Genomic DNA, 106,389 nt, shown 5'->3' with positions numbered 1-106,389 from the left:
TCCTCTTCCCACTGCCTAAAGGCAGCTGTTCCCCCTGGCTTCTCCTTGGCACTTTTTCCCCACCTCTGCACCCTCTCTCTAGGCCAGTCTGTCAACCCCTTGGCCCCCCTGTGGAGGGAGCTCTTGAGTCTGCATGTCCAGCTCAGCCCTCTCCCAGCCTCAGAGGACGGCTGCTGGTTATTCTTCCTAGAAAGCAGCTCCTGCGCTGAGACCTTCAGTGGTTCCCAGGGTCCACCGGAGGGGCAGCAAACTCCTCCTCGGGGCATCCAGGGCTCTGCTGTAACTGTCTCCACTTCTCTCCCCATTCAGAGCCTTCGTCCATCCCGGCACTGTGCTCTCTGCCTTTATTCTGCTGTCCCTTCAGCAGGACTCCCCTGCCTCCCACCTCTGCCCCAGGCAGCCCTCACCTCCTGGGCCCTCCACCTGTAGGTCCTTCCTGACCACCTTCTCCAGTCAGATGCTGTCTCTCGCTTCAGTGGACTCCAGTGGAGAACCTGTCCCAGGTGCCTTTGCAAGAGCTGTTTCTGGGTTTGCTTTGACTCTCCATCCACCCTGGGTCACAAAAGGAGTGTGGTACTGGGAGTCAGGGGAGACGCCTACAATGTATGCCTTTCAGTTTTGCCTCTTCATCTGAAGCCTCCTCAGGGTCAAGTGAGGGGCTGGAACTGGATCAGCATTCCCCTCATTTCCCAAGTGCCACCATTTCTGCTTTGCCCTCGTGCCCCTGTACTATCATGCACTTAATCTCACTATTACTTTCCTTACACATTTATCTACTTTTTAAAAAAACCTAAATAAAAAGGAAACTTTACATCGCTTGCCATGACTGGAAAAGTTCCAATAAAGAAAAAGTGAGCCATGAAAATAAACACACAATTGATAAGGTAAGAAATGTACTTTGTAGAGCCTCAAATCCTCCCATGCGTAATTTGGAGAACAATGTCCTAGAACATCAAAGGCTTTGTCAAAGGTAAACAAACCTGGACACTGGTTGAAGTGGTAAAGGCAGATTCGAATCAGCAGTAATTACTGCAATAGGAAAAAGACCAGCATGAACCCAACTTTAATGTGAACAGAAATAGCTGGGTGTTTTAAAGCAAAAATGAGGGAGAAGGGAGAGGGACAAGTGGCAGCTCAGTAGAGTCAGGAGAGGAAAAATTACAAAGGGTCCAGTGTAAATGCTATTAAGCCAGTGCTGTCTGCTAGCCAGTAGCATCGAAGTTAGGATTCTACTTTCGCACGGAGACTGGGAGACAGAGGCCCTGCCCTCCGGTGTAGGCTGGAACAAACAATTAACATTTTTGGCATCCTTGAGTCTTCTCAGGCAGGCACTTTAAGGGTGGGGGGTTGGAGTCATCTTAGGGAGGCAGCCTTGAGCTGTTAGAAACTGTTAGTGGTTGTTCAAGTCTTTACAGGCCAAGGGTGAGGCCTAGGGATCAGAGGAGCCTGGCTAGAGTTTCATAAAGGAGAGAATCTTTGTCAGCTTCTTTAGCTCAGACAAAAGTAAAAAAAAAAAAAAAAAAAAAAAAAAATTGCATCAATGTGTGTTGAGACTACGTGCTAGGTGCTTCACCAGGTTATGAGGTTGATGCTATTAAGACAATCCCCATAAAAAGGTTGAGGAATCTAAGGCTCAGAGAGGTTCAATCACCTGCCCAAGGTCAGGCAGCCAGAAGTAGCAACTAGAACCTAGGTCTCATGGATTCCAGAGTTCACAGCCCCATTCCATGCACCTAGGCTCTAATCATGCATACATGCCCATCTTGCCAGCATCACTGGTCCAGAGAATTGAATCTGGATAAATGTGTGGTGCAGGGCAGTGGTTTTCTGCTCTGGCTGTACACTGGAATAACCTGGGGAGCTTTAAATATATTGGTGCTTGGGTACCAGCCCCAGAAGTTGTGATGTAATCAGTCTGCAGTGCAGCCTGGACACAGGGATTTTCAGAAGCCCCAGGTGATCCCTACGAACAGCCAAGTTTGAGATCCACTGTGCTAGAAGCCTTCACAGGGCTCATCCCATTTGATCCCTGCAAGAGTCCTTCTTGACCAAGGCAGGCAGGCGGCAATGACCATACCCTGCTGATGAGGAAACAAGCTCAGAGAGGCTAAGGCTCACATCGTTAGTAAAATCTGGGTATGGAATCAAGCTTGGTGACTTTCAGCTCTGAGTTCTCTGCTCTACAGGCATCTAATTGAGAGGAAAAAAGCAAAGTCTCCAAGAACAGAAATGAGCAGCTTAATTTCTCTTGTAAGTTCAAAGTTTCTCACTCCCACTGACCACAGGGAGGAGGAGGTGGTACTTGCCTGAGCCGCAGGACCCAAAACGAGGCCAAGAGATCCAGAGAGGTGAGGAGTGGCCTCTTCTCCCGGACAGCGTTCCCCGGGCAGAAGCCAAGGCTGGGCTGGAGCAGATGGCCTGCAGTTCTCTGAGAGTGCTGCTCCCCACACTGGTGTTACTGCAGTGGTATGATACTGATGCTGGCTACAGCTGGGCACCGCTGAGGGCAGTCAGGGACCTGTTACTGTACCCTCCCAGGCAGTGAGGGTCCTGCGGCAGTCTCTAGAACCACTCTCCACATCACCCCCACTGCGCCCAGGAGCCTGGTCCAACCTCGGTAGTTCGGAGGGGAGAGGGCACTGACCACCCTAGGGAGACCTGGGGGATGTTGCTGCTCATATCTAACCGGCGTCACTGCCCCCATCTGGGGGACGTCACTGCTTACCCCCGGGGGACTTCAGGGGTTCCCAGTTGAGGGCAGTAGAGAGACCACCATCCACAGCTGGGGTCAGCAGAGCACCACTGTACGTATCTGGAAGGGCTTAGGCTCATCTCAGCCTTGAAGATGCCCCGGGGGGCACCGGCAGCTTTGGGGCCTCGGGAAATGCGATCCCACCACGGTAGAGAGCCCCTACCCACCCCTAACCCCTCAAAAATGCAGCTATCTGAAACAGACCCCAAGGGGCATCCTGGCCATGACAAAACAGAGGAGGGCCACACCCCCCGGGAGAAGCCGGGTGGGGACCGCGGGGCGCAGCCCTCCCAGTCCAACCCCTCGAGGCAGAGTTCCCGCCGACGCTGCCCTCCAGGCCACCCGATCCTCGAGCCAGCCGGACCCACGGACCCAAGGAAGGGAAAGGGGACGGCCCCGGGGCGGCGGGACGGTCGTCGGAAGGCGCCCTCCGCGTCGAAGCCGTCTTCCAAGCCCCCCAACATGGCCCGGGGCGGCAGTCAGAACTGGAGTTCCGGGGAGTCGGACGCGCGGCCGGAGGAGCAGGCGGCCGAGACTGGGTGAGCTGGGAACTAGGCGGGTGGGGTCGCGCGGGGCCGGGGCGTCGGGGTCCGGGCCGCGAACTCGCCGCTGCGCCCCAGCCCACCATCCCCAAGCGCCGCCGGAACCTCCGCGAAGGTTCTGGGCCTTTGTGGCGTCACTGTCTCCTTGCGGAACCTTCCGCCGGCGCCGAATAAAACCCGCCGCGGAGGAGCCGGCGGCTCGAGTGCGGCGGTGTCGGGCGCGGAGGGCGGCGCGGCGCGGGAAGGAGGGAGGGCGGCCCGGGCGGCTGCGGCGGCAGCGGCGGCGGCAGCGGCGGCGGCCGTGACCGTGACCGTGACGCGCGGCCGGGCGGCGGGGGCTCGGGCCAGGAGCCCGGCGGGGGCGTCCGGGGCGCGCTGACCGTCCTGCCCGCCCCGCCCCGCAGAGACAAGATGGTGAAGGAGACCCAGTACTATGACATCCTGGGGGTGAAGCCCAGCGCCTCCCCGGAGGAGATCAAGAAGGCCTATCGGAAGCTGGCGCTCAAGTACCACCCGGACAAGAACCCGGATGAGGGCGAGAAGGTGCGGGCCGGGCTCGGGCGGCGCGGGCCGGGCTCGCGCGGGGCCCGCCGTCAATTATTCAGCCGGGAGCTCGGGGGCTGTGAATTATTGAAGGCGGCGGGGAACCCGAGCCGCGTCTGTTGGTGAGGCGGTCGCCAGGCGCCGCGCACCCCGCCGCAGGGCCGGGCGGCGGCCGGGGGTGGCCCGAGGCCGAGGGGCCGCGGCCCGGCCAGGTGGGGGGCGCTTCGCCGAGCCCCAGCCTCGCCCGGTGGGGGATCGGGGCTGGTGCGGGGACCCGAGGCCCCGGGACCCCTCGTGAGCCCCCGAGCGGCCCATTCATTCCTCCGTTCGCTCCACAAGTGTTGATGGGGCCCCTCGGAACGTCAGGGAGGGGTGGGACTGAAATGTGGGGGCCCAGTTCTCACAGGGTATGCGGGCATTCCTGTAGGAGAGGCAGCCAGCAAACCGGGAAACTGAGGCACGCGCGACCAGAAGTTGTGTGCTTGCTGGGAATGAGCGAGAATGAATTATGTTTTTGTGTGTTCCTATTCCCTGTTGATAGATAAACCCTAGAGATGAGTTTCTTTCATCTGAGCTGGTACCTTGGAAAAACTCTGAGTCCCTCTTGAGAATGGCTGACTGGATTTGTCCCGTGTACCTATTTCCTGCCTCATATAGGTTGTCAGACATTGAATAGTCACTTATTTTTTTTTAAACAGGGACACGGAGATCTTTAACCTGACACATCATTTTATACGAACATTCCAGGTTTTCTGTGACAAATGACCCCCATTTGTTCCAATATTGGACTGAAAAATGCTCTGCATAATAGAGACCTAAATTAAATTTTTTTCATACTGTTCATAGGACTAGAGTCAGCCTGCTTCTTATGCTGAAGGAAGCTCATTACCCACCTGAGTAGGTGACTAGGAAGATCGGGCACTGATCCTTGGGAAAGCGTGTTGGCCTGCTCACTCCTTTCACTTCTTGCCATTTCCTTATACAACTTCACATGTCCTGGATGAGCTGGCGCTTTTGTAGTAGCCGATAGCAGTGACACCCCGGCCACTTTTGAAGCCACAGATCACCCATCTAGCATTGAGACCCTTGGAAACAAAGCTAGTATTAAAATACCTGTCTGTGTTAGCTATTCTGGGCTGGAGGAAGCTGCCTAAGGAAGATTGGCTGGGTGGCAACAGTGATAGAATATTTATATTTAGCCACATGTGTGGAGTGTGGTTGTCACAAGTTTAAAATGCTTTCCTGTAAGACCATTTGTCTGTTACTTGTGTTCTTTCTCATCTATATTTAGGTGGCTTACTGTAGCTTTTGAAGTCACTGGCTTTCTACGTGCTGTTGGTGATTCATAGATGTGCTCCCTAAATTCATTGTCGGCTGTTTCTGAGAACCTCCTTTAAGGAGAATGCACCCAGGCTGCTAATCTCACGTTTCAGGGGTGCGTGTGGGAAAGCCTCCTGACCCTGGTTTCAGGTCAGATCTCATAGCACTCTCCAAGAGGAAGTCATGGCTGTGAGCCTACAGTTGCAGTGAGTCTGCTCTTGGTGTTCTGAAGCTTTTTTTAAAACTGGACTTGACCTGTACTACATTTCTGTAGGCGTTGCCCTTCATATACCTGTCTGAACAGGGTTGGTTGGTTTTAAACTAATATTTATTTATAGCCAGTTACTGAATTATTGTCACATAAGTGAGGCTCTTGATAGTAAAGTCTGGCAGGTTAGGGGTGAGGGTGGGGGTTCTGTGATGTTCTCCTGGCCAAGAATACTTTCTCCTCCTCACTTTCCACAAAGGGAATAAAACTCTTTAATTCAGTTCTCTACTAAAACTCCTTCCAGGAGACTGCTTCTGACCGTATGCTGAACCCCTGGCCCAATCCTCATCCTGCTCTAATTATGGTTCCTTGTTTGCTATCCACATTCCCCAGAAGTGAAGGGGGTTGAAGAGACAGGGGACACAATTTATAGAAACTCTGCTATTAAGCTCCCTAGAGAGGACTCGTGTATTCATTCATTCATTTACCAGATGCCTCCTTTCTGGTCCTGCTTACGTGCTGGGCACACTGTGTGGGTCTGTTCTTTTTTGCACAAGTCTGTGCGTAGTTCTCGTCCACTGTATCTGTCATAAAGGTGGAATTTTTTAACTTTTTTTCTTTTAAATTTGTCAACTGTATTAATGTCTCTTCAAAAATAGACTAAGCCGGTCTGTTCCTCCTTGCTCCAGGACAACTGAGAAGGCTGCTGGGGTGTTGGTCTTTGTTTTGTGTCCTGTTGTCCCGTGTTGCTAAGCGTTGGGCAGCCTGTGTTTGTCGCCAGGTGCTCTGTGCAGAGTCTCTCCTTTTCTGCGTGGTTTTCTGAGAGACACGTGAGCGGCGGGTCAGTAAGCCCAATCCTTTTCAGGGGCAGTGATGGGGATATATTCTTGGTTATTAACCACGTTCGCTTTTGAGATGAGTTTGATCTTTTGGCCAATTTCACTCTAACTTTTAGTTTGAATAATAGATTTTCAAGGTAAAAAATTATGAAAGAGAGCATAACAGTGAGGAAAATTTCAGAATATTGAGGAAAACCCCTCAAGTACACATCACCCTAACTGGTGTCCTGTGCTTCTTCCCAGGCTTTTCCCAGGGTGTTTGTAGATGGTCATCCTGGTACAGAGGTTTTTTTATTTCCTCATCACTTAATATTTAATCACAAATACTTTTCCAAGATGCTGTATGGTCTCCAAAGCCATTTTTCCCAGCTGTATGCTAGTCTCATGAAGGTCCTGTGACACAGGATTACAGTCTGAAAGGTGAACTGGTCAGAATACAATCTCCAGCTGTGGGACCGGGCTCAGGCAGGGAGCTGAGTTAGACTCTGAAGTGCTGGGACCCCAGGGGTAGTGGGAGCCCCCCTCTCATGTGAGATCTGGCCTGTGATTGAATGCTCCAAGTGACAGGGCATTCCTTGTCCTTCTGAGATTAATCATCCATTCTGTTAAGTCCAGTCATCCATTCTGTTAAGTCCAAGTGTCTTTCTAGTATTCAGAATTTTTGGTGAGTGTTTCTAGTGGACATTCTCATGAAGCATATTTACCTGGTACACATGCGCCCAGAAACTCTCTGGCAGCCTAGGCCCAGCTGCTTTCTGATCTTCTGTACTAGGCACCTAATTCCTACACCTCAATTCTGCTGCTGCAGAAAGGATGAATGATGCCTACTTCTTTGGAGAAATTGTGTGAGAATTAACATATCAAAAGATGTAGCTGCCTTGATTCTGATTCTGATGTCTCTAAGGCAGTTTTTAAAATTACCCAGTCACTTCTTAACTGTTATTTATTAGCTATAATTTATTATTTTTTAGTTACTTATTATATCTCTGTAAGGGCTGTGTAGTACAGGAGAAGACCTAGTGCCTCTGGCAGGTTCCATATCTGTATCTTCATGGTGTTTTTCTCCTGTATGTTTTCTGGAGCCAGCTGCATTAGAGGCTGTTCCTATGGACAGCTGTCTCACAGTCTAAGCCCTGGCTCTGGAGGGCCAAGACCCTGTCTCCTGGATTCATTTCTGAATTCCCAGAATGGAGCCATTCATCTAACAAATATTTACCAAGTACCTTCCACATGCCAGACAGCATTCTAGGTTTGGGGGTACAGTGGTGGACAGGACAAAGCTGACCTAACTCCCTGTCCTCAGGGAGCAGACACTGTGGTGGGGCACACAGTCTCGGCACTGAGTGCCCTGGTGTGCGGCCGGGGCAGCCGGAGCAGGATTGCAGGGGGAGGGAGCAGAGGTGTCAGGCTGGGCTTGTAGATCCGAGTAAGGACTGACTTTTACTCCACGTGAAATGAGCCCCCTCGGAGGGCTTGGGGCAGAGGACTGACACAATTAGAAGGCTCGCTCTGGCTGCTGTGTGAACAGACTGAAAGCTGGCAGAGGAAGATGGGAGACCATCAAGGAGGTGACTGCAATAATTCAGGCCAAATATGGTGGCCTCCGCCAGGGCAGGCGTGGTGGTGGTGATGAGAAGGGATGGATTTTGGATATTTTATTGTATTTTGATTTTAGTTTTAAACCTCTCATGTACATACAGAAAATACCAGAGGGGTACAACGAACACCTGCTTTTCCCTCACCCACCTTCTGCAGCTGTCAGTACGCCTCCACTTCCGCTTTCCCTGTCTCTACTATTACCGTTGTTTGCTGAAGCTTTAGAGAGTAAGTTGCATACATCATAACCTTTCAGCCCTTAATGTTTCTCCTAGCAAAAACAACATCCTTGCAGACAACCATAGCCCAGCTATCAAATTTAAGAAGTTTAACGTTGAGGAAAAAAATAAATCACATTTATTCAGTTCCAGTGTCCCTTGTACCCATTTTTTCCCTGGTGCAAGATCCAATCCAGGCTCACATGTTGCACTGAGTTTTCCTATCTTTCAGGTTTTCAGAATGTCTTTCAGTTGGGGTTTTCTGATTCTTACAGTTGGATTGGAGGGTTACATTTTTGGCGGGAGTGTGACACATGGGGTATTTTGTCTGCCAGGGTACTGGAGATAGACATTTGAGGGTAGCTCAGGAAGGGTTTGTTGAGAGATGGGATGTGAGGGAGAGGAAACGAGGTTTTGACGTTACCTGTAAGTGACATACGGGGGAGACTCTGGGAGGGGCAGGACTTCAGAGGGAGATTAGGGGGAGATTAGGGCAGGTGTATGCACAGCGTCCGCAGCCCGCGTGCGGATGGGTGCTCACAGGATGTCTGTAGTTGAATTTCATGCCAGTCAACTAGGAAAGTAGCCCGCATGAGCTGGAAGGCCTGCAGTAGCGCCCGGGAGTCCTGGGACTTACCCAGTTGTAGGTTAAACCCTGGCCTGGTCTCCCCGCATCCCGGCTACTCTCCACTTCTCCCTGTCGTGTGCAGCCTGAGTAGGGAGAAACGTTCCTGCCTACTGCTCTCTCTCCCTGTGCCCTCCCGTGACCCTGCCTCTCATCCCTTAATAATGTTTGCCCTGTGTTTCCCACTCTCCAAGGGGAGTAAGTGGAAAAATGAGGTTCCAGATAACAGAGACCCGCTAGCTTGGAGGGTTGGGAGCAGAATACCTCTGCCCTTATATTCATATGGAGGGTTTGCTTCATAAACAGTTCAAGCCTTCTTTCCCTCTCTCTCTTTGATCTTTTTTTCTTTTAAAGTTTAAGCTCATATCCCAGGCATATGAAGTGCTTTCAGATCCAAAGAAAAGGGACATCTATGACCAGGGCGGCGAACAGGCGATTAAGGAAGGAGGCTCAGGCAGCCCCAGCTTCTCATCCCCCATGGACATCTTTGACATGTTCTTTGGTGGCGGAGGACGGATGGCTAGAGAGAGAAGAGGTAAATGCTTTTAGAGACATTAAGCAAATTTTATAGTTTGCAAATTGTACATGCTAATGGAGTCACAATGGATCATGCCTTAAAAGGGTACAGTTGTCACCTGTGGGGGTCATTAGCTTTAAGCAGTGTACCCCTTGTCTAGTATCCAGGCTACCCGGGATCTCTTAGTGCATTTAGCAGTTGACACCCTCTAAATACCACATATAAAGGAGCAAATGGTTGAGAAGAGAAGAGGAAGTTCAAGTTCACCTTGCCCTCTTTCTCCCTGCTGTTGGGGTCAGGTTCCTGCGTGTCCTAAGGGACACAAATGGCACCTCCTGTGGCTATTAGTGATGCCTCTGCAGGGAGTGTTTCTCCCCTGGTGCACACCCTCCTCCCCGGGCCTCCTGACCGGGGCCGGGGCCTGCGGGCTCTACCGGGGGCTGTGTGGCCTCCTTTTCTCAGTCTGCTCAGGAGATGTTGTAGGTAACAAAATTTACCCCTTTATGTTTGAATATCTTTGTAAAAGAAACTGCCTTGCCTCTCTCTTCAGAATGCATTAGGACTAACAGCTTCATCCCCGGAGGTGAATGAGGGGCTAGCTCTTGGTGGAATGGCCCCCGGCCTGTTTTGAGTTTTAGGCTTTGCTCTTCCTAATTTTTCTACCTCTTACCTCCTGCCAGGCTATGGTCTGGCACCTCTCACTGTTACCAGTGGCCTCTAATAGCCAGCCCCCTTCCCCTGTCCAGTTTACAGTTGATACTCTGCTTTGGACCTCAAAACCAGTCAGATAATCAAGCTTATTACAATCCTGGATGAAGTCAAAAGAAAGAAGCTCTACATTGGGCTTTAGGAAGGGCAATTTGGGTCAACAAGAGGTGCCTAGATAAATACAGCTGTACTTGTTCTCACATTATAATTGACTTTGAGCTTTGAAAGCTTGGCTGTCAATTCTGTGAATACAGTGTGCTGAAAATCACAAAATGTTTATTAGGGAAAAATCCTTACTCTGTTGTCTGGCTGTGTTGCCTGCTCATATTATTGACTGTGTGGATGTGATCTTGCCCAGCTCTCTCACTGTCTTGAGATGAGCAGCTTCACGCCCTTAATTAAGTCATCTCTCAAAGTTAACAGCCAATAGACAAGGACAGCTCGTCTCAGTGACCTCAAGAGCCCTATGGGCAGCAGAGAGGGACCTGATGCTGTGGGTCCTGACAGGCTGGCATGGTGCCAGAGCAGACAGACCCCCATCCCGAAGATGAAAGGCCCACCATCCTGGACGTACAGATACTACTTCCGCAGATCAGAGAGTTCCCACTGGGCCACTAGTCACAGGAGGGCTCAAAAAGTAAAGGGCATGTTCAAGGAAGAGTTCCAGTGAAAGGTCCAGAGATTGGCTTTATGCGTCATTCATAAAGGCTCCTTTCATGGGGAGAACCTGACTGAAACCAATTTCATTGGTTAACGTTGCCTTAGGTTTCTTCACTCATCTTCCTGTCCTCAGATTTGTTCTTAGAAAATAAAGTTGGAAAGTCTTTTTGTTGCCATCTATACATGATTGAGTAGTTAGCTCATCGCTAAAAAGGGGTATTAGTTCTCATATTGGCAGACGGCCAGAAGGATGGGCCAGGTGTAACAGTGGCATTGCTTCCTGCAGGGAAAGGAATGAATGACACACGTGCAGTTTTGAGACTTCATACAAATGAGTGTCACAAGGGTGGTATTTAATACAGTAGTATATATAATACAGTATTAATAATTATTTTTTCTTTCCTTTGGCAAGGCAAGAATGTTGTACATCAGTTGTCTGTAACTCTTGAAGATTTATATAATGGAGTCACAAAGAAATTGGCTCTCCAGAAAAATGTAATTTGTGAGAAATGTGAAGGTAAGAATTAATTTTTTAATGAATCTCATAATTCTGATGCCTTAAATCTGAAAACAATTCTTATTGATGTACAATTCAGAGAAGAATCATTTATCTTCAAATGTCTAACAGATATTGCACACAGGTGGCCTGAGGGCCAAATCTGTTTTATTTGGCCCTGTACATTTTTTATTTGGACTGCACATTTGTTTAATATGTTGACAATTATTTGAAAAATATAAAAATGCAGTCTTTGTTGTAACTGTTCAAGCAGCAGTAGATAGTAAATAAATAGATGATGTTCCTGTCTTCCAATAAAGTTTTATTGACAAACCAGCCAGTTGGCCATGGTTTACTGATCCCTGACTTCAATGTAAATGTAATTAACATAATTTTTTAAAATCTGAATTTTCAAGAAAAGTCAGATCTGATGACTTTGTCCCACATTGTCCCACAGAGAGGTGGCTGAGCTGGGTAACCACCCCATGGACAGAGCTGTGTTCTCCGGTCTCCACTGTCATGTGGAGGCATGGGTGTTTTTTCATCCCGGGATAGAAGAAAACACAGTCGGTGAAGCTTAAACGATGAATTTGTCCTGGCACTGCCAAAACCACAGATGTTTGTGATCACATGTTAACATCTAGATGGTGTCTGCTTGGCTGGAATCATCCAGACTCTTCCACGTGGCTTTTCATGATTGTAAATAGAATTCAAACTGCAGTGTCCAGTTTCATGGATCATTACCCTTCTGCGGTGGAACCCAGCAGAGCTGCTTCTAAGGGGAGAGCACAGCCTCATTCCTGTCTCCCTGCAGGTGTTGGTGGGAAGAAAGGCTCCGTGGAGAAGTGCCCGCTGTGCAAGGGGCGGGGGATGCAGATCCACATCCAGCAGATCGGGCCAGGCATGGTGCAGCAGATCCAGACCGTGTGCATCGAATGCAAGGGCCAGGGCGAGCGCATCAACCCCAAGGACCGCTGCGAAAACTGCAGTGGCGCCAAGGTCATCCGAGAGAAGAAGATTATCGAGGTGCATGTGGAGAAAGGTGAGGCTGCGCAGAACTGGCACCCCAGGCTGGTGGAAATGCTTCGCGGGTGCTGACCCTGGGACACACGGGTTAGGTAGCAGGGAAATGAGAGAGTATGGTGGGTATCTGAGCACCATTGGAGTGTGCTGTCAATTCCTCCGATTTCCAAGGCATCTTCCCTTGACCCTCCCTGGCTTTCTTTCCATCCTGTGTCACCTGCCAAAGTTTTCTTGCTGAGGTCGCTTCCATGTGATCAGAAACCACTTCTTTTTAAGGTTTTCCTATGCTGTGGAAGTCACTTGAACATGGTTTTGGTTAATTGCCCTCTCTTGCCATTCTCAGACCATTCCTTTAGAATCATTTGGAGTGTTCTTGCTAATGACTTTTGAGCTTATGTGAGTCTTTGTAGCTGCATGTCCTGCTTCTCCATATGTTCCCCACCTGTTGCATCAGAGTCTCCCAAATCCAGCCATCTTACCCCTGCTATTCATTTTGCCTGGGGTCATCATTTTAAGGTCTTTTCCCCTCTTAGTTGTTCCCCCTGATTATTCTGTGGCTTCCTAATCGAGCAAGTGTATTTAAATGAGAGGTGACACCAAAGTACATGAATCAACACTGAAATCAACACAGGGGTTGGACTTCTCGTTAAAACAAACATGCCTTAACCGTGTGCCTGTGTGAACACAGCGACTTGTTAGGAGGCCCCCAGAGCCGTGCACTGCGTGTGCATTGACAAGTGGGTGGTGGCCTTGTGCCCGCAGCGCGGTGTTGGCTGTGGCATCGCAGAGCCTGGGTGGGCAGGGAGTGTGCGGTGGACTTGTGACGGCCTCGTTTCCCACTCTCCTGCAGCCTGCTTGGTTGAAGACCCTCAATATGCAAGAGGGCAGTGAGGCCTCTTTCTCAGTGGTAATCCCAGCCCCATGCCTGCCCCAGGTTGGGAGGTTTGATGAATAAGAACCCCAGAGGGCTCTGTGTGCCTTCAGAAGCTTTGTTGAAAGTCTGGTTTTTATGAAGAATGGCTAATCAGAAAGGGATGATGTTTCATAGGTATGAAGGATGGGCAAAAGATACTATTTCATGGAGAAGGAGATCAGGAGCCTGAGCTGGAGCCTGGTGATGTCATAATTGTGCTTGATCAGAAGGATCATAGTGTCTTTCAGAGACGAGGCCATGACTTGATCATGAAAATGAAAATTCAGCTTTCTGAAGCCCTTTGTGGCTTCAAGAAGACGATAAAAACACTGGATGATCGAGTCCTTGTTATTACATCCAAATCAGGTAATGTTTCAAATGTGTGTTTAGTTGTAGTTGTTCTGTGTGTCTGGCATAATAATCCTGGCAACTCAGCCTGGTTTCACGTTCAGGGTTGACTTCTGTCGCACAAGTTAGTGTGACTTGATTTTCTCTACGTTTAAAGTCACCACTAAAGACTCCTGAGAATTTTGTGAATTTCTTTTATAGTCTTCTAGAAAGAAAAATGCAGAGTTGGGGAAGGAGCCTCAAATAGGAATCTCCGAGGTCTAAAATTCTAACTGGAAACTGCCAATTTTTTTCCCCAAGACTTTCCTACACCAGTTTTATTTAAAACACAAATAAGTATTTCTCTTTCTGTGATGGCAAATGTGGAACCTGCCAATTTAACTTAACATTTAAAAACTTAACTCTTGTATGATAAGAAAACACAACTGATATAGATGGTGTTAGTCTATCAATTGGTGACCTGTGCTGATTCCTCCGTTTCTCTAGCCTCCGGGTTGTCGATTACATGTGAGAGACATTTTAAAATAGAATTTTCCTGAAAAAAAGACATTGCCTGCCAGCTTATCCTGGGCGGCTCCACAGAACTGCCTGTCTGCACACACCTACAGGAGCTGGAGGGGGCTGCCTCTGGACCAGAAGGTTCTCAAAGGCCTGAGAGCTCAGCCTGCCAACACATGTCTAGAAGCCAGTCTCCCAGCTCAGCTAGTGTTCACTGCAGTTAACAGTCCACGTGGGCCCCTGAGCACCTGCCTGGAAGGGGCTGCAGGAAGGGCAGGCAGATGGGAGAAGGGAAGGGGCCAGGCTGGGGCCCTCAACTTGAAGCTGCCTCTGGAAAGCAGCACTTCAGGTCAGTTGTCCAAGTCAAAGAACGTCCAGACAGCTGTGGTGGTGGCTGAGCCACCCAGTCACCCTTGACCCCATCACTGGCCATGAGTAGTGCTGCTCTAGGCCCCTCACTGGCCACAGGGTCAGGGAGTAACTTTTTCTGTGGGCATCTGAAGTTCAAGGCTAGAAGGGTGGGTTCACGACTAGAGTGGGAGGTAACCAGCCCATAAGCTGTAGCAGGTGGTAATTAAGACTCCAAAGTCCAGTGGAGTGAGCCACCTTGCCTCCCTGACCACTTTCCAAGGCTTTCCTGCCTCTGTGCCCATTTCTTTCTTCCCCTTTCTGGCCTTGTTCTCCTTCTCTGCCACTTTCCTCTTTGGCTTTCTGTTTCCTCCTTTTCTGGGTATAATGTGAAATGGAATTATATATCTAAGTCCTGCTGAGAGGTTTTTTTGTTGTTTTACTGTTGTTTTTTTTACTTTTTGTTTGGAAACAATTTCAAAGTAACAAAAAGTTGTAAAAATAAAATAGTACAGGGATCACCCATAAATGATTTGCCTGTTGTTAACATCTTACCCTGTTTGATTTTTCATTTGTGTTGTGTTTGTATACACATATACTTAAGGATTGGGGAAAGCACTGCAGTACAATGAAAAATTGCATGAAAAATTTAAATACAGTACCTTCCTTTAGATTCCATTCTGCAAGCCTCCCAAGGTGCCCAATTCCTCCCCTCATCTGAATAGGAGAGCTTGAGGATCACAGTTCACACAAAGCCCTAGGCCACAGGCTGTGAGTGGGCGTGTGCCCGGTACCCTGGGTACCATGTCCGGGACCCCCTAACATTGTGCCAGGCCTGATTCCAGCCCTTCTGGGAGGAGGAGCTGGGCAGCACCTGTGTGTAACTTCTTTGGGGAAGCTTGTCCTTGGCCAAGGATGGGTGATTTGAGGTCTTGGGTCGGTGTGGGCCCCTGCCATGGGATTGGACCCCAGCCACAGGGAACCTGGGTGCCAAGGACGAGAGAGAGGAAGTGAGCCCCAGAGGGAAGGAAGTGGTCAACCCCAAGAAACCCATGTCCTTGCTTAGTTATGTGGACGGGCAGGGTGTCCAGAAAACCTTCTGCTTTTTGCTCATTTATCCTTTCTTGTGTCCTCTCCTGTTCTTTCACCTCTTCTTTTCTTGTTTTGGCTAATTTCTCCTTCCTTCATTTCCTCTTCTCTCTTCCTCTTCTCTTCCACCGTTGAGGTGCCTTTCTCGCCAGAGGCCCCTAGGCTGTCTTAAGCATGGCTGAGAATCTGGAGATTAAAGAAAAATGTCCCTTAGGAGCTGCCCCAGGGTGTGAGCCCTCACAGAGGAGCCGGCTCACTGTCTTCTCCCTTCTCTTACACGTGCTCTCACAGTTTCCCAGCCCCTAGTGAGCTAGAAGCAGAAGCACGAGGCGTTGTGCTGAGAGCAAGAAGTGACCTGATAGGAAGAGAGAGACAGAAAAACTGTTAAAAACAAAACAAGGAAGAAGCCCAGCCACCAGGGCCACTTAGCTAAGGGCTCCGCCCGCAGTCGGTAGCCCCGAGGGCCACGTGTGAGTCACCGCCCTGCACGCCCCGAGGAGAGAGCGCTCCACGCGCTGCACTTTAGAAACTCCTGTGATACTTGGAAAGATTTCCTCGTGAGAGGTCGCCCGGGGGAGTGGGATGGTGAGTAAGTGTTCGCTTGCTCTCTCCCACATTTTTCCTGAACATTTGTTTCTTCTTTGTCCATTTATATTACCGAGCTGAAGAGCATACTTTTTAAAGAGACCCTTTTGCCTCTTTCCTTTTCATGTTTGGAAGGAAATCATATTTTTAGATTTGGGGGAGAACCAAGAGCTAAACTCCCACGATGCCTTTTGAAAAAGCAGACATAAGACCCAGCGAGTGCAGGCCAGACCAGCTCCGGCCCACTGGCACGGTGAGGGGGCTGCCCGGGGCCAGAGCCGCCTGTAGGCCCCCCAGCCAGAAGGCCGGCCATCCTGCCAGGTGGGGTCTGGCTGGACTCCTTTGAGGCCCATTCCTGCTCCAAGCTCCGCTTGAGTCTGTGAGGGGCAGACTCTCCCACTCATGAGACGATGTTTGTAATGACCTGGAGAGGCAGGCTGACAGGTGATAGCCCTGCTTACCCAGACTGAGTGTGGATTCCTAGCTCACTTTTTTAAACCAACCTACCTTATGATGGAGGCTCCTGCACGCTCCTCCTGGACGACACCATCCTGCCAGAGCCCAGCACGCGGCCAGAGGGTTCCACTTCCCCCCACCCCGACCCCCTTCACCCAGTTCCTCTGACAGGGACCATTCTGACTGGGACCAGCCTTTTCCAGTCAGATGCTCCGTGACCCCTGCCTTTGCCTGCCGCCCTGGGAGTGCTAGCCTCTGCCCCAGCCTCTCCCAGCAGGGAGAGACCTCTCCAGGCTGCCCTCCGTCTTCCTGTTTCATAAGTAACCCTTTCTCGCGGCAGGCGAGGTGATAAAGCATGGGGACCTGAAATGTGTGCGGAATGAAGGAATGCCGATCTACAAGGCGCCCCTGGAGAAGGGGACTCTGATCATACAGTTTTTAGTAAGTGCATGTGTTTTATTCTCACGGGACATGTTATTAAATGCCGTAATTGGGAATGGAAGAAACAACTGCTCTTTCCACCTTACTCTTTACAGGTTATTTTTCCTGAAAAACACTGGCTTTCTCAAGACAAGCTTCCTCAGCTGGAAGCTCTTCTCCCTCCTCGACAGAAAGTCAGGATTGCAGATGACATGGATCAGGTGGAGCTGAAGGAGTTCAATCCCAGTGAGCAGAACTGGCGCCAGCACAGGGAGGCCTACGAGGAGGACGATGACGGGCCCCGGGCCGGCGTGCAGTGCCAGACGGCGTGACGCGGCCGGCGCAGCGTGGCCCGGCCTGGCCGGACTAGCACGTGATGAATGTAAAGTTGGCACAATGAAAATGGCATCGCTTTAATGGCCTCGTGTTTGGGGTGTCCTGTGTATGTGTTCAGCATTCTCAATTGCTGAGTGTCTTTTTGGTTTTTCTTTTTTCTTTTGGTTGTAACTTAAGTTATAGCTTAATTTATATTTAAATGTTTTAAGTGTAAATCACCTCTAGTCTGCATATGGAATCTGTTTATTTACATTTTCAGGATACTTTTGAGATGCCAGTGACCGCACTGACACTTTGTGCTTCTAGTGGCTTTGCCATAACTCAGTTGCACCAATAAAGCACAGCCCAGGCAAGAGCACTCAGCCCGCCGCGAGCCTCCAGGCCCGAGGTGGGCGACCTGGCCACCTCCAGCTCTGCGGTCTCTCTTCCCTCCCTCCTCCCTCCTGCGGGAGTTACTGAGGGCATGATCTCAGGGCTGCTAATGTGACCTTTCTGAATCTAGATCCTAGATGACTCCCCTCCAGAATAAAAGCGCATCTGTGGACTGGTCTTGGCTGCAGTGCCTGGTTCACACTGAGCAGGCTGCAGGGCCAACTTGATTCCTCCTGTTCTGTGCCCTTGAGTGCTTGGAATGGGTTGTGTGTGTCTGATCAACTCTCTTGGAAGCTTCCCGCACCTTCCAAGCCTTGTGGTGAGGACTAGCCAGTGTTTTAAACGAAACGCCGATAAAACTGTTTGCCTGTGACCCCCGCACCGTGTTCTTTGTGGTTTTATTTTGTTGACAGCCTTTGCAGTATTCTCCCACCAAAGTGCTTACTTGTAAAGAAAACGAGACCATCCATGTCCCCAGCAGCCTCAGTGCAGCAGCGGAAGCCATGGGATAACACTGGTGGTTTGGCCTCGTGGCACAGCCAGCTTCCCTGTCTGACCCGTGATCCTGGATGACTTGAGGGTCTGGAAAGGCAGAGAAGGTCTGTGTTTTGCACCTCATTCTCCCAGACTCAGCTCCCTCCCAAAGGACCGCCCCTCTCCTTGCACAGCCATATCACAAAGGGCTTCCTGTCCAAGGGTAACGTTTTAGTGGGAACTGCACTGACTGAGTGCCACTGAGGGCTGCAGGCTGTACGGACTGCCACTGTAAATGACAGCTTGTTTGGAGGGGGTTAGGCATTAATTTACTCCTGGCAAGAAGACTACAGTTTAAATTTAGGGTTACCTCAACCTTTAGCTATTACTACTCCTTTCCTCCCCAGACTAGCCATGAAGAAAAACAGCTCCCTTCTAGGCTGCTGGCCACTTTTCAGAGCCACCCTTACTTGGTTCTACAGTACCTGAGAGTTTGACTTAGACCAGGGACCTCCCTGGGAGGGCCAAAGGCAGATCAGACCCATGGCATGCAGGTCCGGCGGATGGGCCAGGCTCCAGCAGAACACTGCTGGCTAGTGAGTGCGCGTAACGCGCTCAAACTAGGTATAGAAAGAGCTCTGTCTATTGGTCAGGAAAGACATAAAAGCTATTCTTCCAACTAAGACTATATGAAAATCAATTTACAAGCGGACCACAACTCCGGGATGTTGTTTCTGTGCTGTGACTAATAAATTGCTAGAAAATTACTGTCTAGTTGATGGGACAGAATTACATTCAGCTCCTTGCCATGTAAATGGGATTTGGAGGATGTTGCTTAAAATTTATTCCACCTGTACATTTGTCACTTTAAAATTAAAATCGAGCTGGTATGAAAGACATGGTTTTGGTTTTTTAAAAATTTTCTCAGGCTCCAGTGAGCAGTGCTAAGTGCCAGTTTGCCTCATATTGGCTGATAAAACGGAATGAAGTTTCCATTCACGCTGAGCTTGTATTTTGGGGGTAGGGATAGATGCAAACATCAGGCCCTGATGACTGCAACGGAGAGTAATGAGAAGGCGACCAGGGGCAGGCCTCTACTGGGAGCTGATGCCCGAGTAGCTACCTGAAAGCAGTGAGACCCCTGAAGGTCTGAGGAAGAAACATTCTAGGCGGAGGAAATGGTAAGGGCTGTGTGGTTACAGGAGGGTGAACAAGGGGAAGAGGCAGGAGGGCGAAGCAAGGGGCTCTGGTAAAAAGCATGGGCTTGATTCCAAGGGTTATGGGGAGTTTGGAGGAAAAGCACAGGACCTGACATGATGCAGACGAAGTCATGATCAGTAAAAAGCAACAGGCTTCAGAGTGTTAGCTGTTCACACCCTCCCCATTCACACACAGACCAAGTCCCAAGTGAGCCGCAGAGGAGAAAACCGAGGTACAGGCACTCTGGGGTAACGGGCGACACGGGAGGTCAGCCAGAGCCGGTGCGGGCAGGCGCCTACAGACACTGTTAAGGCAGCAATGTCCACCCAGCAAGTTAAGCTTCTCTAAAAGTAACAAAAAGAGAGTGTGGCAGGGGACATGTTTAATCTATCCAACAGGACTGCAGAATGTCCCCACCCACGCCAACAGCCTATTTCCTTCAGGATCCCGTTCTGAAACAGATGAGCCTCCTATCTCAGCTTCTGCGTGGCATCCCCCAGAAGAGTGAGCCTGAATTCCTACGCTGGGCAGTTCAGTTAGTGCCTGGATGTCTTCAGTTCTGAGACAGATGCTTGCTCTCATGCAATGATGCCGATTCTTCCGACCAGGAATAGGGCAAATGAAAAAGAAGCATGTTCAGTAACACGGGTGTTTGCATTAAGAACACTTTATGTTAAAGTATGAACGGCATTTCCAATAAAACATGAAAAGACTTATATTGTATCTATAAAATTTAAGTTTTTGCTACAATAAATGCTGTATTTCCTTTAAACAAGCTAGAAAGGTAAGGAATGTCATGATCAATCTATACATTCTCTGTGCAGCATTAGCCTGGAAGGCTTTGACATTTAAATTGGACAGTCATAGACGTGAATTTCCTGGTCATCTCCGACAGACACAATTTTTGAGCCATTTCCATTGTATTTTACTCCCCAGACCTGTAAATAAAAAGGAAAGAAAAGTTCTGCTAATGCCTTCATTCTTCATGAATGAACATCCTTACTCTATTCTCATTATACTCAATCTAAAAAAACACTGAAATGAAGATGTTCTTGTGCTTTCCGAACCAGTGAGAATGGGGTCTTTAATCAGGCATCTTTTATTGCTACTGCTTAATTATCATTCCTCTCACCTCCCACACTCTGGAAAAATTTCATTTCTAAACACAAATCAAAATACTCACAAGCATTTCAAAGATTCAGAATCCAGGGAGTGACCTAATGCTATGAAGACAGAACCCACAATGGACCAGCATGGGTCCTCATTTATGTTTCCAGGAAGGAAAAGGCCCCACAGCTGCCTCGAGGTCACTGTCTACAGGGACAGCTGTAAACTGCGCTCACCCCCACGGTCAGTAATTCTCACTCTTTCGAGACCTATGGAGCTTGTCTGTCCGCGGGAGCTAGACAACTTGGCCTCACAGATCGTCGATGTCACTTGCTATGTGTTGAATTAACAGATTCACACCTCCTTCCCAGACAGAACTGATGTGGTTGGGGTTTTATCAGGTCAGCCTGTCACCCTAGCCCTGAGCTGGTATTCTAGCCCTGAATTTGGTGGTGTGATTGGGCCAGGCAATGGCCTCACTTCCACGACAAATGGGTCCCAGAAGACCGCACCACACTTTGACCCCCACACATAAAGCAACACAGCCAGCCAGGACTCAGTCCCTGAGTGAAATGTTTAAATCTAGGAGTGGAATGTCAAGATTAAATTCCCTCAACTTTACTGCAACAATTTAAGATTAAACGTAAAAAAGCATGAAAATTTGTTAACTTCAAGCTACATTTCAAAAAATCCTATGGGATCATCATAAAAACATTTAAAATATATTAAAAGCCAACTTTATACTGCCATGGGCATTTTATTTCTTATACTGACTAGTTCCCCAAGACCTTTGCATCTCAAAGTGGTAGGAACCAGCAGTGCTGCCCTCACCTGGAGGTTGTTAGGAATGCAAAATCTCAGGCCCCAGGCTAGACCGACTCAATCAGCGCCTGTATTTCTACCAGATCCTCAGGGGATTCCTTGCATATTAAAGACTGAGAAGCTCTGCACTAGAAACACCTTTATCATTTCACATTCATCTTGACAAAGATAAAAAGAATCTGATGAGAAGAGAGCCTCTTTTTCCTAATTTAAGACTGAAATGAAAATTAACAGTATCAATAAGGCCACACAACCTGTAAGAAGCTCTGGCTTCAAGTATATTTAAAAAAAAAAAAATCACACCACTTCTTTGGGCAGCTCCAAAAGAGAAAAGTGATGGCTGTGTTTAAGCAGTGGAGGCTTCTGAGGAGGCAGGTCCTTCCCGAGCCAGCCATGGCTGGGCTGTACCCAGAAAAGGGCCCAGGCGCACCCCTGGCACCAGCTGCAGCATGTTTCAAAGAAGGCACTGGAAGGCTGCGTGGCTAGTACCACGTTTTCTGGCCTGCTTAGGGATACCCCGCTCTGCAGGTTGCCAGGTTGACAGCGCACACCCAGCCTCTGCATCCCAGAGTGTGCACAGGAACACTGGCTGGACGGTCAGATCAGCTCAGCCCTGAGGGTTGACCAGTCTGGACAACTCAAGCAGCAAGGTTAGGAAAGGGAATGGGTTTTGGCACAGTGGTCAGACAATGCTAGCAATCCAAAGACAAAGGAACTGAAATGTTAGCTATGCCATACCTGATCCTGGTGATCAAAGAAGGTGTGAACACAAGTCCTTGTTCCAACATCCCAAACTTTTACACTTTTGTCAGATGAACTATTAAAAAAAGGGAACATTAATAGCAGGAAAGTTTTCAGACTGGTTTGAAGTTGGAAGGAATCTCACCAAAAATTCCACACTCCTTCACTCAACTTAACTTCAAAGGCCCCCACAGTGCCTGTGTGCCCAAGTGGCAACCAGGGCCCCAAAAGGTGGTCAAGCTTGTTGGCATCACTGGTTGGCTTTCCCCACTCACAGAGCAGCTCTTTCCCTGAGCTTCTGAGCTGCCTGGCCCTCATATTAAGTGTTCTCATCAGGAGTCTCTGCTGAGCCTATCTCCTCATGGGAGGGAGGCCAACCGGAGCTTCAAAATAAAGGCTCTCAGAGGCTTCTGTAAGCCTCTGCGCAATGATATTAAGCCATCCATCTCCTGCTTTTCAACTGTCTTGGTCATCCTGAGCCTGAACAACACTGGGGTCTCAAAGCACAACGTTTTACCAGCAGATTTTCATATCTGAAGTTACCACTGGAACACAAGTATCCCTTAAGTAACTGTAGACAGAAACCTAGATTTATAAGGAAAAACTAAGAGCTGAACTGTTCAAAAGAATCCACTTTTGTTCCAGTTAAGAACAATTAACTTCATAATTTAAAAAAACACTAGAAAACAAAGGCTACTTGAATTAAAAAAGGTCATACCACCTTCAAATTTTAAGGCAATTCATACAAAATGGCCATCTTCATCTTCCCTGCATTTTAGAAACTAATAAGAATCATTAAATACCTGGAAACAAAGTGTGTGTCATCAGGACAAAATGCAACGTTCAGCACCCAGGATGCGTGGCCACTCAGCGTGCCAGCCAAGTTGGCGTGTTGTCTGAAATGGGAACGTTTCAAACAAAACGGAGACGTTACCTTTTGGAATATAAGCACTGAAGTGGAAGGTATACTCTTAACCCTGTCCATTTAACTGGACCAAATGTGCTATCCTTATAATGACAGTATTAGTATAAAAATTCCCCTTGCAATGAAGTAGTATCACACGTTGCAGAAACAAATTTTTCAATGGCACTAACCCAAAAAACATCAATGCCACCAAGAGCTGAGAATAAGATCCTTAACAAGCAGCTAGCTTAAACCTAACGTAAAGAAGGCTCAGCAAGCCAACTCCAAGATGAGGAAACAGAACCAGCAGGGGCAAGCAGACTATCTCAGGACAGAAGGAGGTTCTGACCCCTGCCCGCCCAGCACCCTTTCCATACGGGGCCAGTGTCTTCCGTCCAAGGAAGGTATCAAGATGTACTCTTTATAACAGACATGGCTTGGACAGACCACTTTTAACCTAACCAAGATCAAGACAGGTCTAATTACTATATAGCCATTTTCACTTTTAAAAAAAGTGAAGTCGTATCACCTATGGCAGGAGAGCAATCCTCAGGCCTGACTGAGGTCAGCAACTTCACCCCTGAAAACAGACCCCGGCGGAGAAGAGCAGAGGTAGGTTAAGTTCGAGGAGAGGTGGCCTCAGTGGAAAGCAGGGGGACCACAAGAAGGTGGAGAGTCCTGGGTCCTCATTTGGTATCAGCACCTTAGCCAAGTCACCACCTCAGCTGCAATACAGGGACACTAACCCCTGCTACCTCACCAGCTGTTGGGAGGATCGATGAAACTGTCGCAGTGGAAGTCTTGTAAAAGAGAGCTACATAAGGACTTGCTCTGCTGCTGACAGACAAGCACAACTTGAGAGAGGCATCTTCCCCTCTGGGCCCTAACATCCTCATTCAGCTCTAATTCCAGAAGCTCCAATTCAAATTCCATATCTATTTGACTATTTTTCTTTGTTCCAAAAGCTCCCAACTTTAAACTCCTGCAAAGCTCTCACAAGCACATAAAAGGACATGCACCTGGAGGGTCATGGTAGTGGCACCCACTGCTGGGGCACAGAGAAGTGTACCGTGTGTACCCAGTGTTTAGAATGCCACATTTGGAAGCCAGGAACCAGAAGCACACTGACTGCAGTGCCGGGTCAAAGTATCACAGACACATGTCAAGTAGCTTATGGGGGAGACCTCAGAGAGGGAATAGGAGTGGGGACTGAGAAAGAGGGGGGAAAACAACAAGAGAAAGGGCCCTTGCACAGGCTCACAATGAAAAGAGAGCTGTGACCTGAAGATGAACTTACTTCCATATCTGTGGTCAAAAATCAACAAAAAGGCTCTTTCATCTAGACCCGCTGCGAGCTGGTCTGTAACAGCAGCTCCCTAACTCGGGCAGAGGTGTGCCTGCTAGAATAGCCACACCCCTAGAAAACAGATGTTCTAATTTTTTCCATCACTCCAAGCCAGCTACAACCCCATGGTTCCACCTCCTCATCTGTACACTACTTACCTACCCCAGACAATTTAAAATCAGTGAGCCCCACAAGACAGGATGCCTGGAAAAAAGTAGCAAGTATCTGATCCTAGCAGATAACCCATGCATATCTTCCTCCATAACGTTCTAAGCTCACAGACAGGGACGCTGATGGGGAGGGATGACTCGGGAGACCAGAGTGTCTGAAAAGGCCTGAACACAAGTCTTTCCTAGACCCACGAGAGGGAGCAGCACACTTGCTAGGGCTCCCCCTAACGATAAGAGACAAAACAGGCATTGGTATTAAGTGAGAAACCTTGAATCTCAATAGGTAACTTACACATCATAGATCTTGATGTAGCCATCATCTGAAGCAGTGACGAGGAGCTGCGAATCCGGGGAAAAAGTCAAAGAGCGGATGGGCATAGCATGGCCTGAAATTCACAAAGACCCTTGTTAATCTGGTGAATCACTCTCCTGGCCGTCTCCTCACAGAGGATTCCACTAACTATGTCACTTCTAACGACCATAAGTCACTGAGCTGCAGTGTCCAGGTGCTTCAGAGAGAAAGGGTACTGACCGGACCCTTCCTCCTAGTGTTCTAGAAACATGCACAGTTACCCAGGCCCCTCCTCCTGGGCCTTTCTTCTCAGATCCCTTCCCTGATCAACTGGCCCTCAGCACACATTGCAAAGAAGACTTCTCCACCACAGATACGGCCAAACAATGGCCAAGCATTGTTTCTAATTTGTAAGGTGGAACAAACAGAATGCTATTTCCGTACCAAATCCTTTGCTGTAGGGTAAAGGGTACGTTCAAGAGGTGATACATTCATTTGGTTAGAACCCAAAATAGTACAAAGCAATACAGAGTAGAGGTCTTCCTCCCACCCTCTCCCCGTTCCCGTCCCCAGTCCTCCTGCCCAGAGGGCGCCAGTGCAGAGGGTAGACCCGGCGCTTTCACTTACCTTCGAATTACCGACAAAAAGGAGTTACTTTCTAATCACAAAGTTCTTTAGAATCAAACATGACAGAAACAAGACACCCATGTAGCTAAGATATATTGGCACATAAAGAAAAAGTAAGCTTGTTCACCAAAACAAGCTTTTAACACTGGTACAAGAGCTAGTAAGTCTAGGTTATAACTCCAGTGACAAACCTAAACATTGGGGGCATTTCAGATTTCAGACTGAGACTGATGTTCTGCACACCTAATGCTCATTTGCCATTTAGTAGCTTTTTAATGAAAGAGTAAGTCCTCCTTTGTGATCTGATAACCCTGTTTGCACAAAGTAAAATGATGAGCCACACCTTCTAGCGTATGCAGGAGTTTTCCAGTTGCAATATCAAAAATATTGATGATTCCGTCTATGGCTCCACTGGCCAGATACTTCCCATCAGGACTCTGCACGGAGAACATATAGAGAGCATTTGAAACTCCATGTTGTTAAGCCACCCCCACCAAACGCAAGCAAATCTGCTGGCTGCAGGTCTAACTGGCTGGCAGGCAAACCATGCCAGCCAGACAGCAGCTGCCTGACGAGACCAGTGCAGAACCATGGAACACAACAGGCTGGGAGAGTAAACTGGAAGAATCAGAGAAAAGAGAGCAGTGTTTCCTTACATATGCAATACTAAGAATGAATTTTCCTCTTGTGTCCAAAGAGTACTCCTTTTTCCCACTTTCCACACCAAAAATGTTCACTTTTCCCACATGAGTTCCTGTGGCCAGATACTGGGAATCAGGAGAAAACGCCAAAGTCCAGGCATCCACTGAACAGAAAAAAGAAGGAAAGAACTGCAGTGAGAAAAGATGTGACTTTAATTTAAAAAATTTTAAAGTTTTACCAAAAAGTGTTCTTTAAAATTGGAGAAATAGTGTCCTGATTCAGAAAACTTTGTTGTAAAGATAGTAATTCTATACCAATTTAGTTTAAGGGCTTTTTAAATTTTTACTAAAAATGTAGACAGACAGGACAATACCAAGTTACCAAGTGTTAGCATGGACGCAGAGAAAACAAAATCCTCACATACTGGTGGAAATACAAAACGGTACAGCCACTTTGAAAACCAGTGTGACAGTTTCCTAAGTGAAAACAAACACTTACCTACCCAGCAATTCCACTCCTGGGTATCTACCCATGGGAAATGTGGGAAATGAACACACATGTCCGTGCATAGACTTGTACATGAATGTTCACAGCAGCATTACTCATAAAAGAAAAAAACTAGATAGAATCCAAATGTCCATCAACCGGTGACTGGATGAACAAAATGTGGAACATCCCTACAACGGAAAACTACTCAGCAATAAAAAGGAAAAAACTGCTGGTACATGCTACAACATGAATGAACCTTAAAAACATGCTAAAGAAAGAATGAAGATGTCTAAGACAATACGATTCCACTTTTATGAAATTTTTCAAAAGGGTAAAACTATAGAGACAGAAAGCAGATCAGTGGTTGCCTGAGGCTGAGGGTGGGAGCATGGATTGACTATATGTGGGCATAAGGGAACTTTTGGGGGCATGGAAGTGTTCTAAAATTGGAGTGATGGCTGCACAACTGTACAAATTTACTAAACTTGTTACACTATATATTTACCATGGGCCAAGTTCATAGTATAATTATAGAGGTGATATTTTACCTCAATAAAACTGTAAATAAGTGAAGATGTACCAAAATACTCATATAATATTATAAGATGACAAAGTATTTACCACAAGTTAATAGGGAATAGGAACTGGAAAGAGGTACTGTTTAAAAAAAAAATCAACCAGTTTTTAAATCATACCACACAACCTAATTTCAAGTGTTCTATTCAAATGTTATTTGTGCATCACAGTGCTTCTGTGCAAAAGTCTCCGGACTCATGGGCAGCCTGCGTAGGCACATGTGCTTTGTAATTCTACCTGGACTATTGATGGTATTCTAGCATTTTTTTCCTCAGCTACATGGGAACCTCTTCAGAGGCAATCCCAAAGAGCCTAGAGGCCAAGGAACAATCTAGTTGTCCTTGCCGGTCTAGGTCCCTTTGCCAGGCCGACTCTCCTATGAGAACATACCCTAAGCCCTGCCCCTCTTGCACCTGCTCAGAACAGTGCTTGTCAGATGCAAGGGAGAGGAGAGAGAGACTTCTCCCCAAGTCACTCCCTTCGCTCCCAGGGGTGGGGCTCAAAGAGGTCATGCCCTTCTCAGCCCACAGGAGACCTCTCTGAGCGTGGCTCATGGCGGCCAGGGCTCCCAGCACAGATGGCTCAGCACCGTATTCCAGGGTGAGTTTTAAAATAAAAATCTCTTGCAAATTTTAACACATATATTCAAAGTAATAATAATTTAGCTCTATCACTTTCCTTATGAAATATCTGACTTAAAAAGGAAATTAACTTCAAAAGTACTCAATTAACCAAGAGCTGAAAAGGCTTTTATAATCAGTCTCTCAAATAGCTGCTTCTTAACATCTGTCTTTACTCAGAAATGACTGTAGCATTTATTCTAACAGGATTATGTTTTCTTACTCCTACTATAACTAGCTCTTTACAGGAATGACGGTTATTAGAAAATCTGATTTTTATATCCTGAAGTTTAATAAAATCACACTTCTAAATTATTTTTACATTTCCCGATTGTTTTATATAGAACTTTTAGTAGCAAACGTCTTTATGCTCGAAATTGAAGGAATTTTTATTCCTTAATTAAATCTTGCACTCTAAAATGTATTTTAACATTCGCTTATTAAATACTTATTTTAACCACTAAGTTCCACCTCATCACTGAAAGACTAGCTTTTCTTTACACCTGGGCATCTTGAACAATCTGATGCCGAGAGGCCCCTGCGCATCCACCTTTCTTTCTCTGCCGCATGGTTCTGCTGGAGCTACAGCGGGCTGAGGAGCCAAAGGCAGGCGCTTCCCCTTAGTCTTCCCTTGCTTCTACTTCCTCACTTCCTTCCTCAGGATCTGAGATCTTCTCCGCTTTCCTTTTCTCCTTCTTTTGTGGTGGTTCACATTCTCCAGGCATATTTTCAAGACAAATGTAACGTAAGTGTCCATTTCCCTACCTTCATTAGACCTAGACTTATTAGAGTAGTTTTACTGTCAGATGAGCTCAGCTGCTCCTGAGCCGTCAACAGCAATGCCTGCTTTTATCACTCACCCAAACAATTGCTGTTTGATGGCCTGGTATAGTTTTGTGCAGATTCCCATCCAAAAAGAAAATAAACCTAACCCTCTGCTCTTCTCACTACCTTTTTTCTTTCCTAACAGTAATTTTTCAATGATCATTTGCCACACATGGAACCAGTATGTGGTTTAAGCTACTATTTGTCAGGGAAGGTAAGTTGGATACAGACACCATCCTTTTCCTTAGAACCATCCAGCACTCGTTTCTTCAGCTGTGGTGTGCCCAGGACCACAATAACCACGCTGTGACCTTAGCGTCATGGGTCTGGGGAGGGCTTAGGTGCCTAAGATGAAAAGGCAGCAGCAGATCTGCCTGATTCCTCCTCTCCTCAGCCATACAGCAGTCTTAGCAGACTTTGTGGGCTAGTGTAGGGACCGAAGAACTCTGTAAGGGATGTCAGCAAGGCAAGGACAGATGTAAAAACAATCGTCTGGGGAGTCAAAGAGTGTCTGGGTAGCTTTTTCCAAATACACATCCCAGCCCACACACCCCAATAACTGTGATTCAGTGGATCCAAAAAGGGACTGGGTATATGTAGTCTTAAAAAATTCTCCAACAGCTAAGAATCATAGACATGGAATATCCTCACTGAGGTGAAATGCACTCAGTTTCCAGATAACCCAGACTTCTTAAAACTCGGGGACCATCATTCTTCCCAAAGTAAGTACAGCCTAGAGGGGCGACCAGGTGGGACGCAAACCTACCCGGGGCTCCAGTCAGGTGATTATGTTAAGGAAACACCTGAGCAGCTCTTTTGTAATCAAGCCACAGAGGGGTGTGCCAGGGAGGCACTGGGCTCTCCACACTCTACCCATTCCGGCAGAGCAGGTTCTGCTCATGAATGCCGTGCAGTCATTTACAAGTAAATACAAGGCTACAAGGAATCCTGAAATGTCATCTTGCTTGTCCACATTAATCCAGCCCAGGGAAATCATTAATTCCCATTATCTCCGATGTTTATCAAGGCTGATGGACAAGATTATGCTATCTTACATCAATGAATCAATGAATTTGTTTCTTTAGAAGGTTCACATCTATCATATACTAGAAATCAGGCATTTTAATTATAATTTGTAGAGATTACCATGACACAGATCCACGAGGACACAGCGCTTTAAGTTCTAGACCTCTAGAAGGCAGTGAATGTATCAGTTCAGAATATGGCAAACAGAGAACCTCTGGACCATTCAAATACAGGTCCACAATCCCAAATTGGCAATTCTGAAACCCAAAAGCGACGAAAACTGTGAGTTTTTAAAGATGATTTTAGTACCAAAATTCATTTGGCAGCAAAACCTGACTTGGACTGATGTACGGCTTTTTACAGCCTGTACATCTCTCTCTCGGTATAAATACTCACACTTAGTTGCTGAAATATTAGTATTTAATTATAGCGCTGCCCCCAGCCCCACTGAAGGCATTACATGATAGACAGCTCATGCACCCATATTACCAGTCCCAAATCCAAAAAACTCTGAACTGTAAAAATATATCTATCCCTAAAGGTTTCAAAAAGGGATTGTGAATCTTTAGTATCTTCTCTAAGAGTAAAACTCTTACCAGGTCCTGCATCTATAGACTTTATCTGTTTGCCGTTTTCCAAGTCCCAGAGACGAATATGAGCATCAAGAGAACTGGATGCAGCAATGGGCAGAGTGTGGCTGATGTCCACAGACACCACACCCAGCTGATGGCCCTCCAGACTCCACTGTAGGTCCAGCTTCTCATCACGCCTTCAATGGGGGACAGAGAAATGGATTTCTTCACACACCACACACTGCACCTGGCATCGGAAATTCTGGGCCCCTGTAACTATGCATTACCAGTGGTCTGTGAAATGCAGTCAGAGAGGAACTGAAGAGCCACAGAACACCAAACGCAGCCAAGTTTTAACCAGGGGATTTTTTTTTTTTTAACTATAGGGTCTTAATAGTAATAGGAAAACAAGTGAGAAAAAATCAGCTGCCCTTTCATATCACCAGCCTGCTACTGCATTCTTGCTTAGAAAACAGTTACTACTTCCCGGATCGCAACTTGGGAGCCAAGAAGTAAACCCTAAACCCCAATCTCCAAGGCTGCATATTAGAGGAGAGGGCACTCACCATTTCCAGACCTTCACCAGGTCATCCAGGGATCCTGTGACCACAGTCTCAGAGTTTTCTTTCTTGTTTGTCCCCCAGGCAACTGACCAAATGGCATCATCATGGGCTAAAATGGAAAGCGTTTCATTTTAAAAGTCTTCGTGCAACTTCTAAACTGAACGTGCTAAAATGAAGCTGAAATACTGTTCCAACAATTCTGAGGTAATAGCCTCAGAATGTATCTGCTTTACTGTTTTGCAAAGTGCTTTCCCACACAGCTTTTACTAGAACTGTGAAGGCAAATATGAAAACTGGAGGCTCTGAAGAAACCACCTTCCCCAAATCATACCAGGTGGGGAGGCAGTACCAGAATAATCCAACGTCCTTCCTACTTCAGCACGTTGTCCGACATGCATTAGTCTGGAGTAACTCCCACTTGACTAAAGTGAAACCCCTCCCCCAAAGAGATCTAAACTTGCAAAGAGTTATCTCTTAGAGCTCTTTGAAAAACAGCAGGCAGGTCAACTGTAAACAATACAGGTCTGAGAATAAATACCTAATAGAGCCTCCACACATGAGCTGCCTTTGCCACAATGTCTATTATGGTTAATGAGCCAGTTATTAACCCTTTTATAAGTATTACCTCAACTCACCACAACAATGTTATGAAATAGTTACTGTGAACAGTATTTTCATTTTACAGACAAGGAATCAGAAGCTTAGAGAAGCCTAGTAGCTCACCCAAAGTCAAAAGCTAAGAAGAGGCAGAGCTGGGATTCAAACCCAGTCTCTCTATTAACTAAAGTCCACCTTAAATTCTAAGTCTGCAAGCTGCATATCTGGTGGGCCATGCTGGTGGGTCTGCAGCCCTGGTGCAGGAATATAAACACGACAAGTGCTCAAGGAGGCTTCACATCTGGCAGCAATTCTCGTGGAACAACTTTCCAGGACGTGAGTACAAGGGCACTCAACTTGAACAGCTGTGAGTTACACACAGCATCACGGCTTCCATCACAACCCGCACCTGACCTAAGCTTGCCAGCTTGCCACCTGGACGGCCCCAGCTGCATGCAAGGTAGCTGACCGGCACGCCTGACTAGCTACTAGTTACCTATACTAGATAACTTGGAAGAATGCTTTCGGCTTAAACTTCAGGCTACCTATATGTCATCTACTTAGAGTGGAAGAACTTTATTAGGCATTTCACAAATTCCTGCAGGCTTTACCTAACTCATCTAGGCTGTGGTAAAGAAACGAGACACATGTGAGCAGTCCACACACTCCTTTTCAGGTGTGAGGTCCAATATCACTGGCCGGTTACCTCTCCAGACCGGACTCTGACCTGCCTCCTGCTCCCATTCCTACCACTGCTACTGCCGCAGTGGTCTTGACAGAAATTCACCTCACTGTTACATCCTCCACTTTCATTAAGGGTCAAAGGTCCTCTGTGAGAGTTCCTGCATTCGTAAGTGGAGGAACCTGAATAAGGACCCCCAAGGGAAGTTCTGTGCTCAGGGCCAGGCTCAAGTTCACCTCCCCAGATGAGCTGGCATTAACAGAGTTCTGAGGCTCAAAGCATCTCCTTCTGTCACCTTGAGAGCTGGGAAGCTCAGAGATACATCCTCCTCAGGTGGGAAAGCGTTCCTCAGCTCGGAGTTCTCTAGTCTATCATTTGACTCATACCTTTTCTTTTAAGTTAGTGGTTTGGTTTTTTCTTTCGTGGTTTGTTTTTAAGTGCGTTTGTTTTCAGCTGCCTCTGCCGATTCTTCTGCAAAGTGAGTGTGGTTGGGAATTGCATGTCTGGTTAGCATGACAAAAATCTTAAACCGGGGACAACAGTTTTTCACAGGTGAATTTGCTTGAACAGGCAAGCTGCTTACCTTGCTCTTGTTTGAAGAGAATACTGTACTAAAAAAGAACAGAAGACACATTAAACCAATGGTCAGATATGTCCCATCCCTTCCCTAACAGCAGTCCCTGGCACCCAACTCACCACCCTGCCCTCAGTAGATACAGTCACCACAGTGTTAGCTACTTCCCCCGCCACGGCCCTGACATCCTGCAAACTCCTTGATTCCTGCTCATACAAGATTTGTAGAGGCATATTAGTTCTTAAAGAAACTATAATCTTTCCTCCCCAACTACCACCACCCACTAAAAAGGAGAGTAATAAATTTTTTTCCTGCTCTGACCACCAGGAAACACCAGAGTCCAGTTCGTAGCTTAATTTTTGCAGTTGTATAAAACCACAGCCTGCGTAATAACCTGTTAACTCTGTCCCTAATTTTACTACAAAGATAGATTTCTTCTTTTCTGATCTGTTTCTTTCTTATTTTTGTCTTTTAAGCTTCCTCAATTCCTTTATAAACTGTGGTACAGACTTAGATAAAATAATCCTCCTCTTAGTGCTGTGCATTTACTAGTGCCGCCTAACCCTCTGGTGACTAGGTGCCCTGTCACCCAACTCTTCAGGAGCAGAGCAGGAATCAGATGGAAGTTTTCTGACTATACACCCAGACAAAACACTAGGCTCGAACCTGCCAAAGAGGCCAACTGATGTTCTTTCTCTTCAAAGGCCTTACCTGGTTGGTCATTTCCTTAACCAAGGATGATGGGCTAAAGGCCAGACAGCTCTGTGGAAACAATACCAGGGTTTCAGTAAGCAGATGTCATTAGGACAGAGGGGGCTACAGAAGGTTCTCTTTGACCAAGAAAATAAGGCAACTCTTTGCCACAGAGTTGCCCTGACACTTTTCTGTGGACCAGTCCCAGGGACTCCCTTCACAAGCCCTACCAGGTGGTATGGCCTTCTTTCTCCCTTGGAACCTAGGGACTCTAACACCTATCCTTTCCCATGTTTTCTTCTCCCTAAGTTGACTCCAGAGAGGGACCAGTCTCCATTCTTTGCTGCTCTTCAGAGAGATAAAACAACAGGACCTTTTAATTTAAAATATTATTTACTCAAAAGTCAAGAAGCAAATATGGGGGAGCAAAGTTCTTACAGTCCACGCAGGAGTCTCAGCCAAAAGTGCCTACAAGAGCCAGCAGGAGTGTGAATGAGGACAGGAGCTGGAGGGAGACACGTCTTCCAAAAGGCACTTCAAGGACTTAGCTCAGCTAAACACAAATTTAACTTTAAGAATAGATTTAATTTCTCAGGCTATAACAAGGGTTCTTAATATTTCTTGTGTGTGCTACAGACCTCTCCGGAAGCCTGGTAAAGCCTGTAAATCCCTTCTCAGGATGTTTTTAAATACATAAAATAAAGTACATAGGGTTAGAAAGGAAACCAAGTGTAGCCCATTCTTGCTATTCAGGCAGTTACGATCTATAAGGTCACTGTGAACACCAAGTCAGCAAATACTGATCCACTGCCTCTAGGGGCTAGGTTCCTGCAAGACTGGTAGCAGCATTTTTGTCAACTCATCAATACACAACTTTGTTTAATCCATGTTTCTGTTTAAAGACATATTATTTTACACTGGTAATTCATTAATATTGAATTCATGGCTAAGAGCATCATAATTTATGCTTAAATGAAGCTTATCTGTGTTTTCTCTGTAAGGCACATCATTCTTCCTGCACTTAGGAACATTAAGAGAGCACTTTAGCACTGTGCTTGGGGGGCTATTTTAAACAGTGAACTTACCAATAAAAGCACAAAAATGCAAAAATCATGGCAAAAATAGACTGAAAAGAAGACACTTGTTTACAGCATAAGAGCTGAAACAAGAAGGCAGAGTGTCTCCTTGTTCAACAGCAGCTGAGAATGTCAGTTGATTCAAATTTTTCACCACCTTGCACGTGTCCAGGAAAGATCACAAAAGCACTGCAAGTATTGCTTTGGGGGCTACAAGTAAATTTTAGCATGTAGGCAAATTTTCAAATACAGAACCTGAGAATAATGAGGGTCAACTGTATTATGAAATAAAATTTTACCAAATACAAAACTTAGATTTGTAACAGCATAACATATGTGATTCTTTGTTTACGCATTACATAACACAATGTAGCAGTAACTACTATAATTTCAAAGCTGTGATGAGCTTACATAATATTCTAAGATATGAAAATATCTGTGATTTCTATTGGTGACAAAGTCACACTGTTAATATTGTGGTTTGATGACTACATTCTTAACTGAAGAAAATGCTAAATTTCAGTTAGAGGTTAGAGAACATAAGAATGCAATTCTTTTTCTCATTCAAGTTCATGGCCCCTTCAATTCTATCCAAGGACAGAGGAGACCATAGAGCTAAGGCATCCAGGTTCGGGTTACTTGCTTTAAATTTGCAGACCCAAAAAGGCTACTGTGAAGGCTATCGAAGAATAACAGAAAAACAAACGACTTCTAAATAATCTTTGCCTGTGAAGACCTCAATCAAGTTGGTAGTGCTTGTAACCCAACCCATCTGTGACCTAAGAACACAATGCTGCCCAGGGTAGGAAAGACTAGAGGAGCTCAAGCCAGTTTTGCTGAAGTGAAAGGCATTTAAACTCTGCTTGGGAACTAGCCCTATGCCCAGTGAAGCAGAGGCCTTCCCTCTCCCCTTCCAATCCCTGCCTCACATTCCTGCAACAGAGATAAATGAAAGAGTAGGAAAGCTTGCAAGAACCCAACTTCCAAGAAGCCAATCTCCTCAAGACAGATGTGTTTTTCTATCAATGAATGCACATTTCAGGTACCATGAGTCAAGCCCTGTTTTGAGTACTACACATGGAATAGCTCACCCTATTTAATGGATATTTTTATTATCATCTCTCCCTTCTTGATAAGGAAAGTGAGACTTGAGAGGTTAAGGAATATTCCCAAAGGTTCGCCTGATAGCAGAAAGTGGATACAAGCTATAGTATAGGCTACCAAGCTACATTACCTCTTATGTTTATCTTAAAATAATAAATTCAGAGCTAAGAGGGCCCCAAAGCTCTCTTTTGCCACCTTCTCTCTTTAGAGGACGTTTCTCCCACTTCCCAGGCAGAATTCATTACTCCTTCCTCAGTGTTTCCAAAGAACACTACACATATCATATTAAAGTACTCAGGCAGGTCAATAACCCACACTACTACATGGTACTTGAAGTAAAGATAACCGAGCCTGTGCCTGTATCTGTGCGGTGATGGAAAGCTCGCTACCTAAGAGGACAGCGTGGCCCACCACTGGAAAACTTCGGTTAAGACAGTCCTTCCATGTAGGGGTACCGAGACCTCTACCGCAGAAAAACCAGCCCTAATCTCGAAGCTCCACAGAACATCCTCAGGATGCAAGATGAGGCCACCTACCCTCTCCCCTCAGGCCCCGCACACCGAGAGGCAGGCAGGGTAAATGGAGTCACGGAAGCCACTCTCGGGCCCCGCGGCCTGGAGTATCCCTGAGCAAACCCCTCTTTGAGGCAGCCTCGGGCCCACCCTCGCTCACTCGCCCTCTAGCCCAGGCCGTCAGAGGCCCAGACCACTGCCATCCCCACCATCTGTACGGACCAACTCACCGCCTCACTGCCCGGCTGCACAACCCCGCCGCTCGTCTGACGCCCGACTCCGCGCGACCTTGACGCCTGGCGATGAGCTCACGAAGGGGCGGGGCATCTCGCCGGTTCCCAGGGCGCCGGCGCCTGCCGCAGCGCCCTCTGTCGTCACTACGCCGCCTGCGGGACTGACGGAGAGGAGGGTGGGCGGGGAAAGGAGGGGAGAGAGGCCACGCCCCGACCAGGCTCTTCCCCCGGGGGCGGGGTCACTGGGAGCCTGCTTCCCTAAGCTCAGGTGTAGGTTTCAGAAACTGCTGGCGTGGCCGCTTAGGTTTTAATTACTTAATTTGTACACCTGATAATTTAAGGAATTCTGTTGCTTTAAAAATTTTTCAGTAAAATAGAGGTTTGTTTTTCAAACTGCAAGTCACAAACTGTTACTGTGACGGATATCAGTTTAGTAGGTCGTGACCAGCATGGACCGGTGGAGGCGTGCACCACGTGCACCACGTGCACCACGTCCTCGCAAAGCTGCCCTGCCGCTCCTGGCTGCTGGTCGGTCACTGTCCGAGTCTCTGGGCAAGAGGGAACAGATGTTTGGGGGAGTGGAATGCCTGGGGGCAGCCCCTGAAGGGTTAATTTAGCCTTGTTTCAGCTAGTTTTAGAAGAGTGCAGTACCCCCTGATTAAAACTGACTTAGGAGTCCAAGAGATTGTAGCAGAAGGTGATGGTAAAAGTATGATCACAGTGAATGCAACCCCCTGAAATATCCACATACTCTTACTTTCCCCCACCCCAAAGTTAGAGGTTCTCAGATCTAGTTTATTAGAACCATCTCCTGTTCTAAGATGATTTCAGAAAACTGTTAGACTGTACAACTGTTTGTCCATTCAACTGGATAAAGTTCATTAAGTGCTGAGTGGACCCTGGTATTCAGGCACATTCCACAGAACCTAATACACAGAAATTGACCCAGCAATGGCCAGGATCCAGGTTTCTAAAGTGGGTATTAACTTAATTTTTGTCAGTCATTATAGTTGTTCTGGATAAAAATTCAATTAATCATCTCCCAAAAAAGTAGAATAAAAGATTTAAGAGTGTATCATGCATTTAAAGATACGTCATGCTTTGTGAAAAACTTGTTTCACATGTACTGGTAATGGATCACAAAGAAAAATTATTTCTTGCTGTGAGTTGTGGCCAAGAAGTTTGAAAACCATTGCAATAAAGACTTTCTAAAGACTTTCCAGCTCTATAATTCTATAATTGTGATAGGAACTCTAAATCATCCATTCAAAAAGATGTATTGTGCACTTCCTTTCACCTCTAGAGCATCCCTCGAGCACCAGACACATGAGGTCACTGCCATAGCCTTAGTATCAGGACTGTGAAGCAAGGATAACTGGCCTTTTCTGTGCTCTGAACATCTTCGGCATCTCGTGAAGTCTCAGCATCCTGTCTCAGCATGATTTTTTTTTCATTGTGAATACTATTTTATTTAGTCATTTTTGTTTACTAGCATGATGTTTTTTAAAAGGTATAAAAACAAAACACAGGATTACAGAGGAAACCAATTATATCAAAATAATTATCAAAATACTTGTGAAATAGTAGTATATGTGCTTCTTTATAAATGCAGCAGATCAAATCACTTCTGTAATTTCAAAGTAGCTTCCTATCCTGCAACCAGGGTCTCTGGGTAGGCCCCACCCAGTCTTCAAAACGTAGTCCACAGCTATGGGGCCACCAGCCTGGGGCTTTACCTCTGCTGGCCAGGGGGTGGCAGTCACTGCCTGCCCACAATCACTTGGCCAGTGCCGGCTGACAGTGATGGAGTAGCTGATATCTGCCTCCTGGGCTCTTCCAGACTCCAGAGGCAGAAACTGCCTGTCCTCAGTCATTATGGGACCACGAGCAAGGACTCTCAGGCCTCAAGTTCCTCACATAGAAAATGGAGGTCATAATACCATGGCCTAAACTGCTAGAGGTTTTTAAAGTGTGGTTCCCAGAACTGCAGCATCAGCATCACTTGGAAGCTTGTTCAAAATGAAAAATTCTCAGGCTCCATCCCAGACCAGGAGCCGGGCCCAGCAATCTGTTTTAACAAGCCCTCCCAGGTGACTGTGATGCAGGCTAACATGTGAGAGCCACTGGTTTCGGCCAAACAAGTAGAGGGAGGAGGAAGCCAGGTACCAAGGATTGTTGGTTGCTAAGCTTCTTGAAATGGTGCAGTGGTTCCCACAAAGCCTGGAGTGAGGAGGTTGGAAACCCCATATCCTTTGGGGGCCCTGGAGACGGAGCTGTGGTATTCCCCCTTGTAATCCCTGCAGGTGCTGGCAGGGAGATCCCCCAAGGGAGTGAAAGCAGACGGTAGAAGCAGAGAAGAGCCTGGGGAGGGGCAGCTGAGGTCCTCCCACCCTCCACACACACCTGGCCTAAGGGTTGCGGCCTGCAGGCATGGCCTGGGGAACTGATTAGCCTTGCATCCAAGAACTGATCAAGGTGCTTTTGTTCTTTGCGATTCACCAGCTGCTGGTCAGGGGTTGGCTGTCACCTCCTGCCCAGGGCTGCTGTGCCAGTGTCCACCGACCAGGCTTGTCTGGGGTCAGGTTGGGAATACACAAAGGAATCAGATGGAACCCCTGCTGCCAAGGAGCTCCCGGTGACTCTCACCAGGACCCTAGACCGTCCTCAACAGGGATCAGCCTTCAAATCAGAAAAGTCGTGGCTTGTCTGCTTCTCCTACATCAGACGTCTAGGAATTCTATATCCCCATTTTATAGGAGAGAAAAGTTCGCACAGAGCACCTAGTAAAGCCGTGGCAAAATGGGAACTAGAACCTAGGTTCCTTGAGTCCCTAGGCAGGCTGCCTCTCTGGCCCCGAGGGCCAGAGCCCCACCTCCAACAGGGCTGTGGGCCTGCAGTGCCCACACTCCTTAAGAAGGGGCAGGAGCCAGGAGTGGACTCACTCTAGACTGGGGGACTGGGTACTCACCAGGGAGTGGAGCACACCCCTGTGCTGGCGAAGGGACAGGGACTGGACAAGCCCAGCAGGACGTAGAATTCTGCTGTAGCTGGCACCCATACCATGACTTTCTGGGCATTGTTGGCATTTGCTGACTGGCATAGAACTCTGCAAAGTCAGGCTGCAAAAATAGGCTGCCGAAGAAATCGAGAGTGTAGGAGGGTGAGCCAGGGAGGCCAGGGTGGTGGGCCTGCCAGGAAGAGGCTTCGGGCCCCCAGATTGTGGTGGGAATTGGGTAGGGAAGCTGTGAGCCAGTGCCACAGTCTGCAGAACATAAGGAGAGGTTGGTAGATGGGGGTGACAAAGAAGGTGAAGAGGGGTCTACCTGGATGATGAGAGTCTCAAAGGAGCAGAAGGAGGAGGAGCAGGGGTTCTAATAGTGTGCTGATAAATGTTTAACAACAGGCTTTTCAGGAAAAACAACCATACCTGGTTCAGAGCATATGCCAATTGCCATGGTGTAAATATAGCCCCAGTGGGCAATTTCACGTTCCTGACATGCCATCTCTGACCAACACACAGAATCTGCTACACTCAGCTGGGATATGCGGCTCCAGCTCCCCTAGCGATTCTGACATTGCAATGGGGATGTTACTCTGGACCCCAGGGGTGCATGGTGTGGCACACCCCACGGTGACCACTCCAGAGGCTTCCAAGTAGGGGTGTCCTCTAAAAGCAGGTTTGGAGTAAGGGACTGTGAAAGAGCTGAAAATACAGGGACTTTTATTTGTAAAGTTAGGCAGAGTAAGAATTGAGAGCAGGGTGGGGAAGGCGGGATTACAAAGAAATGCTGAGCAGAGGGAGGCAAGGGGGCAAACCGAGCCCTGGGAAGAGAACCCACTGCCGATGGACCTGGGAATCCCTTCCCCTCCACAGCTTAAGCCCGGAGTCCCTTGCCAGGACAAACAGGGGCCAGCACCAGCCAGAAAACTTGGGAGAGCACCAGGAATCCTGTATTGAATGCACTTCTGAAGGACAAAGGGAATTAAAAAAAACAAAACAACAAAAAAACCCAAAGGGAGCTTTAGAACAGCCTGGCCACAGAGCTCCTCCCTCCTGCAGCCCAGACTCAGAGAGAGGGAGCTGAGGTCCAAGCCGCACACTGGATAGGAGTTTAAAGTGCATTCCTGTGATCCTGTGATGCTGGGTTTCCAGCTGGAAGCATCAACTTTTTTCCTTGTCTGCCACTGCTGCACCAAAATTAAAAGCAGAAGAATCAAAGCATGCGGAGACTTTGTTGTGCAGTTATACCAAAATTTCCCCAGGGGGCTGTGTGATGTGGCAGCCGGAACACGGGACCTCACGTTAGGAGCTGTTATTATTATTGTCCTTGTTATTGTTATAATTCCTACTTCTAAGTACTTACTGTGTGCCAGGCATGAAGCTCAGCATTGCACCCAAATTGTCTCCTTTAACACTTGGAGATTCTGAAAGGAAAGGTCTCTAGCTGGCCTCTGCCACAGTCCTCTCTGGGCCTTAGTTTGCTCATCTGTCTGTCCAGGGGGACTGTTGGCTTTGGGGCGCCTTCCAGCCTTGACCTTCAGATCCACCTCAGCTATTCTGGATTGACGTGTTCTGCGCACTGGTTTGCCACTTTGGCAGTGAGCTTACTGGATCCTCTGTAAGTGATGTGCGCAGCCTTTCCTCGCAGCCCCTTAGCCCAGCCATGCCCCCAGCTCCCATCTGACACAGGTTGCAACCCACTCGCCCCAAGTGTAAGCTGACGGCACCTCTCCTCCCTCTGACTCTACCTCCATCTTTCTGCCTGGGGAGCCGCTCCGTATTCAGGGTGGGGCAGCCCCAACCACTGCAGGATGGAAGCCGATGGGTAAGTGTTCTCCCCCGAGGGACGTTTCTGAGACACTGTCACATGTCCCTCGAGGTCAAACACCACTGGTGACCAACTCAACAATGCATCCTTGATTTGGCTTTTTCTTCTTCCCCTATTTCACCCCTGTCTCTCCCTCCTGCTCTATGGGACCACATTTGTAAATTATCTCCCCGTTGGGAGTCTGCCTCAGGCTCTGTTTGGGAGGGGGATCCAGGCTGAGTTTCCAAGGGCCTATGACTGAGAATAATCTACTGTTTTGATAAAGTGAGGTGACCCTGTGTGCTAATGAAGTTCTTACTCCCCTGCATTCAGGGATGATTCCTAGAGGAGGGAGAAGGCCTGGGGAATGGGGGAGGTTCTGAGGAGCCTGGCTCAGCCCTGGGGAACGGGGTGTTAGAAGAAGATCTGGAGTGGGGAGCGGGGTGGAGATAAGTGAGGAGCCTGTGCTGGGTCGGGGTGTCGATGAGAACTCATCACACTGGTGTGTGTTGGAGGGTATTTGCTACTGGAGGTGTCCTGTGCATGCAGACTGGCTTCTTCTCTGAACAAAGGCCTGGTTGGAAAGGAACTGAAGCAGTTCCTCCATGGACCTCAATTCCTGAATCAGGGAGAGCGAGGTTGGGGCAGGGGGCTCAAGTAAAGAGGCCCCAGGCAGCAGATGTCAGCTGTGAGCACTCAGTCACGAGAGTGCAGGTCCTGCCCAGCTAAGGTCTCCAGAGGAGAAGCAGGGTTTGGGTGGGGTGAGGAGGTCGTACTCCACGGGACAACTGAAAGATAATAGTATCCTTGACCTGCAGGGACCTGGGGGGTAGGAGTTGGGGTGGGGTGGGTGCCTGAGCCTCCCAACAGGTGCTGGTCAGAGAAGTGAATGTGGGTTCTGACCTCAAGGTGGAGCCACAGAGAGGGGTCTGGACCCACAGCCAGAAGGGTCTTTCTCCCAGGCGGAACCACTCCTCAGGGCAGAGGCTGCCTCAGAGGGGTGAGCCTCCTGTTCTGGGGGATGTACAAGATGAAAAGCCAAAGGCAGGGCTAGCAGAGCAGACCCCAGGACCACAGTGTCTCCCCCCTCTCCCTGCCCTGCAGTGAAGGGTAGTCAGGAGACCTGGCTTCTAGCCTCAGGTCCACCACCAACCTGCTGTGTGCTTGGAGCACATCACTCTCTCTGAGACCCAGTGTTCTTAATCACGCAAACACGAGCCCTCTGCAGTGGCCAAGGTCTTAGCCCAGAAGGGTACCGAGCTCTGGCCTGGCCAGGGATAATTCTGTCTTCGCAGAAAATGATGGCTCCTCGGGCCAGGCCCCTGGGGACCGGGGTTTCTGCTCTGTAGTAGCTGCCTCAGCAGATCCCTTGTCAATTAATTTGGCAGCTCAGTGTCCAGGGGCAAGTGGTCTTTGAGAGGCATAATGTATCCATGTCAGAAATGAGTTATGGGATTTACCACGGGGCCATGATCATGCCTTGCCGCTCCACCCCCTCCCCCAAGAGGCTTGCTTTGTCATCCAGTCCCTGTATTTGCATGCATCATTGCCCGGCCACCCCTTGGTCAGCTGGTGGCCACAGGGGACTCGTTGGAGGCCCATTATCGGCCGCTGGTTGCGAGGGATGATGGAGGGCAGACCCATCTGCACACACATTAGGCCCTTTGTCTCTGGATGAGGTGGGGAAGATGAATGAGGCCTGTCGCTGGGCTTCTGCTGCCTAGGGGACATCAGGGGACTGGGTGAAAAGTGGCCTGTGCTCACCTCTGCAGACAGAACCAGATCAAACAGGCTTAAACAGAGACAGCTGGAAGGGGGCGATGGCGAAGAGGAGGCCCAGAAAAGCCATACTTGTCAGTGGGGTTTCTGGTTGACCTCTGCCAGCATTTCCCCCATTACAGCTGGTGCCTGGTCTGATGGCGCTGGGGCCCCATTTGCATTGTGTTAGGTCCAGGCTGACAGAGTTCTCAGACCAGCTGATTCTAACTCCTCACTCTATGGTGGGGAAACTGAGGCCCGAGAAAGCCAGGGACTTGCTTGAGGACACTTCAGGACTCAGCAGCAGGACCAGAACAAGAACTGTTGTGAAGAGCTTACACAGACCCCCCTCCCCACCCCATCTGGCACAGATCCAGCTCAACACACCCGCGATCCTGAGACAAGGTCGGGTTCCTAAGGGCAACAAAGGCAGAATGGGGCTTTTGTCGGTTTCTGGACTTTAGGAGTTGGGCTGGCCTCCCGATGCAGGAGGCTGTCTTGTTTCAGAGGTTTAGGCAGGGCCAGCAGTCCGGTGGAGATGGGAACGGAGGGCCTGAAGCCAGGAGAGCCGCTCCCGGGCTTCCTCAGTCAGTGTCCTGCAGCTCATCCACCTTCCAAGGCTCCCACGGGCCCGGGGCACCGTCCTAGCTCCTTGGCCTGGACCTGAGGCCCTCTGTGATCTACCTCTGCCACCTCCCACGCCCGCCTCAGGAACGCAGCTGGTCTAAACGCCACCAGCCCTGGGAAATCTTCCTCTAGACTCTCATGGTGCACTGCTCCAAGGGCTGACAACTGCCTGGTTTGAAGATCAACATTTTCAAGTGTCTCCTTTGATTGAAGGGGTCCCCGGTCCCAACAGCAGCGTAGGAGCCCAATGAATGAAGAAATGCATGGAATGACGAAAGGCCCAACCCTTCCAGAAAGCACTCTGGGCATATTTGCCAAGAGCCTTCACATGCCCCGACCCTCTGCCTCAGCGATCCCACTCCTGGAACAGTTTCTTAAGGAAATTATCCCAAAACAGCAGGGAAAAGAACCTTCAGAAACACAGATGCGCATTACAGGGCTCCTCATGGTGTCAGAAAGTGGGCAAGCCGTAAATGTCTGCTAGAAGGGGTCTGTTGGGTAAGTGAATTAGTGTAACGCGTGGTGGAATTACTCACCCTGAGGACTCTGAAGCTGGGAGGGCAAGGGAGGGAGGAGGAAGAGGCAGGTATTTAATTCTGGGGCATTTGAATATTATGTAAGTGCATTATGTTTAAAGTGCCACCCTTTTATGCAGTGTTTTTCTACACGGATGGTACTTTTCCGGATTCTCAGTTCTGTTCTACCGATCTGTTTGTTTATTCTTATGCCAACTCCCAGGTTTTAAAATACTAAAGCTTTAAGATAATATTTTATTGTCTGGTGAGATAAATTCCTCCTCTTTGTTCTTCCTTTTCAAAGTTGTTTTGGTTATCCTTGTATATTTATTCTTCCATGTAAATTTTAGAGCTAGCCTGCCAAACATGAAAAATCCTGTTAGTATTTTGATTAGGCTTGAATTGAATTTATAGAGTATCTGGGATAGAAAACTATAATATTGCATCACCCCATTGTACTATTTCGAAAATTTTTTTAAAAAGTAAAATGAACACCATATTGCAACATGGAAACTGCTTATGCTATAAAAGTAAGAAAACAAATATGGTTCCTAATCGGATGTTCTGTGTGATTACATCATAACAGATGTGAGGGGGAAATCGGAAGGAAATACAAAAATGCAAACAGTGGATTATTTTTTATTTTCTCCATTTTCTAATTTTCCTGTAAAATATTGTAACTTTTAACATATGTGCACATACTTTTAAAAAGAAGGACAATGACAAAGTAGAACATATCCCTAAAAAGGAGACCAGGATGAGTAAGGAACTCAAACGTATCCTGTCAAAAAAGATTGGGGTGATGGAGACAGGAACCTTAGGGAGGGGAATGGCATGGTCTGGTCATAGCTTCTGTCTGAAATTTCTGCATCGCTGCCTTGGGCTAAGGCTGGAGGTCCCCAAAGGCAGAGCCAGTGGAGCAGAGGAGGGTAGGTGAGCAGGGGTGTTTCACGGAGGCTGTGCCGTTGGTCCTCAATGGCTTGGGATGCCTGGGGGTGCCCACTGGGGTGCAGGAAGAATGCACATGTGATGGGGAGCGTCCACCCTAGGTGCCTGAGGTCCAGCCCAGCATGGGAATCTGTGAGTCTCCAGACATGGAGCTGAGAAGCCCCTAGGTGCCCACACCACTTATGCTGGGAATGGACTTGCCCATCAGAGGGTCTCTGGTGAGCAGTACTAAGGGTTGATGTGGGTTGGGGAGAAGAGGTCCAGGGTAAGTAAACTCAGAAAACAGCTCAACAACCCAAAGCCACAACTACACAAGGGCCAGCAGATCCCCACCCCAGTGACTGAGCCACAGGCAACTGGGCAACATGAAGCAGTGCATCAATTACTGATCTCTTCCATCCCCCTCCAGAAAGTTGGCAATACCTACACATGGTTTCCAAAGGCTCTTTGTAAGTTACACACAAGGACTTGCTGCCCCAGATGTGAACCTGTCAGGTCGGGCTAGTCTCTCCTGCTTTTCAAAATGAGCCCAGCATGTGAGCATTAGAATGGTGGCCATTTTCAGGTTAATAATACTGGTGTCTAAAAAGTGGGCAGGGCCAGTGTTCCCGTCCATTATCTTACCTAACGTTACAAACACTGGATCGAGGGAGGGGTTGGTCTCCAAACTGTACAGAAGAGGATGCTGAGGTTCCTTGAGAGGGGAAGTGACTTGCCCCAAGCCACACAGCAGGAGAGCGATACAACCTACGTCCAACCTAGGTCTGCCACACACATCCACCAACAGGCTACACCCCAACCCAACCCCACAGCCTTCTGCGGTTTTGAAGTGGTTGAAACAATAAAGAAATTTCCCAAGCAGACTTTTTATTCTCCCACCTGACAACCACCCCATGCCCATACAGAGGGTGACGCCTCCAGGACAGTCATGTCAGCTGTCGGGTGCTGTGTCAGGGCAGAGCAGGAAGATGGATGGGTCATTGTTAATGAGTGAGTGAGTCTGACACCCCCTCACGAGTTGGGCGGTTGTCTCTAATGTCCGCTGGGCCCAGCCTCCCTCAAGACCGGCAGCCCCATCACTTTTATCCTTCATTTGTGCTCCCCAAAATGACTATGGCACAGGACCCCCACCTCCCCTCGTAATGTCCACTCTCTCCATCTCTGAGGCACCCATGCCGAAGAGGAGCAGAGGCGTCTGAGCTTGGTTAGGAACAAGCCAAAGACAGAATCGATAATGGTGGTGTTTCAAGGAGAGGGAAGGGCAGCAGGCAGGTAAAGGCCTCCGCAGCCTGTGTATGCGGTCACCTGGGCCGAGAAGAACCTCCGGTTTGGGCGAAGGCAGGAACTCCATCCTGAATGCCTCACTTGCTCACCACATAAAGCCAGGTGTTTCCCCTCAGAACTTTCTGGGATGGTAATTTTGCTTCTCTCTACTGTGGGAAAAGTAAGACACACAGACTGATCAAGGGCTTCAGACAAAAGCCCCTGACCACTATTACCACCTGCCCCACCCCCAGGGAGGGGCATAGATTAGGAGCCTGCTAAGCTCTTCAGATCCCAAGGCCTCCCACAGGACTCCTGAGAAGCTGCATTGATTGGGACCCGGCCCCAGAAGCACAGGGCTCCAGCCTCCCCTTCTGCATTCTCTGCCCCTGTCCTGCCCACTCCCTTTTCCAGGGCCTCTTGGCTGCTGGCCCTGAGGAGCAGGGCAGACAAAGGCCTGGGAAGGGACGGGAGCGTGCAGCCCCCAGGACAGCTGCTCTATGGACATGCATACTTGTGGAGCCAGCTGAGAACCTCCCTAGAAAAATCCTCTCATTCAGTTACTCACTGGACATCACCGAAGTCTGCTCTGTACCTTGCCCTGGGCTGGGCACTGGACCGGAGCTGCTGTCAGAATTGGGGGGAAGATAAATGTATAAATACACAGGACGAGTGCTCTGAGAGTGGTATAATGGGGGCTGCTGGGGCCAGAGGCCAGGGTCTGGGAAGCTTCCAGAGTTGGGGACATGTGAGCTGGGTTTTGAATTGTGAGAAGGGCGTTTTGCCAGGCAGATAGAAGGGACAGAGCCACGCAAAGCGAGAGAAGTGTAAAGGGGGCGGCCACGGGGGTGGGGATGAGGCAAAGTGGGATGGTGGGACCCAGATCGCAAAAGCCCCTGAGGCCAGGGCGAGGACTCGATTCTGATGCTGGGGCCACTGCAGAAGGGTTCAGGCAGTAGAGGCCAAATCTGTGCGCTGCCAGTGAGGGCTGGCTGGGAGACGGGAGATCCGGGGAGGCCGCCCCTAGAGAATGAGGTCAAGGCCCAGCTGGGGCAGCAGCTGAGGACACACAGGGAGGTGTGAGGACAGGCAAGGCCCGTCCACTGTCAGGTCCTCAGGGCCTGTTCCTGTGTGTCAGATGGATGCCCTGCCAGGTCAGCCCTGCCTAGGCTCCAGGGGAGGTGCAGGGGCAGCTTGGGACAGTGCTCCATGATAGACTCCAAGACCGAGGATGTGCCCAGACAGCCAGTTGCCTTCGGGCCCCACCACACGACCGCCAAACCCCAGGCTGCGGCACCCCACCCCCTCCTAGGGCGAACCCACTGACATTCCCAGCCTGCACTGCATCTTGGAGAGACATGCCCTCCCTGGGTCCCCTATGGTGATAACCACTGAGCAAATCTGGGAACTAAGCTAAAAGAATGAAATGGTTCCTTTCCAAATTCTGTTCCAGAAAAAAAAAAAAAAAAACCTCTAGCTGAGAGTCAGCACATCCACAGTTAGTCCCAGCTTTGACTGTGTTCCTAGGCAAGTCCCTTTCCCTCTCGGGGGCTCAGTTTCCCCATCTGTGTGGTGAGAGAGTTAGCACTCCCAGCCCTGACCGCTTCATTCCTCAAATGTGCATAGAACTTTATGGTTTCCCCAGCCTCCCCATTATCCTGAGCATAACAGAATAAGTATTAATGTGTGCACCACGTAGGTGTTAAAACTCAAACCCGTGGTGGCAGAGTCTACAAGATGACCCTGGTCTCCTGCCCCCCCCACCTGACACCTTTCCCTCAGAGCAACGCCACCTGCTTTGTTCACACTGGTGGGAAGATGCTTGGTAATTGTCCAGTTTTTGTGTGTGTTTTTCTGAGTGGGGGTGGGGAGGGCTCATGCCTTCCCTTGGGGTTGTTCTCTGCTCCCTAGAATAACTGGCCTGAGTCAGGCCTCTGCTCCTGGGGGGCCCTGTCAAAGGCCCATTAACTAACTGTGGTCCAAACCCAATGGGAAACGTGATTTCCACTCTGGGATATGTGGAAGGGAAGGTGGGTTGTATGCAGGCCCGGGACCCCCCCAGGTGCTGCTGAATCCTGCAAGGGGACTGGGGTGCGGGTAGCCCGGGGTTTGGGGGGATGTGGGAGGGGTTAAGCTGCCAGGCGGCTGGTTCTGCCCCAGAGAGGCTGGCAGGCAGAGGGGGGCCCGCAGCTGAGGTAACAATGCGGCCATGAATCATATTTACAAACACTCCAGTGAGCAGGAGAAGGACGTTAATTAAATATTCACATCCTGCGGGGCCTGGGGAGCCGTGAGGGTGAGGACATGATTGCAGCTCAGCAGGAAGTGCGGTGCTGCCGGAATGCGGGGCGGCCATCAGTCTCTCTCAGCAGCCAGCAGGTCTTATTATGATGATTAATTTTCAAGTTATCAGCAGTAATGCAATCACCCTCCTAGGCCAGGAAAACCCTCTTCATCACTCAAAGCCCAGGCTCAGGCAACCTCAAGAGAAAGAGGAGGGGCCCTGCGCTTGTCACGGGGTGAGGAGAAAGAAGTTAGCCAGTGCCCCAGCTCTCATGCTCGGAGGCCTTCCTGAGCGGGCCCTGCGGTCTGACCACTCGGCCCCGTGGAGGCCCTCAGGTGGGCTCCCAGGGCTCACCCAGCTGCCTCGTTGATGGGGAGAAGAGAATGGATTCTCCGGGACATCTGGGAAGGCTGAGGCAGCTGGCCGGCCCACCCGCCCCAGGAGGAGCTGACTCAGGCTCCTCAGGAGCCCAGGGGCTTCTCTAGACCCACACGCCCCACATCCGTCAATCTGGATCAAAGAGGGCCGCAGGGAGCTGGGGCCTTCTCTGGCCACAGCAGCATTGTCCTGGGGACAAGGGAGAAGGAGGTAGGCGTTGCTCTCGTCTGAAAAACCATTAACCCCGCAGTGGTGATTGAGCACCCGTGACGAGAGGCTTTGTGCTGCGCCCGCACGTGCCGTGCAAGAGGTGATTGATCAGGGATGGACGAGTGTCTCTTCCTTTATGGACTTTCAAAGGCACCATTTGGCATCCTGAGCAAGGCGATCGATGAGAAGCAGCTGACCCCCTGTGGCCACCTCCAGGCAGCAGGTGGATGATCCCACGTGGGGGACGATGGGATTCAGGGGGCAGCTCTGTCACGTGCTGTGCACCGTTGGCAAGGATGAGGCCTGTCCCGGTGCAGGGCTGTTGGCCATCAATTTCCCTTCTCCTTGCACTGAAAGGGAAGCTGGAACAGTTGCCGTGTTTCCTGATAAATTATAGCCAACCGTTCCCAAGCCCTGCAGCCCAGAGGATCCCAGCACTTGTATAAATCAGACTAATGAAGGCTGAGGTTGTCATCTTCGAGAGCAGGCATACAATAAACCTTTATGGCGTGCCCTCTGGGTGCCCGGGCCTGCCCTGAGCACTGGGGCCATGGAGACAAATTGGACTTGGTCTCAGCCTGCGAAAGTGCCCCCAGGCTGGTGGGGCATGCGATGTATGCCAGCAGTTACAGAAGGCAACGACAAGGCGGCCTGGTGGAAGGAGTCTGGACTTCGGAATCAGATCCACCACCTCCTGGCTTTGTCACCTTGGGCCAGTGCCTCAACCTCCCTGAGCTTTAGTTGCATCACCTGAAAAGCAACCATGAGGACACCTACCTCACAGGATGGTGTAAGGATGAAATGACGCTGTGGCACAGGCCAAGCCCAGTGTCAAGCCCCTGGGGGTTCACCCTTTCTCCTCTCCTCCCACCGCCGGTGGGGAAACTGACCCAGGGCTGTGCGAGGGCAGAGGAGGGAACACTCAGCTCGGCCTGGAGTGGACAGGGAATGAGTCGCAGAGCAGGGGCTGCTTTGGTAAGACTTCAGGAAGAGGGGTTGGGGGAAAGTGGGGAGTGCAAGGCCATGGGGCCCGCGGGAGAGACAGGGATACCGGGGAAAGACAGAGAGAGAAAGAGCTCGTGCAGGATGGAGGTGCTGACAGGAAAGGACTGGGAAGGGGGAGGAGACTGAGGGGTGTCTGAGAAAGAGTGCCAGGGTCACAGAGGAGCCTCTGGGGCTGCTCCAACCACGTGGAGGATGGATTGGGACAGTCTGTTGTGATGGTTCTGGGCTGGGGCCAGACCTGAGGATGGAGAGGGGCTGGACTGAGAGAGCATCACTGGAAGTGGGGATGGAGCAGAGAGGGCGGCTGAGCCACAGGAGGGGCCGGCTTGACCACAATCCCACAGCAGGGACACATGTGACCAGACAGGGCCACCCAGGGATGACCCAGTGTCCACTCCAGAGAATAAATGCCCCCTCAGCCACAGGCTCCCAGGCAGGGAGATTCACAGACACATAGAGTGACAACCCACATAGAGAGCCTCTCCCAGAGCACGTGGATACAAATGTGTAGACGGAGACACACAGGCACATGGAAACGGACACACAGAGATGGATCCAGGTTTGCAGACACGCAGAGGAAGCATACACATAAAACACGATCACCCAGCACATTTATCCAGTGGATCAGGCTCCATTGGAAAAAGGGTGACCAACTCACCCCCATTTGCCCAGGACTTTCCCATTTTACCAAAGTCCCACATCCTGGAAACCCCCTGAGTCCCAGGTAAACCAGGACAGTTGGTCACCCTAACTCAGAGACTCACAGACACACGAAGACACACCAAGACACAGACACACCTGGGCAGACGCACACCGAGCCACACACAGAACAGAGGCACAATACAGGCAGGCACACTCCAACCCACCCCAGAGACCAAGCATGCACATAACACACACCCAGATACAGACACACAGGGCTGTCATGCACTCAACATACACACGTACACACACACAACCCTACAGAGCAAAAGAAATGCCAAAACTTAAACCGTTGAAACAAAGGCCAAGCTAATTTTAGAAGAAAAAAAACAACCAGTGATTCAGTGGGCTAGTGGGACGTGGGCCTTGCTTTCACATCAAAGACAAGCTTCAGGGAGTAGAGGAAGAGGAGTGAGCGGACCACGGCGGGCCCGCACGCCAGGAGGTCCCCCTAGCAAGGGCATCTTCTCCAGCCCCACTCAGCTGGCCAGTGTGGCCATTCACAGGCCCACGGGGGAGCGTCTTGCACACGGGTCACCCCATGAAGCGGACACCCTCCATCCCCACAGGACGTGGGCAGGGTTAAGTGAGCAAAAGCGTGTGAAGCACTAGGCACACTGGACGCAACGCTCAGTACGTTACAGCTGTTGTGACACAGGTCTGCAGTCCCTTTCCCGAAATTCTGAAACCCCAAACATTCTGAAAACAGAATATTTCTTCCTGACTTATTAGGAGGCAGAACCCGATCTAAACTGACAGGAGGTTGTTTATTCTTTATGCAATTTCATGTGACTATTCATGTTTCTCTGTAGCAAGATGAAGGTACTGGATTAGGGGGCCCATCATATTAGTTTTGAAAATCTGCAAAGTTTAGGATCTGAAACACATCTGGCCCCAAAGGATTCAAGTATGGGACCCTGGACCTGTGCCTACATGTGCACATTCCAATTCAGATAGATGGTATGTCGTTACATATGTGTGCGTGCACTATCTAACACAGGCATCACCCTTAACAACATACAAAGCATGGTCATCTAACAGGCGTTGCCCTTAACAGGATCTGATCATGTACATTATCTCATGTGAGCCTTCCAGAACCACGTGAGGTCTACAAGTATCAATATTACCGCTAATTCTCAGACATGGAACCAAGGCTCAGAGAGGTTGAGAGACTGGCCCCAGTTCACACAGCTAATTAATGAGGAACTGGGTCTCAAGCCTTGGTCTGCAAGACTCCAAAGCCCATGTTCTTTCCCTTAGATGCCCTTACCCCCAGCTGTCTCAACAACTTAGTGAAAAACATTGACGGGCATCAGTGGAAGCAAATGGAAGGTAATTTCAACCTTAAGCACAACATTTATGCCCTAAAAGCCCCAGCTGCCTATGACATTGACTAATGTCCACAGTGCAGGGGGTGGTCAGCAAATTTGGGAGTAGGGCCCTGCCTCTACTGTCTCTGCTAGTCCCTTGCTGGTTTCCAAGAAGAAACGGTTTCCCTTCCGCCTTCATTAGAACCATCTGGTCCTCAGAGTCAGCTGCTGCCTGTTTGCCTTTCCTGAAGTTCATCAGAATTGGAAATATCTTGGATTTCACAACAGGGGCCCAGAGTTGGCCCAGTGCTTCAGGCCATGGTCCTTTTATGACAGCACACATGACAGTGGTTTCCAGGCCCCAGGGGACAAACTATCCCACTGACTCTGAGCAACAAAGTGTTCCAGCGGGGACCCACCCGCAGGTCCTAGCTCTGCCAAGAATAGTTATAGGATCTTGGGTGAATCACTTAACCTCTTTAGGCTTTAGGTGATATTTCCCAGTCCCTCCCAGCACTCACAATCACCTGGGAAGCTTTTAAAAATCTGATGTCCAAGACACGCCCTAGAATGATTACAACAGTGCCTCTGGGGGAGACACCTGTAGTCACTTGGAGTCCCCGGTGATTGCAATGTGCAGCCAAGTTTTATCCATTCACTTAAATATTCATTTAATTCTTACAAACTGTGTGTGGTACAACTGAGTCTTTCCCCATTTCTCTTCCATTATAGGTATAGAAAGTATTCTCATTTTTACACGTCCTTTTTAATTTGTTTTGTGTGTGAGAGGCCCTCTGATCGACAGTGTTTTTCTTTCTTTTCATTTTCTGTTGTTATGTAATCTTTTTTACTCTAGTTAAGCTAGTTCATTTACTACATGTTAAAAATGGCACTAGACAAAAACATGATGAAATAGCCCCAGAATATGTCACAGAGGGCACTAAAGGTAACATTTAAATAAAATCCCAGGACAGCCGTAACACTGGGGATGAGGGAAGTTTATTTCTGATGCTGGTGAGTTTGGTAATTAAAAAGCTAACAGTGAGAGCTCATAGTTGTCCTCAGTTCTCAGAACTTCTATTGTATGCACTAGTAATATTTGCATGACTTTACTTGCAGGCAAGAAATAAGTAAATAAATAAATATTAAATCTGATGTCCCAACCACCTCCTAGAATAAATATATCAGCATCTCTGGGGGAGACACCCAGGAATTAGCATTCACTTGGAGCCTCCTGATTTCAATGCACAGCCCAGTTTAAGAACCAGGGCTTCTCAAACTTGAATATGATATACGTCACCTGGGCATCTTATTCAAATGCAGATTCTGATTCAGTAGGTTAGGGTGGGGCCTGGGATTCTGCATTTCTAACACGCTCCCAGGTGACTCTGAGGCTGCTGGTTCCCAGACCACAGAGCCCAGTCAGTCAGGAAGTCCCTTCAGGCTCAGATGATCAAAAGAGCTTGTTCCCTTCCACGGACTAACTGTGGTTCTCCTGAGTTCAAACCTCTCGGACCAGATGGAGGGCCGCTGCCAGCCCACCAACCAGGCCCACTGGGTTCTTCCATCCCTTCTGCAGCTTCCCAATGAACCAGGTTACACTGGGGCATCCCCAGAGCCCCTGCATCAGAGTGGAGCAGACACATGGGGTGAAAGGGCAGAGTTACCACCTCCACCACTGCAGGGACCAAGCAAGGGCAGTGAATGGGGGCAGGGCCAAGGGGGTGGGGAGTCTCAGCTAGTTCACTCTTGCTCTGCTGTAACGATGTACCACAATTGAGGGGCTTCGCCAACGTAAGTCTGCTGCCCACAGTGCTGGAGAGAGAAGTCGGAAACCAGGTGTTGGCAGGACTGGTTCTTCTGAGGGCTGGGAGGGGAGAACCTGCTCCAGGCCTCTTTCCTTGGCTGGTAGATGGTCGTCCTCCCCCTGAGTCTCTTCCCATCCTCTTCCCTCTGTGTGTGTCTGTGTCCAGATTTCCCCCTTTTATAAGAACACCAGTCATATTGGATCAGAGTCCACCCTCATGACCTCATTTTGGGCTTCAATATATGATTTTAGGGGGACATGATATAACCCATAAGAGCTTGTTATACAGAAAGTCAGCCCCAAGTTACTACATCATTTGAGTTTTCAAGAGGAGCCAGCAGCGGGGAAGGTATAGCTCAGTGGTGGAACACAGTGCTTAGCATGCATGCATGAGGTCCGAGGTTCAATCCCCAGTACCTCCACTAAGAGAAAACAAGAGAGCCAGAAATCTGGACTTATACGTGAAATCTTCTGATTTTTAATATTGGCAATGTCTTCCACTTTAGAGAAGCACTATGTAGGACCTTAGGCTCTACGTCTGCATGCGACACCTGTACCTGGGCTGCTGACCTTCCCTGTTCCTGTGGCAGTGATACCCCAGGACAGGCTGCAGCACCATCCAGCAGGTGTGGCAGCCTCCCCCAGCTCCTCCCTGCTGCCCTGACTGTCTGGCTCCCAGCTCCCAGCTCCCAGGTCCCAGCTCACTCCGCTCCCTCACTGCACCTGCCAGACTCCCTCCTTCACTTACCTTCCTTTCCTTGATTTCCCTTCCTTTCAAGCTGCCAGATCTGTGCTCTTGCTGTTTCCCTCTGTCCAAAATGTTCACCTGGCAAACAGAGTTTTAAGCTTCAGCTTAAGGGTTGTCCCTTCTTGGAAGTCTCCCTGGACTGCCCTGGCACAGTCCTTCCTTCCTGCTCCTAAGCCTCTTAGGATGCCCTTCTATCTTTGTGCCTGCTACAGGGCAATTATTAGGGTTTGCTTGCTGCTCTGTCTTCCCTCTTCCCCTATACTGGGTGGCACCATGGAAGCTGGGAACCAGCCTCATGCATCAGCTCCTAGGAGGCTCAGACCCTCTGGAATGAGACAATCATGGAGTTAATTTCTGGCTCTGCTTATTATTTCTGTGAACTTGAGCAAGTCACCTAATTCTCACCCTCAGTTTTTAAATCTATTAAATGGGTATAACAAAACCCACAGAGTTATTTTGAGACTTGCAGGACCTGGTACATAGTAGATGTGTAATAATCATTTGATGAATGAGTGAAACAATCACTCAAAGGAGAAGCCAGAGCTCCCCATTTGGGTTGATGGGTAGGCTAGGGGTGGGCTGACTATAGATTGTAATGGCAGACAGCTGCACGGTCCTTTTTTTTTTCTTGATGTGTATTCATTCATTTCACCTTTCAGAGCAGGCATGGTTGGTTTTTTCATCTTAATTTTATGAAGGGGAGAAACTGAGTTTCACGGTGCTTGTGTGTGCTGCTCCATGTTGCATGGCCACCCACTCAGTGGGAGTCCAAACCAAAGCCCTGGTCGACAGAGACATGGACCCACCACACCCCTTTCTCCTGGTCCTGGTTTTAAGCAGAGCTGTCCTTATTAGCATTCAGGTGGTCAGACATCCCAAGCTCCAGAGAGCTCAGCAAGCTCACCATCCTGGGGGGTAAGGGCAGGGGGTAAGGGCTCCATTCTGTTCCACTGTTTGACCTGGGGCCAGGCACCCCTCTCCGGGCCTCTAGGTCCCCATCTGTACAATAAACGCGCAGAGTAGGGTGGTAAGAGCATGGAGCTGGGCCCAGTCCACCTGGGTTCACCTTCCAGATCTTAGTTAGCTGAGCAACCTTGAACATGGTACTTTGTCTCCTGTGCTTCAGCGCCCTGGTCTATAAATGAGTACCACTCACAGGACAGTGGTTAAAAAAAAAAAAAAAAAGAATGAATGAACACTCATGAAGTATTTCCTACAGTGTGTGGCACATAGTAAAAGCTCAATAAACATTAGTCATTTGTATTTATTCTACTGTGATCCCCAGGGCCCCTTGGGCCCTGGTGCTGCCTGCTCTCTGACTCCAAGTCCAGTGCTCCTTCCACACTGTTAACCTAGAAGAAACCCACCCAGCAGGGCAAGTGCAGCCCCACCCCCAGTCTTCCTCAGGAATCCAGCTCCTCTTTGTCCTGTTCTGCTGACTCCCAGATTGTCCTGGCTCAGTGGCCCCAGCCCCCTCGACAGAGAGCTGTCCTGAAGACCCCCACTGGGACCCTCTTCAGAGCCCCCAGCTTTCGGGGACTGAACTCTGACCTCCATTCTTCCAGCATGAATTCAGCCTGCCTAAGGGCGTGGGGCCAGGCCAGCAGGGCCCCTGGGAGGCTGAGGCGCTGGCGGGCCTCCAGGCAAAAGTAGCAAAGCTCCGCAGAAATGCTCCGGACAGGGATGCGGGTCAGCGGCTTGGGAGGAGCTGGCAACATGGGGTCTGTGAAGGCAAGAGTTGCCAGCCGGAGAACAAAGGGGTCTTGGAGAGAGGGCCCAGGCCCCAGCCCCTGGCCCCTGAGAAATCCACATCAGAGGAGGAAATGCCAGGAATTGGCCACAGCCCATTGGTGACTGCAGGCCGCGGAGGATACCCACTTTTGGCCTGGACTCTGGGATCCCTGAGCCTAAGGTGAGACCACCTGGCTCTGAGGGAGAGAGCGCTCCTTGTAGATCTGTTCCTTATAGGAGCCGTCAGGGGCTCAGAGCCCTGCGTGGCTCCAGTCCTTTGCCTCTGCTGTTTCCTCTGTCCAGAACGCCCTTTCCCCTTTGTCTGCCTGTTGAAATCCTACCCACCTTTCAGAGTGCTGCTTAAGCTTAACGTCATCTTCTCCAGGACATTCAGACACCCCAGATGTGAGATGCCCTCCCCTGGGCTCCCCCAGTGCCTCCCCTCCCCACCTCACAGCACTTACCTCATTGTCTCAAACTTTACTTGGTGCATCTATCTTCCTTGCCAGCCTGTGACTTCCAGAGCCCTGTCCCCTCACCTCTGAACCCCATGCCTGGTCCCCATGCGTGGTATTCTCTCCAAAAACTGAGCTGAGTGAGTGAATGAATCTACTCATGGACCTTAGGTTCCCAGAGTCTTTTTGTTCTAGAGATTCAAAGATCACAAGAAGGAGATCCCAAACATACACACAGGGCACCCTGGGAATGTGCTAGAGTCCCAAGGATGTAGAGTTGACTGACAGTGTGTAACTGTTCAGCCAAGAAGTCACCTTTGCCTACCTGCCGGTGCCAGTTGAATTTCCTTGGACTAAGGAGTAAGGGGCTAGAGTTTGAATCCCTTTCTTGGCCACCCAGGCAAGGCACTGCCACCCTCCCAGACCATGTGTCACCAGAATGCCATTTGGAACTCCAAGCCCCTGTCACCTGGCTTACCACTGCCCCAGCAGAGCTCCACTCTGAGGCCTGACATTCAAATGTGATCCACATTAACCCAGACCTTCACCACATACCAGGCTGTCTGTCTACCCCTAGAGCCCCCACACTATGGTAAACTGGGTTCCTCATCCTTGAGGCCTTTCTGGAAGTTCCCTCCTGTTATTTCGTGGAATTTCCCCCTCCCAACAGCTCCATTTGTATGTCCCCATGAACCTCAAAGGTATTATATCATCCAAGGTCGAGCTCAACATCCTTCCCGTGAAATTGTGGGCTCCAGTCCGGGTTGGGGCTCTCACCTTCCATGCCACCGCTAAGCTAGAGACCCCACAAGTGTACATCCTTCTCCTTCAGCCACCTTGCTGTACCGATTTTACTTTCTAAATATTCTCAATCTGTTCCCTCCTCGAGCTTGAGCCCTCTTTGTCTCCCGCCTGGACCACTGCAGTAAACTCCTCAGTGGTCTCCATGTACTAGCTCTCAATCTCCTTCAATTCATCCTCCATACAGGTCAACAGAGGGATCTGTTTAAAATGCCATCTGACCAGGTTGCTCTTCTCCTTAAAAATCTTCCATGGTTCCCATAGCCTTTCAGTGGAATTGATCAAAGTGAGATCGGTGCAACACTGGACCTGCAGGATACTCCATGTGAGATTCAGGAAATGCTGCACACCAAGTGCCCCTCTTTCAGATTCATAATGTACATTGACATCTTAAGGATGGCTTCATCATTATCCTAAACTCCAGTACTTTGATCTCTGACCATGCCACCTTCCCGCCATGCTCTTCAATTTCACAGGACATCCAGACCTGGAGCCTCTCCATCCTCTCCCTACCTACTGAGCCCCGTCCTGGCTCCACTTCCCTCCCACTTCTTCCCAGACACCTGGTCCTTCACCTCAGCCCTTTCCTGCCACCACTCTCAGTCATCCTGCTCTTCTTTGTCTCTCTGCAGCCTCCATTTCGTCCCCTAAGCATTGGAGTCCAGGAGCTGTGGGAGAAAGCCACATTCCATCATGAAAGCTGGAGTCAGCCTTGGTCCTCTCAGACCTCACTGGAGCCCAGCATCACTTCTGTGCAGCCTGAGTTGCCTCTCCCATTTCCAGAGGGGCTCTTCCAAGACTTCGCCAAGAACCCCACCTTGCAACCTTCCTCTCACTCTTTGAAGAAGACCATCTTCTATGTAACAGGCAGAGGAGAACTTAGCCGGCAACTACCCTCACTTCTGGTTCCCTTTCCTCCTCCTTCCGGCCCCACCGCCCCATCACTGAAGGCAGGCACCTCCACCTTCGCTCTGAGTTTCATCTTCTCTCCCCCCTACCTGTATCCATCTTCTCTTTCTCCTGCATCTTCTGCCTTTCCTTTAGTCTCTGCTGTCAGCCTGTAAATATCAAATCTCTTCTGTCCAAAATGTTAACATACCCCCAAATAGTCCTTTTTGATGCCCCCTCCTCTCATAACTTCCAATCCCACCCCCCCAAATATCTCTGCTTTTCGGAAGAGTCTACCTTCTCTGCTCCCAGTTTACTCTTTCCATTCCAGTGCAGCCTGCTTTCAGACTCCACAGTCACCAAGAGCCATCCGTTCACCCCCTTGCCTCCATGAACCTCCCTGGAGCAGTTGCTATTGCTGGCCCATCCCTCCTTTCGTAATATGCTGTGCCCCATAGCTAGTAGGATACCACCCGCTGCCTTTCCTCTGGCTGCCTTTGGCTCCCTAGCTCATCTGCCTCCTACATGTTGAGAGGCTCCAAGCTCCATCTTGGCCGTCTCTCTTCTCCACCTGTGTCCCGTCCCTGAGCATCTCATCCACACACATGTCTTCAATTGCTCCCTGCACATGACCCCCACAGCCCTGTCTTCATCTCAGACTGCTCTCTGGAACTCCAGGACCACACTGCTGACTGCCCTGGGTCCTCGGTGCCCCGGACAACTCGTGTGCAACACATTGCAAACAGAAACTCATCTTCTGCCCAGTGTGCTCCCCACAACAGCAAATGAGACCACCAAATGCACATCCCCGAAAACTGGGAGTCACCCTGGCCCCTTGTTTCCATGTCCCCTCTCTTGCCAGGCATAGCTGGTCATATAATAGGGCCAACCTGGTTGTACAAGGACAATCACCTGGAAAACTTGTCAAGCACAGCCCCTGGGCTTACTCTGGGCCTTACTCTGATTACTGAATCCAAATCTCCAGGGCTTGGCCTGGGAATCTGAATTCCCAGAATTCTCTCCCCTTTGTGTATCCAGTACCTTTGCAGCAAGACCTGCCAGGCATCTTCATGGCTTTCCCTATGGTCTTGACTCCTACTCTGCTGCCCTCCACTGTCCTGTTCCAGCCCCTCCCCAGCCTGGTCTGAAGATGGCAGAGGCCATGTTGGGGAGGAGTGTTGGATAGGGGCAGACACCTGCATTAGCTGGATGGCACCCCTGTTTTCCCCCCTCACTGTAGAGATGCCAGACCCTCTGTAAATTGGGTTTGATTCTGTGGCAGCTCTATCCTCTGCCTCCCACATTCCAGATCAGGTACATAATTTGCAAAATGAAAATGCAGGACCCCTTGACCAAAAATGATTAAGGATTTCAAGATGGCATCCTTCTCAAATCAATGCTTATTTACTGAGACCCACCTGACTAAGCCTGAGGAAGAGAGGACAAGTTGATAATGAATCACTGCCCTCCAGGAGTTCAATTTATAGAAGGATTAAAACTTGAAGAAGAGCAGGACCAAATATGGATCCTGCGGGCCAGAAAGAAACAATCATATTCAATTAGGAACCTCTTCACAAAAGAGATGACGTTGACAAATAGGCAAGATTTTATTAGCTCCAGGAGGAAAAGGGTATTCCAGGGAGAGGGCACAGCAGGGGCCAAAGCTTAGAGGTGCAAAGATGCATGGCAGGTTCTACAATACTGAATCATGCAGTTTGGCCGAGGCATATGGTTGGTGGAATAGTGGAGAGATTGGAAGGAAATTTTAGGGTCTGCTGTGGTGAAGTGTCCGTACTCCCTGGAGTGGAGACACAGGGGGATTTAGGTTCGGTGCATATTTAGGATCAAAGGAATAAGGGAGGAGACTTCCATCCACTTGGCCGTCCCAGCCTGTCTGCAAAGCCTCACTTTTCTGCAAAACAAGTCGCTGCTACCCAGGTTCTGGAGATCATTCAGTCCACCCCTCCTGACCTACCGTGGTATGCTTGAGAGACCCACAAGGGTGCACCGGCCCGAGCTCCCTGTCTCCCTACCAACATGGAGGACCCTCAATCTCGCGCGATCCGTGGGTTCTACGCAGCAATGCCCAGACACATGTTGGTGGGGTTTGGGTCTTTCCTGCCACTCGCTCCCATTGGTCCTACTCGTGGGGGCGGGGGTGTGGAATAGGATCCCCGACTGGGAGGGGAGACGGCCAACTGGGTACAACGAGAAGGCACGACTGGGAGTGGAGAAAGAGTGGCTTCCATCCCCTGGTGGACCCGCCACCCAATTATTTTAACTTTATATTATGGATATTCTCAAACATATACAGAAGTGGAGAGAATGGTATAATGATTTTCCCAAGCCCCCACCACCTAGCTTCAACAATTTTCCCTTCTTGGCCAACAGTATTTCATCTAACCCTCTCCCACTGCCCACTTTAAAAAAAAGATTTGGGTGGCCTGGGGGTGGCAGAGGCGCCCCCACCCAGAACTATAGGAGAGGTGGTGCCAGGCCTGCACCACTGTTGATGGGAAGGCCGAGGGGCGGAGTGGGGCACAGTTGAGTTGGGAGTCGGGCTCTTGCTGGGTAGGGGCCGCAGGGGGCGGGGGCGGGGCTGGCGGGGCGGGGCTTGGAGCAGGGTGGGGGTTGGGGGCGCTCTCCCGGTGACTCAAGGCGCGCGAGGCTGGGCGCAGAGCGGCAGTCTCCGCCTTGCAGCTTGGAGTGTGTGCCTGCTGCGCCGCAGCTGTCCGAGCCTGCCGCCGCATTCCCGCCGCCGCCACCACTGCCACCATGCCCAACTTCGCCGGCACCTGGAAGATGCGCAGCAGCGAGAATTTCGATGAGCTGCTCAAGGCGCTGGGTAAGCTGGCGTGGACCGCGCGCCCCGACGGGGAGTAGCGGCAAGAGATGCCCTGGGCCTGCCGGGGGTGGGCTTTGGGGACAAAGAGGGAGTCGCCGGTGCGACAGATTGGGGAGAATTCCAAGGTGCGCCCTATCTAGAAGCGGTGAGTAGAGCCCGGGATCCGCGCATCCAGCGAATGTTTCCTGGATGCTTGGAGCTTTCCCCGACGGTTCGGCTTTTTATCTAGTGCTAGATCATCGCGAAGAGAGATTATTACTGAAGTCCTGGGTGGGTCAGAGACTTTAAATTTGGATACTCAGTTTGAGACCAGGGCCTGACATCAATTTCCTGTGCCACTCCGAGAAAACCTCTTACCCTCTCGGAGCCTCAGTTTCTTATTTCGAAAATCAGGGCTTGGGCAGTGGGAGGAATGGATCGGCTTTAAGTCCCCTATCTATAGTCAGAGGGTTTGGGAAGTGCCAGGCCAGTCCCGGGACAACGGTCTGGTGGCGAGGCCCCGTACCCGGACGGGTAGCGCACCCATTCTAACCCCTACAGGTGTGAACGCCATGCTGAGGAAGGTGGCCGTGGCGGCTGCTTCCAAGCCGCACGTGGAGATCCGCCAGGACGGGGATCAGTTCTACATAAAGACATCCACCACGGTGCGCACCACCGAGATCAACTTCAAGGTCGGAGAAGGCTTTGAGGAGGAGACAGTGGACGGACGCAAGTGCAGGGTGAGACCCCAGAGTCCGAGTAGCGTTCCCGGAGTCCCGCTCCCTACCCATGAACCGCTGCAGCCAGACGAAACCACGTCTCCTTTTGCAGCCTGTGGCGCGCTCTCCTTTGCAGGGCGTGTACACGGGCTGTTTGCAGACAGGATCTGTGCAACCGAGTTGCCCTGGGCTCAGGAAAAAGTTCTACCCGATCCCCTCCCAACCCCATCCCTAAGCTGCCTCCTGAGGTGCTAACAGCCACACTCAAAGCGCGAGCTCTGGGTTGCGCAGCGTTCCTTGCGGGGACTTCTGCAGCGTTTTGAAGCGATCCTCCGCGCGATCGCAGGCCGCCGGGGAGGAGGAGGTTGCAGGGGCTGCGGGGTTCCCGGGGCTGCGGGGTTCCCGGGCCGCGCGGCCGCCAAGTTTCCTGTTGCAGGTGGAGCGGCAGCTCTCGTGTCCCGCCCCGCCCCCCTCCCTGGGTCTCTGGGCCCCCTGGGAGTGCTCTGAATCTAGTTTCAGCAGTCTTAATGGCCTCGCCACCTCTCCCGCCCGCCGTCAGTTTGGTTCCTTAAAGGAAAGATGGGATCTTTCCAAAAGCAGGACAAATTCTGGCTGGGAAGATGGACTAAGTACTTTCTTAGTCCTCAAATGCAAGAGTTCGGCATTTCTCCGTATAACGGCCCTAGGGATGAATGAGTGGACTGAAACAAGGGGTTGTAAATTCCTTTATTAGGTGGGCAAAAATTGCATTTGGTTGATCTCTGGAATAGAATAGAGGGTTGGCTACTTCATTCTGTAGTTTGAGGACAGATGGAAAAAATGATCGCTACCGCTACCACTTATTTAAAAGGTGACAAAATGTCTCCCTCCCTCTCCCCAGTGTTTAAAAAAAGAAAAACTAATAACATTGCAGAGAGTGAGAAATTGTTTTTCACCTTTCCTGAGTGGTGCTTGTCTGTCTGATCTAGAGTGGGACTCTCTGGGCACGGGGTTTGGGAGGACACAGAGACACAGCCCCCCGGAGCTCACTGTCCGGTACAGTGAGATTTAGCCCCCATAGTTGGCATAGCCTGAAAATGACGTCTGGACTTGGAGCTGGTGGGATCAGAGCCCCCAGCACCGCACTGTTTGTAAAACCGTAAGAGCAGGACAGCATAGTAGAGTGACGGTCTGGGAGTCTAAGGCAGAAGGCCTGGCAATAGGCAGGACTCAATTTGGGGACATCCAACAGTGACTACTGCCAGAGACAGTAATTCTGATCAAAAATCCAAGGTTCACACACAGCCCGGAGAGTGGGGCTTTATTCCCGCCGTGCCTAATGAATGTGTCCCATGTGTTAGTTAAAAAGCGAGTATGTGCACATTGAGTACAGCCTCCTAGGCCAGCTGCACAGGGCTTTGTGCAGACACTGGGGAAAACTGCAGGGAATCCCTCCCTTTGCCTCTCACCTCCAACCACGTGAAGACCCTTCAGATTTTTAAAAAAAATTTTTTGAGGGAGATGTAACCTGGGAAGTGGCAGTATTTTTTATCCTCAGAGCCAGAGACAGAGGTTTATTAGAGCAGGCTGTGTGCTGCATCTGCTAAGTGCAAACAGAAAGGAAGGCTTTAGCCCCAAATCCGTGCAAGCAGCAGAGCTCCTGATCTGCTGACTGCAGATGTGGTTACAAATATGGTGTCTTAACCGTTCTAAAAATTTGTAATTCTGATGTGCAGCTTCTTGCCTTGAATAGCCGAATTGCCTGAAGGGGTAGTCCATTTTGACGGAAATGAATCATTGCATGCTCTCAATTTTATTCCTGGAGATGTAAAGCCCGCCTTTTGCTTTGCGGCTTCGGTGAGTGTGTGTGTGTGTGTACATGTGTAATACAAGGTACATTTATACCCTGTGAAATCCGTGGTCAGCCCTCTGAATTTGGGCTTGATAAGGTGCAGCAGAGAAGGTTCTGTGCCCCGCTGACAGGGACCATGTGTTGCTTCTCTGCACAGCAATTATTCTCCTGTGCTCATTGTTGTCTCTGCTCCCGCTGCCAAGACTGTAATTAATGTCACTAATGGTTTTCCTGCCCGCAGAGTTTAGCCACTTGGGAGAATGAGAACAAGATCCACTGCACACAAACTCTTCTCGAGGGCGACGGCCCCAAAACCTACTGGACCCGCGAGCTAGCCAACGACGAGCTCATCCTGGTGAGGCCCCTTGACCCTGAAACAAGCCCGCGGTTCCCCAGATGATGCCCGCCGCGGGCCACACCTACGTCGTCCTCACCCGCCCATTCAGGGAAGAGACACTCTTTGCCTTGGGTTAAAATGTGAGCAGAAAGCTCGAGATGACAGTTTAGGTCAGAGGAAATCATTTTTGGGTGGTTGGCAGGAGAGATGAGTGCTCAGAGGGCAGAGCAGGGGCGAGAGACGGAGGCAGGCTGCAGTGCCGGCCGCTGTCCACACCCATGCATCCCCCACCGTGACTTGCTGACTTGTGTGAGCCAGTCTCCCCTCCAGCGGGCTGCAGAATGCTTGGGCTCTGTGAGGTCCCAGGGTTCACTCTGCAGAAAGGATTTTTTTTTTTTCCTCCTCCTCATTCCCCATTTTAGTACCTGGGAAGGATTTCAGAAATTTTAGTATGCCAGCACTGGGAGCCTTAAAGAATATTTTTACCCCTAGACTTATAAACTCCAGTGGTCTTCAGGAGCCATACAAAAAAAAAAAAAGCTGATTTGGGAAATGTTTGAGTGTTAACCCAGTGTGGAGGGTGGGGCCTTTAGAGCTGGAGAGGGTAGGCTCTAGATTGAAACATTTTAAACATCCCTGGCCACACAAAATATACCTGGTGAGGTCAAGTTAGAAATCTCTAGTTTAATCACACACCTCCTCCACCTTTATTTTGGTATGGGAACCAAAGGAGACTGGGAGAAAAGGACAGCTCCCTGTCAGTCTCCCTTTGTGTTTCAGAACAGACCAAGTTTTCCTGGCAACAACCCCCTCCCCCCCAGAAAAGGGAAAAGCTGTTGCGGATAACCAGGAAATTATATCCTTTGTTCTCCATCTTGTTAATATCTTCCCTCTAAGGCATGTTGTTAACATCTCCCCTCTGAGACTGCCTGCCTGCCCCATCTTAGAGAATGTCACCCTGAAATGTCGGGAAAGGAGATGGCGAGGAAATCTCGGGCAGGACTGTGTGACCTAGGCATGGCCCTTCCCTCCCACAGCTGTAAAATGAGGGGTTGAGTTAGAGTTTGATCCCTGAGGTCCTGCTCAGCCCTGAAATTATACGTTTATTCTGCAAGAAGACCCTAAATTGAGCTGTCTCTATTACTTTAACGGAGGCTGCTTGATCTCGCTTTCTTTCTCTCCTCCTGACCTTCCCTGCGAAGATTTCACATACTTTCTTCTTTCCTACAGAAAGAGCTGGCTTCATTTGCAACCTGGTTAATGTTGTTTGGAGGGCAGGAATACTTGATGGGTTTGGGGGGAGCAATTTGAGGGTGAGATACGGAAATTGAAGAGAAAAATGCACATTCGGTTCGGTAGTACCACGGGTATCAAAGAGGGGGGTGATTTTAGAGCTCAGGTGTAGCTGAGGGTTAAGGAGTCTCGCTTTGCTCTGTGAGGAAGTGTGAGTTTGTTCATCTCCGTAGTATCTGAGCAGCCAGCGCATCAGCCCAGTTCTGCTGGGAGAACTCCAGCACTTCCAGCTCCCCCACCCGCAGCTCTATCTGTGCATCCTTCCCCGGCTCAGCAGACATGCAGAATAGCCTCGAAGGGAGCATTAATTCTTGGCATTTGGGATCTAAAATGTGGGTTTCTGTTCCAGGGTTATTATCATTAATAAATCCAAATGGAGATGCTGTCTCCATATAACAAGAAGCAATGTATTTTAGTTAAGTTGAAATAAGCTCTCCCAGCACCAGCAGTAAATTGCAACCCCCCCAACTGGATGTAAGTTGCCTTCATTTTGAAAACTGAGTATACTCCCTTAAACCACTCTGAAACATTCTATGGGGAGTTTCTTTCAGGAACTCCTCGGCAGAGTTTGCAGGCTGAGAAGGACATTTCAAATGTGGTTCAAAATGTAGTGATTTTTCTTGTTTTGTGAAGCCACTTGTTTGCCTGGGTAAGGTGTCAGTGGTTCCAGTACAGGTAAAGGGTCCAGTCCCCAAACTTTGGCATTCCATTTACCACTCCATGGGTGTAGAGCTGGAAGAGTTTTGGGAAACTACATGGTTCTAAGAGGTCCAGACTGAGAGGTGAATTTCCATGGGAACCCCTGCCTCACCTTCCCCCAGCACCCAGAATCATCTGCAGTCCTCACCAATGGGAAAGGTCAGTAGGACAAAGGTATCCAGAGCAGGGACAGCTGTGCCTGTGTGATCAGGAGTCCCCTACTCAGAAAAGCAGCTGGGGATGAGCATTTGCTTCCTTAATAATCATTAATGACTAGTATTTCCCTGAAACACGCATGTTGGAATTGTGTCCCAGCACATGTTCTCTGAGGGCATCTCAAGACCAATTGAGGGACCCACGGGAAGATCCAGGTATAGTCAAGCTCTTCACTCAGGGCTTTTAACCTCTGGAGCCTCAGGCCTCTTTGACAGTCTGAAAGATGGGAACCCTCCCACAGAATAATGTACACCTGCAAACAAACATACCCACATCAGGTTTTTTGACTGAGTAATTTTTTTTCTTTTTGTTTTTGGTTTTTTAACATACATACTGCTTTCTCTGATCCAACTGCCTGTGAGGGACCTAGGAGAGCAGGCCTGTGAGTAAGTGCCAGTTTTTGGAAGAATTTAGAGACAGTTTATTTATGGTGATATCATTTCAGAGGCCAGAATAAAACTGTCTTCCCCACAGCAAACAAACGAACAGCCACAGAATTGTAGCTGGAAAGAAGCTGTGGGATCGTCTTGTTCAGTTGCACGCCCCACCCCCCACCATCCCCAAGCTGTCCGGGAGCCCAGAGCCCTTCCTCGGCTTACCCAGCTGTGAGTTGCAGAGCTAGGTCTGGATGCTGACGCTGTGCTTTTGCAGCCGAGACTGATTTTCTAGCTTGCAGTTGACTTGAGTATTACTTATAAAACTTCTCAGGCCATCTCTCCGGCTGGACAGATGCTTCCTGGAAGGCACTTTTACGCCCTCTCCAAAGCTACCCCACCTGGCTGGTCAGCACTGGACCCCAGGACTCCAGCTGCCCCAGCGCCTTGCTCTCTACTTCAGAAACGTCCAATATAAAATCGTTCCCCTTTCAGTTTAATTTGAAAAACCGAAGCCAGGAAACTTGCATTTCTTTTGTCACCATTCCCAGGTTCCAGAAGCAAAGGAAAACTGCATATAACATAATCCTATAGCCCAGTTGCCTCTCTGCCAATACAGAGCTTAAGGGAGAAAAAAAAAAAACCGCCAGCAACCCTTAACGCTGTGCATGAGCACATGGCACAGGAAATTGAATGTCTGTTACAAAGAGTTTTTAACAGGGCAGTAAGCGGCCTTATTAGTGATACGCTTTAAACATTTTTGCACAGGCATCTGCACTGATTGGTTTTCCTTCTCTGCAGACTTTCGGCGCCGATGACGTGGTCTGCACGAGAATTTATGTTCGGGAGTGAAGGCGGCCAGCTTACTCCTGCTTTGGGGGTGGGATGCATGTTCCCCTGAAAAATGTCATAGTTCTGAGCTGCCAGCGGGCCTCCCCTTCCCCCACTATCAACATTAGGAGATCCCATTTTCCCCACGGTAATGTAGTGTTTCCCCCCAAGGCCTTTGTGCTTCTGTGTCCCTAGTGCTCCCTAGTTTGGCATCTGTATGGTTTCTTCAGTCATTAAACTGGTTGTACACATCTCAAGGCTTTCTTCTTCTTTGGACTGCCTCTTCAGTTTCAACGCGGGGTCATGGTGTACGGTGCGCTGTGCTGTGTAGTGCTTTGGGCTCCCGCCTGCTGCCCCGGTGCAGGGCTTGGAGCATAAGGCAGGGGCTGCGAGCTGGCCCCTCTCCAGCCAGATCCAGACTGCAGATCCAGGGGAGTTTGGACCTCACAGTGTTGCTTTTTTAATTGAATTAGTTGGTATATCGGTGGTTCCCAGCAGGAAAGGGAGGTCACATTCAAAAAGGTTAATGAGAAGAGCTCAGTGTGAGGAGGTTTATTTACACAGGTATTTGCATAGATGGGAGGAGGCATTCAGAGACCAGCAACAGGGGATGCAGTTCTCCCCTGGGGCTGAAGACCTAGGCACAATGGGTCACTAGACTAGCCTGGGAAAGAGACCACCATGCAGGAGCTGTGGCACTACACAGAGGAACAGGGTCACTGCCAAAACCATGTCCCCAGTGTATGTGGGATGATGGGGCTTCAGAGGGTGGGGAAGAGTCTCTTCAGCTTGGAACAAGTGGGTTAAATATCCTGACCTCCCACCTTTCAATCTCTGATTTACCTATTCTGCCCACTCACCAAACCCACCTGGAATCCAGAGGGCAAGAGAGTGGGGAGGTGGGGAGGGAGGGCACTGTCCACAAGAGTCACCCTCCCAGGGCACAGCTGAGCTGAGAATAGATCCGAATATGCAAAAGGGCAATAATAAACATTTGCCAACTTTCACATTTGAAAATCAAGAGATTTCACATGAAAATCTGGATTTCCACTTCAGAGAAAAATTGGGAAAATCTGGCATTTCTCACTGCATTCCCACAGGGCAACAATTGGCTTGGCAGCTTCCCCCCTTTTAAGTGGAACTTACACCCTCTGCCTCCGCGTGGGCCCCACCATCGCCCCTGCATTTATTTACGTGGCCTGCCTGGCTTCTTGGGCACCTCTCCTTGCCATCCTAGGCACGTGGGTTCTTGGCAAAGCCAGGCCAGAGTTGGCTGACCAACAATGTTTGGGCGTGGATGAAGCCAGAAGACAGTGACCCTCAAAGAGCTCACCCCATGATGGGGCAGGTGCCTAAGGCCTAGGCGCCGCCGCCTGAGTGGGAATGAGGACACCTTTACCTTACTCCTCATACGTCCACGGCCCAGAGCCCCACTCTGCTCACGGGAGATTTCAGCCCCTCTCAAAGACTCCACTACGCACATCTGGAACTCAGAGGGGAGGGGTCTCAGGCCGAATGGAACTCAGCTCACATCCTGCCTGCCTGCTCGGGCTCTAGGGACCATCTCTGCTGTGACTCGCTCCACAAGAGCCAACGGCTCTGCCAACAGTCCTGCTTCCCGCAGTCCCAAAGCCACCGGGCCCTGACACACGAGAACAGGGCTGGATTCTGAGTCAGAGTCAAAAGAGATCCTGACACCGGGCTCTGCTTTGCCCCCAGGGCTCTGAGGCACCTCTGCTTGTGCCCAGAGCCTCTCCAAGCTCCTCGTGAAAACAGCTCCTTCAACTCTGGCTATATCCTGGTGCCACCAGGACCAGTGGCCACAGGCGGCGTGCCAGCCCCTCCATTCTGCTTGTTTCTCCTCTCCGGGGCTTGATCACTCACCAGAAACAGCCAGGTCCTATGCCCAGCACCGTATAAAACACAGTTTCATGTGGCAGACAGTGAGTGCTGGAGGAGTTGCCTGACGGCTTCTTGGAGGAAGGGGGCTGGAGCGGGGCCTCCAGGGAAGGGGAGGGCCGGGGCTGCTAAGCAGCGCCAGTGGTTCACTTAGATCATAGGCTGCTGCCCATTTCTCTTAAACCCTGCTCCTTCATTTTTCAGAGAAAAAGGCACAGTGTTTCTCATTCCCTCTTGGAAAAGCACTCATGGGGCATTCGTGTTCCACACAGCCCCGTACGGAGATGGCGGCTATAGTCTTCAGCCTAAACTTATTTGTGTGTACACCCATTACATATGATATATAATACACAAACACATCTAGAATGACCACTTACACAAAATATCACTGTCACCAGAATAATCTCACTAAAATGCTGCTCTAAACACATTACTCCCCTGCTCAGCAGTCCCCATGATCTGCAACAGAAAGGTCAGACTCTCCGTCCTGGCTTTCAAGCCCCCCGTGATATGACCTCACCAGGTAAAACAAAAATAATGAGGTCCTCGTGTCTGTCAGACCTGGCTTCAACTCCTGGGCACACCTTTAGTTTGCAAGTACTAGAAACAGAGCCCCAACCAGCCCCAGCACAGAGGAATGTACTCTGCTGACCCTTGAAAATATTGTGCTAAGTGTAAGAAGCCAGTCCCAGGACCACATGTTGTATGATTCCCTTTATATGAAGTGTGCAAAGCAGACAAATCCACAGAGACAGAGAGTAGACTGGTGGTTGCCTAAGGCAGGGGGTGCTGGGGGAAAATGGGAGTACAGGGTTTCTTCGGGGTGGGGGGGGTGATGAAAATGTTCTAAAATTGATGTGGTGATAATTGCACAACTCTGCAAATACACTGAAAACCACTGAAGTATGCATTTTAAATGGATGAATTGTATGCCATGTGAATTATATCTTCATAAAGGTACTGCTTTTTAAAGGAATGTGCTGATCTCCCACTTTGTGAGGAATGCTGGGGAAGGTCTCAGGACTGGAGGAAACCCTGCAGGAGCTGGGCCCCAGGGCCTGGACTCTGACTCAGTGCCCCTTAAACTCCTCTCTCCCTCCATCTCTTATTCCATTTTGATTCCCTTCCGGAACTGGTTCCAGTCACACGACCATGCCTGGACCAATCACAACTGTGGGGAATAAGGTCAAATGATTGGCCAGGTCCACTCATTGTAGTCAAGTGACCTCTCCTGGATGATGGGCAGAACCTGTCAGAAGAGGGGAAAACAAGATGGGTAGTGAGGAACTGTGGTTCCTCCATTCTTTGTGCTGGCTGGCAAACCCTGGGTAAATTACTTAAGCACTGTGGGCCTTGGCCCCTTGCTATGTAAAATGAGGACAATGAAACCCACTTGGCCTGGCTGGTGTGGAGTTTAGAGGAGTTAAGGTTTGTAAAGTACTCAGAGCTTTATAGATTCCCACGGCGTCCTTGCCCTCCAGCCACACGGGTCCGGACCCTGATCCCACCCCTCTGGCCTCTCAGATCTTCTATGCTTTCAAGGCCAGCACCCACCTCCTTTAGGGCATCTTCTCTCTCTGTCCCTGCCCCCACACTAGGCTCACAATTACAGCCTGCTCTGTGCACACAGAGCTTCCACTGTGGTCCTGTGTTGTCATTCTGCATCTCCTAGGTTTCTGACATTTTCCGCCATCCAGCCTGTGTGGTCCCCAAGGCTGGGAATGGCTGCTTAAACAGCTCTGCACCCAAGTGAGGCTTGGCAAGTGGTGGTTCCTCTGTAAACACGTGCTGATTATCTGACTGATGGAGAGCCAATATTTTCTACAAGATCCAAGCCTGTCTGAATGGATGTCCTCAAGGAAAGGCAGACATAAGGGAGCAAACAGCAGTACTCAATTCAAACTCCATCCAAACAGCAAGAGTAGCCCCTCAGGTAGGTAGTATAATACATATCACATATCTCAGAGGCAGGGGGACAGAGATTGCAAGCCCCGTTTAAAAAAAAAAAGGGTGAACAGTTTAGAAAACCTTCCTCAGGAGCAGGAAGACTTGGAAGAAGCCAACTTACTGATTGCTTCACCCAACAGCTGTCCCAGATTCCCCTCTCCCTTGCCCATCTCTTACAGTAGAGGCTGGGAAAGTCAGTGCTTATTTTCCCAGCCTGCATTGTAATGAGAGTTGAGCATGTTACCCAGTTCTGCCCAATGAAACATAAAGGCGGGGGGGGGGGGGCTTCTAAGGGGCTTCTGGGAAAGACTTTTTCTTCCTGATAAGAAAGGAAAGCCTGGGAATCTAATTTCTGCTTACTGCCTCTGAATATGGTGTGAGATTGTGATGCCTGGAGCTGGTGCAGCCATCTTATAACCATGAGGAAAGGAGATGCCAGCTCAGAGTTATTGAGCTCATATAGCCCCTAACTCTTATTGAATATATTGCTATATGTTTAAAAAAAAATGTGAAAAAGCCCCTGTTTGGTTAAGCCAGTTATTCAGTGGCTTGCATCCTTGTAACCTAAATCATTCTTAATTGCTGCACTGAGGTAATGGAAAGAAGGACAGGAGCCTGTCTAGCTTGCAGATTTCTAGGAAGCCTTGTCTTGACGACTACCAGCACTATGAAACTAGACAAGGTGCCATCTTGCTCAAAGGAAAAAGTGATGTTAAAATATTTTATGGACATTAAGGCCTCATGTGTATTGTAACATCCTTCTCAGTCCCCTTTTACTTCAGCCCCTTCTCATCACCATGACAGCCAACATTTCCAAGTAAATAGGGGATGTTATCTGAGAAAATACAGAGCAGCCGGCCTGCGAATGCAGACTTCACACCATCAACCCACTCATTTCGGAGGCATCCATCCTCAGCAAGTATGCTCCAGGGATCAGCCCTCCTTTACTGTAACTGCCCATTTGTGTCAGGAAAGTCCTCAGATCTTGTCAAAGACATCCCTCGCATCTGTATCTGTCCTCCCCACTGTCCAGAAAATGCTCTGCTCTAAGAAAAGAAATGTGGTATGTCAATGGTGAAAAATTAATCATCACAAAGTCCCCAGAGGGTCAGATAAATGTAGGTCAGAGTAGATTTGAAATCTTCTCTGACCGAAAACCCTTAAATTGGATGGACAGTTGTGCTTACCCCAACCCATCAGAACCTCTTTGCTGTTAAGCACTCTCAACCGTGAAGAGACAGAGCTGAGAGAGAGGAAGTGATTTGCCCAGGGTCATCATTTTAGATGCTTGTCAAGATCAGGGAGGCTTCCTTATCTGGATTGAGCTGTCTTTTTTTTTTTTTTTACCTCTGTATTATAGAAAATTTCAAGCATACATAAAAGTAGAGAGAACTGTATACTGATTCCCCATGTGCCCACCACCCAGCTTCAACAACCATTGTGGCCAATCTTGTTTCATCTACTCTTCGCCTCTCTTGGGTTATTTTGAAGCAAATGTTAGGCATTTTAAGATTTTACCGACAGGTCTTTCAGTATAATGTCTCTAGAAGTTAATAATTACCTCAGGAAATAACTACAATATCATTATAACACCTTAGAAATTAAAAATTCCTAATATCATCAAATATCCTGTTAATGTTCTCGTAACTTTTATTTTTTGCCAATTGCTCAAATCGGGATTGAAATAACCATACTTTGTGACTGGTTGATAGATACCTTAAGTGTCTTTTAATCTATGAGTTCCTCCCTACCTCATTTTAGTTTATTTTTTATAGTATATTTGTTGAAAAAGGAGGTTGTTGGTCTTGTAAAGTTCCCCATAGTCTGAATTTTGATGATTACACTTCCATGGTGTTGTTTAACAAGTTCTCTGTCCCCTGTATTTCCTGCAAGTTGGTAGTTGGGTCTAGAATCTCATTGGATTCAGGTTTGATTTTCTTGGCAAGAATACTGGAGAGGTGACTGGTCTGCTGTACTTCCCTTCAAGGACTTGCAATGTGCTCGCCTTTCTATGATGTTAGCAGCCATTAGTTATCACTGCTTAGATCTGTGGTTTCACTAGAGGCTGAAACATGGGGGTACTCTAATCTTTCATTCTTTCTTCATTTATGAGCTAGACTCTTTCCATAAGAAGATACTTCCTCTTATCTACTAGGCAGTTGTCATGAGGTACAGTCAAATAGGAAAGGCAGAATGAATGTTTGTTTCTTTCCCTGTACTTACTAGTTTTCAAAGCAATGAATTGGTCCTCCTGGCGTCCTTTAAAAGTGACCAATGTATTTTTTTTTAATTTTTTGAAAGTCACTGTGCATTTGTGGATTGGAACATATTTGATGTGTTTTACTCCATTGCAGTTGCTATCTTTGTGGATGCTAAAAGTGACCCATATTTGGCCAATGGGAGCCTCTTGAAGAGGCTCTTGAGTCTTTCAGTAGGCCCCCAATCATCTCTGATAATTTCCTTGCCATTTGGTATGCCAAGATGCTCCAGGATCATTTTGTACATTTCCTGCTCCAAAGCTGGAATCAGCCATTTCTCCAATTGTCCAGTCCTTACAGGAGGCCATAGTATTCAGAAACCACAATCTAGGAGCCAGGAAGGGCCTACTTTTGATTCTAAGGTAGAAGCCAGAGTCCTAGAACCCAGGAGGCAGGTACCGGACAAAACAGTTATCCGTAGTCCTTTGTTCCCTTTAGCTTTTGTCCAAGACAATGGTAAATAATATTCAAACGTTACCAATATTGTGGTCGGTTTTCTGAGAATGACATCTCTTCCTTTTTACTCAGAAATCTGAGTGGTTTCTGACCAAACCCTTTATGGTAGAGGCAATAGACTTGGAAAGGTTAGCAACTCAGTGCTAAGCTCTAAGGACAACTGCTTTAAAGAGGATGTAGCTTGATGGACAGTGGTCACTTCCAATCAAACCTCTCTTATCTCATGGGAAGCAGGCTTAATGTTCTATCCTTTGGTAGGCGTATTAAGCATAATTTCTGGGCAAAGAGAATATTCTCACAAGGGTTCTGTAAATATTACATATTGTATTTATTACAATTGGGTAATTTATCTTTCTGGGAAAGTTACCTACAGGACTTGGAGAAATTTACTTAATAAGAAAATAGATGACAGTCACAATTTTATAATTCCTTTTGTTTCTTTGAGAGGAAAACTCATCAGTTATGGGGAATGAAGGGGAGGGGTTTGGGGTCCCTAATGTGGAACTTGACCAGGGTCTCTAAGAATAGTTATACTCAGGGGAAGTGGGATTTTGGGATTCTAGCATTAAAAAGCATTGGCTTTGGAAACAATCTACAGGAAAAATTTATTGAATCATGAATTCTTCAAAGAACATAATGAAAAGTGAAAACTCTGAGAAAGTTTGGGGAGAAATACAAGATAAAATTAAGACAAGTTTTTTTTCTCTTCTGATCAGGAATAGGTTCAGAAAAATGTTATTAAGTTCCCTGGACCATGTCCTTAAAAAAATAATTGTGTTGATACAGTTTGATGCAAAGAACACGTCTGGACCAGAGCCAAAAGCCTGGCTCTGGCACTAACTTGCTTTGTGACACTGGCCTGCTTACTTCCCCTCCCTGGGCCTCTGACTCCTCATCTGTGCAAAACAAAGGTCGCCAAATGTGGACAGAGGCTGGACTGGCTGCATATGAATCACCGGGGAGAATCCAAAATGGCCACCAACAGGGAAATGGTTAAGTCGACCACAATAAACCACATCACGGAATTCTCTGCAGCTGTCAAGCAGAATGAGGCAGGCATATGTGTACTGATGTGGAAAGATGTCCAAGCTATATTAAATTTTTGAAAAAATGAGTAATGATCTTGTTTAGTGGGAAAAATAAAAACGCTATGGTCAGCTCTTTCCAGGAAAAACACAAAACCCTCCAGGACACACATCAAACTGTTAATAGCACTTACTTCTGAGGACTGGCCGTTTTTCCTCTCATTATTTCTGTCTTGCTGGAATTCACTTCGAATGAGCATACATTACTTTTGTAATTTGAAACAAATTTTCATTTAAAAAGTAAGAGATTCTGATTCTTGAGGTCTGGGTGGGAGCCCAGGAGTCTGAAATTCTTTGTGTTTCCCCAAGTGATTTCTAACAGAACAACTGAACTGATGAACACAAAGTTCTCCCAGCTCTCACGTTCTATGATCCCACAAAGTTTACTTGACTCAAGACTTTGGGAAAAGGAAGAGAAGGACCAAACAAGAGAAAAGGAGACAGCCAAAGGGAAGGTATGATGTTGGAAGCATGAATAGTGATTACCCAGGTGTATGGCTCCGTCCAGTTTCCAGTGCCCCTTCACTCATGGACCTCACGCGACAGGCACAGCAATCCTGGGACACGGGCAGGTCAGGTATTTTCAGTATCCCATTTACAGATGGGGGCACTGAAGTTCAGAGAGGTTACGTCCCTGGGCAAGTTAGCCAGTTTGTCGATGGCAGAGCAGGGGTTACAATCCTGGGCTGTCCGACCCGAGCCAATGCTTTATCTACTGTATCAGCCATTAGGGACGTGAAGTATTTCCCTTACTGTGATCATCAAGGATTGTGTTTATAGTTTAATGGTCCCAGACAGCTTCCATAGAAAAGGAGGGAGGGAGAAAGCATAAGAATAACTGACATTTAATAAGGGCTTGCTCTGTTCCAGGTCTTGGGCTAAGTATCAGTTTTAATCCTATAATAAACCAACCAAGTAGGTACTAGTTTCACCCCCATTTTACAGATGATAAAACCAAGGCTCGGAGAGGTTAAATAACTTTACCCCAAATGAACAAAAGTTGGTAGTGGGATTGAACCCAGGTCTCCTATCTGAAGAAAAGAAGCAGACAAAGGGAAAGGAGGCAGGAAGAAAGTGCCAGAGGAGTGGGTGTGTGCCTCTGCTCTCCGTGGGTCTCCTGTTTCTCCGAGCTGTCATCACCCCACATAGCAAGGGCTCCTGGGGACCTTTCAGAAGGAAAGCTCAACCTACTGCCCGGCCCAGGCTTGCTGGGCTGCCAGCCAGCCTCCCTCCCTCCCACTGTATATTTCCTTTGCCTACACTGATAGGTATCCAGTTTCACCAAAGGCTCCAAGCTCCTGGATCTGGTTTTAATCAGGAGCTAGAGCTGAGCCCTAGAGCAGTTGCCTGGCAGTCCTCAGTGAGGCCCTGATGGGGCCCAGCCACCTTCTCTTCCCCAGAGAGAAGGAGGAAGGCGCTTGACTTCTGGAGCCCCCACCTGGGGTGGTTGCCCTGTGGAGGCACCATTCAAGACCTCTGCCTTTGGGCAGAGTCTCCAGAGGCTGGATGTGGAGAGATAGACTGAAGATGCATGGATCAGGCCAACGTTCTCCAGGGACCCAAGTGCAGGACTCGCGTTCCTCTGTAATCCACTTCTGCACACAGCTAGGAGAGAGCTACGGCGGTGAGGAGGACAGTTCTGTTGTCTTCCCGTCCACTGAAGAGACCCCACCTGCATGTCCCCCCTGTCACCGGGGAGGACAGCTCGGACACACTCCCTGTCCTCATGGAGCCTGTCTTCTGCCAGATGAGGAGACAGACAAGGAATCACAACTGTTCAACTGTATGACCATGACTCAGGCCGTAATTCTGAGGGCCCACGGGGAACTCATAAGTCATCCCAGCCAGTTCACAGAGGAGCAGGCATTCATGAAGAGTGAAGAGGGATTTCCAGGCAGTATTAAAGCCCTGGGGAAAGGAAAGCAGTGGTAGACTTTGCAAAGCCCAGCATTAGTCCACATGGCCACTTTCATGTGAATTAGAAAAAGGGATGCCCTCTGGGCAGATACAGAAGTCATCCTAGATCCTCCCTTGTGCAGTGCACAAACTGTGCAACTGTTCTAGTGACCCTGGGACTGTGTCAACTAAGTTTTGTCTGCCCCTCACATTTTCCTTTTCTCTTCTAGTTACAGAACCTCTATTTCTTGAAATTAAGTGATTCTTTGTAGTCACTACAGGGCTAACCCTTTACCCCTACTAGGGGTTAGCTCAGCTTGATTTGGTCATAGCAAGTCAGAATACTATATGTCCATGGCCATGGTTCTTGGTTCTGGGAAGGTCATGTGATCCAAGCTGAGCAAATAAGAACCCTCTCTGGGACTGATGCACGAGCACTCAGGGAAAAGGTGCTCTCTTTTGGCTGGATTTGCTGGCTCTGAGTATTAGTTAAGCCTAGAGCTTTCCAGCCATCAGGTGTTACTTTGGGGGAGATGCTGCCGAAAAACTGAAGTCACACAGAAAAATGTACAGCTGAGAAACTGACAGGGAGAGATGGAATTCTGATGCTGTTTAAACTCCATGATTTGCTCCTAGAACATTCTAGTTATAAGAACCAGTAATTTCCCTTTTTTGTTTCATCTAGTCTGAGTTTTTATGCTTACAATCAAAAGAACTAACCATTATGGAAAGAATTGCTGGGATTCAAGCCAGTAGACACAGAGCCTTCAGTGCTTTGAAAAACCAAACCAAGAAAGTTTTGGCTGGACCTCAGGGGTTTCTAAATCAAGAGCTGGAGATGAGAACACAGGCTATTCCAAGCTTCTCCCAGGTGGCACCTTCCTGTGTGCCCACCACAGCCCAGGGGCCAAGTGGGGCCGCTGGGACATGGGTTTACCACCCAACCCCTGATCAGGGTGAGCCCTCAGTTGAGGAGCTGGTGTCTGGGTCCTGGGGCACAGTGGGTCCTGGCAGTCTGGGGAGGACCAACAGAGGATGGCTGCCTGGTGAGTTGGCAGGAAGGATGTCTTTGCTGAGCTCCTAGGAAATCTGATGGGACTTATTTCATGTAGCACAGTCCACTCTTCTGCCCCTGGGCCTTTGCATATGCTGATCCCTCAGCCTGGGACACCCTTCCAACTTTGTCCATCTGGCAAAATTCTTCTCTGCCTTCAAAATTTAGCTCAGAGAGTATCTCTTCCAGAAAACCTTCTGTGGCAGTTTGAAAACATGCTGCAATTTTTTTTTTTTTTTTTTTTTTTTTTTGCCTCTCTTCCCAGCAAGAGGTGAATTCTGTGATCCTATCCCTTGAATCTGGTTGGTCTTATGACCGCTTGATCAGTAGAGTATTTTGGAAGTGATGCTGCATACCTTCTGAGGCTAAGTCATAAAAGGCCACACAGCTTCTGCCTTGTTCCCTGGGAACACTCACTCTTGAACCCCTGAGACACCATATAAAAAGTCTGACTGCCCTGAGACCACCATGCTGGAGAGGCCACAAGTAAGCACTTTGGTTGACAGTCCCAGCTCAGACACCCAACTCTTCAAGTCACCTCCAGCTATTAGAGTCACCCAGCTGAGGGCGTAGGCATCGCAGAGAAGAGAAGCCATGGCCACACAGAGTGCCCTGTCCAAATTCCTGACCCATAGAATCTGCAAACACGCATGGTTGTTTTATGCCAGTAAGTTTCGCAGTGGTTTGTTTTGGAGCAAGAGAGAACAGGAACACTGCCCTTGACTCCTCTGGGCAAACTTCAGTTCTTCCTCTCTTATTTGTTTTTTCCAGAGTTCCTCACTCATTGCTCCAATAGAGCCCTGGCCACACTGGGCTGTAATTGTCTCATTATGTGCCTGTCTCTTCTGCTCGACTATGGAAAAGAGGACCAGGGGCTGTTTCCTTCATGCCCAGGTACTGCACTCAGCAGACATTAGCAGATAAGAGAGAGAATGAGAATGGCTTGGGGCAGCCCTTGGTAGGCCCAGCTGTTACCGGCGACAAGGGCAGTCTAGCCAGGCGAGCGGCTGCAGGGTCCCCTGGGAGCTGACACCACAGAGGTAACGTGCTGGCCGGAGGCCACAGTGAGGCCTACAGCAAGGATGACCTGAAAGTAAGCCACTGAGGTAACTGGCAGCCTCAGGCTCCTTCCATCAGTACCAACCATCCACAGCGTCAGTCCCGGATACTGGAGAGGGGCGGAGCCCACAATGAGGGTGAAGCAGTCTCCGTCATACAGAGAGGAGAGCTCTGGGGCCAGGAGCCAGGCCTGGGGCATTTGCCAGCGAGACTCATCTTAGGAACAAAGGTTTGACCCTCTTGGTTCTGGGGGGAGTCATGGATCTGGTTGTGATTTAGATCATCAAGATCTGGGGTAGGGGAGAGGGGCAGGGTACTGGGGCACAGAGCCCAAGATGTACTCACAGGAGTTCATCTGCCAGAGAACCCAGGCTCAAACTGAGAGAGGGTCTCTATTTCTTCTTCTCTAAGGAAAAGTGTTCAGAATTTAGTTGGGAAACCGTCCTGCATCCACCAACCTGCATTCACTGCCTTGAGTTAGGAGGGAGATGGCATGCCAAGAAAATCTGGATCTGGATTTCAGGATAGAAATATGTGGGACTTACAGCCCGGCTCTCAGGCCTACTCCTGGGACTTCTGCACACAGCCCGAGGCTTCTGTAGTGAGGGCAGCGTTCTTGTCTGAGCCTTGAGCAACCTGTGAGGTTTCAGGACAAGGATGCTATAGAGAAGGAAGACGGAGACTCCTATTTGTTAAGACACATGTGCCAGAAGCATTGCTGTCATTGACAAAGGAGCTTCACCACCACCTTTTAGATATGTATTAGTCGTCCCGCTTTAAAGCCAGAAAAACAGATTTAGAAATTTTCAGTGAGGAATCACTGCAGTCTGATTTGGGATCCCCAAAAGGGACAAGTGAGGCAGCACACCAGGGTAGAGATCCCTGGGCCAATGTCCCAGCGACCCCCTCAGTGGCCTCGACATTTCCGTCTGCACAGTGAGAGGGCTGGACCTGCCATCCCACCCAGATCTGGGTTGAATCCTGCCTCTGCCACTCATAAGCAGTGTGACCTAGGGCAAGTCACTTACCCGTCTGTGCCCCGGCTGTCTCTTCATAGGGTGCTGCAAGGGTTAATTTTCGAAGAGAAGAGGTGGCCCTGCCCTTCTTCCACTGCTCATCTTTATGGAGCATTGAATACAGAATGTATCAGTCCAGGGCAGAGCCCAAAAGCCCAGGGACCGACACCTTCCTCCCCCGCGCACATCTGGAGCTTTGGCCTTGGCAGCCAGTGAGTGTGCCGTTCCCTGGGGGAGGGTAGGTGCCCCACATCGGAGCATCTGCCCTTTCAGGGAGGTGGTAAGCTGGGCACTTGGGCCTCAGCCATGAGCTGAGGCCTTCCGGCCGGCAGTTTTCTAAGTGGCTACAGATGTGGTGTGAGATCATGCATCAGGCCAGCTGCTGCTGAGAGGGAAATAGCTTCCCCACTCCAGCTCCCCCTGCCTCCACACAGGGCGGGGCTCCCTCCTCTCAGGGACCAGGCGCTGAAAGGAAGGATTTGAAGAGGACACTTGTGAAAAAGATGCGCAGAATAAATGCTGTGCTGTCTCTGGAGGGTTTAATCCCAGGAGCTCTGAGGGAAGATTTTGCTGGCATTTTTTGTTTTCTGGGATATTTTCCAATGAAAAAATTTAACAGCCTTGCCCTTTCTGATGCACTAAATATGAATGTCAGACAAGCATCTTGTTTCCAATAGGCAATATATGCTCATGGTGCAAGATTTGAAAGTATCAAGGGGGACTTAATATTAACTCAGTCTCCCTCCCAGTCCCCAGCGCCTAGTGGCAACACCATTACTACTTCATATGTGGCCTCCGGGAGGTATTCTGCATTTTCTAGACACATACTCATTATGCTTATCGCTGTCACGCCAGCCCACAGATCCACTCCTCGCCCTCCCTGATTGTCTTTGTGTCCAAAGAGGCTGCTGCTCCCAGGCTACTGTCTTCAAGGTTCTGGGAAGCTGGCTTCAGGTTGGGCATAAGTCAAAGGGAGGTACCTGGGGGGAGAGAAAAGGCAGGAGGGGAGGGAAAAAGGCCCTCTCTTCCCCTCCCTCTCTACCTTGGGTGGCTTCTTGACAGCATGTGTCTCTTCCAAGGATGCGGGACGGGTCTTCCAGGGTTCCAGACCCACTAGGACCTCAGCCCCTCAGCCCCAGGAACAGCCTCATCCCCTTGTCCTCCCAGTGGACAGGTCCAGCAGCTTCCTTGAGCTGCTAGTTTCTGAGCTGCCTTCCTGACAGTCTCCTCTTTGGCTTTTCAGCTCCTGCATCACTTGTCTAACCAATTTCCTGAATTAAACTCTGTCTGAAAACCCTCAGGTGGTTCCTGTTTTTCTAACTGGATGGACTGAGCCCCTCATTTTAAAAACTCGTGGGCAGCTGAAAACTTTCATGGATTCACATAAATATTCCTCTTTTTTTCACCCAAATTGTTAACATGTTATACATGGTTCTGCATCTTCCCTTCTTCTGTTTACTGCTATGCTTTGTAGGATTGTTGCTGGGTTTTTTTCATATATAAACATATATAGAGCTGCCTCTTTTTTTAATAGCTGTATACATTCCTTTGTATGCACTGTAATTTATTCAACCATTGATGGACACTGAGGGGTTTTTTTAGGTTTTTGCTATTATAAATAATTTCTTGGCGAATATCCTTACATATGTCACTTCACCCATATGGAGATTGGTCTGCAAGATAAATACCTAGAAATAGGCTGAGCAGATACATTTATAACTTTGATAGATTTTGCCAACTTGCCCCGTAGAGAGGTTGTGCCAGCCTGGCCCCTCGGGCAGCATCCTGCATTGAGAGGCTTGTGAGAGTCTGGACTATAAGTATCCCAAGGGCAGGGACGGTGTCTCTTTTGCTCACTAGAGCATCCCCAGTGCCCAGCATGGTGGACGACTCTCAGTAAATATTAGGTTTTGTTTCTTTTTAATGGAGGTTCTGGGGATTGAACCCAGGACCACATGCGTGCTAAGCATGTGTTTTGCCACTGAGCTATACACACCCCCATCAATAAATATTGTTGAGTAAAATTAATAAATGGAGAGGTGTCAAGGACAAGGCCAGGTCAGCAGCCTCCTGGCCTTGAACAAGTCCCTTGGACGCTATGATCTCACAGTTCCCTCTGGCTCTTACCTCCTGGGATCAAGGGCTTCCAAACCTGGCAGAGAATCAGAATCAGTAGGAGAGCTTTAAACATGGCAGGTCCTGGACTCGATCCAGGGGTTCCGCTGCAGTAGGCCTGGGGTGGAGCCCATGGTGGACTGTGAGCCACCACCCAGATCCCCCTTAGGAACAATAGGGCTCTCTCCCCCAGCTGATGGGAGTGCTGCTGGCAGGAAGCTCTCAGCTGACAAACCTCTTTGAGAAATGCCCTGCCTGGAAGAGCAGCCTTGCCCAAGGTCATATCCCTTTCCTGGGGGATTGTATCTAATAACTGGTCCACATGGGGATTTAAAGGCCTGGCCCTGCGACCCCAACTCAGGACAACTCTGAAGAGTCATCCCAGCCTTTGAACTGCACACGGGCTGGCTCAGGTCTCCATGGAGACTGCATCTTCTTGCTCTGCCCAATCCTGTCTCCTTCCTCTCCCTTCTACAGGTATTGATCCCAAAGGCGCTTCCTTAATAAACCCTCTGAACTCTAAACTCCATCTCAGATCAGCTTCTTCCAGAGCCCAACCTGTGACAAGTCCCTGGAATCTGTATTTTAACCCTTCCTCCTCGGTGATGTGATCTGTAGCTTCTGCCCACAGTGAAGTTTACTTTGGATGCGTGAGATGTTAATGCTTTTCCTTTCTTGGTGCCATAGACTCCTTCTCAAAATAATGTTTTTTTTTTTAGTAAAAGTAGATTTATTCGGAGATGCACACTCCATAGACCGAGTGTAGGCCATCTCAGAAGGCCAGAGGCCATGAGGCATGGGGGTGGGGGTGGGGGAAATTTAAAGTAAAAGTAGATACACTCTCCATAGACAGAGTATGGGCCGTCTCAGAAGACAAGGAGCGACCACAATAATGTTTTTAAGTACATAAAATAAAATACATAGGACTGCAAAATGAAAGTCAATTAAACTGAAATACGATCATCAAAATAGTTTTTGAATTGTGATATCGGCGTATATATTTATTTTTTAACCCATCAATTAGGATCTAGCAACGCCTTTAACAACTACCCTAATTTAGAAGTGGTGAGGAGCATAAACCGTATCTCAAGATACCTGTAGCAACTGTAATGTGACGTGAAAATACCAGTGATTTCCGTGGAGACAGAATTCCCCGTGCTGCTAATACTGCTGGGGTTTTTTGCTTGTATTCACAATGGGAGGAAAAATGCTGAATTACATTTAGAGGTTAGGGGGTATAAAGGTGTCATACTTTGTGTGTCTAAGTCCACAGACTCTCTGAATTCTGTCTGCAAATCTCTGCTCCAGTGGGTGACCTGCTCCAGTAGGTCCCTTGATCTAGCAGGTTCCTTGGTCTGGTGGCTGTTCTTGCCGTAAACCTCCAGGTGGGATCTACTGCCAACCTGAAGACAGAAGGTTTTTTAAACAAAGGACAGGTGGGCTGTCCTCTAATCCCTGCCCCTGGGAGGGGGCAGCAGGCAGAGTAAACTGAGCCGAGGGCATAAGGGCTCAGCAGCTCAGCGGAACCAACGCCTCCCAGTCAGATGGGGTTTTCAGTTACACCAAAACAAGGCACCAAATTGTTTTCCAAGTCCTCCAACCGGGCTGCCAGTTCCTCCTGTCAGCGGGGTTGAGCTTCTTCTGCTTTTGTCCCCGATGCCTCTTGAAACGCCAGCCGGTTCCCGCCCTGGTGGGACAGCCTTCAGTCTAGATCCACAGCAAATGCTAGCCTGTTAAATTAGGGGCAAAATCCATTCAGGGCATGTTAACTCCCTCTCTCCTTTGAGTAGGTAATTGTGATTTTTCTGCCCTTGAGCCTGAAACGCAGAAGCTGGTGTCATTATGCTGTGTGGGGTGTAGTGTTTGCTGAGTGTCTTGGGGGAAGTCCCCCAGAGGAAGCGGAGAAAGTGAGAATGCTGAGGGGGGCAGGCGGAGGTGGGGAAAGTGGGGAGCTTTCTAAAGTGGAGCCTCCTGAAGTCTGGGCCTCTGGCAGCAGGTGACAAGATGGAAACCTTACCTACTACAGCGCATGCTCATTCCCTGCCCCAGGGCCACCTTGCACTGAGTGATGTCACGAAGGGGGCACTTCTACATCCGGCCCCATTATGTACCAGCCAGCTGACATTAGCAAAGCATCCATGTCTTTTGGCTTCAGTTTCCTCATCTCTAAAATGGGACAATAACGGTAATGTGGCCAATGTCTCAGGGTTGTTGCAAGGACTGAGGGAGAGGATGTCAGGGAATGCTTTGAGGGTTTCTAAACCCTGAACTTTTGTGAAATAAGTTCATGTATGGGAGGTGGGGGGTGGGATACAGCTACAGGTGGGTGAGCAGGGCTGCTGGGTCCAAATCTGCATGTTGTTGACTATGCAGACTTCCAGGGAGTCTGGTCTCTCTATCCTGCTTGCCAGACATCCAGCTTCTACCCTAGTGGCCAAGCCACTCACCCCGGCACAGGACGGTGGAGGGCACGCCTTTGTGCGGTGTACATGGTGTCCCTGCCTGCGTTTGTACACGGTGTCCCTGCCTGCGTTTGCAAGCCCAGGGCCACGGCCTGTTGTAAGGGAGGAAGAGGAGCCTTATGCCTCTTCTCTAATGGGCTTTTGTGGAGCTCTCAGACTATAATTATTTAATGGAGACATAACTGCAACAATCGTAACTCATTTCTGTTATTACCTTTAGAGATAATTTTTTAAATGGCAGGTAGTTTTTTTTTTTCTTTTTAACAGCTTAATACACAGTAAATGCAGCTGCAGCCCAGAGAACAGACTGTCCGCTGCTTAAGAGAGGTGGCTGTGACCTGGCTGTGTGACAGGAAGATGTCACGCTTGCTTTGTGGACTACCCACAGGCAACCAGATCATCAGAGCTGCCTTTAAATTCTCCCTCCTGACTCCTTGAGTCCAAAATATATGACTGTTTTCAGTATAAAAACCTTATGGAGGTTTGCAAAATGTCTACTTGATCTCTCTGATCCCCAGCCTGAGAATATAGTCCCCAGTAGTTACAAGAGATGTAGGGATTGGGGTCAGAGCAGCGAGGGGTCATGCCTTGGGTCCCAGAGGCTGAGGGGAACAGGGCTGTGGTAGACAGAATAATGTCCCTGCAAAGATCCATAACCTTATCCTCGGAACCTGTGAATGCTACTTTTTATGGCAAAAGGAATTTGAAGATGTGATTACATTAAGGCTTTTGAGAAGGCAAAATTATCCTGGATTATTCAGATGGGCCCAATGGAATCATAAGGGTACTTATGGGAGGAAGAGGAAGGAGATGAGAATGGGTGGTGGAAGAAGGCCAGGTGACCATGGAAGCTGGGATGGGAGTGATGGGGCCTCGAGCCAAGGGATGCTGGCAGCCACCAGCAACTGCAAGAGGCCGAGAACTGATTCTCTCCTGGGCCTGCAGAAGGAATCAGCCCTGCTGACATCTTGATTTTAACTTCATAAGATTCATTTTTAGACTTCTGAACTCCAGAACCATAAGAGAATAAATTTGCATTGTTTTAAGCCACTAAATCTAGGGTAATTTTTTTTTTTTTTTTACAGCAGCCATAAGAAACAAACACAATCCTAAACCCGGCATACAGCTGCACCTCAGGTGGAGCTGGCATGACTTCAGGAATACCCAGAGTGGCCCTGTGCCACCCCTTCTCTCTCAGTGTCTGAAACCCGACCATCAGGGCTAACAGGAGTAAAGGCTAATCTAACGAGCACTCACTATGTGCCAGGCTTGTGGTCAAGGGCTTTACTATAAAGCCTGTCTCCCTTAAACAGAGAGGTCCTCAGCCCTGATTATTAATTGGAATTCCCTTAGAGTGTTGAAAAAACAAAACAGAACACAGGCTCACCCAAGACTTACTGAATCAGAATATCAGAGATAGAGCCTGGGTATCTGGGTGAGTTTTAACTGCCCCCCAGATGATTCTCTGCAAATCATTTGCAGCTTATCAATTTTCTACAGTTAACATCAATTTTTACAAAGTCCGGGCCCTAATTAATGGTAAAGAGTAAGTCAGAGTTACATCCCTAGAGTCAGTAACCCTGAGGCAAACCTTAGAAAATGCTCTAGAAGGACTTTTAAAGGGCACATCATCTTTTTGTCTTATTTCCAAGTTTTGGATAATTTCTCTGCATTAGGGAAACCAATCTCGAGGGCAGACAAACCAGGATTCAAATTCTGTCTCTAATGCTTTCTTGCCAATTTCAGACGACTGAGTCTCCAATTCCTTAGCTGAAGAATGGGGGTAATTCTAGCGCCTCCCTCCCAGGGCTGATGTGGGGTCATGTGAGTTGATGTCTGAAGACACCCTGCACCAGGCTGGCACACAGCACGTGTGGGCAGCTCATGCAGGTTCCCAGGAAAGAGGGACTCAACTCTGTGCCAGGCTAGCACCAGGTGCCCAGGCTGCACAGGAGGCAGGGCCCTTGCCCTCTAGATGGCACACGTTGGGGTGGAGGGTGGGGGTACATATACAAGGGTGCACAGTGATAGGGAACCTGGCGGAGGGAATCCCACCTCCATTCAGATGGACTGAGGAAGATTCACAGAGCTGAGTCCCTAAAGAATGGGTGCTTTGCCCATGGGAAAGGGGAAGGGGGCTCCAGGCAGAGGAAACACAGACACGAGGGCCTGGAGGCACTCTGAGCATGCAAGAATCTGGGGGTGGTAAACAGAGAGGGAGGCGGAGGGCCCTGAATGGCCCTGCTGTGGAATCTGGACTTTATCCTCAGGACTATGAGGATCAGAGAAATTTAAGAAGGAGTATCAGGTGACCATATTTACACTTGGGGATGGTGGCTCTGCCTGCAGCGTGGAGGCACCTGGCTACATCGAACCACGGGCTTGTAGATGTAAAGCCTGCTCTCCCCTCACCCTCTGCCTCCCTCTCTCCCCATATTTCCCCTGTGATGTCAAGGAGAAACAAGCTGGCTTCACATCAAACCCAGGAGAAGTGGGAAGGACTCACACAATAACTTACCTCCCTACAGGGAGACGTAAAAATTGCCCATAAATAAAAGATTTTATTATTTAGCTTGAACATTAAATTTCATCGGTCTACAGCATGTGTTTCATTATATCAGATGCTAAGATGTACTTAAAAATGAAATTCTGAAATGCAGCCCTGGCTTGCAAAGGGACTCCAGTGCGGTCTTGGAGAGACGCTCCAGATCGCACCTTCCAAAACGGCACTGGTGACCATGATTCTTACATTCCACGTGGCACTTAGTGCTGATTAAACACATGGCATTAGAGGTGGCAAAGAGGCTCTCATTGTGCCTCTAGCTGCTTCTCCCTACTGCTGCTTCCCACCTCCTACAGGCTGGAAAGTGAAACCCTGCAGCCAAAGCTGTTAGAATTGACTCCAAAGAAGCATTAACCACCCCTCCCTGCCCCCATCCCCCACCCCCTCCCACCCCTGCCAAATGAGTGCTGAGAATTCTATGCAAAAGATACAGAGACTTCAAGACAGTCTGCTAGCCCTTTTCCTTCCTTTCCTTTTTTTAAAAACCTCCTTTGTTCTTGACTGTGCTCCAGAGAAACACTTCTCGGTTGTTAACTGCATAGGAGCCACCTGGGATCTTGTTAAACCGTGAGCCTGATTCAGTAGGTCTGGGGGTGGGGCTTGGGCCTAACAAGCACTCAGGTGATGCTAACGTTGCTGGTTATCCAAACACTTGGAATAGCAAAGCTTTGGAACGGTTCTCTCCAATATGAGAATCACGAGTCACATGCAGCAATTTAAATGAAAACTAATTAAAGATAAATGAAATTTAAAATGTAGTTCCTCAGTCGTACTAGCCACATTTCAAGTGCGCAACAGCCACAGGTGGCCGGGGGCTACCACACTGGACAACAGAGATGCAACATTTCTGTCATCACAGGACAACACCGCTCTACCCCTAAAATGTGAGATGATATATATCATATGACACGCATTCCCTGATACCTCTGGAGAGGCCAAGGACAGACAAAAAGGACAGACAGACAAAGCACAAGGCATTATTCTGTCCTCAGTCTTACACTGAATTTTTCCTCTTCCCCACCACCAGGCCCATCACTATCGGTCAGTCATGGCCATGGCTGTCACTCCAGGGTGGCATGGAGCGGTGAGTCAGTACAGAGGGAAGGTTCACTACCTGGTCCCCATCGTGCCTTCCCCTCACCCTCTATTTGCTAGAGCATTTGGAACGTGGAGCGGAGCTTTACAGGGCAAACTGCTAAGAAACTGACGCCCTTTGTCTACTGCTTCCACTTCCCTGAGTGTCTTCATTCCACGAAGAGGAGGGGAGAGAAGACATTGCCTGAGAATTGAGTTGATTCTGCACACATTGGAGCAATAAAACAGCGAGACCCAGCCCCCTCCACTCAAACTGATCCGGGCCGCCGATTGCTGCAATAATTCACAGCACAAATTTCTCCAGCAGGGGAAGCAGGAAGGGGGAAGAGATTTTCCAAGAATGCCTTTCATGTGGACCCAGAGCTGTCATTTTCCCGGCAATTCTGTGAACCAGGACCTGGGGCAATTTCCCAAAGTGCAGTGGGTGAACGTGTGGCCAGCTGTAGCAATCACCCCGAGAGGCGCAGAACCCCGGGGCCCCAGACACGCCTGCCTCTCCACCCTCAGAGCTCACGGCCCAGCAGGGCTGGGCAGAACCAGAGAACTGGGCCACCTCGTTGTCGGGCTGGGGAAACGGCTCTCCCCAGCAAAGCAGTGAAGGGCTGGCCTAGAGCTGGAAACCACAGCCATACGTCTGAGATTCACACACAAGGCTGATGCCGTCCACTCCGAATAGTCAGGTTAATCCTTCAACAAATCAGGAGAGATGTAGCGGGCAACCCAGGTGGAAAGAATGCTGGTACCTGAGTCAGAAGAACTGGGTTCAGAGCCTGCCTCTGGCCCTGACAAAGGTGGGACTTTGAACAATTCTTCACTCCCCTCTGGGCCTCAGTTTCCTTCTCCACAAAAGGAGGATAGTCCCTCTTTTTCAGGGTTGTTTAGCATTTGGTACACAGACCAGGTGCTCGAGGAAGGGTGAGCGACCCCTTCCAGCCTTACTAGGGGCCAGGTGCTGGGCAAGACAGTGCAGATGACAGTGACACAGTCTCTGTCCTCATAAATTTGATTGTGTGGAGGAGACAGACACTAATCAAAGAGTCACATGAAAAAGTGTAAAATGACAACGGTGGCAGATGTAACAAGGAGAGCTACAAAGTGCAAGGAGACTCTCCCTGGGGTGAGCTGAGAGCTCAGAAGTTACAGAGGTTATCTAGGCAAATAAGGGAGGGAAGGACGCTCCAAGCTTAGGGGAGATATGTGCAAAGGTCCTGTGGCAGGAGAGTACTTGGTAGTCCACAAAGCACAGAAAAGGGATGGGTGAGTCAGAGGATACATGGAGGGAAGCGAGAGTGGAAAGGGTGTTGAGATAAAACTCTGCGTCAGCCTCCTAGGGGCCTGTGCTAGGTCTTGGGGGTCAAACAAATTATACACGCACCTGTCCTCGGGGAGCTTACAATCTACTGAAACAGGATGATAACGGTTCAAAGTTTCCTTCCAGTGTTCTTTGGTGTATTGAATACATTATTGTTTCTTGGGCCACGGCCTGTAAGAAATTAAGGTGGTGTCAAACTTGTCCAATTGGAATTTCTAAAATCCCTGACCTCTTATGCACACACATAGCTCATCTGCAGGGAACCGAGGATGGCTCAGACCCGGCTTCCCAGGGAGGTCCAGGATGGTTCTGGGAGAATGAATCCAACCTGACCAGAAAGGTCCCTTTTCTGCAAGATGCCTTGCCCTCTGCATACTGACCACTGGTCTCCTAAAAGAAAAGCCGGAATGTCCATGTGAATCACATCCTATTTGCCTTCTGACCACACAAATGGTTTGCATTAGGCGACCATAGTGCTTTGCTGCCTTCATTCTTTCCAGATGAGGGGGGAGCTGCAGGCACAATTGGATGTGTGAGTGGGGAGATTAGAAGCCTCCAGCCAATCCGAGAGCTCTTTCTGCTGGAGTCATGAGAAGTGCCCCAACCCCAACCCCTTGGAGCAGCTCAATCCAAGAACCTGGAAACCCTTGACCGGGGAAGAGGAAGCCGTAGTCCCAGTAGCAGGTGTATCTGGGTTCTTACCTAGGTTTATGGAGAACCAGGGTTGGGTGGTGGGGTACAGCTTGGAATTTGATTCTCAGTGTGGTCAAGGATCGTGTGGGCATCATCCGGATTGGCAGCCTTATCTTCGCTATGTGGTGGTGTGGTTAAGAGAAGATTCCAGAGCCGGACAGCCTGTGTTCAAAACCTAGCCATGTCTTTTACTGGCCCTGAGACCTCACCTATTTTTCCTCTCAGTTTCCTCATTGGTAAAATGGGGACAAGATACTGCCTATCTTACCAGATTGTTGTGAGGACTGAATGAGTTAATGCATGTGAAACGCTTAAGAAAAAAATGCTGCATGTAACAAATGTTTACTCTTCTTTGTATGGGGATTTGATATTGTTAACCTCCCCCCATTCCCAGTGGCCTGGTCTCTTTTGGTTTCCAGGACCACACCCAGGTCATTCTTAATTACATAGGACTAAAAGCGCTACCAGCATCAAGCTGGACCAAGAGAGCTTGGAGAAGATGCTCTCAGACCCCAGTTGGCCTGGACACACCCTACAGCCACCCCTGCTGCCCCCATTCCACACTGGGCACTTGACTGGAAGAGAGAAGGACACCGACTCCTTTCAATGGGCCCTCCCAGCATCCACAGTCTTCATTTTCCTCTGCCTCCCCTCCCAACTCCCAACCATCAACTCATTTCTCCTTTGGAAGCACAGAGCCCCACCCTCACTCATCTTCATGCCTTAATGCCATTAATATCTCCGGGCCCTTGGCATTTGTGACTCAAAAGCCAAAACAACCCTTTGTTCTTGGGGCTCTGCCTGTGACATCTGTTCCATCAAGTAGCCAGGGAGGAACCCTTTGGTGGAAAGGGGGAGGGGTCAAGAGGCAGGAGGAAATGTTGGGGACTGGGGAAACAGGGCCCGGTAAAGATGTCAAGTGTTTTCTCCCCACATGTATGGTTGCCTTACTAAGGATTCTGCTGAGGTCTAGTGTCTGGTTGTTGGAATAGCGGTATCAGTGCTGGAGGCCCGTGGCTGCAGGACCGTGCTGGACCCCTGATACACTCCAAATAGAGCTGCAGAGCCCTTTAGGTCAAAGGCAGGAGCACTTGAGAATCCCTGCCATCAGCGTGTCAGGAAGCGTGTTCTCAGCACAGCCAATGGGTCCAGCCAATGATCGCCCCCAGGTGCACTGGGCACTCTACCAGCTGCTGATGCCAGCATTGCAAGTGCTTCCTGCCAACAAGCCCTATCAAGCTGTTTCTGATTACACAATGGGACTTCTCCCCGGCACAAAGGGGACCTACTACATACATCCTTTTAGAGCCAGTTTCTATGGAAAACTACTATTCTTCCTTTGCTTCCCAACCATACTGTCCTCCTTATTGGGCCTTGAACACACCACCCCAGGGCCTTTGCACTAGCTGTCTCTTCTGTTCAGATAGTTCTTTCCCCAGATAGCCACATGGCTGACTCTTCATCTCCTTCAGATCTTTGATCAATTGTCATCTTACCACTGAGATTTTCTCTAATCTTAAATTGTTATCCCAACCCTCCTTATTCTCCACTCCCTTCCTTAATTTATTGTTCCCCAAGGCATTTAGCACCATCTGTCCTATTTATTATTTGTTCTTTCTCCCCACTTCACGGGGGCAGAGACTTTGTCGGTCTTGTTCACTGCTTTATGAAAGACAGATGAGATGAGAGGTCCTCACAGGGACTCTCTGCCTTCTCCCCATTGTGTACACAAAGCGGTAAAGCCCAGAGAGGTTAGGTGACTTGTTCAAGACCACACAGCCATTAAGAAGAGAAGGGGTATCTCTCCTACTTAATACCTGGTAAACTTGTTCCTTGAGCACATCCTGCTTTTTCTAGCCTCCCAATGGGTTTCTCACACATTGCCAGGACCTGTAATTCCCTCCTTTCCATCCCTAGCTGTAGAATCCCTTCATCCTTCAAGGCACAGCTCATAGCCTTCTGCAGGAAGCTTTCCTGGGAGTGGCCTTTCCCTCCTGAGCACTCCTGGTTCTCTCTCTCTGCCCTGTGAAGGCGCCGCCCAGAGTCAGCCTTGTATCATGGCTGTTAGTGTACCTCCTGGCCCTTGTGTGACCCCAGGGTAGGCACTGCGCTTCCGGTCTGCACGTCTCCTGTCTGCACCTGCCCCCAGGAAAGGTGTGCAGGTACTAAAACATTCTCCCTTCAGCTTCAGTCCTCCCACGTTCCCGCAGGGATAAGTCTCTCTGACCTCTCTCTAGATTGTTCTTTCCTTACAGGCAGGATTTGTATGTGGTAATTCTTTGAGCCCCCTCCCCCATCCCCGAGTACTTGCCTCTGGGTTTGTAAGAGGTTTAGCCCCTCTTTATGGAAGGGAAAGTGGAAGGAACAGTAGAACAAGCTGTCCAGACCTGTTTCAAGTTCAAGTCTGGTGAACAAGCTCTTCAACAGCCATTTCCTGATGAATCCCTTGCTTTTGCCCCAGAGCCCCCACCCCACAGTGGGAGGGTCAGGCCCAAGTCAAATGCTCCACCCCCGTGCCCGGGGAGGCTGGCAGACCCACAGCAGGTGTACCCAGAGGGCGAGACCACGGCTCTCTTGGGGAGACTCCAGCAGGGCCAACATCAACAAGGGAAGGATGAGGGAGGGGGCTGCAAACAGACCTTCCCGGGCCCTGGTCCTCCCATCTTCCCCCAGAACAATTCTAAACAACTCAAGCACCCGCTGACAGCTGAGATAGGAGAGGCAAGCCCTGCCCGGGGCTCCCAGCTTGGGTTTCACATAATGAGCCTCTGGAATCTGGGAAGTGATTACAAGCCCACTGGGGAGGGACCACCTACAGGTCCTGGAACCTTTCACTGCTCTACCACATGCAGTGGACGGATGGGCTGACGGATGTCGGGCTCACCGGGAAGCCGCACTTAGATGCGAAAGATGCAAAACACAGACTCCGTAACAGTACAGTTCAGAAGTGTAGGGCTTGAGAATTCTGAGATGGAGGTGGGGACACTGAAGGGTGACCCTAGGGGAAGAGGGATTGGGTCATGGTTTAAGGAGTGCCTGTAACCTACCCAAGCAACTTTACATCCTGAACAAGTCCCCTCTGCCAGCCCGGATGTGTTAACTGAGTTTATTGAGTATCTATTTGAAAATCACGGAGCTGGAGAGAACTTGGGTCTCACAGTCAAGCTGCCTCATTACAGATGAGGTCACCAAGGCAGAGAGAGGGGAGGTGGGTTGCCTCGCATCATACGGGCTGGGAGGTCTTGGGGCCCCCATCCTGGTGCTGTTAGCCTGCCCTGCCATCCTCACTCAGGTTAGAGCCAAGAGAGAACCAAGCCAGCCTGCAATCCCACCCACTCCTTCCTTGTCTGAAGAGCTGGGCCATCAGAAGCCCAGCCCTTTGATGGGTGTTAGGGTTGGTTTGGAGTGACCAGTGACAACCTGGTATGCTGGTCACTGTGCAGGCTACTTTACCACATCCTCTCACTTACTCCCTAGACTGCCCCTATTTGATTTTACAGATGAGGAAACAATGACTCAGAGAGGTTAAGTCACTTGCCCTAGGTCACACAGCTGGAAAGTTGTGAAGATGTGATTCGAACCCAGACCAATCTGACACCAAGCCTTTGCCCTTTCAGTGTGCTGGGCTCAGGGAAGGTGACCTGAACGGTTGAGGCAAGAGCTGTCATACAAAGGTTAGGAAGAACTTTGGGAACTATAGCAAGGAAGAGAGAGAAAATTGTATCTTGGAGGCCAAAGATTCTTAATCACAGAGCTATGGCTACCAGGCCCTCAGGCAGTCACTTAACCTCTCTGGGAAGCTCTTTTCTGCTCTGACTACAAACACAGAAACACAGATTCTCCAGACAGGAAATGCCAGCTCGTAAAACAGAAAGCTTCACAGAGATGGAGTTTCAGGGAAAGGTCAGAGGCATTGTCCTCGGGTTACTCCGGGGAGGTAAAGGAGTTCAGAGTGGCTGGTGACAAGATAATACCAGCCCTGGGTGACTAGAGGGCACTGGCCAGGGTGAGGCTCCAGGGAGCAGGCAGGGCTGGGGACGTGGATGCCCGCCAGGGTCCAGCTTAGCCTTGGGCCAGGCCCAGAAACCAGCCCTGTTAAAGCATTGCACAACCACGTCATTAACCACATCAATTGAGAAGGTCAAACTAACTCATTCCAGCTCTGTGAGGCTCCGGTTGGAGGGGGTGGGAGAGGGCAGGCTCCTCAGTTCCAGGGCCATGTGTCCGCTTTGGCTCAATTAGCTCCGTGGTTTCTGCTTCTCTTGGATACAGCCTCAAATGCCAGGCCCCTGGCAGCGGCCTGGCATCCTTAGAGGAGCCAAGAAAGAAGGGGGCCATCCTAGGGCAGTGGGCGGGGTGCAGACTGGAGTGGACTGCTTGACTCAGGCCACCAGGGCAGGAAGTCTCGGGGCGTTAGAGCCGTGATACAAAAACCAAGGCTGAGGTGTCGTCGGTAGCACTCAGGATGAAAGGACCAGGAGGGGCTGTCGGTGGGAGAATGAGGCCAGCAAGCATGCAGTATGAGGCAAGTCTTGACAACCTGTTCAAGACAGAGTCATAAAGAATGCAAGGCTGTCACTGGCCAAGTCTGGGGCGATGCCAGCTATGCACATGACAGACTAGGGGCACTCGGCAGGACTGGACGGTGGCGAGCAGTTAGGCCTGCAGACCTCCAGGAAGTCACAGAACTCAGGATACTAACACAGGTGATGAAAAGGCTGGGGAACCAGAACAGCCGTTCTCAAAGGGCAGTCCCGATCTGCAGCGTTAGCGCCACCTGAGAACTTAGAAATGCAAATCATCTGGTCCCACCCTGGGTCTACCAAGTCAGAAAGTCTGGGGGTGGGGCCCACCAGTCTTTGTTTTACACCCCCCTACAGGTGATTCTGATGCATGATGAAGTTTGAGAACCACTTGGCTACTCAAAGTATGGTCCACAAACCAGCGACATGAGCTTGTTAGAAATGCAAAATCTCTGGCCTGGCCCCAGACCTACTGAATCAGACGCTGCTGTTTAACAAGATCCCCGGGGGTTTGCCTGTACCTTACAGTTTGACAAGGGCTGTACCTGAGCTCCAGCCCTGGCGTTCTTTGGACTGGGTGGATGGGTCTGCAGGACAAATAGTTACAGATGACAAGTGGGCCACACAGTTCCAGTCACACGCAAAGACTGTCCTCATCTCTCCTTGAATCCGCACTACTCCCAGAAAATGTCACCAAGAAAAATAATGGCTTCACCAAGCCTGCAAACATGCCTCAACTAGACATTGTGCAGAAAGCAGATTGCAAAGGCAACAGGACAAACAGCCTGACGGGTGCTATTCATATTCCAGAGGAGACAGCTGGAGCCCTTGAGACGCAGGCCGGCTCCCAGCACTCCGTGACATGGAGATGATTTAAGGAGACGCAGCTGAGGGTGGCTGCAAGCGCGTGAAAAACCTGCAGAGATAGACCTTCAAGAAGACAAAGCTGCTGAAACAGGAGGCTGGACCCGTGACCTGTCATCCCGTCTGCCCAGGGTGACCCGGGTTCTCATTCTTTCCAGGGAAACCAGCAAGGCAGCGGTGATAAATTACAGGAGAGGAGTTTGCCTCCGATGGCTCCAAGCCAGATTATGAATGACTTTATCCTCATGACACCAGAAAGAATCTCTTCCTTCCCCATCTCCCTCCTGGCTTCCTAGTGCTGGGGATTCTACCAGGCTAGCCTTTCCAGTCCCGTTAATAATAGTTGCTAATTAATATTTAGTGAGGGTTTACTATGTGCCAGGCTCTGGGCTAAGTACCATGTATGTATTTTTTTTCATTTAATTGTTTTAACAATTCCATTAGGTAGATAGCACTATTTTAGGTTTTTACTAATATTTAGGCATTTACTAAATACTGTTAGGTATTTGCTACTCTACAGATGGAGAAATTGAAACTAGGAGAAGTTAAGTAACTTTCCAGACGTCAGCTAGACGGAAAGGCGGCACTGAAGAAGGGCCCAGATATCCTGACCCCAGGTTCTCCACCAAAGCTTTGTGTTTGTTACTCAGAGTGTGGTCCTTGCGCCGGTGGCTTCAGAATCATCACAAACCTCAGGCTTCACCCAGACTTACAAACTCAGGCTCTGCATTTTAACAAGATGCCTCAGGACTGGTATCCACGTTACAGTTTGAGAAATATGCCTGGTTATAAGAGCTTCCTTCCCTTGTAGCGATGCAAATCGCCCTCGCATAAGGAGCACAGCTGACATCAGTCAGAGACACTTCAGAAATGTTTGTGATGTTTCATTCTCCTCTTTGGGGAACAGGATGTTAGGAAGCCAGAGGGGGCCACCAGGTTCTGGGGGGACAGAGGGAGCGTGGAGAAAGAGAGAGAGCCAGAGGTGGGGGTGGGGGGAGCGCATGCCTTCTTTAGAAGCAGGTTGGATGAGAAATCACCTTCTCAGGGCGAAGTGCTAGCTGCATTTCCCCCTGCATGTTGCAGTCTGGAGAACAGACGGCTCCTGCAGACACCAGTGAGAAAGCACTGCAAGAAAGCGTTTCTGAGTTTCCCTTTCCTTGAGCCTCAGCGACCTTATCTGGCTGAGAGTCATAACTCGGCCCACCCCCCTCGCAGGTGGGATTTAAGGACTGCCAGTATAGGAAACAGTCTGTAGGGCCCAGAGCAGGACACGAGTCTAGGGCACAACACTTACTATTAGGTAGACCAGGTGCCTGATCCCTCAGCCCTGCAAAGCCATGTTATAATGTTCTTTGCTGAAAGGCCAGATCTGGATCCCTCTCAGTGCTCCGCACTCCCCTGTGCTCCCCACACTCGCCTGGGGCCTTCATGGACCAGCTGTCCTCTCTTGTGATACTAGTGCTAAAACAGTGTCCTGACCATTTATGATTCTGCTCGTTCTCATGGAACGTGGTACCTTTAAGGCCTTTGATAACCATGTCATGTCTTTCACTGTCACTGAATCACAGATTGGATTCCAAAGATCATCAGTGTTTAACAGTTCAGGCTCATCAGGGCTTAAGCTCCAGTTCCGCTATTTATTTGATGTATGATCCTGAGTGAGTTTCCTTTTTCTTTTTTTTTTTTTAAATGGAAGTGCTGGGGATTGAACCCAGGACCTTGTACATGCTAAGCATGTGTTCTGCCACTGAGCTGTACCCTCCTGCCCTCTGCCTGTGAGTTTCTTAATCTCTGTGTGATTCAGTTTCCTCATTTGCAAAGCACAAATAATAATAGTCCCTAATTTACAAAATTACTGGGAATATTAAAAAAAAATACATGTTGAATAGTGAGTTCCAGCGTTTAGCTGACCCAATAGCTACTACTAAACCATGTTTCAAAATCTCATAAAATACAGCACTTGTCAGGCACGTCCCTGGTTTCAGAGATGTTAAAATATTATTCATTCAACAGGAAAAGTGTTCCAAAGTCAAAGATGTGTGGGAAAACCCGAGTGTCTTTCCTGCCAGTTGTCTGCTCCCTTTCAGCGTGATTCCAGGGTAGTTATCACTGTCCCTGTTTCCCAGACTTAGTAGACCATGGAGCCCCTTTTCCGTGGAGCAGGCAGAGCATTCTGTGGGATACACTCTGGAAGTGCTGATCTAGCCCAATGCTCTAGTTTCATAGATGGGGAAACTGAGGCCCAGAGAGAAGAGGAGGCTTCCTGAAGTTATTCAGCTGGTTACAGTGGATCCTAAGCCACTGAACAGCCAAACTGGAGCCTCCTCCACTAAACCAGCTCCCCTCCCCACTTCACCTGTCACCTACGGCACTCCTCACACTAACCCCAAGAGGTCCCAAAGAAAGGGGTCATCCCCATTGTACAGACACAGTCCCCGGCCACTGGGTGATGGGCAGAAGGGCAACCCAGATCAGATTCCTGGGGTTCCTGTTGTATTTTCTTAACACCCTAAAAACTGTGACTCTGGAGGGAAGGAGGTATGTAACTGGGAGGGAGCAGGTGAGCAAAGATGGTCTGAAAGGCCTTGGGGCAGGAGGTGGTCTCAGTGCAGAGGCTCCAAACCAGGCAAACCTCACTTCCTGAAGCAGTCTTGCTGGGCCAATCCTGGCTTCTCCCCTGGTGGGCTGAGATACAGCCCATCGACCACCTGCCCTACCAATCTTGGTCAAGCAGCGGGGGTGGGACATAGGAGGAGGTACCAGAGGTACCGCTGGAGGCCCCTCATTTCACACCTGCCCGCGTGCAGAGCCCTGGAGTGGAGGGCGGACCTCCAGGTTCAATGTTATTCCATCGCCAAGGCACAGCCACGGGGACTCACTGGGCAGACTTCAGACCACATTTATGAAGTCCACCGGGAAGTTCTTTCAGCACAGCAGTTAATTTAATGACTGCTTTGTTTTAAGAGCAGTTTGTGTTTCACTGGCTAAGGTGAATTACTCTAAGGAGTTGTTAAGCAATTCATCAACCTTTAAACCCCAGTATGATGTTTGTGGTCAAACATGACTATTCTCACAGACTGAGTGACTCCCAACCTTTTCCCCTTTGAGACGCACTTGATGGATGATGTTTACCCACATGCATGACCCACCCCCAATGTGAACAGACTCCCGAGGATCAGCAAAAATGTTAAGGAATGGCCTCACCAAGTGTTGGTGGAAAGGTTAACTTTTACACATTGTGAGTGAGAGTATGAATTGATATAGACTCAATAGAGAACAATTTGGCTGCATCTGATAAAATGGAACATGTAATTTCAATTGTAATCCTCATAAGCCTGCAACTCCATCTTTAAGGACATGCCAGAGAGGAGTTCATCATGTATACAGGAAACCTCCAAGGCAATTCACTGCAGAATGCTGGTTTTCACGCAAAACTGGAAACAACTCAAATGTCCACCAACAGGAGAGTGACAAAGCAAAATATGGTATAGTTACATTATGGAATATTTCACAGCAATTAAAAGGAATGAATTAAATCTATATGTATCATTTTGAGTAGATCCCAAAATATATACTGTTGAGTGAAAACAGAAAATTGATGTATGATACAAAATTAAAATATGATTTTTATAAATTCTCAAGTAGGAAAATCATATATTACTATATATTTATCGTAGGTATATATAAATTTATAAACGTAAAAGCATAAAAAACAGACTGACAGGATCATGCCACATTCATGACAGTGATTGTCCCTGAGAAGGAGGAGAAGGAGTGGAATGGATCTGAAGGACAAAGGGAACTTCACTTTCTCTGTAAGGCTGTCACGTCAACTGCATCTGATGCGTCTCTCAGACCCTCTTGCCTTTGCCTGTCTCCTGAACCCTTGACCACTTGCTCTGCCTCAGGTACCCCAATGCAACTGACCCTCTGCAAGCCCACATGGTTCCACCTGAGGCTGACTGGCCACATGCCCCGAATCTTGGGTTTTCCCATTATTTCAGGATTTGAATGAAGCAAGACCTGGGATCTTCAGTAGGGCCTGAGATCTGGCTTCCCCAGTGACCACCCAAAGGGACCAGGTATAATGCAGTGGTTAAATGGGATGATTTGCCCCCCCCCCCCGGGAATGTTTGGCAACATCTAGGGACTTTTTGTTTATTATACCTGGGTGTGTGGTGGGGGGTACTACTAGTATCTAGAGGCCAGAGAACAAGGATGCTGCTAAACAGCCTACAATGCACAGGACAGCCCCCTACAATAAAGATGCACCTGGCCCAATGTCAACAGTGCTCAAGTTGAGAAACTCCGGTATAGTGGTTAAGAACTAAGACTTGCTGTGTGACCTCAGGCGAGTTACTTCACCTCTCTGTGCTTCAGCTTCCTCATCTATAAAAGGAGCATAATTGTATCTGCCATATAGTTGTTGTCAGAATGAAATGTATTAATGATTAAATATGTTAATAACTTAAGTCGGTGAACGGCACTTAGAGTGTTATGTAAGTGTAATAGTAATTATAGTAGTAGTAGTGACTCTGCCATGAAGAATAGTAACATTGAACACACATTTTTTAAGGAAACCATTCACAACTTCAAGCTTCAATTATTGCTAGTTAGAAGTATTTCACAAGACACTTCACAACTGACTGCAACACATTGGTAATACCAGATGTTATGAATTCTTAAATGCACACTTTTCCTACACTTTGACATCCCTGCACTCAGGGTGCATCATATGATCATGGTTGTCAGGTGGCCACCATACATGCATGTCACTGTCCGCACATGGACATAAAACCTCGGGAGTGGGGATCAGTGGCTTGGAAGGAAATTCTGGAGACACTAGAGAAGATCCCCTTTTAAGGAATGGTGCAGTATTCACTGTGGATGGTTTGGGTGACAACATTATGTGAAAATATGATCACTAGTGATGTGGAATCAAAAAGTGACTCTGTCACACCCTTTTGAAGGGAATTTATTTTGCTTACATTTTTCTTTTCATGTAGGTATGAACGTGATATATTATTAAGCATCCATGTCTAAATAAATCTCAGATTTTTCAGAAGTGCGTGTTTACACATCCTACATAAGAAAGCCTTGTGCCTTATTGTAATTGGTAATGTTGCTTCTTTTTTCAGTGGTACATAAAATAATGGTGTATCCTACAATTGATGACATCATAGATTTGATGAATCGTGTGTAATAATCATACTGCCATTTACTAAGTCCTTCAAGTGTACTAATCAGACTATATATATTATCTACCTCACCTAATCCTCTTACTAGCCCTATTATGTATGTACTTTTTTTGGTATTTACTATTCTTGTTCATATTTTGCCAGTGAATAAATTGAGATTCAAAAGGGAAGTAACTTGCCGAGGTCAACAGCTGACAAGCAGAGCTGGGACTCCGAAGCCTTGGGGCTCAAGCTTTGCCTCCTGGCTCAAAATTACAATCAAAGCCTGTATCTTTTTTTCTTTCCCCCAGGTGTTGGCAACCTGAAGCATGGATAGTAACAACAGAAGGTGGCTAAGCCAATGTTCAGCCACCTGTGGGCTGGTCTTCCTCGCTGCCATTTCTCCTTCCCTATCTCCATTTCTTGGCACTGCCAGACTTTCCCCAGCATAGCTCACCCGCCCAGTCCAGTGGCAGAATGCAACCAGAATTGTGGTCCACATGGAGCGCCGCATTTGAGAGCCTATTGATCTCCCAGCTTCCCTAAGGAAGCAAAGTTCATATGCTGTACAGCAGAGAGGGGCTTAAAAGAACAGAGATGTTTTACAAGCTTTGGGTAAAAATCATGTGTTCCCAAGCTGAACCACATCTTTGGAATTTTTCCTTTGTCTCCTTCAGAGTAAAGTTCTGCCTCTGCAGATTCCAGCAAATTGTGGAGCAAAGCGCAGTCATTGTAACCAAACATCCAGAGGTAATTATGCAACGGCATCACCAAAGTGCAAAAGATAAAGCCCAGTTGCGAAGCCTAGCAGATGTATCCCATTAGCATCACCAAGACAATTCCAACTGATGGATGTCTCCTCTCCAGCAGTGTGGGCCTCCCCAAGCCTCCCTGTTGGTTCCTAGAAAAGCAGATTGGCAGGTTGCAAGGCGCGTGGGGAGATGGTGAGCATTGCACGGGGAATCAAGAGACTGGTTTTCAAGCCTTAAAGTTTGCATGACCTTGAGCAAGATACTTGACTGTCCATGCCTCATTCTCCCCTCCTTTAAAATGTGTGCCTCTCCCCCTCCCCCCACCCCAGCTTTTAAAACTGAACAGCAGCTCTCATTTACTCTCTCCCATAACCCTGTGGAATCTGGTTTTCATTCTCATCATCTTTCAGGGCCTCTGAGCAAGTTCCTGTGCCCTGTTTCTCTCAACAAGGATAACTACTTCCACCTGCCTTTGTAATTGGTTCCTGGCACGAGGAAGTCCTCTTGACAAGGCTGGGCTGCCCCGCATATGCTGGATAAATGCTTGAAATATGGACCCCGCCCGTCCCCGGGGTTCAGAACTGAACGCGTTGAGAAGTGCTGCTGTTTGCGGTGCAGGAGCAGAAGTTTTGCTTTCCCTCTGCTTTGCGACTCTCTCACCCTGACGAGCCATGAAATGATTGGTGTCTAGACAGTCTTGGATTATTTCCTGTCCCATTCTCCCTCTCAGGTCATGGAGTTGGCCTGGAGCGAGGACGAGATTTTCACAATGTCTCAAGCAACTGATAGACAAACTGGGATGCAAGTCCTGGCGGTCTGACTCCAAGTCCAACAATCAGAGTGAGAGAGTCAGAAGATTCTGGGCTATGGACTCAAACTGACCTGAATTTAAACCCAGCCTTGCCACTGGCTCACTGTGTCTCCTCTACTTCCTCATCTCTGGAATGGAGATAATAACCACCTCATAGAACTGCAAGCATCAAACAGGGTAACGTGTGTGACGCTCAGGGAGTCTTGGGCTTAAAACCAGAAAAGACTCAAGTGACAACCACTGGGGCTTTAATGGGGATAGAGAGGGAGTGTTACTGGCCCACACAAATGGGGAATTTGTGCAGAGGTAAGATGCCTAGCAGGACAGGACTCTTTCTACCTGAAGGACCTTAAACTCTCCCTACCATTTAAGCATATGAAGAGAGGGGAGCCTCATTTGTTAAAGGGGAAAGTGCGAATCAAAACTACCAGGGCGTCATATGTAAGTTATACCTCAATAAAGCTGATTTATTAAAAAAAAAAAAAAAAACTACCAGAGATTGGTCAAGATCAAAAATCCTGGTAACAGATAGGTATCAGAGAATGCGGGGAAGCGGGAGCATCCAGGACAACCTCCACAGAGGGCAATTTGGCAAGATGCATCAAAGCCAGTAGTGCACAGACATCGGGTCCAGCAGCTGCACTAGGGGGACTCAGTCGTAGACAGCCCGCCCTCCAGTGCAGTGACCACTCTGGGTTCTTCGGTGTGAAACATGCCACGCCCACTTGAGGGCAGAGTGGGCAGAGGCAAGCTTCACTTAGAAAAGGCTGGGGTGCGGGCGAGGTGATGGGCACTGTAGCACTTTGAGGGGAAACAGTTCTGCACCACTAGGGTCTCGGAGGGGCCTGGAGCTGGGGAGCCCACTCAGTAGGGCTTGGAATCTGGCAGACCTGCCCATTCCTTCCTTCTCTGCTACCTACCGGCTGTGTGGCCAAACACAAGTCGCTCCAAGTTGCTTTTCTCCACTTACTCACTGAAGATGGTACCACCTTCCATGAAGAGCTGACTTGAGGAGTTAGTGAAATCCACAGGAGGATCTGGCTCAATGTCTAGTGTCTGGCCAGCAAGCGGAGAAGGTTTTCCCCTATCTGGTTTATCTGCATATCCCTCTTCCTATCTTTGTCTCTTCACCTCTCCCCTGGCTTTTTTCAGTTGTGGCCAACACACCCCTACATCACACCCCAGCAGCCTGGAAGAGCAAACTTCAGACAGCAGTGGACCCAGGAGGCAAAGGCTTACATCTGGGCCTGAAGCTCCAACCTGCTCAGCAATTCCGCCTTCCTTCAGTTCTGAATGCCCGGTATACAGAGTTGGCTTGCTCCTTGCCTTAGGCGCCGGGACTTCCCCCGCTTCCTGACAGGGCCCCCAGCCAGCTCGCCAGTGTGGTTTTGATTTAGCCTACACCTCTGGTGTTTGCTTCTCCCTCCCTCCGACCGTGGAAGAGGAGTGGGAATTCAGACAGTGTCTCCATGTCAAAAACAATGCACTTTTAGGATTAACGTATACACACTACTATATATAAAATAGACAAATAACAAGGTCCTACTGGATAGCACAGGGAACTATATGCAATATCTTATAATAACCTATAATGGAAAAGAATCTGAAAAAGAATATATGTGTATATGTATAACTGAATCACTCTGCTGTACACCTGAAACTAACACAACACTGTAAATCAACTACACTTCAATTTAAAAAAAAAACCAAGAAACGCATTTTTCAAAAAAAACCTTTTCTTTAAAAATAATTACAATCTCACAGAAAGTTGCAAAAGTAATACAGAGGTCTCACGTACCCTGCACCCAGCTTCCCCCATGGTAACATTTTACATGTCAGCAGTACACCTCTAAAATATGTGTTTGGTGCTTGCACCACCTGGGCAAGGATTTAGTATGAGGAGAAGATCTAGTGGTTCAAACCTTGTCATTGTAAATCTTCTGTTCCATCGCTCCTGAAAGACCTGATCTTTCCTTTCCAGGACTTGGGTCATTCACAGCTTCTGCCCAGAAAGCATTCTTTATCAGCCAGAGACTCAGGCTAGCTTAAGCCAAAAGGGAATTTACTAGAAAGACATTGGGCTGCATCAGAATCTGTGGGAAGACAGGGAGGCCGAGCAGGAGCCAGGAGAAGGACCGGGGCATCCAGAACTCCATGGCCACTTCCTCCAGGTGCTCCCATGGCAAAGAATGAATGCATGAAGGCCCACTGCTTTGTTCTGTTTTGTTTTGTTTTTAATTTACTCTGTTTTAACTTATTTTTAAATTGAAGTACAGTCAGTTACAATGTGTCAATTTCTGCTGTACAGCATAACGTCTCAGTCATGCATATACACACATATATTCATTTTCATACTCTTTTTCGTTAAAGGTTATTACAAAATATTGAATATAGTTCCCTGTGCTCTACAGAATGTTCTGTGTTGTTTTTCCTGTCCTTTGTCATCTCTTTGCAAAGCTCTTCCGCATCACCCCAGCCAGGAATGGCTCACGCATAAAGCCCTTCCCAGCTGGACTACATTTCTTGGGGGTCAAGTTCTCAGTCTCTATCAAGTCTATAATATTTACTCAACATAGGAAACCAAGAAGTATTATGAACAAATAAATTCTGGCACTAGAGGCAGTTAATTAATTTTACCAGATTCCTTGACGTTCATATACAACCAAAATGAGGGGGAAACTGCCTCTTTTTCTTTTTCTTTTTTTGACTCTTCTTAATGGGAGTGTCAAAGCAGTCAGTGTGTGAATTGGGCTTTTAAAATCACTGACAAAGCTTTTAAGGATCCCATGAACTTGCAAATAACAGCTACACAAGGTTTTAATTAGCATGATGTGAAAAAAAGTCACTTGACCTCTAGGTGCCCTTCTTTAAAAAGTGGGATAATGAGACTGGCCACCTGCTCGCTCACAGAGGCACTTGTTCATTAATGAGACCGGTGGTGGCAAGGTGCTGGGAGCACTTTGGATGAAAGAAGGAGGAAAAAGCTCTCCGAGTACTAACTGTCATAATGATGGTTTTAGCCAAAATCCTATTATATCTAGACTCCCTCTGGTGACCAATTTAGCATACTGTATATAATACATTTTGAATTAATTGGTTTCTACAGCCTCTCAGTAGACTGGGGGTTGCCAAATGGCTGTGGTTTTGCCTTTGCTGAGATGCCATGAATACATTCTTCTCCCCGAGGTTAGCCCTGCCACCTCTTCCACCCTGGGCCATCTCCGCCTTTACTCTGATGCGTGGCTCTCCTCACCAGTTTTTCATTTGAAAGCCAGGCTTTTCCATGCTGCTGTGCAGTTTGGGGAACATCACGTCACCATCCTTAGATCCCTAGGGGGCAGTTAAATGGACACAGGAGCTGACTTGTTCTGTTTGGTGCCAGAAAGCAAAACTGGGACAGATGAGACAGAGGAGCGCGGGTTTCAGCCCAACAGAAAAGAAAACTTTTTCATAGTCAGATTGTCCCATATTCAACAGGTATCTCCGGGAGGTAGCCAGAGCCTCTGTTGGTGAGGGCCCTTGGTTTGCAGACGTCTGAATGTACTCCAGTGAGTTTTAACAGAAGAGAGTCTATGCTGGTGGACTGTGCTTAGCATCGATTCCACCCACCTTCTTGTGTGCCTTCCTCTAACAATGAGGCTGGAGAGCTAGTCTATGTTTCCCAGTCTCCCTTGTAGCAGAGTTCAGGTGGGCTTGCAGAGAAGATAGAAGTGAAGAGGAAGCCACAATTCTGCTGGGTCTACTGATTTTTCAGTGGCTCTTGCAGAAATTCCAGTGTCCAATCACTTGCTTTGTGAGTTCAGAAGAGCACAAGGCATTCTCGGTGTAGATGGCCGTGGGCACAGTGTGACTCTGGAGCTGCAGCAGTGGTGGTGCTTTCTGATCATGGTGGCTTCCTCAGTGTGAGTTTGATAACCATAGAGGCTCCTGGATTGTGGCAGCATCAGTGTGGTGCAGGGACCAGTGGCATCCGGATCATAGATGACGTAGCAGCTCCCTTGTGTCCTCTGAGAGTCATTCATGCAACTTCAATCTAGAGTTGGTGTCTTCAGCTCTCTCTCCCATCAACTCTGTAAGCCCTTTCATACCCTGCAGTGAATCATTTTCTGCTTAAA

The 106,389-nt window shown here is 48.9% G+C and overlaps 3 protein-coding genes across 7 annotated transcripts; 2 read left to right on the top strand and 1 right to left on the bottom strand.

The window, feature by feature from the left end:
• Window positions 1-3,051: 3,051 nt before the first annotated feature.
• Window positions 3,052-18,781, top strand: DNAJA4 (DnaJ heat shock protein family (Hsp40) member A4). 5 transcript variants are annotated; one of them, XM_032469370.1, is made up of 8 exons: window positions 3,052-3,291; window positions 3,699-3,837; window positions 8,998-9,178; window positions 10,941-11,045; window positions 11,839-12,066; window positions 13,096-13,326; window positions 16,625-16,725; window positions 16,821-18,781. In XM_032469370.1, exons 1-8 carry the CDS (start codon window positions 3,215-3,217, stop codon window positions 17,034-17,036), a joined length of 1,278 nt encoding a protein of 425 aa, XP_032325261.1. In that variant the 5' UTR covers window positions 3,052-3,214; the 3' UTR covers window positions 17,037-18,781. The 5 variants fall into 5 exon arrangements, 3 of the variants coding, with proteins under 3 accessions (XP_032325261.1, XP_032325262.1, XP_032325263.1); XR_004315738.1 differs by lacking the exon at window positions 16,821-18,781 and adding an exon at window positions 13,795-14,155 and having other exon boundaries at window positions 3,097-3,291; XR_004315739.1 differs by lacking the exons at window positions 16,625-16,725; window positions 16,821-18,781 and adding exons at window positions 13,795-14,155; window positions 15,535-16,618 and having other exon boundaries at window positions 3,097-3,291.
• A 940-nt stretch (window positions 18,782-19,721) lies between these two features.
• WDR61 (WD repeat domain 61) lies at window positions 19,722-35,959 on the bottom strand. The gene is made up of 11 exons (XM_006173490.3): window positions 35,876-35,959; window positions 32,972-33,022; window positions 32,270-32,297; window positions 30,411-30,516; window positions 29,869-30,041; window positions 25,751-25,899; window positions 25,438-25,531; window positions 24,468-24,561; window positions 22,560-22,652; window positions 21,754-21,832; window positions 19,722-20,024 (listed from the first exon to the last, which is right to left on the bottom strand). The coding sequence occupies exons 2-11, from the start codon at window positions 32,981-32,983 to the stop codon at window positions 19,935-19,937; spliced, it is 918 nt and encodes a 305-aa protein (XP_006173552.1). The 5' UTR covers window positions 32,984-33,022; window positions 35,876-35,959; the 3' UTR covers window positions 19,722-19,934.
• A 24,642-nt stretch (window positions 35,960-60,601) lies between these two features.
• Window positions 60,602-67,494, top strand: CRABP1 (cellular retinoic acid binding protein 1). Its single transcript, XM_032469053.1, has 4 exons — window positions 60,602-60,958; window positions 61,499-61,677; window positions 63,729-63,842; window positions 67,208-67,494. The coding sequence occupies exons 1-4, from the start codon at window positions 60,889-60,891 to the stop codon at window positions 67,256-67,258; spliced, it is 414 nt and encodes a 137-aa protein (XP_032324944.1). The 5' UTR covers window positions 60,602-60,888; the 3' UTR covers window positions 67,259-67,494.
• The last annotated feature ends 38,895 nt before the right edge of the window (window positions 67,495-106,389 follow it).

This window comes from Camelus ferus, chromosome 27, assembly GCF_009834535.1.
Source record: "Camelus ferus isolate YT-003-E chromosome 27, BCGSAC_Cfer_1.0, whole genome shotgun sequence".
In the NCBI taxonomy this organism is placed as follows: Eukaryota; Metazoa; Chordata; class Mammalia; order Artiodactyla; family Camelidae; genus Camelus; species Camelus ferus.
The sequence above is the reverse complement of the archived record's forward strand: the minus strand, read 5'-3'. Positions and strand labels throughout refer to the sequence as shown.

What these genes read in the sequence shown, in the direction of transcription:
- DNAJA4 (XM_032469370.1), top strand. Translation starts at nt 3,215, where the DNA reads ATGGCCCGGGGCGGCAGTCAGAACTGGAGTTCCGGGGAGTCGGACGCG. An exon ending in ACCCGGATGAGGGCGAGAAG is followed by an intron (nt 3,838 to 8,997) that starts GTGCGGGCCGGG and finishes TTTCTTTTAAAG; the next exon opens with TTTAAGCTCATATCCCAGGC. An exon ending in CTCTGATCATACAGTTTTTA is followed by an intron (nt 16,726 to 16,820) that starts GTAAGTGCATGT and finishes TACTCTTTACAG; the next exon opens with GTTATTTTTCCTGAAAAACA.
- CRABP1 (XM_032469053.1), top strand. Translation starts at nt 60,889, where the DNA reads ATGCCCAACTTCGCCGGCACCTGGAAGATGCGCAGCAGCGAGAATTTC. An exon ending in TGAGCTGCTCAAGGCGCTGG is followed by an intron (nt 60,959 to 61,498) that starts GTAAGCTGGCGT and finishes TAACCCCTACAG; the next exon opens with GTGTGAACGCCATGCTGAGG. An exon ending in TGGACGGACGCAAGTGCAGG is followed by an intron (nt 61,678 to 63,728) that starts GTGAGACCCCAG and finishes TCCTGCCCGCAG; the next exon opens with AGTTTAGCCACTTGGGAGAA.
- WDR61 (XM_006173490.3), bottom strand. An exon ending in CTGGTGAAGGTCTGGAAATG is followed by an intron (nt 30,042 to 30,410) that starts GTGAGTGCCCTC and finishes CCCCCATTGAAG; the next exon opens with GCGTGATGAGAAGCTGGACC. An exon ending in GTCTATAGATGCAGGACCTG is followed by an intron (nt 25,900 to 29,868) that starts GTAAGAGTTTTA and finishes TTTTCTGTTCAG; the next exon opens with TGGATGCCTGGACTTTGGCG.